At 43.4% G+C, this 144179-nt stretch overlaps 1 protein-coding gene across 1 annotated transcript; it reads left to right on the top strand.

The window, feature by feature from the left end:
* Nucleotides 1-75958: 75958 nt before the first annotated feature.
* Nucleotides 75959-143720, top strand: KCTD1 (potassium channel tetramerization domain containing 1). Its single transcript, XM_068396657.1, has 5 exons — nucleotides 75959-77316; nucleotides 109877-110055; nucleotides 136909-137053; nucleotides 139313-139618; nucleotides 143421-143720. The coding sequence occupies exons 1-5, from the start codon at nucleotides 76054-76056 to the stop codon at nucleotides 143577-143579; spliced, it is 2052 nt and encodes a 683-aa protein (XP_068252758.1). The 5' UTR covers nucleotides 75959-76053; the 3' UTR covers nucleotides 143580-143720.
* The last annotated feature ends 459 nt before the right edge of the window (nucleotides 143721-144179 follow it).

The following is a 144179-nucleotide window of genomic DNA, read 5'->3' as shown; positions in this document are numbered from 1 at the left end:
TCAGTGATAACTACAAACTTCGAGCATTATCAGTCCTGGAAGCAGACACTGTCTGCAAAACATGCAGTTAGTTTCAGAAAGTGCAGTTACTTAGAGGAGACTTAGCTGAAAGTAAAAATCACTGAAAGGAAAATCGGCCTGGTTTAGGCCAAACCAGGACACTCATACAAAATTAGTAGTGCCCTCTGAAAAACATTATTGTTAATGATACTTTTGCAGAAAGGTACTGCTTAGCACCATCTGAGTCACATCAAAAATGAGGAACATTGAAGCACAACTACCTTTAATGACAGATTTCAATATCTTTACTCAAAAATGGTGGTGTGCCTTACCCTGTGAGCCATCCCAGGGGTGGATTTATAAGAAAGAAGGTACAGGGGAAGGAAGAACAGGAGGACTGTGGGCACTGATCAGCATGGCTTGTGCTCTTGATCATGTAAAGACAGGCTGCAGAGCCCCCACCCAGCTCATGGTAGATCTGGCCTTGAGTAATACTGGTGTAAGGGGACTTGGTGTGGGGAAGAAGGGATGTTGCAGTAGCATCCAGTCACTCAGTGGGGCTGGAGAACCCAAAAGATAGCTGAGTTTCTGTGCAAAGAGCAATTTAAAATTGTTACCTCCATCCCAGTGTCAGCCACCCACCTACACCCTCCCCAAAGCCTTTTCCTCACCCCTTCCTCGATCACGACCCCTCTGCCTCCATCTGCTTGATGGTGGGAGGGAAGAAGGCGAGATACAGCTGGGCAGGTATGAGGGGACTGGGTCTGTAGGATCTGCCTCCTGCCAGATGAAAACACTAATTTTACTTTAAAACCTCCATTGAAGGAAAGAGGATCTTTTTCTCTTTGTTCTCGGTAAGGGCTGGGCTGTGAAGCAGGTGCAATGCAGCTCTGGCACTGGCTAGGCTCAAGAGCCCTAAAAGCAGCTCCCAAGGGAGGGAGCCCTAGGAAGACAGCTGAAATCCTAGAGGCAGGAGTGTGCCCCAAGCCCTAAGACAGATACCTTCAATTTTAAAGTGGCCTTTTCCACTGCAAAGGACTGGCACAAGGTCTTTACTGCTGTTTTAGCCCTTACCTGAGCATCTACAACATATGGACAAGGCTGCGCAGGGTCAGCTGGGTTATCAGAGAAACGAAAAATTCATTGCTTATTGAGGTGGTCTCTCTGCCAGCTTTACTTATCCACGATGGTATCAAGGATGCTGAAAACATCCTAACGGGTGAAAACGAAACGAAGTTTAAAGGTGTGTGACAACGTCTGTATAATCCCAACAGATTACCCATTATTCCTACATACCACTCCAGTTTCTGTTCCTGTAATTCCCTGTATGTCAGCCAGATACCATATTGTGGGCAAGGGAAAACTTGGGAAGAATTAGGGTGTGGTACAAGAGATAAACACAAGACTGATGTATCAGATTGTATGTGAGGATGCGCAGCACAAATTTGCTCTGAGCAAGGGGCCTGATATCATCTCCCAGGGACATTTGCCTGGAGTTACACCTTCTTGTGTGTGCAGGCATGTTGCTAGAAAACCATGGTATTCTCCAGCCTGGATTCAGCTGTGCCATGACCTGAGGGCAGGAGGAAGGGAGGCAGCACAGCCGGACAAGCTGTCACCACCTCTCCTGTGCCTGCTGCGTGCTGACAGGGGAGAGGACTATCCCATTAGCCCCATCCTCCGTAAACCTATGATGGCAAGTGCTGATCAGCACGCTGAGTCTTCACTACCTCCATGCAATGCACAACACATGTTGCTAGAATGCTGTCCAGCATTGCTGGTAAACGCTTGCCTTGGTTGTCCCAGGAGGGGACAGGCAGGTGGGGAACAGAGTGGAGCCACGGTGCACCTCCTGATGCACCCCAGGCAGGTCTCCAGGCCAGGTGATCGGAGGAGCAGGACTGCAGGGGACTGCAGCTAAACAGAAATGGGCTGAAACCTGAAACACCCTCTCGCTTCCCTATTCTGACTTCAGCTCTGGTCTGGAACAGAAAAGCCTTTGCTATAGGATGCTGCCTACCTCAAATGGACCAAAGCCTAAATAAGAGTTATCTTACTGATCTTGCTCTGGGTGACGCCCACAACACTTTCTTGAAACTCCTTTGAACATACAGTTTGTTTCCTCTTGTGAGCAAGACGGTGAAGACTCAATTAAATGGATTTCTTTTCCGTTCACAGTCTTTTTCTCTACCTGGCTCTAGTCCTACTGTATCAAGGTCTCAAATACTGCTGAAGAAAGTACATTGATGTAAAAATATATGTCATCCTTGCCTTTTACAGAGTATTTTGGGAACATATTTTTAGAGGTAGATTTTGTAAAAGCTTGTGCTCACTTTACTTAGACTTTGAACCAAGCAAAGCCAACAAAATCTTTTTAATACCAGCAGAGAAGCAGCTGGATACGAGGCAGAAAAAGGAAGAAAAAAGGAAGCACTAAACTTATTGTAGTGCTGTAGTACATGCAATGTAATCTGCTCCCTCTGACATCAACAGGGTTTAAGCATGTTTAGCGCAGTAGGCTCCTTCTAAAGCTTTTGTATATGTTAAGGCAGAATTTACATTGGTTTCAATAGCTAAGCTTTATTAGGATGAAGTTTAAAGTTTTTAAAAGCATAAGTAGAAACAATAGGGTTGTTACAGTACTGGGGAAAGAGTCTAACTGTAAGCATGTCCAGAAGCATTTGAACTGAAGGATAAATTTAAAAAACTGTGGAAAACAATAGCCCACTACAATTGCAAAATCCATCAGCTGAAGAAAGCAGGACAGACATGGTCAAGGCATTGTGCTTAAAGGATATCCATAAGATACACATATACAATAACAGAGAATGACATTCTTCATGTTGTATCAGTTTAAAAATCCAGATAGATCTAGATATAGATGTCAGCTACTAGGACAACCAGGCTTCATCGCCCATGGACATCAGCACAGCCAGCACCTGTCTGCTCAGCAGGTTGTGTGCCTCATGGTGAAGGGATAAACATGATCCGCTCCTCCGAGCCCCCGCCACCCCCATGCACGGGCTGTGGCACTGGCAGCCCGCAGCCCACGGTGCGCCTCCCACCAGGCTGTGCCAGCACATGGAGAGCAGTCAGGGGAGGCAACTTATAATTATTTGATGCAGATTGCAGATGGTCACTTCATTAACATCTACCCAGAGCCACCCCTCACAAGGCGTGAGGTCGCCTTTGTCCCTTTGCAGAGGGGAATGCCTCCCTTGTTCTGATCTTTTAATGCCTCTCCCAGGGCTTGATCCGAAGGGGCGTGCTGAGCAAGGTCTCTTACATTAAAGAATTAGAAAAGACCAAATTAACAGCCCTTTGGGATAGAAGCTTGAAAAGTAAATTAGAGAATAGGATTTCTGCATCGTAAAATATTAGGGACAGAGTGTATTAAATTGTTCCTAAATGGTGACAAAGGAGATCTGTTTCACTGTCTGTTTTATTAATTGTTTTAACTAAAGGATGTGTCTCTCTTGTGGTGTATCGGCTGTTAATTCCAAAAGTACAAACATTGCTGATGTGTTATAATTAGGCTACTTTGCTAATTTTTAACAAAATAATAATCAAGTTATGTATGTTGTGCTTCCAACATTTATTTCCTTGTTAAAACCAGGCCTTTTATTGAGAGTGGTTTCATGCATTCTTTCACCAGTCAAGTCAACATTACTCTCTTTTTAAAACAGCTGTAAATCTCTTTGATTGGGACTTGAGGCTGGAATCATTCGTGCTGTGTTAAACTAAACTGTCTTATCTCCTTGAGTGCTATGCAGCCTCTAGCATGTCCAGAGCTGCATCTGCCCATGGCCTAAGGAGGACAATATTTGAAAGCTATTAATAAAGACGTTTGGGGAGGAGATGGAGACACGCCTTTAACTCTCAGTGCAATGGATTAGAAGAGATAACAGAGTAGGAGAGGCATATTTTCATTTTCAAGGATAGGGGTTATTTATTTTAAATAGGGACAATCAGTGCCCTGCAAATAACCTATTATTTTCAAAAGAATGCAGGCTGCTGAACATCTGCACCACAGGACCAAAGGGTAACCCAGATAAAGGTTTCAAACCGAATGTGGGAGGAAAAAATAAAATCGCCATAAAACACCACATCAGGGAGACCCACACTTCTGGTCACTCCTCCTGCCCTTACAGCCCCAAAAATGCTGAACTGCAGACAGACAGGAGACCCTCCCACATGGGCCTGGGGAGCCTTAGAAGCTTCCACAGGGCTGAGTCAAGTAGGCAAACCGTAACGCACATTTACATGAGGCCAGGACTCCCATTACATGAGGAAGTCCTGTCTTCCCACTCAGGCAGAATCTGCTCTTTTGATGTTGAGGTGGCCCAAAGAGAGTTTCAAACTGGTTCCATCATATCTTAGTGTTAGCAAGGAACTCAACTACTACTGTGATGTAGAACACATAGTTCCCCAAGAGACATCAAATTATAAAAGACAGGTCAAATGCCCAACTTGTTTTTTCCTTTTCCCCATCTCAACATGCATGATGAGGACTGAGCCCTCGGCAAAAAGCCAGACTTTTGCGGGAGGCAGTATTACAAATCTCTAGGCTGCTGGGAACAGGTGGTGGGTACTTCCTCAGCTAGCCAAAGTCGGACATCTAAGTCTCTGTATGGCCAATGTCAAGAACTTGGGCACATCCAGAGCAGAGTTATCACATCCATTGTGGACACCTACCCAGAAGGTGGTTTACTTCCTTCCAGTGTGACAAGTGGACAAGGCACCAGAGGCATGGGCCCCCTCTGACTTCAACTCTACAGAGATGGGTTTCACCCAGAGCAGAATCTGAGGCTTTGTCATGGCTTTGACATCACTCTCAAATGTATCTCATAAAACCAGGGCAGAGGTGCGGAAGGGAAGCTGGGAGATTGCTCTAGAAAGCATTCTTGCTCCTGGTGTTCCTTTGAATCAGCTCTGCTAGGGATACTACCTTTCTGGTGCTGAAGGTGTTGGTGACATGTACTGAATGAGTTGTTTGCTTCTGTCCCCACACTCCCTACTCCTACATCTCTGGTCTGAGGAGCTGCCTGTTCCTCACAACTCACCAAGTTGATCCATATGTTTCTCCTAGAGGTTATGTCCAGAGCTGTCTGCTGCATTTCCTTCCAGGCTGGGCTACCAGTATTTAACATCAGGCAGTCAGGAAGGACCATGCTCATGGCTAGGGGAAAGGCAAACAAGTTATCACATTGCAAGGCAGGGCATGCCTTTCCAGCTGTCATTGCTTATTACAGTAGAAGAGGGAAATGTCCCTCTTTCACTGAAACCAAGATTTGGCCTCAGCTTTCCTTCCTGTCGTGGCCTCCTCTGCAGCAGTGAAAACTCAGCGATCTCAATCTCTGCTGCCCACAACTGTCTTATTAATCTCCACAAGAGTAAAAAGAAAATCCAAGTACTACCTCTTACAAAAGTCCTCAGGGAGCACAGCACTGGTGAGATACAAAAAGCCTGCCTTGCCCCTGAGAGGAGTGGCATATTTCTCAAAAGAAAGCTTCAAGAATGGACTGTAAGTCCTTTCAGAGACAAATCTGACAGTTCTCTCACTTCAGAGACAAATCTGGCAGTTTTCTCACTTAGACAAACTCTACCCTACACCCGGTATTTTATGTCTTTTTAAATTAGGAATTTCTCTGAGTTCTTGGATCATTTGCCTGTGTGATAAGAGTAAAACACATGATAAACTGAAGTCACACAAAAAACGCAGTACCATCTACTTCAACATATCAAATTGTTATAGTGCAAAAAAGCTCAAAGTAATGGGACCTGCTTCTTCAATGCCAAGTTTGGAAAGCCCCAGTGAAATCTCTGCTTCCTGAATAGCACATAAATGGGCTGACTCAGCAGGCCTTGCAGCTCTGCCCTCACCCAAAATCACAGAAGGGTTGCACTGTAGTTCAGTTTCCTGGCCACCAAAAATGCCTTTAGCTTTTTCTCCCAGAACAGTCTCCTTTGTTCAAATTTCTTGCCACCACAGAAATCCCATTACAAAAAAATGAGAACTTCATGAATCAATGCTGCAGTATAATAGGTCTAACAATCCACTCAAATGTGTGGTGATTTTCTTGCAATTAAAATTGTCATTTTTTTATACAGAATTCTGATGGTTTTGTCCAAAACCAAATGTTTCTATTTAAACCAAAAAATTAAGAAGATAGGAAATTGCAGTTAGGGGAGGAGGGGGCTGTGGAGAGTCCTCCCATAAAATATACACTATTTTATGACTGTCACTTTCTCTTACTTCTAAAATTTCCATCACTGCAGTAACTGAGCAGCCTGAAGTCCAAATCGCATTTAGTTTCATTTCAGAAGTGCTAAAGAGATTAAACGGCTTGCAGATTGGATGATATTGCATGATATGCCCTATACATAATCATACAGAAACTGGAGCTCAGCTTCCCATTAATTGTGCATTGATTCACTTTAAACAGGCTCTGGATACAGGCTGAGATGTATTAATAATATTTTATTGTATTTTAACTCACTTCTGCTCTTATTAACTTGTTAATTTGTTTTAATGAATTATTTAGTTTCTCTCATAAGATTTATTAATGTGTCGGACCATACTTCCACCTGTAGTTTTATATTACATCTATGGCTGAGAGGAGACACCAAGGAAAAAAAGCAGAAATATTTTTTGTAGAGTATCTTTGTTCCAGTTGTACTATGTTTTGTAATTTATTACTACTATTTTGTTGCCTTACTCTGCACAAGTAAATTAACCAATGAGTGCCTAAGGACATGTAGCACATGTTCAGGGTTTGTGGCATAGGAGTGGATAAACAAAGATGGTAATATCGGCTAATAGAGCATCACATCCCACAAGGGGGTTTCGTTTCTTTTCTTTGTACAGTTCCAATGGCAATGCTAACCCTTTAAATGAAGAAAGGCATTTGTCCCCATGAGGTTTAGGCTAGCAGGACACAGGCTGTCCGGTTGCAACTATTTTCTTCCTATTCAGCTTGCAGTTGGGTGCAAAGTCATGCTGTTTTGCAGTTCTCCTACCTTCATCTGACCTTCAAGATCATCTGCAGTATTATCCCTTCAGCATCGAAAATCACAACAGACTTGGGCAGAACTGGCACAAGAAACCTGGGCTAGAAACCACAACATCTCGAAGCCTCCTTCGAGAGTGATTGTTTCTCTGCGATTGAAATAGATCCTTTCCTTCAACAGAAAGCTTTCAGTGCCTCACATCTGGCAGAACTGAAGAGAAATGAGCAAACATGAAAAGTTTCAGCAGCATTACCTTTATAATGAAGAATCTGCTGTTGCCATTACACCCAGATCAGAATATTTTAATCATTGCTATTTTGTGACACTTGGGCAGACGCTGTCTGCAAAACATGCCGTTAGTTTCAGAAAGTGCAGTTACTTAGAGGAGATTTAGCTGAAAGTAAAAATTACTGAAAGGAAAATTGGTCTGGTTTAGGCCAAACCAGGACATCGTCTTACATCCTATATCCTTTTACTGTCTTTTTCCCTTTACAAAATCAAAATGCCTGTGTGCATCTATCTGGGGCAACATAGACCCTGAACCCTAGGTACACTCTCTTTCCAAGGAAGCACAAACCAGCATGTTCCCTTATGCTCACAAGTTGTGATGACTCATCTAGGATCAAAGATTCATCAAATTTAAGAAAAGAAAAAATATATTTATTCAAGTAATTTATTCCCCAATTTATCTTGATTTAAAGATATCAAGAAAAAAAAAAACTCCACCAGTTTCCTGGCCACCTTACTTCACATATAATCACCCCCTGTATTGAGAACCTGCACTTAACTTCCTGTATGAATCTCTGTGGTTTCAGCTTCCAGCCACCAGTACTAACTCAGGAGCCCTTTAGTAGCCAGTATTTTTTCCCCTCTCAAGGTCCTCATACTTGTACACCATAGCTCAACTATTTCTGTGACTTTCTTCACTGCTGTTTTCAGTTGTTCCCCTCTCCCCTTTAGCAGGTGAACTCCAGGACTACGGGCAGCACACCACTGTTGGTCTCATCAATGCTTTCACAAAGAGACTATTCCTTCCCTGCTCCTACCCTTCCCTAGACCTACACAGTCCCGCTGGGAGTTCGTTTTCAGCTCCTTTTCTGAGCACTCTCTGCCTCCCCTGCTTTACCCTATGGACCACCTCCCATGCCCCTCAGGTACAGCTTGTATTCTTAGCACGGAAATGCTTTTTATTTAAACGGACCCGTCCTTCCAAGGGATTTCCATCACTATGTAATTGTCCTCACTGCTGTTTATCACTTTTTATCATTTGCAGAGTTCTCTGCAAAGTTTGCTGGCAGTGATGTTGCAGTTCCAGACCACTGAAGAAAATGTTAAAGAACATAATCTTTAATGTCTCCTTGTTTTCTTTCCCCTATTGGTCACAAACCACCAATTTGCTGTGTTTATACCCTCCTCGTTTGTAATGTCTGTGGTACTGCTTTTTTGGGGTGACATGGCATGCAATTTGTATTTCCAGTCATGCACCTTCTCCATGAGCCTTCAGGCTCTGCTCCAGGAACCTTTTCTGTCCTTTGGCAGAAATAATACATCTACAGCAGGTCGAGAAGCTGTTCCTTCTGCTACATGCCAATTCCTTCCACCTAGGTGGAAAGAATCAGCCCTAAAATCTCCCTCAAAACTTCTGTTCACCCACTCAGAGTCAGTGGTGAGGTGTCCTTACACAGCTGTACCACTGAGAGAGGATTGATCTGTTGGAGGTATCACACCTTGGGTTTGATTGAGAGTTTGAGCCCTGGGTTCTTCACAGGAAGCTGCATAGCTGGAGGCAGCCGAGACACGCAGCAGGGTAACACTTTGTGTGTGGCTTCTGCTTGATCTCAGAGAATGGGGCAAAGCAAGCCCACATCTGCCCACTGGAGGCCGTGTAGACATACCCCTGGGCCACAAACAGCAGAGCTGTTTCATGTGGCCTCCCCTTCCCTCCCAACACACACTGAGACAGTCAAGTAGAAATCCAGAATTTATGCACGTAAGCAGATGGGAAAAAAATTAAGACAAGAGATGTACCCGACAGCTCTTTAACTGTAGCAAAGGTCTATACGGAAGCATTTTTCTGTAGGGAGTGAAGAGGGCAGGGATGGTAAGGAGGAATGTCCTGACTCCAGCTCCAGCGCAGGAGCTGCAGCATTCCAGGCAGCGTAGGCAGTTCAAGAGATGGGTCGGAGATAGCGCTGCATCCCGGGAAGCCTACCACCAGGGCTTCGCCTGCTGCGCCTGCACCTCACAGCCCTGGGCAGCGGCCAGCTGCTTGGCTGAGGGAGCTGAAAGGCTGCTTCCTCCTTCCTCTACGCGCTTCCCTCTACCCTTATTAAAGCCAATGAGGAATTCTTTGTGCTGTTTTTTAAGCAGACTGAAAGAAAGAACGCAGTTGGATGGCATTTGCCTACCCTCAGCCAAATTTCAGACAGAAGTTTATGCATTCAAAGAAATATAGATAGCAATCTTGACTTTTTTGTTTGTTGTTTGGATTGCAAAAGTATCAGGAAACAAAGGTGCCCTGGAACTAATTTCTATTGTATTCTTCAGACAGCTTGCTCAGTAGCACAAATCCTATTAATAGATGACCTCGGATGTTGCCTTTTGAGCAGTGGTGAGTTTTTGAAGAGCATGAGCAATGTTTTTCTGTGGCTCTGTAATTTCCCTACTAAATAAACAGTTCTCTTTCCTCCCCTTCCCTCAAGTGTGACTGCTTCATCAGCACTTCCCTGGCTGAGCGTGAAACATGGACATGCTAAACAATAAACCCTCTGTTTTCCACAGCTGTACTTATGCCAGTAAAACCCTTTGTACCACTCACAGACTAAAAGCTCCCACCACTCTCCCCGTTCTCCTTCTGTGCATGCCACAGATCCTCAGAGAAAAACCTGGCTTGTTCAGCTACGGTAAGCCTTGCCTCAACAGCCCTTTAATCAATGAGAAGAAAGTCACTGGAACATGTGCCATAGCTGCCATCCTGGAGAGTGCTGCCAAGCACAGCTTTCGAAAGGGAGGCAGGTAGCTGAGGCTGGAAATAGTACATGATGCTACTAATGTCATCTGCTGAGCACTCACAAGTGGACTTGTCACCTGCTGAGGAAAAGTCCCTTGCAGCCTCATTAACCATGGCCAATGCAGTGGAAACTCCTGTGTATGCCTCCCTTGGAAAGATCCTGATCAAGAGATAAAAAAATTACCTCTGACCGTATTTTCTCTTCCTCTTCCTCTCTTACTCCCTCTTGCTATCCTTTTCAAGTTCATGGATCTCAGACTTGCTGATGGTGAGGGATCCGCTCAGACTGAAGGTGCTACAAAAAAGGAAAGATGAAACCAGGAAGATAGCTCTTCAACTCTTACAACAGGTTTTAACATGATGATGAACCAAACTCAGTGGTAAAGCCATATTTCATTTTGTTTTGTTTAGCTACCTGAAGTGGGCTCTTACCAAAATCCCTTTTGCACAATTCACCCAAAGTATAACAAAACCAGGACTCACCTTTGGGAAGAAGGGTCGCAAAGGAAGGAAAAATTACTGCTGAGCTTTTCCAAACAAACCTCCACTCAGATGAAAGGTGCTGTGAGTTCAGGTTTTAAGACTTATTGTGAAAGACCCACACATTCTGTCAACTTTCAACTCTTCAGCCTATTCACCTTGAAAAGCTGTGGGGCTAAGCCAGCCCTGTTGAGTTGTGAGCTTCACGTGGGTTTAACACGTACATTAGTGCTCGGCATTTGTCATTATGTGTAATTATACTTCCCTACTGCTCTTCGCACAGTGTGGGACCACCATGCAGAGCTGTAGCTCTCTCCTTATTAAAGTACTTGGATTTAATCAGGGTTACAGTTGCTTGGGGATGACACAGGCTGCCCATAGAACAGACAGCATCCCAAACTAGATTAACTAACTGAATAAATAGATAAAGAGGAGAGAAAGGAAGCAGTGCTTTTGTTCCTTTCACTTTGCACTTCTGCATGCCAGGGCTGAGGGCCAGCACTTGCTTTTGCAGGCAGCCAGAACTGCAGGCTGTGTGTGTGCTTTCTTTCATATCAGAGCTGCTGAGCTCTGCTGCTGGACACACCATGCTGGATGCCACATGGGGGAGGACATCCCTTGGGTCACCCCTCCAGCTGACCCTGCCTCTCGGGGAGGCTGGAAGGCAAAAGTGGGGAGAGGCTGGAGGAGGGAGATGTGAGTCAGAAGTCCTGCAACCCCATGGCTGCCACAGTACCATGCTCCATAACCCTCTAATGCTTAAAAGCCTGGCTAGATTTTTCCTATCTGTAAATATTATGCTTGCCACTGTCTAGATAATTTTCCAGTGACACTTGAAGTTTTAGTACTAGGTCATGGATTCTGCAAACAGCTGTGCCTATCATTCCTAACTGGGGGTTACCATGCCCTTACCAGAAAGAATTGTCACCTCAGTTCTGCCAAGAAAAGGACACGCAAGCCCTTCCTCATCTGTTTCAAGCCAGACAGTTAGCAAAACTGCCTTCCTCAACTGTGTAATCTCGCTCAGCTGCCTTGCCCAGGAGCTGTCACTGGATCATGTCTTCTGGCAGGAGTAGTAACTTCCAGCAACTAGGACAGGAACATCTTCAACCTGTGCAGTTCGCAGCAGAAAGAACATGCACCCACAGCTTCACTCTGCAGCACCAGCAGCAGGTACAAGACCATCCTTGCACATGCATTCTGTTTCCTAATCACATCCACCACCTGTGCGTCTGACACATACCTCTGCTCCCGCATCCTGTGGACATCTCAGAAGCTTCGTAGCTACAACAAGAATGGAGATGTCTAGATTTGGCATCCACTTCTGCTGTTTCTGCTTTCATGGCATTGGAGAAGGGATGCCAAGCACTCAAAGTGGACCAGCATAGAAGCCATGAAATCATTTTTCTTATAGTAATAATGTTTAGCACAACCTTGCAGGAAACTCTGGGCAAATGGGTGCATCTTCAGTTTTACCTCTTCAGGGGACGAGGTATTTAATATGTTATAAGGTACAGTTAAAATCTGTTTAGGATTCCCTGTCCCGAGTGGATCATGGCACTCCCTTTTTTTTAACATCTGGCCAGAAAAGGAGCAGGTCATTTCCCCAGCTGAGGCTGTCCTTGGATGGAGGACTCAGAAAGAGGGAGAGCCAATTCAACGGCCTTCATCCTTCAGGCTCCCTTCTGCTGGGAATGAGAGAGGAGATTGAATCCCCTTGGACAGAGTAGGACAGAGAACTGGAGACTTCACAGCACATATCCCATGGCACTGCCACTTGGTCTCTGTCCTGGGCAGGGCAGGGTTTAGGTTTGTGTGCCAGCTTGAGCAAAAGCCAGGCCTTGTTTTAAGGGTGGCTGCGTGTAATCGCATAGCGCTGAAGCAATCACTGCAGACAGCACTTATAAGTAAAGCTCCCTGAATGATTCCTGCATAATTGTAAGCTGTATAAACCCTTATTTCTTTCTTTTTGACTAATGTGAAAATCCAAGCTATTTGTGCCTATCCTCACTTACCTGGAGCTTACTGGAACACAAAGCCTGAGGAATTTTAAGCGCTACTGCAAAGTACTGTTCCTCATTAAATTCTGTCCTTCCACACCCACGTCCCCTCACCTCACAGTATTAGGTGCCGCTGCTACCTTGTAGCACAAAGCCATCAGCCCCGAGAAGTGATGATAGCCTATTTCAGGACTACAGCACTGCTGTGAACAAGGTGCTCAAGTATGATACATTATCCCTCCAAGGCTGAAAATATCACCTCTGCGATGCTCCTAAACTCTCAGCTAGGTGAGGTTAACACCACAGCCCAGGTTTCTCATGTGATAGAACATTATGCTTCTAACTAAAAAATCAGGACTGTTTATACATACAGGACACTGGAGCTTATGACCCTTAGCACTGCTCTGTGCACGATTTATGTGATACCCGATGTGGGCAGAACAGTTTGCAGCTCAGAATACCGTCCCAATAAGATTTTACACATATGACAGGATTTGGTTAATTAGCACTATCCAGTGGAAGCCCCACTATGAATTACTGAATTTTGCAAATTAACAGCTATGAGACTAAAGACTATCAAATAAACCAGCAAAGGACGCTTCACCAGACATTAGATTTAGTTGCTTGACAGATATAGTATAGTTTTAATGTATTTACTGCAGTGATTCTCAATGTAAACTTATACTTAAAATGGTTTAATATATTTATAATGACAAAAATAAAAGCTGTGATAAAAACCCAAACTGGTCCATTGAAATGGAATTCCTCTTCCATGGTCTCCCATACAGCCAAATTACAAAATAAAGGGATGCCTGCCACTGCCTGGGCAATAAATTAGATTAGATATTAGAAAGAAATTCTTTACTGTGAGGATGGTGAGACACTGGAACAGGTTGCCCAGAGAAGCTGTGGATGCCCCCTCCCTGGGCAGTGTTTAAGGCCAGATTGGATGAGGCTTTGAGCAACCTGGTCTAGCGGAAAGGGGTCCCTGCCTGTGGCAGGGGAGTTGGAACTAGATGATCTTTAAGGTCCCTTCCAACCCAAACCATTCTGTGATTCTATGATTCTATAATAAAGGACAGATTTATTTTAAACCAGATTTTTCTGCCCTGTAACAATAATGACCTGTACCATAGCTCATGCCATTCAAGTGTTTAAATAAAGGTGTAAATAGATACTTCCATGACAGCAACCACTTGTCTCTGACTCTGTGTTTATAAAATTGTAGGCACCTGAAATATTATTCTTCTAAGGCTTCATTTGAACTCAAAATTACCCCCCCCACAGAGCCAAGATGATTCTTCCTCCAAGCAGAATGCACTTGCTAGTCCTATCATAGAGCAACACTGCACAAAACTGCTGGGAACAAACTGAAGAGTTCTTTATCCAATTGCAACTGCCTGGGGTCAATGAAGAAGATATTAGTTTTATTTTTAGCTTGCTTTTATAGCCTGATTGTGTTTTCCATAAGATAATCCAGTAGAGGTTCTCCTCTCTGTTTCTTTAGGTTTCTTTTTAATCATCAGGTTGGCCACACTATTAATTAACAAGTTCTTAATAAATCAATGCCTGTTTAATGTGAATCAGAAGAGGCAAACACTGTCATCCCTTGACTAAATTTTTTCATAGTTAGTTAATAGAAATTCTAGGATGTTCGCCACTGAAGTATCCCAGTGCCTCTCAAACAATAAAGAATTTGGTCTCACAATACCCATGAGAAGTGGAAGAGTGATGTAAAAAGAGGCTAACAAGTAGGGAACAGAGGGAAGATCAATGAAAAAACTTGCTTGCAGTCTCAAAAGAAACTAGTAGCATCAATGCCAAATCGTAGTAGGCTGTTTACCAGTTGGTCTTACCTGATGACCATTTTGCATTCCCTCGACAGTCCTGGGTTTAGTTTTTAGTTTAGATTGGAAGACTATAGAAAGAAGAACAGGCTGCAGGTGAAAATCAAGAGCCAAACTTGCTTGCAGTTTGGCTTTTGATATCAGATACCGAACATGTATTTGATTTTGTGCAAAACTGGAGTCCCTGCTTGGAAAAATCTATGCCATGATATTTTTAGTAATGCTAGCAGTAAGGATTCAGGAATCACGAATCAGATTTTGAGAAATCATGAGGTTAGTGTAAAAATTATAGGAATATTTTAAAAGAAGTAGTCTTTTTTTGTTGTATTTTTTTTCTTTATTCACACTGGCTCTAACAAAGTCTTGAAATTTTATGTAACAATGCCGTCAGAAGCTGGGTTTTTAAGACAAAGACTCAATGCTGAAAAACTCATGGAAAAAATTGCTAGAGTTGGTACTGCATTTATTCAAAAGCATTGATTATGCAGGGGGATTAATCCTAGCAACTTAAAGGGTTATGCCTTATAGACCCTGGTGGCAGGCAAACATGAAGGTTTTAGACAGAATTTCAATAATATCAAGTTGTCAGCTTTTGAGCCAAGACAGAGGGTTGGATTCCAAAGCCACATTATTGGCCTTGTCAGGTCTTCTCTAGCTATGAACCCACTGCCCAGAATAAGAGGAGAAGGTCAGGATTTACTGATGCTGTGGGCAAGCACCCAGATGCTAATGTCTCTCTGTTTTGCTCGCTGTAGCTGGCTCTGAAGTTGGGTGAGAGAAGAGTTGCTGAGGCAGCGGCGTGGTGCAGTTGCCTGCACAGAGTGGGCTGATGCCCCCGAGATGCCAGTGGGTTAGGGGAGGCTGGGGTAACCAGTGGGTATGGCTGGCAGGAGCCTGGAGCAGCAGCTGGGGGCCCATGCAATGCCCTCCACACTTCCCATGGCACAAACCCCCAGTGTTCAGCCAAATGTGGCAAGCCCAGCATTGTCTGCCTGTACCATGGCACACAACCCTTCTCTGGTCTGATGCACTTGGGAGAGCTGAATGAGTACAGAACAAGACAATATCTAACCAAGTAGAAACATGTTCAGAGATCTTTTTTCCTAACAGAAATGTTTAAAATCCTTTTTTACGACAGATGATGTTTCCACCCTTCTCTACCAATATCCGCCTGTCACTGCCTCCATCTCTAGTGAGACTCATTTGGGAAGTCGCTCACCTAACGTGTTTTGTTTCCCTGATACTAACAGCATAGAGTTATTGGCTTTGTGTGACCGATGGTCAAAGCACTGTGCAAATCACAAGGAAGGAGAGAACTCCCACTGGGAAATTCTGTATCTGTTTGTAAAAATATTTCATCCATGCACTTGCCTGTCTCTTCAGTGTGTAGAACACATCTAGTCTCAGTCTTAAAATGGTACTTTTGTCTCTGTTAGTTTGCTCTTATATAGGACTTTGTGGTTGGGAACTTTTAATTCCTAGCCTCTTTTTTACTCTTGAAATAAGTGTTTTGCTCAGAAGCTAGAACACTGGAGCCAGCCGACAGCATATGCAAATTCAGCCAAAGCCTTTTGCCCAGTTGATTCAATCTTCCCTTTAATCCCCACAATGATCCGCAGTAATGGATAAAGATTCTCAGTAGGAGAAAGAAGGAAAAAAAAACCTCAGGAAGCAATTTTGATTGCTGTGAGGACGCACTGGAGGCTCTTGCCCTGGGGAACTCTCCCCAGTTCATTGGAGTCTTTCAGATACCATGGTGATGGGGGACTTTATGAATAACTAGATAGGTAAATGGTAAGTGCTTTTGATCTCTGCTAGCCTGTATTTCATCTTGTCATCTGGGGAAGAGGCTATTCAAATCTGTCAGCTGTAGGAGGTCAGCCAGGAGAGAGAAAATGTCTTCATTACAGCCTTCTGTTCAGCCAGGCCTCCCAGCTGACCTCGGCGCCCAGGCTTGTCACTCAGATGAGACAAATTTTCCAACTGAGGGAAGACATTGCTGCGCCAAATTTATCCCTGGTGTCATGGCTCGGAGGCAGCAGCGTGAGGCCAAGGAACATGCCGCTTCCATTGGGACATCTCCCCCAGAAGGGCCATGGGATTCACGGGCACCTTCCCCAGTGGGGTGCGTGGGGGGAACCTGAACCTGTTTTCCTCAGTGCTGTTTTCAGTGCCACTGCAGTGGGACGCCCAAAGGCAGGCTTGAGCTGAGCTTTTATAGGAGACAGCCTTACACTGTAGTTAGAAATGCGTAAATATTAATTACATTTTCTGCACTGAATCTTTTCAATCACCTAGTCCCCACTCACAGATCTGATATACATTTCAGGCGATGGAGCTGGAGTTCACTTTAGTTTACATTTCAGGCTGAAAGTGCATTTCTCTTGTTTAAAGATTGTGCTCTGGCTCTGTGGGTGCAGTCTCGACAAGGTTTGTGGCAACACTCAGGAAGGAAACCAGGACAGGTTATCACGACGCAGAGCCCTGTCTAATGGAGAAGGAAGATCTCAGCTATTCAGGAAGGAGAAGGAGGGCACGTTTTTGCAAGAGGATGCATAAAAATTGAAATAGGACTTCCAATCCCATTATTTGGTAATGAGATTTGTAAACCTCGTGTTCATAGGCTGAGATAAACAATATATGCTTCCCAAATTCATCTTGGAAGAAGAGCTCCTTGCAGCATAGCTAAATTACACAGTAAGTTATCAGTTACAAAGAACAAAAATAGGAAAAGGAGTCAGTGAAATTAATTTATGTCTAAAGGATTTCTCAGTTTTCAGATTGAAGGGCGGGGAAGCAGACTTTCCTCCAAAACCACACTCTTAATGGAGGTGGTTTTACTGTGTTAGATCATTTCCAGAAAGCATTATAAAAATGTTCCCTTTACTCAAGCCAGCCAGGGTTTAATAGTATCAAAGCAAAATATAGTCTGCTATTAGCATGAAATAACATTAGCATAAATGGAAAAGAGTCAGGACGCTTGAAAAAAATTCCATGTAAGTGACCTGCTCATTTCACTAGACATCACTGTAGCTGAGAAACTGTGAAATTTCCATAATAATCAAGGGCAGAGAAAAACAAACAACAGTTTTATTGATAGGGAAATTACATCTTGTTGCTGAATATAAAACTACGGCCCTGTTCAATGGCCCTTTAACAGCATTGAAGGTGTGTATTAATTTGTAAGTCTAAATGAAATGTAAATAAAATATTCAGTTTTATCTGGCCACAGAAACCTCCTGATAGTATTTTAGTGCAGGAATCCAGGAGAAATGTATTTGGATTCCATACCCTAGACCCTGAGCTACTGGCATCTGATACCTTTGTGGAAAAGATTTACTCAGCTGCTATGTGGTGATATACTTGTGACAAAAAGTACAGTACTAACTGGTCTATGAGAGGTACTAGCTTTGGAGAAGGGCTCCTTAGGGTTTTTTGCTTGCTTTCTTTTGAAAAGAGGATCCTTCAATACTTTGTAGAAATAATCCCAGATATTGCAGTTTGAAGTTATACTGCTGCAGTGCTTTGGACTGTTACAGCGGTGCTTTTCTTTGGAATAGGATTGTATTTCCAAGGGGAAGCAAACTGCTTTTTTTACCAACTGCGGAGCAGTAAGGAAAGCGGATATGGAAAATGAATCCAGTTGGAAGGGACCATACCAGTTGTTACCACACAGACCCAGAGCTGGCAGCTGGAGGATGGGGCTCCAGAGGCAGGGCTGTTGTGGCTGTGGGCTGCCCCACCAGCCACTGGCTCCTGCAGTGGGTGGTGGCGGTGACGAAGCTGCTTGGGTTTCTTAATGAGCATCTTCCCAGCTTCCTCCACTCTCGTGAGACCCCACCTGGAGTACTGCATCCAGCTCTGGGGCCCCCAACATAAGAAGGACATAGAGCTGTTGGAGTGAGTCCAGAGGAGGGACACGAAGATGATCAGAGGGCTGGAGCACCTCTCCTATGAAGACAGGCTGAGAGAGTTGGGGCTGTTCAGCCTGGAGAAGAGAAGGCTCCAGGGAGACCTTATAGAAGCCTTCCAGTACCTGAAGAGGGCCTACAGGAAAGTGGGAGAGGGACTTTTTACAAGGGCATGTAGTGACAGAACGAGGGGTAATGGTTTTAAACTGAAAGAGCATAGATTTAGATTAGATTTTAGGAAGAAATTCTTTACTGTGCAGGTGGTGAGACACTGGAACAGGTTGCCCAGAGAAGCTGTGGAAGCTCCCTCCCTCGCAGTGTTTAAGGCCAGATTGGATGAGGCTTTGAGCAACCTGGTCTAGTGGAAAGGTGCCCCTGCCTGTGGCAGGGGGGTTGGAACTAGATGATCTTTAAGGTCCCTTCCAACCCAAACCATTCCATGATTCTATGAAATTCATCAGTGGTCACCATGAAGTGTGGAAAACCCACTGGGGGTCTGGGGCTCACACACATAACTGAGCTCCATGGAGCGCCTGGCTTGCTGTGGTCCCAGCAGCAGCAGCGAGCTGGGCTGTAGCAGAAGGGATCCCTACACCCATCTCAACAGTCCTGGTAGAAGCAAGTTTCTTCCTCCTGCCTGTAAACGTGCCTAGGCACTGAAGACTGCTCTCCCCATCACCTCCTGCAGCCATAAACACTCCTGCAAAGTAGGTCTGAAGTGCTGCCTAGTCAGCACCATGGTGCTTTACATCCCCTGTGCGCTCTGCACAGCAGTGAATGATTTTCCCCGGGGTAGCACAATGGAGAAAAAGGCCCTGAAATTGTGCCCTCAGCCGCGCTCCTGCCGGGCAGCCCCCACAGAGCCTTCCCTGGATGGCTCATCCTCAAAATGGTGTTTGGGGAAGAAAGGTTTTGGGTGAGGGTGGGAGCGATTGTGTGGCTGCACAAAGCCAGTTGAACAGTTAATGCTTTAACCTTGCGTATAATTTATACAATAAACAAAGTCACATGTTTCTCTAATAATTTAGATGTAAGCAAATGTTGATTTATTCAGGAAGGCTACTGCCAGCAGCAAAGCCTGCAGCACTGAAATTTGAATTAAACTAGGACAGAAGCAGGCTAGTCTATAATAACATTTGTATAATTTTATTTTTGCCCTTGGCTCAGTTCATTTCCTTCTACAGTAGATGCATGAAATTGGTTCTTCAGCCACCTTTAGCTGATGTTCATTGATATTGGGGGTAGGCAGAGAAGCAAGAGAATGTAACCTTTTTAGACTTTGTGTTTGCAATCGTAAGGCCATGAATTCTTAGGTCATTTATGACAATAATTTTCTTCTCTGCCTTTCCTTCCCACAGTAGTCTCCAAACAGCTCCATTTAACTTGGAGTGATGGGGCTTTTCCCCCCATTTTTTTTCCTGCATGGAGACTTCTAGAACAGAGCCTGTTAAACAGATGCAAATGTTGTGTTGTTTTTATTCTTTTATTCAGGCCTGAGGGCATGAAATTGGAGTTCTCTTACTCTGCTTTCAACATGAAGGAAGGGGACTGTATGATACTTTAAAAGTGATGGTGAAAAAAATATGCACTAGTACAGATATCTGGAATAGATCCCTTGGCTTTTCTTCCAACTTTGCCTTCGAGGAGCAGAAAATATGCTGGATAAAAAGGACAATGCAGAGCGGCATAGGGCAGTGATTTCATCAGGGGTTTCTGGTGGCAGCAAAAGCCCTGCTCCCAAGCCTCAGAGGATTCACAGAGCCAGAACACAAACATAAACCACTTCGCTTTTGTCCAGGGAACCCACAATAGCTTTCCAAGTGAAGTCAGATAATCCCGCTCTGTGAGTGAGATCTTCTGTTTCCAGGCTGGCAGGCACTGGGCACAGAGGGGATGGCTGGTGTTACCTGGCTGTGACCCCATGGGCCCTCTCCAGCGCTGGGCTGATATGCCCGGGAGATCCTGCTTGAAATGCTCCCAAGGGCACAGCGTTTGCTCTTGCTGAGCCAAGAGGGACACTCTTAGGCTGAGGGGACTTTATGGGCAAAGAAGTGAAAGCAAAGCGGAGGCTGGAGAGCAGGGGAGGTGAGGGGAGCTAAGAGCAGCACTGGCAGAAGAGTGATAATGTCTGCCTGGCAATGTGACAAGGATCATCTTTCAGCTGCAGCCAGAATGAGCAAGATTGTTGCACAGGAATGTCTCAAGTTGTTTTTTTCTAGACATAAGCCTGGCCAGGTGAAAAGACGTGAATGCCTACCACAAACTGAGGTAGTGGTTGTCTTTCTTACACATAACACCCGTGTATGCAGTGATTTCATGGCTGTGGTATTTGCTAAAGAGTAACTTCATTTTTGCAGTCCTCTAGGTTGCAAAGAAAAGCTTCTTAACATGAGTCAAAATTAAACCAAGTCCTGTGGGCCCAGGGCGGTTTCTGGGACTCAGGAGCTGTCCCTAGCCATGCACATGTGCCTGTCCTCAGCATGCACAGACCCTGAAACCTGTCAGTGACACTTTCAAAGACCAGGACAATAAAAGTTTGAGCAGAAACAGCCACCTGATGTATTTCAGTAGAAGGCCATGGCTGACTGCCAGGATGGGAAATGCCAGCCTCAAGCTCCTTCCTTGAAAAAGTAACATACTCCCTCTCCTCACCACACAGTGACCATGAAAATGGTACCAACTCATGCCCCTTCAAAGGCTCTTTTGCCTCAGGAGTGTAAAAACTGAAACAGGACTGTTTTCCAGACCTAAATCCTAACAGATGTGACCTATGGATGCCTTGAATCTTATGGCCCCACTTGACCCGTCTTGCACTGTCTCACCTGGAAACTAAGGGCCATGACCTATTCCCCTTCAAACAGCTATCCCTGACCATGGACCACAGTGAAGAGAGGACAGCCACCTCCACATGACTGTTGTGTCCATTCATCTCTGCCCATGCCAATACTTGCAGACCTTTGTTCCAGCCCCCGCTCCTCTTCCTTTCCCCACGTGCTGGTTACTGCAAGCAAGGGAAGGGCAAGTCAGTGGTATTTCCTTTGCCAAAGCATGTGGGAAGCAGGAGCAGACTGCAACACCACCAGCCAAAGCCTCCCAGGCTGCTCCTTGGGTAGTACAGCCATGTGCTGCCCCTGACCTGGGGCAAAGTCATGGCTGAGCCCTTAGTTCCCTTATTATTAATTAAAACTCTGGAGGAGATCCTCAGCTGGAATAAATATTCATTGCTCCTGGCCCTCAACCACTGGTTTCCAAAAGCACACAGAAGTAGCCACATTTATGCTGTTAACACTGAACTTGGATCACACTTCTGTGGTCAAATAAATAAATATCACTGCATCCCATTTAGCTCTGTTAATGCCACATTAAGAATGGCATGTGTTTTGACATAACCACCCTTTCCCCCTTTTTTTAAATGCCATAAATGAAGCATTAAAAGTCCCAATCCATCACAGTGACATCAGATCAGTGGACTGTGACTTTTATGACATCAGAGCAATTGATTATATGGCTCTTTTATGTGTAGCTTGCTATGTAATGATTGTTCTTCTCTCCATATATTACATCCTAACATCCTGGAATAATCTCAAGAGATAAAATGGAATCACTGTGAAGCGGTGAAGTACAGTAGTTATAGAATCGCCATAAAACTGTCATAAAAATTGTAGAAACAAAAATGCCTTTAAAGATGGCAACGCTCCATTATGGGTCCCTAGCTAATGGTCTGTGGTTGCCCTATGCATACCTTACTGTATTTACTGCTTCTGGATATTTCTGTACTTTTCTCCCAGAAGCTTATATGGTTACCAAGACATGCAAGACTCTTACCTTGCATACTGTAAGTTCCTTTATCGCATTATATCACCTCTAACAAGTCAGGTGCTGTTGTACCAGGCTGAATTCAGGGCTTTTTTTCAAATACTCCAAAAAAAAGAAAGAAAGAAAAAAAAAAGCTGTCAAAGAAAGAGAGATGTAAGCTGTTTGTTGCCATAAAATTGCTGAAAGAAAACAGATACTCTGTAGTGCTTATAAAGAAAGGTGCTGTTAAAATTAGATTCAAGGCACAGAGTAGGTAGCTCTTTCCTGCTGAGAAGTGACAGGGAAAGCTCTGCCCAGAAGACAGAGCTCCAACTGGATTTTTTACTATAAAACTGCATGTGCCTGAGCCCAGTTAACATGCAAGGTGCTGTGCCACATAGCTATGTGTTTTCTTGTGCGCTCCAGGTTATCCACACAAGGTTACTGGTGCGAGCAATGAGTAAGCCAGTGTTTCTCTTTCTCTGATACAAATGTGCTATTTGTTGCTCTGTGGGAGGATAAGCCCCAACAGGCAAAGTTAAATGCTCTTTTTTTTCTCCCCTTTTTTAACCTCAAGGCAATTTAATGTAAGCAAAGAGGTGTTACAGTCACAAGGAAGGTGTAAGTTATCCAAGAAGTTTATGCCTGGGGGTCCTGAAAGATGAGCTCTGTCAAATCTTGCCCCTGCTGCTGCAGATGTCCGTGTCCCCAGTTCTCCACCCATGCTCCCTGTCCCTGCCTCTGAGCAGGGGCACAGGAAACATTGTGTGCCAGCACCCTCCCTGCTCCAGCTCCCTGTGGCAGAAGAGAATGGATGTGCACCATTGCACTAGCCCCCACAGAGCCACAGAGCCTTGGACAGGCATCTGCCCTTCCACCTCTGCTCCTGCAAGTGATGACCTCTGACAGAGGAGAGGGGCTGGTGACCAGAGCAAGGGCTGTTACGCCTTGAGCAACTGCAGCTGTTGCTGCTATAGATATGAGTGGGCACCTATAGTTCCTTCCCCAGGTTGTCTGCCTCACTATAGCAATACAGCAGCTTTGTTAAATACCTTAACATCTTTAAAATACTTTGGGATCATTACACAAAAAGCACCAGAGAAAAGATAAATTTGTAATAAAAATTCCTCAGGTAGACAGGTCTGCCAACATCCTCTACTCACCCTCAGAAACGACGCAGTGAAAGAAAAGGGCCACAAAGATGATCAGAGGGCTGAGAGAGTTGGGGCTGTTCAGCCTGGAAAAGAGAAGGCTCTGGGGAGACCTTAGAGCAGCCTTCCAGTACCTGAAGGGGGCCTACAGAAAAGTGGGAGAGGGACTTTTTACAAGGGCATGTAGTGATAGGATGAGGGGGAATGGTTTTAAACCGAAAGAGGGGAGATTTAGATTAGATATTAGGAAGAAATTCTTTACTGTGAGGGTAGTGAGACACTGGAACAGGTTGCCCAGAGAAGCTGTGGATGCCCCCTCCCTGGAAGTGTTTAAGGCCAGATTGGATGGGGCTTTGAGCAACCTGGTCTAGTGGAAAGGTGTCCCTGCCTGTGCTGGGGGGTTAGAACTAGATGATCTTTAAGGTCCCTTCCAACCCAAACCATTCTGTGATTCTATGATTCTACGAAAAGCAGCACCTCTCTGGACAGCTTTCTCCAGCCCCTCTAGCATGCACACACACACATGTACTCATGCCTGGGATCTCCAAACCACAGCTGGACAGGCCATTTGCTGGGGGGGAGAAAATACAATCTGTTGGCCCTTCAGGCAAAATTGCCAAGCAGTGGAAGCTGCAGTGAGTTCAGTAGCCTAAAAACCAACCTTTATGCATGGTAGCATCTCTGGGAAAACCCTGGTGCTGTCGTGGGAGGTGAGATTCTCCAGCTGCTCCCAGCCTGGCTTGGTACTCACGTGGAGCCGGGGGTTGTGAAATACTCTGAGCCCTCTTTCTTCTTCCTCTGTCCCTCCCCAGCAGGCATATGTGGCAGGCTGAGAGACAATCTAAGCTATCTAAGATGGTGAATGATTAGTACTTATCCCTCTTCCAAGGATCTGTGCTCTGTTTCGTTGGGGTGAGAAGGGAAGAGATGCATGGCCAGGACATTTACAAGTGCCCTTTGCAGATTCCAGGGTGATTTCAAGGGCAGCTTATGGCATAGTATTGATAACAACAGAGCCCAGCTTGAACACCCACCCTTAACTCACTCTAATTTATATGCAGACCAAGCAGCAACATTATTGTTCAGCTGGGGGCATACTTAATTGCTGAATGTTCTGCAGATGTCTTGCAGGCTGTAGAGATAAAGGCATTTAAATTGCTGACTTATGACAGCACATCTTTCTTCTTTTAACATAAAAATACCTACCTTTTTTGATGGATGTGGAATTTTTAGGACTGAAGTCCTGTTGCTAGTCCTTTAGAATGTTTTAGCGAATGTTAAACTCCCCAGCACCATGAGGGAGCTGCTAAACCCTGATGCCTTTTCATCTGGAAAAAAAAATGAGCTTCATTACTGTAAAAGCAGTGCTTTCCCATGGTATGAAATTGAGGAAGGTCCATTATTGTTTCTTTAAACCCAGCAGTATGACTTGTCAGGCTCTAGCCAGACACTGAAGCGATCGCAGTTTATTTAAATGCAAGCAGTCTGCTCAGTGCTGAATAAGATGTACATGGAGTCAGGAGCCTTGCCCCAAGGAGACTGCAGCCCAAGGGCAGTGGTGCAAAGCATTGCTGGTGCCGAGGGTCCAGCACAGCTCCCCTTCACAGCAACACTGTGAGGTAGCAAGCAATACAGGATCAGGCCCATGAACTTAAAGCTCTCTGGGGAAAGGAGAGAACTGTCTTGTCTATCTCTAGTTCATGTCTTATACTTAAGAACTAAATACTGCATATTGTCTCTTTTTTCATGGTTTGTGGGGTGTTTGTTTTTTTTTTTTTCAAATCCCCCCCAGCTTTCAAGAATAATCAGATTTAAAAAATGAACTTCCTGTCTATTTTTTTAATGACACCTACTATGTCCTCTCTGGCTTGCACCACACTGGGACACCTCCGTCCTAGTGACATAGGTGTCTGACAGTTTGTCAGGGAGATAGCCATAAGTTAGACAGAAAACCAGACTCCATTAAAAAAACATAAAAGGTGGGAGGAGGCAACTTGATGTGGCTTGGCTCCTGGCAATGAAGAAGCATGAGTGCATACTGAAGCTTAGAAATAGAAAGTGATGTCCTCATAAAAAAATGGCTTTAGGCTGGTGTGCCACTAGAAATTCTTCTGTCAGTTTAGAATATTTAGCTCTAAGGAATCTCTACTTTCAAATGGATCTTTTGATGCAAAATAGGCAGCACAGACGGAGATAGTGTTGAAGAAGGGAATGTCGCATTCACTCTCATTTATGCTTGGTAAACTGAAGATTTTTAGATAGGCTTTTTGATCTCAAAGGATTGAGTGGGCAGGTGGGTTACCTCAATGGCGCATTAGTTCTCCAGGCCGTTCTAACTGAAAACCGTTACTGATGCCCAGGCAGCTAAATAATACTGAAAGCTGCAACACTGCTGGTTATCAGGGGAACCTCTTTAGCCTAATTTGAAAGCTCAAAGCTTCAGGCAACTGATTTTTTTTGGTTACAGGCTCTTTTGTGTGATGTTCCAATGCAGTATATCCAATCAATGATGCGATATCACGCACGGTACCATCATGTGGATGTTTATTCCCCCTGCATTTTGTATTTGACTTGTTAAACTGCAAGAAGAGTTCAGGGAACAAACAGCAAACAAAAAAATAAAAAGCATACTCCTTGGCTCCCCTGCTGCAGAAATTTAAAACTAGCGAATACAGAAGCCTCAGTGCTCCTAGAGAAATGAAAAAGAGCGGAAAGTGAAAATATATACATATGTATACACATGAACAAAACATGAGCCACAGTCATGGCAATCTGGGCTCCAATGTGCCAAACAAAAGGGGTTATTCCTCCAAGCAATCTTTGTGCCATAAAATTTAGGACACAACAAGGCTGGTTTATGATCACACTGTAGATTCCACTATAAAACTACACAGTCACAGTACAGTAAATTCCACTGGACGATTAGGGCAGTCTGGTTTGGGGGATTTTTAATACTGTATCTGCTAAAAGAAGTAATGTTAAGGATAGTCTGGATGGGGGGAGGGGGACGAGACTAATTATCAAGATACTCATTCTTCCTTTCTTCTGTAATTCCTCTCTCACACACCCTTCATAATTTAAGTTCGTTTGGGGAAATTTTAAGAATTGTGAGGATTCTTTCTACATTGATTTTTTTAACACAAATAATAATGGGCCAGATCTTCAGATGAAATAAGTCAGTGCAGACCATTTTGTTTCTAGCATGCCTGTGTAAATAAAATGTTAAATCGATTTTATTTATTAGAATGCCAATAATAAAAGTAAGAGCAATCTCCATGGTTCATTTACAGAGGGTGCCTGATGCCTCCTGAGATTCTGGCCCAGAAAAGCAGGAGCAGTTTATGGAAACTCTGTCATTTTATAACACTTTTGATTTAATTTGTTGTCAGCTGCTTCATCCAGTCCAGTGCTAAAAACATAAAAGATGGTCTAAAAATTCAAGCAGGAGTAGATTAAAAGATTTTAAACCTTTGGAATGAAGATTTCAGCTCAACTCAAACCAATGGTTACACTAATTGCATTTTTCTGTGTTTACAAATTTTACTTCCAGTTTGGTTTCTCTTGCCGCTGTGTTCTGAAGCGAGCCATAAGCCTGCATTTCTGATGCTGTAGTCCCTGGTCAGTGAGATAACTGTGACACTGGGAGTTTCTCCTTGTCATTTCACACAGTCACTCTCAAATGGGAATTCATATTTGATCCTTAATATCTGCGATGATGAGGCAAATGGACAATCAAAAGTGGCAGGCATCTGACAGGGGCAAGCTTCCACGATGCACACTGAGCTCTTTTCTTACACCAGAATAAGAATCCCTTATTTTTTGGCTTGATCATGCTGGTGTTTAGTGACAGCTGATGGTGCTGATAACCTTGTGCTGTCATTGACATGAGCCAGGCATGAGGCTATTCCATCCTGCAGGACTGTATCCTGCATTCACCATTACCCTGGAGCAGTTAGCACGTAGCTGGATCTTACTTACTTTTATTTCTGGCATCCTAAAAAATAAAATCATCTTCCCACTATTTATACACTTCCATGGAAGCAAAGTGTCTGTGGACATACACTGGCCTTGAGTTTGACTAATGCCGCTGTCCCTTTCACTGCATTAGCTCTTCGCCATGTGAATTTTCACAGTGAGTTCACGATTATTTTGTTGACTCCTGGAAGATGTCATCAATGCGGCTGTGACAGTGAGCGAGTGAGGAATGAAGCAACACTTACACATTGACACTGGGTGTATTAATCTCATTTACAAGGGAAATGTTATCCAAAATTAAAAGTATTGTCAACTTAGAAAACAAATCACTGCTGAAGTCAGCTGGGCATAATCAGATCAGACCTCTTTTCACTCTTAAAGGCTTTGGCATCAGAGTAACAAATCAAAGAGCACGCCAAGAGGTATTGATCAAATTCATCCAAGACAAGCAAAATTTTCCTTCTTACACCTACCTGTCTTACTCTCTGTATCCATGCGGTTCAGATCTGTTTACCCACCTTTTAGCTGTTTTCAGCTCATGCCACTTGTAAGCAGGGGGGAAGGTAAACATAAGGAGGCAACGACAGCCGCTCAGGATACTCAGTGAAATAATGAAAAAACAGCTCTCTCCAGATAGGAAGCACAGCAGAAGAGCAAAGAACTATGTGATTCGGAAACGAGGCGAGCCAGCTTACTTCTCATCTCAGGGAGGTGGAAATACTGGAAAGATCTGCCCAAGTCTGTAGGGGATCTGCAGTCCCCAGGAGTCCTGGAAATTGTTCCAACACCTGCCAAAATGTGCCTGGGTGGCACAGCATTGCCTACCTTTTGGATTCCTCTCAAATCTGAAATGAAGCTCAGCAGAACCAATGCACAGGGTATAACCAGGGACTAAGAAACTGAAAAAAAAACCCAAACAGGTAGGGAATGTGTTTATTTAAACCATAGGTAAGAGATTTATGAATCCAGGTGTGCTACAAACCCCATGCTCAAATGATATAGCAAGTGAAATTAGGAGGAATGCTTTCTATACAGTTAAAGGTAATCTGGCATGGAATTACTACAAAATTCAATACAGCAGTGACAGCAACTATTTTACCTACTCCCAGCTTGTTTTGCCCATTCATACATGACTGGTTGGGAGAGAAATTATTCCAAAACCCCGTGATACAGACATTCTCGAAACACCAGCATGCCCACAAGCAACATTTTTCCCTTTTGCAGCTGCTTATTTTCACTTTGTGCTGGGGGAACGTAACGTGCATTTCTGTCAAGTCATATGGTAGTAAGTATGCTCAAATGAATGCTCATCATAACAATAATGTCAGAAATAACTCATTATTCCAAACAACAAATTTTAATTTCTGGCTTAAGCTACTATAATAGCAATATGGAGGCTTTAGGCCTCTGTTCATCAAAGCATTTAAACATGTGCTTAAGTATCATTGCACTTAATGAGACTTAAGTCTCTGCCTAAGTGTTCAGCTAGTTCAGTGACTTGATACAGGAACTGAGGAGTAAATGTTCACTGATTAAGTCAGACCACTGATAACATGATTTCAGAAAATAGTATCTGAATAAAAATTTCTGAGTGTAAAGCTTAAGAGTGCAAGGGAATTAGCAGGCTGAAGCGCAAAATAAAACTCTTAAATCCAGTGAATGAACTTGTTGCTATTATGAGCAGTGTCTCAAAGGAGGAGCAGATTGGCATACGCCCATATGAAACAGAAAGAGTAAAAAGTAATCAAACACCATCATGTAGCAGAATCCAGCAAGTCAAATTAAGAAAACGCCCTTTGAGAAAATGAGATTGTCTCCAAATGGTAGTCAGGAAACAAGTCACTGCCCGTCACTGAGGAACCCATTGCGTACAGGGATGGCTGCCATCTGCAGTCACCCAAGAAACACCCAATGGCTGAGCAGGGGGATGGGTACCTGGACCTCGAGAGAGCCTTCGGGTAGTCTGTGATCCAACCCAGCCATTTCAGAGTATGGCATTAACACATCTTCCTGCAATTCTCTCCACAGTCTGCCCAGCAGTCTTTCCTATTTTCCCATTTTTCTCTAAAAAAGAAACTCAGTAGGAGAGGGACATTCTGAATAGAGCACTGATTGTATAGCTCATCATTTACAAATTAGGAAATGCAGAAGTAAGGGGTTTGTGCATAGCTTTCACTCTGTCTGTTGCTTACAGATAGAGATATGTATGTGTATATACACACATACACGCAGAAGAGTATTCAGTACTACTACTCCTGTAAAGGAGTTCCCATAAAACCAGGTAATTTTTAAAACTTGAAAAAATGTAACACAACATATTTGTTACTAGTGCTAAAAGTAACATGAAATTGCAGCATGTTTGTTTCCACAAGCTTACAATTTGGAACTGCAATATGACCTCCACAGTAAAATGAATTTAGAGATCAAAATATAAATCAGAAGTACAAACCTGGGGTATTTAAATCTATAGGAACTTTGCTATTGACTTCAGTTTGACAAGGAGTACAGTTGGCATGAAAATTATTTTTTCTTGGGATACAAATCACGGAAGTGCACCAACTAACTCTCTGAAAAATCCAGAAGGGTGGTGTGTGGTACACATCTATTTGCAAGTTCCTCATTCCCTTAAGTGCTATGATTTAAAAAGCCAAGCACTCATTACAAGGAAGTTTGTAACTTAAATCTTCCAGTAGTGAAGTTTTGCAACTAAATTAGTTAAGGACAGAGATTTAAAACACATATGTAAAAAAAGATCCTGCAGCTGTATAGCTAAGGCCATAGAGGGAAGTTGTTGTATTAACGTTACTTGAGAAAGAGATTGTACCTTTGTGATCTTATGACATCACTTCTCACTGAAAGCTGGCAAGCGTGCAAGTTCCTTTCACAAACGTTAAGTCATCTTCACTAATACAGGATAGTTAAGATGATTTATTTGGATTTCCTTCAAGCTTTTGACAAGATCCCTTGCTAAAAAAATCCTGTAAAAGCTGTACAGGAGAAAGTAGTGTTGTTGTCTGTTGTAGAAAGCAGACTGGGAGACAGAAACTCCTGAGTTCTCATTGTATTTCCTTTGATCTGTATGCCCTGTTCATAATAAGCCTGACACTTATTCCTTCTGTGGCTTTGGGCAAGTCATATAATCTCTCCGCCTCATTTTCTTATCTTGGGGGGTATTGCATGGATTAGTTAGCCCATGTTTGTAAAGCAGCTGAAAGAGTATTGACCCGATTCTCCCAGGGAAGCAGGGACACGCGGCTTCTTGGGAAGTCATGACCAATAAATTCTAAGGCGTGCTACAGAAAATAAATACCAGAAGAAAAACTAACCCAGCCTTGACACAGACTACACCTGGTTTAGTTCAGCTTGTTCCTGAAAAAGGCTGCACACACCAACTCCCCTGCCACAGCTGTCAAAGGAGCCCAGGACCTCCCCAGAGGTGTTTGGCATCCTTCAGGTTTTGGGCTGTACCTGCTGGTGAGAAAGGAGGGAGAATGGACCACTCCCGAAGGGGACACTGAAACCACTCTCAACAAGTGTTTGCACTAGTGAGTTGGCAGAGGAAAACAAAAAGTGAGTGAGTGACACTTGCTGATGGTAGTCATTGTCCCATGGGGTTGAAAAGGATTGTGAGAAGGCTGAGATGAATTAAGAAGCATTGGTGTATCCTGAATTTGGGGCTGACTGATGACCAAATGAAATTTATCTTGGACGAATTCAAGGTAACAAACATTGGCAAGGTTGTCTCTGTGACCTCACTGTTTTTACTTTGATTTAAGTTTGGCTTGAATTTGCTGCACAGTCACAACCAGTATGTTTTCATGTCTATGTGTATGGTAGCACAGAGAAATAACTGAGAGAGGATCGCTCCTGTGCTAGGCACAAGTGTGAGTGATTTAGCTGATCATTGAGTTAAAAAGGCAAATTAAGATCTTTCCTTAAAACTAAGACAGAAATCAAGAGAGACAATATCACGGCCAAGCCATTGATAAGTGGCAAATCCCCAGGCAAAGGCAAAGGAGTATTTTCTCAGTGTTTGTGACCTTTCCTGATCATTTTGGAAACTACTTTCCTCTGTTCGCTGATGTCAAGAGAGCAAAGGTGGCTGCTGATGCATTAGCAAAACTGCATTTTCTGCTGAGGAAGAGAAATGCAGGACATGGAGAAATAAGCTAGTTTTGCCAGTGTGAGTGCATCCGCAGTAGTTGTTTTTCACTTTGGAGTAGCTATTTGTGTGCACAGGTACTTTAGTTGCAGAGAGAAGAGAAGGCAGTCAACTGCCTTGACACAGAGTCCTGTTCCTTTCTTTGCACCAGCAACTATGCCAGCTACATCAAGGCACTGACTCTTTGCCAACACTGTTTGCTATTGTATCTGTCAGGGGAGTGTTCCTAGTGTAGACATGCGCTTGGCAGCAACTCTCGCTTTCCGATGTGTACTTGTGAGACGCCTCTTTTGTGCCACCTTCCTTGAACTGTCCCTGGATTTATATTTGGTGATCATCATGTCCTTTCTTTTCTAGGGGCTTCCCTTTAACATGTACTCGCCATGGTTCAATCACTCACAAGAAGACTGAAGACTGGAAGAAAAACAATGATAAAACCCAAAGCAGGCTAGCAGGAGGTGGGCTGACATGGTAGGACTTCTCTCAACATGTGTCTCATGCTGGTCGGGATGGAGAAGGGTTGCCTGGAGGTATATATGGGAGTATTGCCTTTGCATGAACTAGCACAGCAATTTTCAGTGACTGTAGCATGAGAGGGAGAGTTTTGCTAGATGGGCGTTTTTCCCTGGAAGACATTTTCAGCCTCTGCCTTAGGAGATGACTGTGTCTATTTTCACAGGGAGTCAACTAAAATCATAGAATCAGAGAATCACAGAATCATTTTGATTGGAAAGTACCTTTAAGATCACCGAGTCCAACCATTAACCTAACACTGCCAAGTCCACCACTAAACCATGTCCCTAAGCGCCACATCTACACGTCTTTTAAATGCCTCCAGGGATGGTGACTCCACCGCTTCCCTGGGCAGCTTGTTCCACTGCTTGATAACCCTTTAGGTGAATAAATTTTTCCTGATATCCAATCTAAACCTCCTCTGGCACTACTTAAGGCCGTTTCCTCTCGTACTATCACTTGTTACTTGGGAGAAGAGACCAACCCCCATCTTGCTACAACCTCCTTTCAGGTACTTGAAGAGAGTGATAAGGTCTCCCCTCAGCCTCCTTTTCTCCAGGCTAAACAATACCAGTTCCCTCAGCTGCTCCTCATAAGACTTGTTCTCCAGACCCTTCACCAGCTTCATTGTCCTTCTTTGGACTCGCTCAAGCACCTCGATGTCTGTCTTGTAGTGAGGGGCACAAAACTGAACACAGTATTCGAGGTGTGGCCTCACCAGTGCTGAGTACAGCGGGATGATCACTTCCCTTGTCTTGCTGGCCACACTAATCCTCTTTAAACTTGTAGGTCTCATTGTGCCCCCCTAGCAGCTGTGATGGGACCAGCAGGGCATGGATTAAAATACCGATGAGCTTCTGGCAAGCCACTATTTTTGACCAGGAAATGAACAGATAAGGACTGTGATGAGGTCACAAAGTTCGTACCCCTGACTACTATCACTGCCCAAAAACCTACTATCACTGCTTAGTGTCTACGAGTTTCTTGAATGAAACAAGGTACTGGGACATTACTGAAACATCAAAATTACCCTTATAACTGCAGCTGTGATATATATGCTGCATATGGAACCAAGAACAAAGCACATAGTAGCTTAACATTTATGCACCTTTCCTCCTTTGCATAAACTCATCCATTAAGTATGGCCAGAGTAGCCCAGCTCCTGTAGTTCCTTGCAAACCTGGGAAATGACAACGATGTAGAATTGGTGTGAGGTGAAAAACTGCTGCTTTTCGGGAAGTGGCTAGGAGAAAAACATCGTTGATTTAAAAGCGGATTTCTCAAAATTAGTCCAAACAGAAAAGTACAGCTGCTTTCTGTGAATTCCTGTTTCTAAAAAGAGAGAGCAAGGAGATAGTAGCAACACCAGTTTTTCAACGCTCATGCATAGCATTGAATGCTTCGGGTAATTTCTGTCACACAGAAATACAACACAAACTATAATACACTTTTGTTTTGGAAAGGGAATGTTCCAGACAGTTGCTGCTTCTTTAGCAGAAGGGTAGTGAGTATCTGTTTCAAATATCCTTTTTAAAAGATACACTTGCTGTACAACGAGTCTATAAAATCTGTCTGGTTCCAAAGTCTGTGGGTCACTCGTCACAATCAGTATTTGTAGGTCTAAAACTTTGGAACAGATGATTTCTGAAGGGTGGACGCAATAACAGCCCTGTTCAAATTCTATGATCTTCACCTTTCTTCATCCAGATCAGCTGCTTGGCAAACCCAGACCGATATACGCACTCCCAGACTTTGGGCTGTTCAATACACAGACACAAATCCAGATTCCACAGCCTGAGTTTCTCTTGCGGCTGTGTTGTGTATCACTCGGAAATATTTCCTCAGCTGAACAGGATGGTTTATTGGGTAGAAATTCATACTTCAAATAACTGTCTCGATGTATTACCATATTGTGCTGGTATCTCACACTTTTGGGAAGAGTGTGTTTAGAAATACAGCTATATTGAAAGAGCATACTGTAAGTTCGATGTCAATTTTCTCTCTTAAAACTCATGGTACTGTTGAGTAATGCTTCTGAGAATGGTGGTTTTAATGTTAAAAATCCAGGAGGGAAGGTTGTTGGTGTGTTTTGTTATTTAACACCGCCAAATCCCTCTGCTCATTGTCTCTGTGTGTATAGGTGTGCTCAGGGAATAATTTTTATAGGTAGGAAATCTGAGAGATTCTGACACCCAAAGGATGCGCAAAGAGATACACTAACATAAATTTCTATGGTGCCCTGAAGGTACTTCCATTGTATTATAGGGCTTCTCGTGAGCAGTTTTGGCTCAGGCAATAGGATTGTGAAGTAAAGCTGAGTGGTTCTGGACTAAATGAACTGAGAATGAGGCAGATTACGCTACCTCTAGAAACCATGTTTTTTGTTATAGGGTACTGGAATATAAAATAGCAAAAACAAGTTAATCAATTGCTTATTTTTCTCCTTACCAATTTCCGCCCCCCCAGCATACATGCACATAAACGCACACACACACTCCACCCTCTTTTCTTCAGCACAGTCTTTAATTAGAATGAGTTGAGCAGTTAACATGGAACGATCTTAGAGCAATTTGTACAATCTCATGACATACATTCTCAGTTATGTCCTGAATTCTGCACGCTTTAGCTAAACAGTTAGACCAACTGAAGCCTCTTCTATGTTCAGCCCTGCTGGTATTTCACATGATACAGACCAGAAAAGCTTACAGTGACCGTAAGGGTGCATTAATCTTTTTGTAAAGCGTACTGACTAATCCGAATAAAACACCTGGCTTGTAACGAGAGGAGAGGTTTCAAATGTGCATATGGGAAATCCAGTCAAAGTCATAGGTAGCAGGAGCAGAGGTGAACTCTGATTTGCTCACTGCCCTCACAGGTTGTACAGAATTGGTCCTCTCCCACTTGTTTTGCAGCAAAGACAGACAGATTTTCGGTGCAACAACTGTCTGAAGGTAGGAAAAAAAGACAATGTGGTACTATCTCACTGTGCCCCTCAGAAAGCCTCTGCCATCACCGAGCAAGCCGAGGGGCTGCTTCTCAGAGGAAGGAATAACTGGGGAGGGAAAGGGGAAGCAGAGAACATCAGAGAAATGCAGAGAATTTCCACAAGTTTATTGTAAATGCATATACGCATATAGGAGGTAATGACACCAGGGTTCACGTATTCAATCCTGCAAGCTCAAAGGCAATCTTCTAAGCCCTTCTTTTCTTACCTTTCCACAAGTGACATCATTTGCTGGTGGTCTTAGCATCGCCAGCTCCCATTGCTGGCAGACAGATTTAGGGGTGCTGAAGGCTTCCAAAAGACACCCATGGAAGAGCCCCAAAAAAATGAAGAGAGGCTTTCTGTGAAACTACTCTGTGGTCTCTTCATTACCCATACAGTCTGTAAGCTTATCCTTATCTTCACAAGGGACTCAGAAACTCCCAGGAGATTTTGGTACACTAAAAATTGGTGTTTCTGGAGAAGAACCTAGTTCAATCTGGGAGTTTTCATATCAATGATAAAATTACATAAATGAGCTTCATGTCCCAGTGATGCTGCTTCTTCTTAAAACAGCTACCCACAGACTCTGGTCTTATTCTCTGAATCAGACAACTGAGCGAGCTCAGAGTGCAAGAGATTTTGGTGCTGTGATGCAGAACAGACATCACCTCCTCTTAGAATGTCTGGCAGTCAGAACTGCCTTATCTGGGCAGCTGAGGGCAGAGCTACGGGATCCACATGGAAATCCAGTACTACTTCTGTTTCTGTATGCATGTGCACAACTGGGAATTGTAGTGGGATATGGAAATACTTTTATTCAGCTTCTGTTTTTTAACTAAGAACAAAAGGGTGCATGTGGTATAAGTGCAAGTGGTACATAAGGGCTACTTAGAAACAGGGTAGAACTACTTGTTGCTGCATTACTTCAGCCACTTTCCTATAGGAGACCTATGGCTTGATTCCCTGCCATTCTCACAAATGCAGAAGGGATGCTATTGTTTAGGCTACTTCACTGTTTGCTGTGGTTTGCACTATTCAATCTATTTCACAGCTAAATAACAAATTATATTTCTTCAAATACTGCATCAAAATGTTACTGGTAATAAAGAAAAAAGACATTATTTTTAACATTCCTTGGGGAAAACAAATCTGGAGAAACTATGTTCATAAATCTCCCCCTTCAAATGCAATGTAAAATCCTTTCTATTTTTCTAAAAGGAAAAAAAAAAGCCACTGACAAAATATCTAATGCAGGCAACTGTTGCTAGCTTTTATTTCCACACTGAGCTGCTCTTAATATTTTTGAAACAAGATTGCAACACATATGCAGCCTATGGAACTGCAGGAGGGAACTTTCAAAAGAAGGTCAAGCTGACATGAGGGCCTTCCTGAGAAGAGCCCCTTTACTCGTTTCCAGACAGGATTACGGCTAAATTGGAAATAATGCCCTTTAGCAAGGGGACACATATGATCTGCAGCCGTTGAAAAACCTGCCTCTTCAAAAGCTGCAATTTTCCAAACTGTTAACATTGACAATGATATGGCAAAACTACTATAGTTTTCCAGAGGCTAATTATGAACAGGTGATGATTTGAGGAAAAAAATCAGAAATCAAATATTTAGCTTAGTTTTAGCTCATTAAGGCTGCCATTCAGCACCAGTAAAATATTCATAATGCACAAACAAAATGTAGTTTTATGTAAACCTGTTTAAAAAAAGATAACTCCAAGTAAAACAGAACAGAATTTGGTTTAATGTGTTCTCCTTTGTATGCAAATTACCTCCAAGAAGTTAATAAAGGTAAACCTTGCTAACTTATTTAGATATATATGACAGCCCTTATGCGTTATATTGATATTTTGTGAACTCTACTGATGTCAAAAATACATCCCTAGGTCAGAATACGGACACATCAATTGTAAACTCAGGCCTGAGTTAAGGCAGCGAAGGCTGGGGGTAGTGAAAGCTGTGAGAAGGAAGACTAAGCCAAGCCAGGGTCTTTCCTCTCCTCTCCTGGGGAAGCACTATGGAAATTTTTAATTTGCATGTGAAAAGAGATGCAGGTAGTACTTCAGTGTACCATCAACTTCTTTGAGAATACCTCCATTTTGTTTGTGTGCGTTTATATTTTTGCCCACCGTGTAGATGGAAGGGCCAGGCTGCAGTCCCATCATGGTGTGACAGTGGACAAATGGAGGCAACAATATCTACCCAAAACGGTTTGCAGATACCCTCAGCGAGCATTTGCCCTATCCTACGAATGTGATGTGAGACTTGAGCCCATGATTTCCCGACTTGGAAGTGGAAGTTTTACCAAATGAGCCTTCCTGAGGTAATAGATATATTTTCTTACTTCTTAAGGAAATATACCTTCTCTTATCTAGTGCTAACATCATTTGATAAACTCTTTGCTGCAGGTAAAATAAGAGCAAAAGGATATTTTTCACACTTTGAAAGGATGCTACATTGCTATTTTTCTTCACCTTTCTCCATAATAGCCATTTGCAAGCTTGAAATTAAAATTTGTTCCTTTACTGATTTTTTTTCTCTGTGTTATGCAGGTCACTAACGAGTGCCAGGCTGCTGGCATTGCTTTATTTATTTATTAGAAGGAGAAGAGCAGTGAAGCATTTAAAGCAGTCGCATATAAATAACCATAAAAATTTTTGTGGTGCCACACTGTAAGACAGATATAAAGTTAGGTCAAGACACAGGTCTATTGAACTTGTAAACTGTTCATTTTGTCTGGATGGAAAACTTCAAAAATGTTCTTTACTGCGTTTTAATTGACAAACCATGAGAATCTTTAAGTTATTAAACCAGCTTAAAGTACTTAAAAATTACTCTGTTGCTAAAGCTGCATAACATTAGTGAGGGCTGCAACGACCCTAGTCCACACAAGCCCAAGCTGGAGAAGGCTGAGGGGAGTTTTACCTCTTGTGTGATAGTAGTTTTTGGAAGAATATTAAAAATAAAATTTGAAGATGAAGCCATGTTGAGTGTTTCTTGGGGCATGTGTGTCGTTACTTAAAGTTTTCCTGTTTAATTTCTGACAGCCATTCCTGGTTAATTAACCTAACACATTTGTAGTCATTGTTTTGCAATGACAAAGCATTCGCAAATGGCATGATTCCTACATGGGAAGCCCTACCACGTTATTATGCTTATCATTTAAAGAGAAGAGGAAGGACAAAAAGAATGTATTGGGTTGGAGGTATTTTTAAGCAAGAGAATTAGTCATTCCTTAGGCTGCAACAACTGCCTCGGGAGAAAAAGGCAATTGTTATATTTTGCGTTACTTTCTTTAAAATACTAAAAAACTTATAATTAAAAGCTAATTGTAGGTATTTGTTGGACACACCTGATTCTATTCACGGGCTTTGTTGGGCGGTTTTGGCCTCACAGCCTGGTCTTTTTCATAAGAAATGTCAGCAAAGTCTCTGAATTAATGGACTGTGAAGTGCTTAGAAACATACCATCTCGCATATACTGCGAGGATGTGACACTAATGGGAGGTGACCCGTGGGTTTATGACAAAATAGCCCACTCGAACAACAAATTAATACAGCTTCTGTACACAGTAGCTTTGAACAAAGCAATATAGAGTGGAGTGGGAGGTGGAAAATGGTAGAATAAGGGAACCCTGATCAAGAATAAGATTTGTAAATTGTTTGGTTACCCCCAGTTTTGTTTTCTTCAGGAGAAGGGAACTGCAAACTCACGGCTGAAGAAAAGAAAAAAAGGAAGGCTCTGTTTCAACTGGATAATTGGAGAAGGAAAGTTAGTAGCATTTTCGAGCGATGCCACATGAACCTAAGTGGTAAATTCCTGGGTTTGCTTGCATGGATTTGTTTTAATTTTTCTGCTTAAAAAAAAAAAAAAATAAAAAAAAAATGCAGTGCAACTCCTTCAATCTTTTTGCAATTCTGCATGGTTGAACATTTGAAATGAGTTTGTGTATCACCCCCAGGCATTGATTCAGACTTGATTGGGGCAAAGCAGACTCCATGTGCTTATTTTTATACACGTCATTTGGGAAGTTATATAGCCAAGGGAACAGAAAATGTGTTGCTCCACTGCCAAATTATCACATATCCCTCGATCAAAACGGGAGGTGATCCTAATCAACAAGTTGTGCGACCTTAGTGCAATGGCAATGTCAGGTCAACTCGGGAAAGTGAAGAGACAGCTCTAAATACAAATAAAAAGAAAGAGAGAGACAGACAGAAAGAAAGAAACAACCAACAATCCTTATAATTATCATCATCTGCTGCTTTTCCCTCTTCTGGCAAAGAAACACTCCATCCATTTGCAGAAATCGCCCGCGGAAACGTTACATCAAAACTAATCACAACGATTAAAATCAGCTTTTCTGTGCAAGAGGAGAGTAAAAAGCAAGTTGGAGGCTGGAATAAGACTGCTTTTTCCACCAAAAAAAATCCGAAAAAAAAAAAATACACGCAATATATATATATATCTCTATCTATATGCACGTTTCGAAGGAGATCAATTTTATGCCCGTGTGATCAGTTAATTTAATTTAACTTTTATTTCGGAGATTGATTCAGACTGGAGGTAGAGACATGAGCTAATTGTATCCTGATCCTTGCCTTGAGGGGTTTCAAAGCCCTGGAGCAACTATTCTCTGTATTTTGCTCTGTCTACCTTAGCCAAGCTATTGCATTTCTCTCTGGTGTAGTGAGGAGAGCAGATCGCTGCCGTGAGAGAGAAATATCGGCAGTGTGAGTTGGGGGGGGGGAAAGGGGAGAAAAAAAAGGAGAAGGGGGAAAAAAAAAAAGGGACACTTTTGCGGCTCCGATGTTCCAGGTAAGGGCTGCTCGGGATTGTTGTTGTTTGCAGCGGAGGGTGCGGAGGGACTCGGGCGCCGCTCGCTTCCACGCATGTGCCGGGGCGCTCGCACCCCGCGCGGGGACGCGGCGCGGGCCGCCTCGTCCGCTGCGCTCCCCCGCGCAACCCGCGCCCCCGCGCAGCGCCGCGGGGAGGCGGGCGGGAGGGAGCCGTGCGGCGGGCGGAGGGGGGGCTCCTCCTTTCCCCACCGCCTCTCCGGGGGGGGGACGGGACAGGACACTTGGGGGGGGGGGTGATGTGTGTTGTGGGGGGGATTTATTTAAAATTAATATTTAATTTAAAATTGTCTGTTTTCGCTCGGGGGAGTGCGCGGCGGGCATTGTTCTCCGGCGGGCTGCAGGAGGGGGCCGCCATTGTGTGTGTGTGTGTCTGAGAGCGAGAGCGGGAGGCACCTTCCCCCCTCCCCGCACCCCCTCCGGAGCCCCCCGCGGCTCTCTTTGTTACCGGGGCGGCGAAGGGAAGGGCGGCCCCCGCGGCCATTCTCCCCCCACACGGCCCACGGGGGACAGCGGCCGCCCTTCTTCCGCGTCCCGCAGTCACCTCAGCCTCCGCGGACAGCTGACGGCAACGGCCGCGGCGCCTCAGTCGCCTCGCGGCTGCGGGGGCTGAGGCGGCTGAGGCGTCGCGGCCGTTGGCGGCGGGACGGCGGTTGCTCCGTTCCCCGGTGTCCGGCGCCGTCTCGAAAGAGCGAGAGGGAGCGAGAGCGCCGCGTCCGCCCTCTCAAAAATAAAAAAAAAAAATAAGAAAAAAGCCGTTCGCCGCCTGTTTCCAATCAGCGAGATACAAGTTTACCGGAGCATCCCCTGCGGGCACCGAGCGCACTCGGATTGTTCGGGCAAATAAAATATGAACGCCACGCTTTCTCCCTCCCCAGCGGCGGGGGCTGCCCAGGGACCCCAGGCTCTTCCCGCTGGCCTGGGCTGGGACGGGGGGAAAGGGGCAGAACCGGCCCGGTGCACCTCAAGCATCGCTCGGTGTGCGAGCTGGGGAGGGGGGGTGCGGGTGCTTTGGGGCTGGTGACTTGAGTGATTATTTTTGTTCTCTGTCACAAGCGCGGTGGAAAGGCTGCGCCTTTAAACGCAACTTTCCATTTCATCTTTCCCCCCCCCAACCCCGCCCCAAAAGCGCCGGGGGCAGCTTGGCGGAGGCGGCCGGGAGCCGGGGGCTGCGGGAGGGAGTAGCGGGGAAACTGCGGGGCGACCCGGGGAAGTTGGTGCTTTGCCCACGCCGGAGCTGAGAATTAAAAAAAAAAAAAAGTGGTAGTTTAATCGGTGCCGGTTGGGTTCAGCAGCGGCCGCGGAAGGATGCTCGCCCCGCAGGTCGGAGGCACTTTGGGAAAAACTTCCCCTCGCCGGTTCAAAATGACTGCGGTGATTTTGGTGTATTAATTACGCCCGAAGCACAACGCGAAATGTTCTAGCACACACTAGAGGTCCCTCTCAGAGCTGTCAGACGTTAGGGTGTTTTCAGGTTGGGTTGTTCTTTATTTATTTTTTTCCCCCCAGTTTCACTGTTTGAACAACGTTGACCACTGCTGCAAATATCAGCGCATCGTACATTATTCAAATAAGGGTGAAGAAGGGTTTGCAGCATTTCTGTTTGTGCCCTTGTTGTTTGGGCATCAGTGGGTCAGTTAATACGCACATTCCCCTGCTCTCTAAAAAGAGAATGTAAACGGGATTAATTTCGTTGCAGTGATTTATGAGTTTTGTTTGAAATATCCTGGCAGTTTGTTCTTGTTGGGGCCAAGTTCCAAATTTTGTAGTCTCTTTTCTCGTGTGAATCCTGCCATGGAAGTAAACAGCATAAAACTTGAATAAGGATTCCAGGCTATGGCTCGTGGTTTTTAAAAGAGAAATATGCAAGCAAGCAAAAAGCTGAGTATTAAGATTATAAAGAGTCAATAAAGGTGATGGAGGCAACTAAAAATGATTGATCCCCAGCAATTTTCAAATCCAGACCATGTTACAGAACTAACTAGTCCCCCCCCCAATCTTCATGTATTACAAGCAGTATTATCACCATTTTACGGATGGAGAAACTGAGAAATAAAAAGAAGGTCACTGACTTGCCTAAAGCCATATAGCAAATAAAAGATAGATCTGGAATCAGCTAGGACAGATTTAGATCTCCTGCTGATTTGCACTGCTGTAACCATTGATTTCAGTGGAATTCTTCTGCATTTAAGTCAGATTCGGACCTTAGGTGTTGCTCTGTCCCTTAGAAACACTGCCTTCATCTAAATTCCATTTTGAAAGTGACTGAATTAGATACAAGATTTTGGTGTTTTTAAAAACTGAAACTTTACGACTATGTTGGCTTTTGATTCTTCCTTTTTTTTTTTCCCCATTACAATTTCATCTGTCACATCAGCGTAGTTTTCTAGTTGGTTTTAGTATTGTTTTTTTTAATGAACAATTTTCTCATGTCTAGTGCAGCTTTTGTTACTGGCTCCTGAGAAGCGCTTCTTACTAGATGTCTCTGAATGAAGCCTTGAGTTTTATGTCAGAACAACCTGAGAACAAATGATTTTGCATGGGGAAGACTTCCATTCATTGTCGATCTCACTCAGCCAGAAATGAAAAATTGCATGACCATCATGAACAAAAAAGCCAGCCCTTCCCCTGCATAGAGGAAAGGCTGCATGTAGAAAACTTGCTCACATAGGCTCTTTATTGGATTATGATAAGTTTATGTGTGGAGAAAATGCAATGTGAAAGGAAATATTCACTGATCATAACAAATATGAGTACATTATTCAAAGTGGAGTTTCTCACAATTAACAAAATATCACATCTGCCAGTCACAGTCAGACAGCATTTCACATGAGCCCAGCTGGGAAGGAATGATAATTTCTGCTTTCTGTATTCCAACTCCTTTAGAAATGTTTTCAGGATACCATAAAACAGACACAGATGCACAGATTGTGATTGTGGTGCTTCACTGTTCATTTATTAATGTGTGCTGGTATATACAAACTGCCACCACTAAAGCGTAATGTAAAGTTCTTGCTTTCATGTAACTAGTCATCAACTGGATTGAGTAAGATGCTCATACTTCAGGCAGCTGATGGTCCCTTAGCATTGCTAACACCCCTGCAATGAAGGTCTGACCCCACATCTTAACTTGTGCGGCAGCAGACATAGAACATGGCTGTAATTAAGACTATTCCCCGACCCTTCCCCCCCCCCACCCCGTTTGATCTTGTATGTCTGAAATAGAACGGATTTAGGTGGGAATCAGCCCCACAGAGTGTATGTGGTTTGCTGAAGACTACTGGCTTCCTGGCTGAGCTGAGTTCTAAACACCAGAGCTTTAGCCCCCTTTCTCATGTTCTATGCAGTAAACTACAGTGCCTCACTTGCAATGTGTGTTCAACTCTTCTCTGGTACCAGAGGAAAAATAACATCAATCAGAAGCAAATTTTAGCGGAGATGCCTGCTGTTACTTATTTTGGATCCTTTTACACTCCTGTAGCAGGGCCAAGTTGGATCTCCTTCCAGGAAACAAATTTAGTTAGTTGTTTTTTTCTGACAGAAGCATAATTCTTACTTTAAACAGAATCTCTTCTGCTGGTCTGCATTGCACTTATGGTTTTTTTTTACAGCCTGGGTAAAATTCATCTCTGGTATAGTGCCACTGACTTCTGTGTTGTTTCACAAAGAATTAATTTGCCTTTCTTTCTGTGTTAAAATACAGATTTCTGTTGTCCTACTTTCCACAGAATACAATTTCATTCTTTTCAGTTTGAAGGAGAAAAATATAAAATGCACATCTTCATTTTTATTCTGTCCACCTTTACTACTTGTGCAGGCAGAGGTATCTCTTCTTTCACTAGTTCTCTGGTAAATTAAGTTGAATATATATATATATTTTTAGAGAATGTCTATAGGCAGGAAGAGGGAGAAACTACCATCTTCCTAGCTGATAACACCTTCAAAAAAAATCTTAGTGTATGTGAAAGCCATTAGCACGTTCCATTTTGACAATGTATGTTGTAACTTCAATAATCTTGGGTTCTCTAATATGTATTTTAATCATGCTTTTGATCCAGAAGTCAAACAAACAACATCCCGTATCCAACTGAACCAAAGTTGATGCCGTTGCATCTTCAGTTGTAAGCCCATGTTTATGAAATGAATGGCTCGCCTGATAACCTTTTCCTGACAGCTCTTCCTCTGGCTGGCTACCCCCACTGGCAGTGGAAGTTGCCAGTTTGATGTGGTTGTCAGGTTAGTGCAAATGCGGCTTTGCAGGTGGTTTGTGTGTAGCCGAAGTCTATGGGTGAGGGATACCAACCTTAGAAGTGCTTGTTGGGGCAAAGGACAACTCATCCCGACAAATTGTTTAGTGGCTTTTACTCAACTGGTTTTCCTTGCCCAACACACTCATGAATAAGGAACGGCCTTTAAAAACACAAAAAGTAACACTGCACAGCAGGGTCACCCTAAGATGATAGGGAAACTAGTTCTGTCTCACCCAAGCTGATGGCTCTTTCTGCTTCTCAAACGAGACCTTTACAATTGTGGTCATTCCCCCTCAACCAGCGTTTATGACTCAGTTCTGCCTCAAACCTCAGGTTCAGTATAGGCATATGTGGGTTTTCCTTTATCTTCACTGGTGTAATTCAGGATGATTTGCAGGATAGCTAACATGTGGGACTGTGACTGGTAGTACGTAGGCTCAGATGTGTGCACCCCACTCCTGGCTCTGTGTGAATGTGATTGCCTCTCAGGAAGCTGGTGTGGGGCCAAAACTGTCTCCTACTGCCGTAGTTGGTTTTGCCAGACCTCACCTGTCAGCTTTTAGTTCTCACAGAAGAACTGTGAAGCCACGTTGTGATTTGGTCAGGCAGAAATAATGAGGTGAGGTATTTCCAGCAGGTGTGAGGAAATATTAATACTTCTGTGTAAGGCACAGGCGAAACTTAATCTAGAGCACGGTGGGTAGCTCTGAGCATCCATCTTTGAGAAAGGTGAACTTGAGCTGGAACCGCAGCTAGAAGGATGGTCCAGGAATGGAGTGTCTGCCTTGTGAGAAGAGATTAGAATAGGCTTGAATGTCTGTGTTAGCAAAGTGTAGCCTGGAAAGTGATATGACTGTTCCCTATAAATACACACAGGTAGTGAATCCCAGAGAGAAGAGAAGTAACTGTTCAAACTACATGACAATAAACACGGATATAAACTGGCCCTGTTTAGGCAATAGTTTCCAAGAATGCTTTCTGATACAAGCATTTTCTGATTCAGCATTGAAAGTGAGACCTTGAATTTGGTACTACTCTGCGTTGGGCTTGGGCTACTTGAAGAATATTTACAAAAAAAAATACTGCCAACCGTTTACCTCAGTGACCTTACCTGCACAGTTCCAATAGGCTATGGTTGACTAAGATTTTTCATCATTTCTGTCGGTGGAGAAAAGGTTTGTTTTTTTTAAAGAGAAAATACATTTTAATATATATTAAAAAAAATCTGTCAAAAGGCAAGTTTTGACATTCTTTTACAAAACTGAATCCAGACCTTTTGCGTGCCTGAAAACCACTATTTATTTTGAATTTTCATTAGATAGAAATTTGAAAAAGACCATCTGACAGAAAGAATGAAAAAAATAACCTGATTTTTTCACAGAAAAAAAATCCTCAGTCAATGTCTGTTTTTATGATCAGTGAAAATTTTGCATGTTTGTCAGTGGGAGGAATTTCTAATTTGCTCTTTAGATGGGATCCTTAATTTCTTCTCGGTTCCAGCTGCAAAACTATTTCTCTTTCTATAGTTCTTCATTTTTTCCAAGTCAGATCTTTAATTTTACTGCTTACATTTTACTTCTCATTTATTTAGTGGCATTCTCTTTATTGTCATCATACTCTCTAACAAGGAGAGGAGAGATTTAATAAAGAAACATGAGCAAAGAGCCCTTTTCTCTTTTCCTCACGTTCTTACAAACACTAACTTAAAAACATCCTCTTCATCACCCAATCGCCCAGCAAACTTTCTGCATGCTAGTTTACTTGTACACCCAGCCTAGAAATCCTGGTGAGGAAGGACCATCTCTCCTCCTGCATCAGAGCACTGCCGGTATTCAACAAGTAATTAATAATAGCTCCTGCTATCAGTGTTGCCAGAGGAGCAGGGGGAAGAGAGGAGTGGCAGATGTTGAGAACATGTAAATAACTTTTGGAAACCAAAGTATCCAGGGGCTGCTGAAGTAGCTCAAAGTTAAGGCAAAGTGCTCTTATGAAATAAAACCAGCTTTATTTCCCTGTGTGAACTGAACCTGGCAGCAGCATTAGGTGGAAGAGGTGCTGTGCATATCTGGTCTTACAAAGGGAGTACGGGCCCACCAGCATGATCCCACAGCCTAATCAAGGGGCGGAGGGAGGGGTGCCGTGGTCACTCAGACCCAGAGGAAGGAATGAAGTGCGAGTCTCTGACTGAAATACCAATGCTAGTCTCCTCAAGATGTACTGCTTTCTAAATAACCCAAGACTCACCTAGAGGTTTAGTTAAGATGTCCTAAGAGAGATTGATGGTCCATCCATTCAGCACCGGGGACCAGCGCTGAACAATTTAGAGGATCATTATCATTTCTGTACCCGGTTATGTACCCATTATACCAGACACTTTTCTAAACACTGAAGAGAGATAATCCATGCACTAAGGACCACTCATACAAGGTAAACAGACCTTCCTAACTTGCCAGTAACAGGCAAATTTGACATCACTTAACTGTAGCAGCCTGTTTCGCTCTAAGTGGTATGGCAGAGAATGGGTTAGATGGGCTTACCATCAGAGGGGGCCTTACGGGTGATGTGAAGGCAGCTGTAACCAGACTGTAGGTGAAGGCATGAAGACCATTATAGGAGAAAATGAGAAAAGGGCAGACTAGATCGAGAGAGGACAATTGACACACTGATTATCAAAGGAAGCTCACAGATGTGGGCAAGTTAGGGAGGGCTTTGAAGCCTGGTGAAAATTGGCAGATGCAGCACCAAGGAGGTATTCAAAGAGAGTCAAAAGGGAGAGCTGGACAGTTAGGGATCCATTCTGTGTAGACAAACAAAAGGCTGATGGATTTACCCTAGACATCCAAGAGATGGTCATTGATGAGATCCAGGTGAGATCTTTCACGGATCTGCAGGTTGGCTCTGGAGAAAGAGGGAAAGGGAGGGAAAGAAGCAGTGGAGTTTGGAACTGGCTACAGATGTGAGCGGAGGGGAAAAGAACGAGATGGTGCAACCTCCCTTATCCTCCATCTTTTCCTTACAGTGGCCTCTGTGGTACAAAGACAGCTTGGGATTCCTGGAGGCAAAATGAGGATGTGATTTTTGCTGTTAGCAGAAAACCAAATTTCTAAGGCTGTTGATGCTGTTTTGAGGAAGAGGCTTCCTGAAAAATGTGTAGGCAGGAGTGTTCCTGGTTTGGGGACATATGAGAAAGCAGCTGTAGTTTTTGCTGGGCCTTCTGCACTTGGGCAGGTGAGACTGAATCAGGAATAAAAAGAGTTAACTCTTTCTCAGGGAAAGAGGTGGTTCTTTTAGGGGAAAACTGCAGCTTTGAATAAGTATTTTCTTCAGCTCAAAAATCTTCTGTATTTATTACTGGCTACATACAATGTTTCCTTTTTTTCCTTAATCTTCTTGAACAATTTACATCAATATCCTGCAACTAAGAGTTCCACGGGTTGCTTAGAGATAAGCTGGAGAGTGATATCCTTATCCATTTATAAGCTAATGCCTTTTTAAATTCCATTAGGTGCCCTCTTGTTTTATGAAGGGCATCTGATTTCTCCTTCACACCATTCATTATTTTATATACCTCAATTCTATCATCTTTTACTGTTTTGCTTTCTAAATGAAATAGTTCTGGTCTTAATCTTTTTGTTTAGAAATACCCCCACATGTCTCTAATCATTTTTGTTGCCTCTGGCTATGTAGTGTAGCTATCTAGCACTCCTATCATTGCATCTCACTGGATCTTTTAAAGCTAGTTCCAAAGTCATCAGCATGAAGGAGACTGAAGGATGGTCTTGTGGTTAAAGTACATCACAGAGAGTCTGAAGTTCTCCTTCCAGATCTCCTGCCCTATGACCTTGGGCTAATCACTCAGCTGCAGAGATCCACAGTTTCCCTTTTAGTCCCAGGAAATAGTATGGGGAAATTTCAAGTAAAATATGTCAAGTGTTTCTCCACGCCTGGATGGAAATTATCATAGAAGCTATATTAAATGTAGTAGTTTTGATTGTTTTTCAAGGCAGCTGCATGTGTGTTGAAATTTGTAACTTCTCCCTAACTTTGATTCTATGGCACTTGACTGTTTTCGATTTGTTACACTGCTCTGACACTGGCTTCCAAACAAATTCAATTAAGTCATTTCTTTGTTATTTTATGGTGAACTTCATACGGAAATTATGAGTTACAAACAATTTGGGCCAAACAGACACATGGCTTTTGGGCGTCCTTGGGGACTTGGAAAGCCAGTGCAGTCCTGCTGAAAGTTAAAAAACAGAGTCAAATTCCAACCTTTTACATGTAGGACATGGCCCATCCCTGAGAGGCGCTGGGTACCCCTCACTCACACTCATACTTTGCACATGTAGGATCAAGACTAAGGTATTGCTGGCTTGTCTCCAGTCTACATGAACTGATTATCCACAACCTGTCAAGACTCTCACAAGGAACAGAAGACTGGCCCATCTGGTTCCCTCCTCTGACATTTGCAGCTAGGCCTGGCTGTTACATATTTCTACCACCTCTATTGCTCTCCAAAAGGCCGCTTCAGGTCTGGGGCACTTCACTGCCTTGGTGTGTCATTCGGTGCCTCGTCGTTTCTGGCACATAGGAGCCTGCAACACTGCAGCTGGGTGTGCGCTGCTGTCACAGCCCCATGCTCCAAGGGATCTCACAAGCAAACGCGTTCCCAAAAGTCATCGCTTGCTGCAAAACGGTCATGTCTCAAGCACTGGGATAGGAGACCTTTGAGGTGTCTGAACTATAAAACCTACTTTTTTAAAACCATCTTGTACCACAAAAGGTGCTAAAAGAATACACTTCTTTGATAGGATGCTATTCCAGCAGAACAGCAAAAGCAAGCTGCTTACATATTTGTAGCATAAAACTAAAGATAACTAAATTCTGGTTTGAACTGCATTGTTTTGTCTGCTTGTTATCCTCCTAGCCCTGTACGTCCTTTTTTGCCTTGATGTCCCTCTTTCCTTTTGTAAGCAGAGTCAGCTACTGCTCCCATAAATACCCGAGATGACATTGCCTGCTCCTTTTGCTGTCTGGCTCAAGCCTCTGCGCACATTCCCACGCAAGCCCCAGGAAGTTCAGTGCTTTTCTGGTCTCTTTGAAAAGGGGCCCATCCTACAAGACTCTCCCGATAACCCCAATCACATCAATAGGACTGTTTGTGTGGTTAAGGATAACACATAAGGATGCTCAGGGGTTTGGTGTATCAAGAATCTCTGCAGCTTTAAAAGAGGAAAAGGGTCATTTGGCCTTTGGTGGGGCTTGGAGGGTTTTGTTTCCCTTATGCCTTATAGCTGGCATTTTGTCAGAGCCTTCTGCTCACTAGCATTCCCATGACACATGAACACACTCAAAGAAAAATTTCCTGTGAGAAATCAGTGGGCTTCATTACATTTTCAAAGTTTAGAGCTCTGATCCTCTTTGCCCCTCTCCACGGGCAGCTGGCCCTGCCAGATTCTGATTGCTTATGTGAACATTTGATAAATCTCACTGTGGTGAGATTTGCTCTTTCACCCAAGCAGTTATCACACACATTTCTCTAACATTTTAAAATTATGCCTGCCAAACATTTTCTGATGTGAAGTTAAAAGTCATCTATTACTGAACTGATTTTTCAGCCCTCGTGGGCACGTTTTTCTTTCTGGTTTTTTTTTTCCTTGTGTGGTTCAGATAGTTTCAAGCTCCTTTAAACAGGCTGCCAAGGGTCAGTTTCAAAAAATATATTTTTTTTTATTTTTCAGTGCCCTAAAAATATGCTGGTGCTATTCTTCTCTTTTATTCATCTGCTTTTAAAGCTGAAGTCAAGTGAACATAATGTTGCCTTACTGACAAGGCAACAGAGAACGTAATATAAAACTGGAAGTTGCTTCTTCCTCTCCCATGCAAGTTTCAGTCCTGCACTTACATCAGGAAGGACACTTTTCCCACTGACTTCAGTTAGCCACGGCCGAACAGGCCCCATACCACTGTGCTGATGTCGATGACACCCTTTCTGAAGTGACCTCCACTGTGTGCAGTGGCACTCGTGCCTGCTGTGCTCCTGAGATGCCCAAACCGGGGACGTGGCTTGAAGGCTGCACAGGTCCCACTGGGCTGCCATGCCAGCTCACAGTGAAGGGAAGCGGGTTCTTGCCCAGGGCAGAGCTGGGATTGGACTGGATCAGGCACCCAGATTTTAAACACTTCCAGGTCCCCTGCTCTAAGTTGGACCTGTGTGGATTTGGTTGCAACTTTGCAGACCAGTGATTTGGTGTCATTTATGGCCAGCCTCTATATGCAACCCATTTGTTCGTATTCAGAGCCTTGCCTGACCCTTTCCTCATTTTTCCCCCTTTTCACCTTCTGTATGGATCATACTCCTGCTTTCAGTGTGTGAGCAGAAGGCAAGATATCACTTCTTTCCTCCATGAGCCTCTCGTTTCCCCCCTTCTCAGTGCTCCTGGCTTTTTTCTTTAAATGCCTCTTTTCTTTCTCTAGGTTCCAGAGCTGTGTGTGGTTTTTGAAACTAATTAAAGCAGTTTGTCCTACCATGGCAGGGAGATGCTAAAACAAAGCATGTGTGTCTCTTGGTTTTAAACCAGGATTTTTCTTACTCTTTTCCCAGTTTCCTGTTTAACGAACACGGTTAAACAGGATAATGGTGTAAAAAAAGCAAAGCAACTCCTCCCTTCCTGGAGAGCGCCAACCTGATAACACATCCAGCTGTTTTCCAAAACCCTGCCAGTGCCCTTGAACTTACTGAAGCATGCTCCAGCATCAAATGGTCTGACCAATCTGAATTTGTCATTTCCCTTCAAAGCGCCTTGGAAGGACCTTTTTTAAAAAATGCATTTGCCACTTTTTTATGTTGCAACTGCATTTCATGCAGTATCTAGAAGTGTAGAGACTTGGATCTGGGCCAGCCTTAAACAAAGAAGCTAATGCTAATAGCCCCCACCCCAGTAAAACACAAGAAACACCAAACATCATACAAAGCCTTCTAGGGTGGAGATAGATATCTAATAGCTAGCTAACACTTAAACTGAACTGCAATTAAAATATAATCCTTTAAATTTCTTGGATTTGGAGGGAGGAGAGGGTTGGAAAGAGGTACAGAGAAGGAAACGAGTCAGAAGTGAAGACATTGCAATCATTAGCCTCAACATGGAACTACTTAAGCATACCATAATTGCATCACAGAAGGTATGCATACCCCGAAACCAAAAAGGAAGCAGGAAGGCAAGAAAAAACAAACACAGTATGATGAACCAAACAGGTAACCTTTGGGAAAAGGAAATCTAGCCTGGCTAACCTAAAAGAAAGGAACATGAACTGGCAAGGAAAAAAGAAAGATGGGAAACAGGAGGACTGAAAGGAAATTTCAAGTGCAAACAGACGCATTTCTGCAAATAAATGAGAAGTATAAATATCTGAAAGAGACAGTGGATTTGCTAGATCAGAGGAGCAATTAAAAAATGACAAGGGTATTGCAGAGACCACATTATATCCTCCCATCAGTCTTTACTGATTGGAAGTACATTCACTCTCTACATATTTTATTTAGTTACTAAAGACGGGGGGGGGGGGCCTGTTAAACATTGAGGTATCAGAACAGAAACTGCAGAACTGACATGCTAAGGTAACAAAGCTCCCAGAGCAAATGGCATCAATCAAGGCTGATAGCTGTTAACAAAATCATGCAAGTTTCTCTTAAAAATAGACTATTCCGCTATACCAAATCAATGAAACATGGCATTTATTTTACGTTAAAATCAAGATCATCTCAGCCACACAAGAAAGAAAGAAAGATCGAAATATAAGTTAGTGAGTTATAGAACCTGCACATGAGCTTAATGCTAAGCGTGACTGACCCAGTAACAGAAAAGTGTACCTTTTTTAACTTGCTAAAAAAACCTTGAAGTATCTCAGTGAAGCCATGGATTATGCAGAACCATTTAATATACATTTTAGAAGAAATTTCAGAAAGTCTTTGATAATTTTTCTCACAAGATGCTATTAAGAAAATCTAGCAGTCGTGAGGTGAGATGCAAAATTCTGCCCTAGCCACTGTTTTACAAAAGAGAGCAAGTGTTGCAGGAATGAAGAGTGAAGGGTTAGCAAGGAAGGCAGTAGAATACCCACAGGTGACCCTTGGGGTGATCTTTAAAACTTTGATGAATTATCAGAACAATAAGTTGGGACATTTGGAGGTAACAACATTGTCAAAATTGTCTTGCCCCCACCTCAGGCAAGACAAGACTCCGAAAAACTTAGGTACACAAATACAGTTGTGTGAAGAGGAACATGACAATAATTTTTTACTTTGATAGAACAGAAAGTGACAAATGTGAGAATAAATATTTTGAGTTCTCTGCATACATCATCAGGTTATGAAAATCCTCTTGAAGCCTTATTTTACCTATCACGTGAGAGCGGAGCAGTGGTGGAAGGGGCAGACTCTGAGGGCAGAGCTGCAGAGGGCAGGCAGCACTGGAATGAGAAGGGCAGTGAGGAAGGCTCCCGTAATGCAGCCAGGCTCCTCACCCTGAGCTGGGAGGCTGCCCAGGCAGGGAGATACAAAGCCTGGCCTGCAAGGAGAGAGCTTCTGACACAAGTGAGCAGGTCTGGTCACCCTGTTGTACAAAAGTTAAACACAGCAGGGACCCAAAACACACAAAACCACAGAAAGTCACCACCCGTCTGTGTGAGAGCTGGTTTGTTTAGAGAGAAGACTGAGAATGTGATGAAAGTAGACCATATAACAAATACAGTCCAGAGAAGAAATTATGTGTTTCATTTTGCTCTTTCATAATATTAGGAAAAAGGTCTGTGTGTCAGTGTTAGTTTGTAACAAAGAAACTGGTGTTATTCCTGGAAGACTCAGCTTTTCTAAATTTCTGCCCAGAACTGGCTGCAGCATTACTCCTGCCTATTTCCATGTGTGTTTCCCTATTTTTGCACACTGAAACAGCCAGGGCAATGTTCTCCAAAGATCAGAAATACAATAAAACATAAAGCCAGCAAGTCTAAAGCTGATAAGAAGAATTATATTTTGATACCAAAGGGAAACTCCCTGATGCTGTTCGTAACTGACAGCAAATACCAGTGAGCTCAGCATGGGCTGGCACAGCAAGGTTCACCTGGGCTGGTCCCTGGGAGGCAGACAGGAGAGAAGGCTGTGCAAAGACTGGACTTCGTGCCGTATCACAAAGCTGTGGTCCATTTTTAAGGAGAACTGTACTGGACCCTTCGTATTAAATTACTAAATTTTGTAATCCAAAGGTTCCTTTCACTGTTCTTGTGTATTTTCCTTCCCCTACTCCTGTAGTGGTCATCTTCTGCTGCAAAATTACTAGAGAAAAATGTTCAGTTCGATATGGGTTATTTGACATTTTTTCAGTCCTGGGGTGGGCCAGAAAGAAATGGAAAGATGCTCGAATATGGAGAAATTCTAGTTTATGGAAAAGACTAGGACATGATTAAAGCACAGAATAAGCTCCTTTCATCTCACAGCAAATACAGTATTTGTGGAATGTCAGGATTATGAGTTTCTGTAATGACTAGAGTTCAAAATACTCCTACTTGTAATTTTGCGGCTAGTGGCACTTCAGGGTCCAAGAGTCGCCAGAGGAAATTACAGAGAGGGAAATAATTTAGAGAAGAAACTAAAAGTTTATTATGACAGAAATCACAGTGGAGAAACACAAGATGAATTTCGTTCCCACATACAGTACATGCTTTGGTCTGCAAGCTAAGAAATAATAATACAAAATCTCTCTGCCTAACCTGATCTGCAAATAAAATCAATTTAATTCCTCCACCTTTTCCTGGTAGTAAAGAGTGACAGTATAGGTAAAATGTAGGTGACTTCAGGGTGATATTGCCAACACTGAATTTTTTTGTTATTTAGCTAAAAAAAGAAAGGAAGGTCACATTTTGTCCTTTTTAATCAGTGTCCTCAATGGATGCTCTGTTCTTGCTCTTACAGAATATTTTATAAGAAATTGCATTTGAAAGCCCAGTATTTGACTTCTGGTTTTGTCTAACAGGACTGATAATCTTAGACACAAAATCGCTAACCTGTGAGGGTGCCCAGATGCCCGGTCTCACAGGGGCCACCAGAAAATAGGAAACATTCAATATGTGACGAATTTCCCACAAACTCTTTCACAGAGGCTCCCAGGGTAACACCTATTGCTGTGTGTACGTGAGAAGGGGAGGAAACAGAACAGCCAGATCACAGTCTTCTCTTCTGTTCTCAGCAGCAGACTGTGTAATCTCCATAGGTGGGTGCACATCTTTAAATATATTCTGAGTATTAATGAATTTGGCATTCATGTCTGCCGGTCACAAAATAGCAAGCTGCAAGCTGCTCAGGGCATCCCTCACTGTGCCAGGGTTTCCATGGTGGTGTTCAGGACCTCACAGGATTAGACACACTGGACAGCTATATTTAGCTGTGCATGGGGAGTTCCCCCATTTCCTTGGTTATCTGTTACATTGCAAATAAATGTTCTGATGAAGGCATTAACAAGTGCTATCAACAACTTCTTCAGTCTGAAAACTGATCACAGAGCAGGGTAAAATTGATTGTTAGAAAGTGCAACTATGTCCTGGTAGACTGGCAAACGGAACAGCAGGAGTCACTGTTCTAAGGCAAAGAAATGAATACCAGGATCTGTCCAAAAGTTAAAATCGAGCAGGTGGAGCATTCCCTAGTCACACATGGAGGAGGAAGGGGTTGCTTGGTACACCATGCATTTACGAAAGGTTATGGGTAGGCAGTCAAACAGAGAGAAGTGCTTTTGTGCTCTATTCTGAGAGAAATGAGAGAAATGGGAAATGAGATTCCCAAAAGACACAGATTTACCTGGAGAGGCAGCCATGGAAATTGTGGACACGTTTCCATTGTGCTCAGGAGAACCTCTCTTTTGCTATGAGCAGATGACACCAAAGGTTAATTTAAAACTATGATTATTTGAACAGAATAACCACAAAGCAAGATAATGATAATGATAATAATGATAACGACCACCTCTTCCATCGCATTTTTTATCAGCCGATTTAAAAGTTTAAAACAAAAGAGGTGTTTGGATGCATTTTACAGAGAGGGAAACTGCTGCACAGAAGATGGAGTGGCCTATCCAAATTCAGCCAGGAGGCATTTGGCTGAGTCAGGAATAGAAATCTGAGTGCCAGCCCAATGGGGAAGGCTTCCTAAAACAACATGGAACCAAGGAGAAATGGGAACAAAGTCTCCACATTTCAGCAGTGAGAAGCACCAGCAGCCTTATTCACCATTTCTTTAGAATATTAGTACACACATTTTTTTTTTTAAGATAAGCATTTAATTAATTAACTGAGCTGGCTCTGCAGTTCCTCTACAGGATGAAAACAAACACTTAAACAAGCATCTTCTGCCAACCCCACCCAACACCTACTCAGTTACAACAGATGGATGAGTGCCACAGACCAGATGTCAAAATGATACCAAATTTGACACTGCACGAGAAACTGTAGTGCACTGCAGAAAAGAACCCCTCCCAGGGTAACATTATTTTAAATGCCAGATTGCAGTGATCCCTGTTAGAAGTGATGTGCACAGAACCCAGACAGCAAAGCCTGTAGTTGCTGCCACAACCTCCTGACATATTTCCATCTCTTTTAACAGTCTCATCTAAATTTTGTTGTCCTCCCAGGGTGGGAAGCGTTGCTGAAAAAGGATATAGAAATACCTGGCTGCAGTCCAAGAGGGATGGAATGACTGTCTTCTCTCCTTGGAACAGCTTTGATTACATTGGCTTTTGTAGTGCCTAGTAAATAGGGCTACTCAAGGTGCTCCTGACTGCCCTCGGACACTGGCCTTGAAGGACAGGTGATCTCTCTTCTGAGAGATTGTCTGTTCCTGAAAGATGAAGAGATTCAGATGTAGCATGGTCAGGGACATATATATGTGAAGAAGGTATAAACCTTTGACATTTACAATAGGTTGCAGCTTCATTCAAATAGTTTATATAATGTTGTACCAATTGACTACTTTAAATCTGACGCAGGGTGCCCTTCTGAGCAAATCTGAAGGTTGCAGATTGGATAGATGGACCAGGGTTACTGGGCTTTCCAAGGAGATTGGTCACTCTTGGTAGCGTGAGATGATGACCCGAGCCAAGTGAGCTCCCCTGGAGCTCTGGGGCATCTGTAGTCAGTATCACAGAGTTCGGATGAAGGAGGTGCCTTTACAAGCCTAGTTTGACTTCACCCAAAGCAACAACCCCTGGAAACAGAAAATTGTATGATGAGACTGGTACACTCTTCCCAGAGTCTTAGCAGCCCAGACAGGAAACGTGTACAAAGCAGTTGTCTGACAAGGAAGGTTCTGTCAAAACTGAAGTTTTTTGCTGGCATGTATCTGTTTTGATGAAATCCTAACTGGGAAAGGTTTCTCAGTTAAACTGAGTGTACAAATGACTTAGAAATGCCAGAAGCCTGCTGATTTGAGCAGCTACATGGGACAACCTGAACACCTGGAAGCTGCATGAGAGGTCCCCCATTCAGAACTGTGAGTGCTTTGCTTTTTGTCCTAACGGGGATTTGAAACCTCAGCATCTTACAGAAAGGAAATACCATTTCCCAAAGACATAGTTGTAACTGTCACACTGTCCCCATGCTGGAAGAAGCATTTTGCATAAAGGAAAGGAAATCCAGGGAGATCATGGCTAAAACTGTCTACTAATTTTAAGTTTGAGCTGCTGAGTACCTATCTTTTTTCAGAATATTTAGCATTTTTGTAGCATTCTGCTCCAGTTGCATGCAATGAATGCTTAGCTCTTTCACAAATGAGATCTCAAGTGATTCGAGTCAGGTACCTACAGCACAAAGAAAAAGAGGCTCTTGGTGCCCACTTTGGTTTGGTTTAAGTGACTAGTCCAGTATCTTGACTTTGTGGCAGAGCGAGGGATAGAATCAGAGGATGTATCTTCAGCTCCAGCCAAATGTGCAGACAAACTGTCAGACTACAGATGCCTATTCAATGAGTCCCATCCGTCCTGGGCACTGAATCAGGCAAAGGCCCTGTAGAGAAAAAAGGATGTGATTAGATCATTAAGTGCAAAAGAACTTGTGGCAGTAGGAGAAGAAGTGTAGCCATACCGGCTTTAATCTAACTAGCGAGGAAACAGTTTTATTGTAGATGTGGCTGTATGGAAGACTCCAGTGCTGGGTGACTTGCGATAATGTCACACCCTTAGTTTGCTGAGCAAACTTACCATATTCTCTTTGGTGCCCACAAACTCTCAGCAACATAATGGAGTCAGGATCCATCCTCAGATCAAAGCTAAATCATGTTCCTGCTGCCTTATCACATTCTCTTTATTTGCAGCATGCGCGTGGATGACACAAGGCAGGCATGACCTGAAATACCAAGGCACAACATGTAAAATAATGGCTGGTCTTTTGCAGCAAAGTCAGGAATTGTACACATTTTTAATATTCTAGTGAGATTTTTGCTTTTTACTACTGTGCAGTCTTAAAGAATATGATCTATTTCAAAATCCTTATAGTATATCTGTGTATCCCTGCATTTTAGAGAAACCCTGATATGTCCATAAGGCACAGAAGTTAATCCATGTAAATCATTAACTGACTCCAGAACAATGGCATGTGAATGCAAATTCTTTGTGGATATTGGACCTCATTACTGTGTTCCCGTTGGAGCAGTGATCTCACCATTTTGGCTCGTATCACGTTAGTGCTGTCTAACACTGTGGAAAAGAAGGTACCAGAGGTTTTTAAACATGGTTATTGAATTGTGTGCTTTAGTAGAGGTTTTTTATTTCACACAATTTTGTAAGACAGGAGTTTGTAGCACGTGCCAGGCAAGGTGATGAAACAGATCATCCTGAGTGCCATTACATGGCACATGCAGGACAATCGGGGCATCGGGGCCAGCCAACATGGATTCATGAAAGGCAGGTGCTGCTTGACCAACCTGATCTCCTTCTATGACAAAGTGACCCGCTTAGTAGATGAGGGCAGGGCTGTGGATGTAGTCTATCTAGACTTCAGTAAGGCATTCGACACTGTCTCCCACAGCATCCTCCTAGACAAACTGGCTGCGCGGGGCTTGGATGGGTGGACTCTTCGATGGGTTAAAAACTGGCTGGATGGCCGAGCCCAGAGAGTGGTGGTGAATGGAGCAAAGTCCAACTGGCGGCCGGTCACTAGCGGTGTTCCCCAGGGCTCAGTTTTGGGGCCGGTGTTGTTCAATATCTTTATAGATGATCTAGACGTAGGGATTGAGTGCACCCTCAGCAAATCTGCAGATGACACCGAGCTGGGTGGGAGTGTCAATCTGCTGGAGGGTAGGAAGGCCCTACAGAGGGATCTGGACAGGTTAGATAGATGGGCCGAGACCAACAGCATGAGGTTCAACAAGACCAAGTGCCGGGTCTTACACTTCGGCCACAACAACCCCACGCAGTGCTACAGGCTGGGGGAAGAGTGGTTAGAAAGTGGCCCGGCGGAAAGAGACCTGGGGGTGCTGACTGACAGACAGCTAAACATGAGCCAGCAGTGTGCCCAGGTGGCCAAGAAGGCCAATGGCATCCTGGCCTCTATTAAGAATAGTGTAGCCAGCCGGTCTAGGGAAGTGATTGTCCCTCTGTACTCGGCACTGGTGAGGCCGCACCTTGAGTACTGTGTCCAGTTCTGGGCCCTGCACTTCAAGAAAGATGTTGAGGTGTTGGAGCGAGTCCAGAGGAGGGCGACCAAGCTGGTGAAGGTTCTGGAGGGTCTGACCTACGAGGAACGGCTGAGGGAGCTGGGGTTGTTTAGCCTGGAGAACAGGAGGCTCCGAGGTGACCTTATTGCAGTCTACAACTACCTGAAGGGAGGTTGTAGTGAAGTGAGAGTCAGCCTCTTCTCCCGGGCAGCTAGCGGTAGGACAAGAGGACATAGCCTCAAGCTTCACCAGGGGAGGTTCAGGATAGACATTAGGAAGCATTTCTTCTCAGAAAGGGTCATTAGACATTGGAACGGGCTGCCCAGGGAAGTGGTGGAGTCACCATCTCTGGATGTGTTTAAGAAAAGACTGGACATGGCACTTAGTGCCATGGTCTAGTTGACATAGTGGTGTCAGGGCAATGGTTGGACTCAATGATCCCAGAGGTCTCTTCCAACCTGATTGATTCTGTGATTCTGTGATTCTGTGTTGCTCTAATGCCTAAGATGGAAGGCTGGCTCCATGTTGTATCCAAGATCAAAGAAGTGATACCCATTTGTAGCTGCACAGCACCCGGGTGGTGGTGTTCTCATCAGAAAGGTGGCTTGTGTAGGTTATCTTCACAACAATACAGCTGTGATAACGGTGATGAGACTCTATCAGTACAACTATTGGTCAAAATAAAATGAAAAGTCTTCCATTAATCAGTCACACTAGTAAAACTGTCAAAGGTAGACAAGTCCTGAAGCCTAGTACAGGAAGCCTAGTAACAGAGAATGGAAGGGATTTGGGAGGTCTTTTGGAGGTCTGTAGCTGGTCGTTTTGTACTAGTTGATTAGCAGGTCACTATAATTTCTTGTAGTAAATATTTTCTTTGTGACAATTATGTTTGATGAAGTGTTGGAGAGAACAAGGGAAAGTAAAAAAACAGTGGAAGTATGAGGCAGAAGAGAACAAATCAGGGAGTTAGTTACTTGACAGCTGAGGTAGGTGAGAAGTGCTAAATACGTGTCTCTAGACTACCCCGAGTTCCTCGTGGAGCCCCCAAGTAAGGGTGCAAATCAAAGTTTCCATTGTTTTCCATCAATGCACTTTCTGTCCCATATTCTGTCCGCAGAACGAGTTATCTACCCCATTCATCTAACAGCACTTCAGGAGCCCTGGTAAGTGGCAAGGGGAAGGAGCATCTGAGACTGGTTTCTGTGGCTGAGAAGACTAATTTCCCTTTGTTTAAGGATTTATCTTTTTCACAGTTCTAAGGATGACTGCTCAAATGTTCTTAATCGTGTATGTGCTTGCCTGATGGGAAATGTGCAAGAACATTTGGGGACTGTGGCTTTGGTACATGGCAAATGGCAATTAACAGAACAAAACCTGCCTCTGGCAAATTAACCTTGCACAGAATTCTAGAGGGTTTTTTTCATTGGTTTTGTTTTGAAATGACTTTATTTGCTGTAATGCAGAAAATTGAGGCTATAATTTCAAAAGTTTGTGAGGATGGATTCCTTCTTCCCTGCCATGTGCACTTATTTTTCAGTCCTTCTTTCCCACTTCTATTTGCCCAGGCATTGGCCTGCATCCTTTCGTGTGTATTGCCTCTGATGTCTGACTCATTATGGCAACAGAAGTGTTGATGCCAGGCCCAGAAGCAGTACTTAAAAAGCTGCTATTCTCTCTCTCCTTCAAGCTCAAAGCTAACCCAGTTTGTGGCAAATGAAAGAAATGCAATCATTTGGCACCTTGTCCATGCATCAGTTTGGAAACACAGGACCTTTCTCCCCCGCTTTTCTGAGTCTTTTTCTATTTGACTAGGCTGTCATAAAGACTGCTAACTCTAGGGTGTGGAGTTTAATGCTTTGGAAAGAAATGACTGGTTTATTGCATTGTTTCTTGGGTTGCTAAGCCTCTTCCCTCACCTTACCTCCCACTATATTTCCCAGTGCCTCATATCCATGAATTAAGAGATTCTCAGAATTCAAAGGGAGAAACAATCATCCTTAGCCCTTATGTTTGGGATGGAGGGTGAATGGATAGGGCAGTTGGAGAAGAGGAAGGCAGAGTAGGACTTGAAAACAAAAGAAATGCAATCTGAAAACTCAAAACCAGAAGTTAAGTTAATACTCCCAAATACACTGTTTAAAAAATAATCAAGGCTTTTTTTCTTTCTTCGTGCTTTGTTTGGGAACAGCTTGTGGTCATGAATACTTGAGATTGTCATGGACTGGGCACTGTGGTAGCCAAACACTTGAAAGGACACTTGGCTGAAAGCAGGGAGATCAGTACTGGCAGACTGCTCCAGCGCTTGGTGCCACCTTGAGTAGAGCATCTCAGTTGTTCTGCACCATGGGCCAAGGTGAGGAGTTGGAACCTCTTGAGGAGGCAGGCAGGGTTATACAAATATGGAGGAACTTGAAGGAAGGGGAGGATCATCCTGTCTTTCCCACAGATACTAGTGCTGTCTGTTCAGTTGTTTGTATGCCTACATAGGAACAACAGAGCAGCAAGGGATTCCCTCAGAGAAGTGTGGGACGTCGTCCACCCTGAGTTACAATCACAGCTCAGAGAGGAAGGGGTTTTTCTCTTCTTCTACTTTGAAGCTGACAGGCATGCAGCTTTTTCCTGCCAGTTTTAAGAGGATTGCACAGGAGAAGAGATAAAGCAGAAGGAGGAGACAGTAGAAGAGATGTTTAAGGTAGTTTTGCATATCAGCTCAGCATATTTTCCATCCCAACTTTCCCTGTCTTTCATCTTCCTGATCCCCACCAACAGAAATCTAGGAAACAGTTCAGGCAGCTGGGCACATACCTCTGCTCATTCCTGAAGGAAAAACAGGTGGTGAAGGAGAGGGTATGGGAGAAAGAACAAGGTGATTTGGAGAGAGTAGAAGACAGATGAGCAGAGGAAGCGTTGTCCGAGCTGGGACTGATGTGTAGCATTTCTGTTACCTGGATGTGATTTACAAGGCAGAGAGAAAAAACTAGGGATTTTCTCATAGAAGAATAACAGCAGAAAGAAGACGGCCAGGCCCAGGACATTTATCAGACAATTTTACCAGCACAAGACTGGACTGCTGAGAGTGGCATCGAAGGAGAAAAAGCAGGAGAAGGGGTCTAAGATAAGTTTCTCCACAGTTGCTTTTAATTAGAACAGTGAGAAACTAGTAGGTTTTGTACACCTTTGGAGGTTGCAAGAAAGATAAATACAAGAAGCCTTGGTGCACCTTAAAACCAGACTTCTTCACTTTCAGCCACCTTTGGGGTGAAGCAACCCAGTCTGCCAACGGCAACACTTGCATGACCTCTGCAAGATGTGTGCCACTTGGCACCACTTGTCTAGTGTCCTTATCAGTGTCCCGAGAGAAATCTTGTCTTGCCTCTGCAGGCACAGTAAATTTACTTTGACTTTGATTGTGACTTGCAGTTTGACTTGAGACCAGGTTGCTGGAGGTTTTGAGCAGAGCTGACCTGAGGCTCTAGCAATGCAGAAGCTGCTGAGGGCAGCAGATTACCTTGAGGAACAAAGCAGCTCTGGCCCCAATTCTACATCACTTGTGCCAGAGTCCTAGAAAATGAGACTTGCTCCTGCTGCTGCCTTCACCAAGGGAGACTCACTGCTGGGAGGGAAAAAGGTCAGATCCCACCTTTTGTCAGCTGTGGGATGAAGGAAGTCTGGCTCTACAGAACCTTTTTTCTAGCTCTGTCACATCTGTCCCCTCCCTTTTCTGTTGCAGGTGTTCTCTGGCCCTGAACCCTGTCCACCACTGCCCCTTCACTGGAACAGCAGAGTTCAAATTTAATTGTGCTCCTGAGAAGCATTTACCTGTTCTGGGTATAGAGCTCATGAATATGCCCAAGGATTATAGATGGATCAGGGCTACAGGAATGCTCCCACCGTGACTCTTTCTGTCTGCTGGGACTGCTGATGGGAAGAAACTGCAGGCAGCCAGACCACATCTTCTTCTATTAAACGTTCCTCTCAGCAAAGTATAGGATGAATTGCACACAGGTTGACAATAGGATGGCTCTAGGGCTGTAAAAGCTCAGATAATTGCCAACAGACTTAGGGGGCACGCAGGGATTGTTGGAGGAAAGCGCAACCTGAGTGGGAGTAATTTCAGAAACACTTCATATTCTTTTGTAGTCCAACTCCAGCCCCCTTCTCCCCCTTTTCCTGTCATTCATTGTTGTTCCACCTTATTTTCCTTGGTTAACCCAGCTCAGCCCTGACATCATGGTATCAGATCTTCTCTGATACAGCTGTGGCAGTGGTTCAAAAGGAGCAAGAAAGGATGCTAACGGAGGAAATAGCCATCTGTTTGCTCTGGATTTCTGCATTGTTTGTTTTTTTGGGGGGGGGAGGTGTATTCAAGAGGAATGTTCATGGTGAAATTGTACTTCTATCTGTTATGAATTTGCAAGTCATCATATGTCAGTCTGGTTGTCATGAGTCCAAGATGAGCTCCTCCAATATCGCTGGTTTTGCAAAGATGATAGGAGATTTTCTAGAGTTCCTGCTCTCTCCTAGAAAATCTTTATGACTATGAGCTCTGTATTAACAGGGGAACATTAAGATCTCACATATATCATTAGGGCACAGGAGCAGTCTTGGCATCCTTACTGTTAACTGAGAATGTCCTGTAAAAATATAATAGTACGTTGAATGACTGTTGACTACACAGAGCAAGGGGGCTTCTTATTTCTTCCATGAGGAAACTAAGCCAAATACGTTATGCAATTATTCTACCGGAAAGTCTTTAGCTCTTGTGCCCAGATTACTCACATTTTCCCCCAAGGTTTATACATTTTGCAGCGAGCACAGACAGTGGGGCATGGACCACCACAAGCTCTCAGATGACTGCAAACAGCTGAGACTCAATTCTCCTTTCCCCAGTCTATTGGCTAAGCCATCTCTGTTGGCAGATTCAATAGAGTCAACCCACACTGGGTCAACCCAGAACATACGCTTTCATGGTAGGATGCAAAAGAAGAGGTGCAAACAGTGGTCTTAGATTCAAGGTTTTCTCTTTTCTTGCTTTTGCGGTGCTTCTCAAAGTAGTTTGCCTTGCAGTATTAAGTAATAGGTGCTTTGTAGTAATAGGTAATTTCCACATGACAAATGTGTCCTCTTCATTATCCAGCCAAGTGTCTTCAAACTGTTTATGCCAATACAATACAATACAATTACTGCCCATTTCCGCGTACTCAGTAACATTTTAGATACACTTGAGGGAAAAGATCCTCTTTTAGCACTGTGTAAAACTCTTGTGTCATCCAAGCCAGAAGTTTTATTACTTGTTTTTGTTTGTTTCCTTAATTACATTAGTCTATTTTCAGCTTAGATGGTTTTTTGTTTTGGTTTGTTTTTTTATTCCGGTCTAAAACATACCAAAACTTGTAGAACATTCACAACAGTTTTTGGTTGTTTCATGTTCTTTCTGCAAAGCAAAAGGAATTGAGAGGAATGGTTCTCTCTCTGACATTAAAATGAAGGGTAAACCTTTCATACAGGTGAGTGCTAGCTTGTCTACTGACTATTAAAATAATTGTTTATGCATAGGACTTCGAGAAACTACTCTAGGGCCAGTATTTCCTACCCTTCATTTAAAAATGTGTTATTACTGATGGAGGAGATTTACCTAATACAGGTATCACAGTGCTTATGTTCAAATTATGGTGAAAAATGAAAACTCTTCTTACTTTTTTATTTCAGAATTCTCCTATTGACTAGTAGATAAAAAAGTAAAAATACTATAAGCTTGCAGGTATTACTCCACTAACATATCCAAAAATACTGAAAACGTATAGGGTTTAGGTATATTCGTTGTTTTCGCAATGGTCACCCAGCTCTAGGTAAAGCCTAAGAGATGGGACAGCCCTTCAGAGAGCGCAAAACCAGAATTCAGTAGCCTGTCCCTCGGGTGGTCTTCTGAGCAGGACAGGAAAGGGGAGTACTGGCATTTGTCCATAGCATTAGGGAGAACTTTCATCAAAGCTTGGTGTTCGTGGCCAGAAAGCACGAAGAAATGAAAACCTGACAGACTTCCCCAACGTGGGGGTGGTTGTGTAGCTTATGTTTGTTATTGGTACTGCTGCTGAGAGCTGAAACTCTGTGTGGCTTCCCAAAATGGTACCACGCTTCTTGGACATCACAGAGCTTAAGAGCTGGGCAAAGAGCTACCCCTGCAAGGGGCAAACTTGTTGTTCTGTTGGGCGCCCAAAAGCCTGTGAGCTTATACCCTCCGTACAACAATATTTCAGCAACCCCGGTAGGTGAGAATCATTATAAAAATCCTAGGTGGACAGGTTAGCCCGTGAGTGACCCACCATGTGTTTCTGCCATGATATAGTGTCAGAATAATTTTTCCCTAAGATTTTGGATGTGGTCAAAGCCAGGAAGCGTAGCAGGCAGGTTCAAGCAGATTTCCTTTCCGTAGGTGCTAATTAGTGCTGCTGACCTCAGTGGGACATCAGAATTTTTCTAGTTTATTCAGCAGTGTGTGGGGTTCTCTCTGCCTGGCCCTAATTAGCCCAGGCACTAGTGGCCAAACTGGAATTCAGAAAACAAAATCCTGTCTGTCCCTGTTTGGGATCTGACAAGCTCATTTGAAGTGATGCATTAACAAATTGAATCTAGAACTTCCTTTCAAATACAGTGCCCATCCCAAAAACATGACAAATTAATCCAGATACTTTGATCCCTTTAGCTTTACAAACAAAGCTCCTGTAATTCTGCCTCTCCACTTCATGTATGACTGAGATTCCTAAGTACTTAAACACCAGTACTTTCTGATAGAATAAAATTAGTTCTCAGAGAATATTACTAAATTTTTAGTGTAAGCCAAGCCCAATATATTTTGCTGAACAAAAGAAAAGCTTTAAAATTTGGAAACTCCAGTGAAAATAGAACAAAGCTGATTAAATGCTGTGGACCACTCAGTGGATAAAGAATTGGCTGGATGGTCACACTCAAAGAGTTATGGTAAACAGCTCAATGTCCAAGAGGACACCAGTGATGAGTGGTGTTCCTCAGGGATCGGTATTGGGACCGGTCCTGTTTAACATCTTTGTTGGCGACATGGACAGTGGGATTGAGTGCGCCCTCAGCAAATTTGCCGATGACACCAAGCTGTGTGGTGTGGTCGACACGCTGGAGGGAAGGGATGCCATCCAGAGAGACCTTGACAGGCTTGAGAGCTGGGCCTGTGCAAACCACATGAAGTTCAACAAGGCCAAGTGCAAGGTCCTGCATGTGGGTTGGGGCAATCCCAAGCACAAATACAGGCTGGGCAGAGAATGGATTGAGAGCAGCCCTGAGGAGAAGGACTTGGGGGTGATGGTTGACGAGAAGCTCAACATGAGCCGGCAGTGCGCGCTTGCAGCCCAGGTGGCCATCCGTATCCTGGGCTGCATCAAAAGAAGCATGGCCAGCAGGTCAAGGGAGGTGATTCTGCCCCTTTACTTCGCTCTCATGAGACCCCACATGGAGTACTGCGTTCACCTCTGGGGCCCCAACATAAGAAGGACATGGAGCTGTTGGAGCAAGTCCAGAGGAGGGCCACGAAGATGATCAGAGGGCTGAGAGAGTTGGGGCTGTTCAGCCTGGAGAAGAGAAGGCTCCGGGGGGACCTCATCGCAGTCTTCCAGTACCTGAAGAGGGCCTACAGGAAAGCGGGAGAGGGGCTTTTTACAAGGGCAAGTAGTGACAGGACGAGGGGGAACAGTTTTAAACTGAAAGAGGGTAGATCTAGATTAGATATTAGGAAGAAATTCTTTACTGTGAGGGTAGTGAGACACTGGAACAGGTTGCCCAGAGAAGTTGTGACTGCCCCCTCCCTGGCTGTGTTTAAGGCCAGGTTGGATGAGGCTTTGAGCAACCTGGTCTAGAGGAAAGGTGTCCCTACCTGTGGCAGGGGGGTTGGAACTAGATGATCTTTAAGGTCCCTTCCAACCCAAACCATTCTATGATTCTATGATTGATTCTATGATCTAGAGTTGGGCAAAACAATCCAACGGTAGCTGCTGAAAATGCAGTGAAATAGCGGGAGGTTGTGGTAGAAGTTTCCTGAAAGTCACATCTAGCTAGTTTTAGAGGAAAAAAAAATGTGGTACAGAATATGTAAAGCACAGAAAGGATGTATTTTCTTTCACTCTTCTACCAGTGTGCCAGAAAGACTGAAGGTCAGGTTTTCAGAAGAACACTGTGTTCACTAACTCTAATTTAATTATCTACATAAGCAGCCATGTTTGCAAATGGCTAAGCACCAAGCAGCTCCCATGGAAACCATATCAGGTGCAAGCCTGTTTAAAAGTACAGCTGGCTTAAATACCTATACAACAGTTTTTGAATGCAGAGACCTTCTAATAATCAGAACAAAGTTGTTGGTTCTGAGAACTCAAAGAAATCTGGATACGAATTTCTTGACGTAGTTCCTAGTGATTCTTCAACTCTTCTAAACTTATTGCCAAAGTGGTGGCAAAAATGCCTTCCGTAGGATTTGGATGGTGATTTTTTGATAAAGAAATCTTGCAAGAAAAAGAAGTCAATAATTTAGAGACTTGTCTAGAAAACCAAGTCAAGTTACCAGCTCAGTCCTCATAGGCAAGTTTATCTGGGAAATCCCAGGAGTGCTAACCACCAGTGTTCAGAATAAGAAGTCTATCTTAAAAATCACAGAGATTTCTTCTTCTTAAACTACAAAACTGTGGTTCTCCACCTGATTTCCAAGTTTTTACAGAGCAGTAATTCAAGGTTTCAAACTTGTTTTCCAAACACTTATTTTCAATCCCTCCATTCCAGCATATGGAGGAGGAAACTCCAAACCCAGTAAGTATAATGAGGCTGTGAGATTTGGCAACCCTGTTATCAAGATGTTACTCTCAAGGCCAAATCCGTAGGAATGACCTTGAAATAAAGGCCCTATTATCTCTCACCAGCTCTTCAAACTATGCATCCCCCAAGAAACTTCACAATTGGAATAGGATGCCAGGCTGTTTGGAAAGAGATTAAATTGTTTACAGCTGCCTGGGAATTAACAAACTTCCTCGTCTTTACGGTGGAATGAAGCATATTTCTGAGCCAGGTGGAGGATACCATGTGAGGTTCTTGTAGGACCTGGAGTTGGCACAAAGAACAACATTTTCAAGTCTGCACATATATCTGAGTTACCAGGGCTCAATAATAATTTTCTGGCAGATTAGTCCTGCCCTACAGCAGGTTTCTATGATCACTAAAGCCAGAATGAAAGCAATGGGTCTGGATTTCACACTTTATATCCTTCCACACTGAAGCTTTGATTTTAAAAACTGCTTTTTTTTCCTTCGACGCCAGTCAGCAAGAACGAGTCTGACAATACACAGGTAAACAGCAGAGTAAACCGCAGGGACAGGTCCGTAACAGGCCAAGTGACACACTCATAACTTGGAGGAAATTATTCAGAATAACTTGATAAACCTTTGCCAAGATTGCTAATGGAGAGATCATGCACTGCAAATTGTAAACATGACCTTGTTTTGTCCAAGGCAAAAGAAGCACCTACAATTTTTTTCTTGCTTATTGTAGCAATGCTCATTGATCCTAAAAAACAGGGTCTTTACTAGCAAATAACTACCTGCTTGTAATTAAATAATTCAGTCCATGAATGTGCAAAGTGTTGGCTCTGAGGGTTTTTAAAATATTTTTTATTTATTTGATGACACTTTTAGTTCAGTGGAAAGAAACTGAATTTTAGCCTTGATCTTCAGATAAGGAAATTTTGAATCAGGCACAGCTTAATCTTTCATGGATAGAAAAAGGCAAGGCTATTCAAAGCAAGGTACAACTCAGGGGTGGACAAAAAATGTTGCACTTAAGCATTCTCAACAGTTGCAGACGTAAATTTTTTAGAATGCCAAGCTCTAAGAAAATACTGATGCTCACCAGCTGTTAGAATGTATTTTTCATCTGTTTTGGTATTACCTGATACTGAAAAAACAAGAGAGGTACAGCCAATGCATCCAGTCTTTTTCACTAAACTTTGTAAGCTTTCTTTATCTTATCTCTGAATCTATTCAGTTTCTTCACTTTTCCCGCTATAACTTAAAATACAGCACTCTATTGCAGTCTGCACCTTCAGGTCTCTTTTACTTCATGGCCTCTGGCTTTAAACCTCAAATGAAAGTCCTGACAATACCCTGAAGATTTTGCTGCAGTTTTTACCTGAAATCACTAGCAACATTTAGTTTGTGAAAGTCCTTTTGCATAAGGATCAGTCAAATCAAAATAAGCATGCAAATTTTCTTTATCTATTAAAATTCTGCCAAGATCTACAGCTTTTTTCTTGTGAATCAAATCATGGTCTGATAAAGGATGTGACAGGGACTGAAGGTGAACATGCTATACTTTTTTATCCCTGTATTACGATCTATGAGTTTCTTCCCTTCTACTCAAATGCTTCTTTACCAGTTAGTGTAATCTGTGATGCAAACCTTATTTAGACAGTTCCTCTGTGTTTAGCTCTCATAGGATAACTAGCTAAACTTTAGCATCTCTCACATTGAGAAGGGAATGTGGTATTCTATTATTAGGGCCAGAAAACATTGTGACCAGATCATGGTTTAAAAGAAAAGGGATGCAAAATTTGCACAGGTCAGATTTGCCAACATCATATCAAATGAAACGGGGGAGAATGAAGGGGAGGCATACAAAAATTAAAGTTGTGTTTAATTGTAAGTTACTCTTTCAGCAACAGAAAGGTGCGTCTGGGTGACAGCCTGAGCAGGGCTTTGACACTGTTTAACAGTATGGTTACACTCTCTGTGGGTGTTGTTTGAACTCACCCAGTTTTAAAGTTGCTTAAACTGAGTTTGTGTCAACACAGCTGAGAGAACTCAATTGAGAAAAGAAAATCCAAGTAGACAGGCCATTGGTGCTGGGGTTTTTGTCACATAAATACCTGAAAAGGAATTTCCAAATTCACTATGACACAGACATAATACTGGTGGAAAAGGGGAATAATCAGTTTATTTCAGTCACTAAGTCAAAACAAAAGTATATTGACAGTGAATTCATGGTACAAAGAGGCATTAAAGCCACTAGCTGACGGTCAGAGGCAGATTCCCTTTTCCAGGCTGTGCTGAAGGCCAGCTGTTGCCCTCTCCCTTGAGGACCCCCAGCTCTGAGAAAAGCTTGGCCTGAATAAATTTTTTGGGGTGTAAAGCCCTACCTCTAGCCCTGTGTGGGAATCAGAGTGCTCAGCACACCTTGGGGCAACACAGAAACTTTGGGTCATGCAATGGGGATGGAAAGAGTAAACAAGATAGAATCCATACACTACAGAAACAAGGTGGAAAGTGTATTTCTTGAGTCTTATTACATTGCATTTTTGTTTGTTATATTGTAAGGGCTCAGTTTTTTTCTTCCCTTTTTCTTAAAGGAATGTTTAAGAAGCCTTCTCAGCCAGACCCTGTTGTATAACCAGTCATCCCTCCCTGCATTTCTAGACTTCAGCCCAGTGTAAATTCCAGCCTTAACTTTTAGTTCAAAATAAATTTTTAATGGAAGATTATGAATGGAAAATAGGATTTCAAGAACTCCATATCCAATACAGCATTCATTTATGCTCTATTACATAGTACTAAAAGCACTGTATCAAGTGAAAACTTGTACTTATACAGACCTACAAGACCTATAAGCAAGGCTTTGTGGTTTCACAGGGATCTCTCTTTCAAGGTTCCTTCCTTGAGTTACTGGCTTGGTCCTTCTAAATTTCCCTCACCTCCATGTAGCATTTATGGACCCAGTTGAGAAGGACTGAAAACTAACTTAAATCATCAGCCTGGATGGAAAGAGCTCTTTCTTTCCATGGAGGATAAATGATATGCCACTAACATGCTGGGTTGCTCGGTGTCAGTAGTTCACAGAAACAAATGGGCAACTGCTAGAGCAACTATAACCAGCTACTGCTGTGCCTCACAGAGCAGCCAATTTATTTCAAGTGCCCTCATCACCACAGAAGCAAAGACAAACATAAACCAAAACAGAGCTAAATAAAATATTAATATAACTCCTGGCAATTTACCTCTAGCACATTTTAAAAGACCCTTAAAACCTTTATGCAGCACAATGCAATTTATTACCTGCCTCTCTCCACGCTGTTTGACAACATAGCTCTTCTATATTTTTGGAAGCAAAAAAGCTCCAGCTGCTTGATGCTGAAAATAACGATGATTCACAAATCTTGACTTTTAATTTGCAAAGCACTAAACGCGTGCTTTTTTACAAAGATGATGACTCAGGTTTTCTCCTGTTTGTTTGGGAAAAGGCGCAATCGGGAAACAAATCGTGGCCTCAGCAACAAAAATATTGCTTTTGTAAAAGAAAAAAAAATGAGTCAAATGAATAACGGCAAATACCCGCGTACTTCGGAAATACGCTTTTGATTGGCACCATGGAACTTCATGAGGGGGCTGGTTTGATGCTGCCTTCAGTTTCACAATGTGTCGGTAGTAGCTAGTGCTTTGACATGCGCAACTACCACTAACATTTCATAATATGACAATCTAAGAGGTGAAATAGCTTTTGTATTTTAAAATTCATTAAGAGCAGCTGCAACTTAGCGCTGATGGATACATCATTACTTTCCTAAATGGATGTCACCTTTCTTGAGTTATATGAAGCCGTTTCATTGCCATGCAGACAGGAGACACTAATCTAAAATAGAAAAAAATTTAAATAATAGAGATTGAAAATCTATTATAGCACATTATATGTCAGCATCAGCTGTCCCTAGTATCAAGAAGTAATGAAACAACTAGAAATATAATATATACAAGTAAAAGAGTAAAATAAAAATGGAATTAGCATTTTGAAGTGACAGCTCTGAAATGCTGAAAAACCTTATCTCAAAACTGCATGTTTCTGGGTGGGAGAAAGTTTTCTAGGACATGCTTTTTCCCTAAGTGAATTTTCCAAGAGTCCCAAGTGTTATTTGCCTTCTAGTTCAGTAGTGTCAGTATGGATTTCTCATACCAATTTCCATGTAGCCTGCCTCTACAGTGAAAATATCTTCTGTTTAGAAAACATATTAATACTTTTTAAGAGCACGTTTATTGCATTTAAACTAACAGTAAAGGGTACCTGGAGAAAAAGCTATTTTCTTAAAACGATGCCAGGCAGCCAGCCTTAGGGTTAACCAGCAAGTTCGTTTTAAGCACTGTTTAAAATCTTTTCTAGATGCCTAGACTGGATCCCAGGGTGCAAATGAGTCCGATAGATTTTCTTTGCTTCTTGGCTTTGGGGGGATATTCCAGTTTAGTTCCTAGTGAAGCTTCATGATGAAACACCCACCAAGAAACACCGAACCAGGAGGGCTTAGGTGGCTGTAAGTGAAATAACCACTTACGGAGGCTACAGGACAAGTAGCCTGTGTTAGTCTGAAGGAGAACAAGGAGAGCTTTAGCACAATAGTTGGATTGTCAAAGAGCATGGCTCTAGCAAACTCTGTGCTTGCCAGGAGCAAGGCTGGGGGCCAGGGGGAAGAGTAGCTTAAAAAAGAAGTGAGGAAAGGCCTGAAACTATTTGGTAACATGGTTACAAGCATTACCTTTATTGTAAACCAACTGACTCATGGAGAAGGGTTTTTTTGTTTTGTTTTTTAACCTGACATGCTAATTCTGTGGCATATGAACTGATCTCCAAGTATACACAAGGAAGGATAATCCGGTCTAGTGTTGCAACCTTAGTGGGGCAGGTGCATTATTAGTGTTCTGTGGGTATTACATCTTCTTTACTGACAGCAGTAATAAAATGTATTTTCCAAGCGTGGACAGGACCTATGTGAGAATCAGCCTCAAACCTTGAGTCCTAGGGGAAAATGCTGCTTATGCCTGTGTGGAGCTCTTGGCAGGATAAAGCTCTGATTAGTGACATGGAGGGTGGAGTGGATGTAAGTTTAATGTTATTATGCCAACTTGCATTAGACAACCTTGTGCAACTCTGGCAGTTTCGGAATGTAGTTCGATTACCTCGTCTAACTTGAGAACTTGAACAATAGGATTTAAACTTCTGGAATACAACTGACTAGGCTATATCTTATCTTTAGGAATGTAGACAGATAGGTAAGTTAACACATATATGTGATTAACTTACATATGTATATATACACATACACATACCTATATACATATAGGTTATACAGGTATATACGTTATGCAGGTGTCTTCCCAACTATGGATGCCTGCAACACTCTAAGCACCTCACTTGCTACTCTCTGAATTCCCGGTGGCTGCTGAGGTGCTTTCAATTGATGTGTGTAATATGGATGCTCCATATATATTTTTCCCCTCCAACCTCACTGCAAGTTCTTCATGTCCTTTATACTTACTATTAGTATACTGGGCTCCATATTCATCTCCAAGATTGTCAACACAGTTCACCTCCTGTAATCAGGAAATGGTGATTAAATGAACATCCAAGTACAGAAGCTGTCAACCTGGTGTTCATCTCTTTTAAAGTTAAAAAAAATCAAATGTTCAATTACCTTTTGCACTCATGTGGCTCTGAAAAGCTCTTATTTCACAAAAGAAAGTGTCTTCATTCTTCGACGATCTTAAGACAGCATCAAGTTCAAAGGTTAATGTCAGTCATGTAATTTTTGGCATTTATGGGAACAATAAAGGAAAAAAATAAGATCCGTGTAGAAGAGGTGTATGCTGCAAGCCCTGCTGTTCTCTGTCTTCTAGGTTATAGGTCCTAAAAGGAGCTTGTCCGGGGCATTTAGATTTTAACCACAACATGATCTTGCTGCTTTCAGCTATCTGTTTCAGCATCTGGTCCATCTCATTGAAAGGTCTTTGAGACTTCGGTTCAGGATTGGGTTGCAGATAGTATATGACAGGGGAAAAAAATTATTTATATCCTCTTCATGTGCATAGGAAAAAAAATCTCTAGAATATATATATATGCCATTGACCTAACAGGGAACATAATCCGCTCTCAACCTACAGAGCTAGTACAGCTTCTTTAGGGCTTGCAACAACTCTGACCTCTGTGTAATTACTCCAGGCTTACATCAATATAACAGTGACGGGTTTCTTTTCAATTATTTTCTGGGAGTGGCAGGCTCTCCTCCTGGAGTGCTTATTTGTTCCGAATTGGCCTAATTTGCTCAACAATTTGCGCATCCCTTCTTTGGGATCCCACGTTTGCCCGGACGGCGAGGGCTGGGGTTGCCCCGGTTGCCCCGTCCGTGGCCGCCGGCCTCTGCCCCGGGGGGCGGCCGCAGGGCTGGGCGCTGCCCGTCTCCGGCACCGAGCCCCCCCCCAGGTAACCACCACGGCTGGGGCCCGGCGCTGAGCAGTTACCCACGGATGAGTAAGCACCAAGTGTGGCAACTCAGGCCAGCAGCTCTGCAATTAAGGGTATAATTTCAGGTGTAGCCAGTAGTCGTAATGAATATTTATTTCAACGTACCAAATAAAAGAAATCGGACGGTTAAGTGGTATGGGGAGGGTTGTGTGGTAGTTTGGCTTGTGTAGGGTAGGTGCTACCGCTGGGGAGCTGAGAGGCACGGTCATCTCGTCCTCTCCTGTCCCGTCCCGTCCCGGGTGGGACAGGCTCCCCCGCCCGGCCAAGGACCCTTCCCGGGTAAGGAGGGTGCAGCGAGGCGGCTGTCTGCGGCGCCGCTGGGTACGGCTTCCCGGGGAAGAGCCGGGCAGGAGCTCCCCGCCGGGGCGGGGGGTGCGGAGCCGGCGGAAGGCAGGGCCGGGGGTCCGCGCCCCCCACCCGCGCTGGGCTGTCCGGCGGCCCCCCTCTGCGAAAGCCCCCGCAGAGCGGGCTCGCTGGGTCCGACTCTGTACCCCCGTGCTCTGCGGCGTGGGCCGCGGGAGTCCCCTCGGTTTTTGCCCCGTCGCTGAAGGGGGCAGCTAAGGAGGGAGCCAGGCTCCACGGGAGACAGCGGCGGCACGGGGGGCCGAGGGCCCTCCGGCTCCCCTAAAGTCTACAGCCCCAGCGAGCTGGAGGGCGGCCTGGGGCGGGCGCCCGTCAGCCCCTGACTCCTTATTTCTCTCCTTCTGTAACCAACCTCGCCGGGGCTGCCGGCTGGCTCTTCCCGGGAGGACTCCGAGCCGCACGGATGCAAAACCCCGAACGTCCATCTCCTCCCGAGCCCTTCGACTGAAATCCAGGCTACCGGCTAAAGGTGCGAGGCCGGCGGCGCTCCCGCAGGTTGGGGTCCGGGTCCACCCCAGCAGCATCCCATCGAGGGCAGAGCCGTGCTGCCGGGCAAGCACAGCCCAAGTTTTTTGGGTGGGTTTTTTTTTTTTCGTTTTGCTTTTTTTTCCCCCCCTATGTTTGTTTTTAAGTTGTTGTGAAATAAGGATGTGCTAGGGTTGAGGAGGTGCGAGGCGCGCCGACCTCCGTCCCAGCTGCTTGGTGGCGGTCCGTCGCTACCGAAGAGCCGCTCCGCACACGGAGTGCTTTTTTTTTTCGGGGATGGAGAGGCGGGACGGGCTCCGGGACGCCCCGGCCCGGCGGTTTCCACCCGACCCCTGGCATCTGTACCCGTTAGTCGACGGGACGGACACGAGGTGAGCGGCGGGCGCGGTAAGTACCGCTCCCTTCCCCGCGGTACCCTCTTAACGCGACTCAGCCTCCTCCTCCCCATCCATCCCAATCCTCCCGCCCCTTCCCCGCCGCCGCCACTGGGAGCGCGGCCCCTTTAAGAGCCCGGCTTTGCCTCCCGGTAGCTGAAGGTCATTAAAACACAAAAGCGCTCCAGCGCTGCGGTCCAATATAGCGCATGCGCCCTGCCCGAGGACTGGCAGGGAGACGGCAATATGGCGAGAATGCCTGGCAGCGGCGGCGGAGAGTGGAGCGGCGGCGGCGGAGGGGGAGGCGGCGGAGGCGGCGGCGGGAACAATGCGGGGGACCGGCCGCCCGGTCGCGGCCGCGGCGTCGCCCCCCGTCCGCACCGCTACTGCAGCGCCGGCGAGGAGGAGGAGGGCGAGGAGGAGGATGAGATCCAGGAGGTGCAGATAACGGGGGACGAGGAGGAGGAGGAGGACGGAGCCGATGGGGGGCTGCTGCTGGACGAGGAGGAGGAAGAGGAGATGGGTCTGGAGTGGGACGGCGAGGAGGAGACGGAGCCGCTGCCGCCCGCCCCGGGCCGTACGCCGGGCGGCGGCAGCAGCGGCGGCGGCAGCGGCGTCGGGGCGGCCCCGGGGGGAGCCGCGGCGGCTGCCCCGGGGGTTGGCGGTGGCGGTGGCCCCGGGGGGGCGGCGGAGGACGCGGAGCTGGAGGCGGCCTTGCTGCTGCAGCGGCCGGAGCGAGCGCGGCTGAGCGAGAACACGCGGCTGGCCACCCGCTACGCCGTGCGCATCTTCCGCGAGTACCTGAGCGAGAAGGCGCAGAGCCCCGACTTCGAGACGATGGACAAGGGGGCGCTCTGCCGCGTCCTGCGCTCCTTCTACGCCGAGGCGCGCTCCAAGAGCGGGCAGCTCTACTCCAAGTCCTCCCTCATCAGCATCCGCAGCTCCCTCAATCGCTACCTCAACGAGCCACCTTACTGCCGCACCCTCGACCTCACCAAGGATCCCGAGCTCCGCGCCGCCAACCTCACCTTGGCCGCTGTCATACGCAAGCTGGAGGAGCAGGGCGCTGGGCCGGTGGTGCAGAAGCAGGCCATCACCCGCGCCGACCTCCGCAAGCTCTACACCTGCAGTGTCTTCAGCACCCAGAGCCCCTTCGGGCTCCTCAACAAGGTCTGGTTTGAGACCTGCATGTACTTCTGCACCCGGGGTCGGGAAAACCAACGGGAGCTGGAGGAGGACTCCTTTGGGCTGGCCGTGGACGAGGACGGACGCAAGTTCGTCTACTTCAAGGCATTGGGGCCCTACCACAAGTCGCGCTCGTCCTCCTGGAGCAAGAAGCGGGCAGAGAGCAGCGACGAGGAGAACCTACCCCGCATGTATGAGACTGGCACCGAGTTCTGCCCCTATGCCAGCTTCGTCAAATACCTCTCCAAGCGCAACCCCCTCTGCAAGGCCTTCTTCCAACGCCCGCGGGACCACTGCAGTGAGGGTGACATCACATGGTACGAGAACAAAGCCATCGGCAAGAACCTCCTGGGCACCCGCATGCAAATGCTCTCCAAGGCGGCCAAACTCTCCAAGACCTACACCAACCACTGCATCGGCGCTGTCTCCATCGCCACCCTCAACAGCATTGCTGGCATCGGCACCAAGCTGGGGGGGCCGCAGCCACCACACCACCACCCCCCTCCCCACCACCACCTCCTCCACCACCCCGCCGGCAGGGGCTGCTATACCCCGGCCGCCCTCAACGGGGGGCCGCGGCCCCGGCCGCCTACTGCCAACCCCTACGTGCTGCCCAAAGACGGTGACGCTGCGCCAGTGAAGGCAGAAGTGGCTGCAGTGGCCCCAGCCAAGCGGGCCCTCTACGAGGCGGTGTTCCCGGCGGGGGCTGCGGCCGGCGGCGATGCTTGCGGGCCTTCCACCTCCCCCAAAAGACTCTGCCGCCGCCCCGCTGAGCCCCTGGACGCCGCTGCACCTGCCGTGGTGGTGGTCTCAGTGAAACATGACCCCCTGCCTCACCTCCTCCCTGAAGCCAATGGGCACAGAAGCACCACCTCACCCACAGTAGTTTCACCTGCTATTGTTTCCCCCACACAGGTAACCAGAAAAAGAAAAAGGAAAAAAAAAAAAAAAAAAGGTGGCAACCCCACACCCCATCCCACATAGCCCCTACTGCACCCCTCCCTTCCCCACCTCCCCCAAGGCTGGGCATTGATGCACACTGCCAGCTGCAGGGTGGCTCCTGGGGTGACTCTCACTGTTCAGGCACCCAACGAGCCTGGATGCGTTATCCAACTTTTTCGCCCCCCAGTTTTCTCACCCCCCACCACTGGTCCAGTGGCCGCTTGCTGCGTGCCTGTGGGTCAGATGCGAGAGGTGCCTGGGTGCTGCCCTGCTCCCCCTCAGCGGCAGCACTTACGGCTCAGCCTGGAAGGCTCCCCCTTTCCCTCCTTTTTCTTTCTTTTCCCCCTTTTTTCTTTCTCTTTTTGCGGGAGATGTGAGTCATGAAAGTCGGGCCAAAATAGTAGATAAGGGCGTCAGGTAGCATTAGTGTGTGTGGTGTTCTTGATGTGCTAATGAAGTATTTGAATAACCTCAAATGCAGGAAACAGCCAGGAGAATACTCAATTACACACTAGTAATGAGGGTGTAATTTTAAACTTCAGAAGTTAACAAGAGGGTTAATATGGCAATTGCATTCATCTTGTATTTGTTTATTTAAAATAGCTCTGTTTCCTGGCAGTGATCCTCTTCTTTTTTTTTTTTTCCTTTTTAATAAGGCAAATTGACTTTCGTTGCGTTAGTTGCTATAGCGGTGAAATATACAGTAAGAGCACAATTAAACGGGTTTAGGTGCAGCTTAACTGTGGAACGAGCCCAAGTTCATTCGATGTGTTTCTCTGAGGTAAAGCCGTCTCGTCAAAGCTGCTGCTGAGCTGTGCCTTAGCGTGCGCCTTGCGAACCCCCTCTGCTGTCTGCTGGTGCCTGCTCCCCGTCCCCCCCAAAAGTACCTCCCTTTCGGGTGTTTGAGCTGGAGCTAAATTACTTCAATTAAAGACTCGCTGCACCTCTGCAATTGGCTTGAAGTTTGGAAATCATTCTAACCAAATCTGTAAAGCGTAATAGCAGTTACGTCGTGCACCGTAAAAAGCTGTGTTTCAGGCAAGACCTTTGCTGCTGGCTTTGCCCTACACGATTACAAAACCCCTCTGACATTCTTTGTGTCAAGTAGTAACAGGGATGGCAGCCGTCGGCCGGAGAGCGCGGCGCTGGGCGAGCACAGGTATATGACATGCCTGAGCTGTTTCCCAAGTGGAAATACCAGTTCTGGACAGACTGACCTTTTCAAAGAGTTTGCCAGCTAATCAACCAGCCTGAAGGCTAATTGGGGCGGGGGGTGGGGGGGCTGGGGGAAGGGAGAGGCGGGCTTCCCGTGAATGCCTGCATAAGCACCTATGTTCTTTAAAATACATGTGACCTCTCCTTTCTAGCAGGGTTGGGTTTTTTTTTTTTGACCACTTCAGTGGAGTACTGTAGTTTGATCTCCTCCTGTGTGTATCTGGTGTCTCTGAATGGCTTAGAGGCTTGATTATGTGCAGATAATGTTTTTGTTCTAGCTCATTATTTCAGGTATAAGCTAATGCTCTTTGCTGTATTTAACCCCAGACTCCTCTTGCCCTCGCTTTTAATGACCTTGAAATTAATTTTGAAACTTCAGGCATAGTTTAGCTTTTTTACAGCAGCAGTGCATGTGAGTACGGGAAGGGGAAGAGGGAACTGGGCAGAGCAGTTCTGATCCAGTTAGCAGTAATGGAGTATGTGTGTCTTTAACCTGTTAAATGAGGTGTCTTGGTACCTTCAGTCATCAGACTGGAGAGCTGGATCTCTACCAGGGCCCACAAATCTCTTCACGCGTGCATAAAGCTTAGGTGAGGAGAAATCCAGCTGCTGTACTGTTTGTCTCAGAGCTGCGTTTCCTATGTCAAGCATTCGGAGCTGTAATTCTCATTAGTGGCGGGCTATGGGGAGAAAGGGAGAGCTATCTGAAATAGGTGATACAGCACACAGGCGTGTGCTATTTTCTTAAGTGTATCAAAAAAGAAAATGAGCAATCAGCAAGGATGCTAGACAGTGTGGGTTTTTTTCAGTAATTATATGGTAATGTTCATTCACAATTTAATGAGATAAACCAGCTGCCCAGCCACTTCTGTAGCTGAATCTTGCCTTTGCTACAAAACTTGTTAATTTAAGTCTTTAGGAGAAGGAAAAGTGTCTTTTTTTGTTTGTTTTTTTTAATCACCGATTCTTCTTGTGTCAGTTTTAACTTATGCACTTCTGGGATGTGACAAAATGAAAAAATATTGGCTGTGGAATAGATGTCCTTGGGAGAATGTTAATGCTAAACTTTTTCTCCCTAGCTACCTTTTGTAATAGTTACGCTGATCGAGGTCCAGGGCATTTCCCGGGGAAATTAATGACTGGCCGGGGTTAATGGCCCACGGCATTGCCTTAAGCCATCGACTCCCCCAGCCGGTCATTAATCCCCAGGAAATGCCCTGGCCCTCAATCGTTACTGCTTAATTATAAACAAAAGTTTACCAGGTCTTTCTACTGACTACATCCCATCGAGTAAGGTGACACTACATCCTGCTGTTGACAAATATTACTAATTCCTTGAAAACGTGAAGGTCAGAAGTTTGTGGTTTATTGGTCGTCTTTGTAATTATTCTTGCAGGGGACAGATTCTGGAGCTGTCGTGGACTTGTGCAGTGCTCTGGTGAATAAAGGGTGGCGTGATGAGTGGGTTTCTTAGCATGCGCATATGCTCTTTTTTATAGCTTTGATAGCATCAAGCAAGGTATGGAAAAGGTTAAAAGAAGGCACTAAATGGGACGTCTTCAATTTGCACTGACCACAAACTTTAAGTGCAAGAATCTGAGCAAGGATGTTAATTTTATGCTTTTTTTTATCGTGGTTGCTCCCATCTTTTGTTTTAGCCCCAAGATGATGTCTTTTCAATGCTGGGTTTGTAGGAGCCTCCTCCAGAGCTAGGGAAAGGCACATTAAATGTTCATCTTGATCCAACTATTGTTTTAGGTTGCAGCCTTGAGAGCAGCGTTCATAGAGTATGTTTTAAGTGTACAGCACTGTGCCATCATGGCACAACTTTCTTTTCGGTCCTTATTTGCTCTGAAGTGTAGCAATTTTCCTGCTGCTGACAGCAGTGCTTCAGTTCAAGTTGATGACAGAGGGATGTAATTTGGCTGTTGTTTCGTTTCTTGTGTTACTGAAAGATGAACAATAGCTAAAGTTTAAGCTTTTGGTGCTACAATGTGGTGGTAGCTGTTGAGATTTATAGATCTGGTACATGCTGAACTTACTACAGTATTAATACCCAAAAATAGGTCTAAGAAAATAGATTGGCTTCTGCCGTGGGTGAGGAGACTTGTGTGTCACTTGAAAATGCTTCTGTTACGTCAGTTCTCTAACTCAGTCGGGTTTCTCTGGGCCGCGTGTGAAGTGTTTCATCAGCTATTAAGATATCTACCAAACAGTCATTAAAACATGACCCACATGCATTTGTCTTGGCCGTTCCAGGGAATCCCTAACCATTTTTCCTCCTGCTTTAAATCCAGAGCTGGGTTTGATTTGGCGCATGTCTTTTTTGGTGCCTTATGCTCTCTTTGAAGGGCTGGCTTTGACCAGAACCAGAAATCGGGTTCTGACTGCAGCTTTCACAGAAGGTGTCAAAACAGTAGCACATAACAAATATAAGTAGGCAGCAGGCACAACTGGGAACAAATCAAAGTAACTAATAAGTTAGTTTAGCTCTTTTTAGTCTTTGGGGTTTTTTTTTTTGAGGTGGATAAGAATCTTTCTGCTTGTTCTTTGGTCTGGGAACATCCTACATTTCCATAAAATGGCCACAAAAAAGGCTTCTGTTCTGTACAAATGTTTGTAGTACTCTGACTAGAATCACTGCTAAGTGCTTTCTGGGCATACAGGGTAGGAGAACTCATCAGACAGCTTCGGGGAAGGGTGCTTAGGATGGCGGTGTTAGGATGCTAGGCTTTATTTCTATACAGATAATAGATGGGGCAATATCCCTATCTTAAAGGCTTAAAGTACAGCAGCTATTAAGACTGATGGCTGCTAAATACCTTGTTAGTTCTTGTGTCGGTAATTCTGTTGATCTGGTTTCAGAGGTTACTACTGGCTGCCCTGCTGCCTGGTTGGTGCTATCCTGTTTGATTAATGGATTATCCCAGGTTGCAAGAAAATCTAGGGTTTGCTTGGTGTCTTTTTAAAAAGAACCACTGAGGTTAAAATCTTAGAAGTGTGAGGATTAATGAACTGTAAAAACTGCGCCTACCTCAGAGGCTACTGTTTCTTGGTTGTTGTTTGTGGGTTTTTTAACAGAGAAGATTTTCACCTTCTAGTAAGTTACAAATGTGGGAAGTGACTAAGTGTAGAAGGGACCTATTATAAGTGATAGTGATCAAAATTGCTCTGAAATCCTCGGGAGACAGGGGTAGGGTAGTAGGGGTGTCAAATATGGTCCCCAAAGACAGCTTTCTTATCAATTTCTGTAGCAAAAGCCATGAATCCTGGCTATTGCTCTCTTCAGTGGAAGTCAGTGTTGTTTGTAACTGAATGCTTCTAAAGATAGTTGAACAGAGATCAGGGGTTTTTTTTGAAGATGGTAGGATATCCCAGGCTAAGTTCTTTATAACTAACATGAGGTTTGGTAGGCGTGTGATGTTTCCCAAGATAAGTGCAAGAAAAGCAGAATAGAGTTTAGGCTTAGTGGTTTTGTATACAGCTTTGGGGGCTGCATATGCACTGAAAGGAATGAAGGGAACTGTGTTTTCCTTCCTAGACTGAAGTTGGTCCATTTTGGATCAGCTATTGGGGAGGGGGTTGATTTGAAGTAACTCAGGAGAGTATTTCACAGAAGGTCTGAGAATGCTCTTTCGATACATGCATTTTCAATTGTGATTGTGGAGTTGAAGTCAAATACTGTCTTTGTAGGTCCTCTTAGTTGCATAGGTGTGATATATTAGAGGTATTAAATTTTGTAACTATTTCAGATGATCGTTTCTTCCACTATCACTTTAATTTTCAAAACATTTTTACTTTTTAGAAATTAGACTTCTTTTATTTAGTTGCATTATGTGAGCTAGTCAGAGAACTTGCTTGGTCCAGCCTTCAGTGATGGTAAGAATGCAAGAGGTGATCTGTTTTGTATAACTCAAATGAAGATGACCTTTTTAGTACAATTAGGAGGGAAAAATAGCATTGTTGAAGCACGCTGTATTTTGACACTTTAAAATTATACGGAATCCGAAATGACTATGTTGGTACTCTTCGTCTGTGCACATCAAAGATAAAATGCACAAACTTAAAGGCAGCAGAGAGCTTTTTTTTAACAAAAGTCTTCTGTGATTATCCTGTAAAAGATTTCCCATTGCCCACTGTTCTCCTTCTAGAGAGCAAGAGATCAGAAACTGTTCAGTCTAATTGGTGAGTCTGTATGACAGTGAGCTGCCTTATTTCATGTATGGTGTAGAAATAAATGAGTGCTTAAACCCTTTGAAACACACCACTACTGCAAAAGCCATAGGCTGTAATTAAATTGAATGTGGGCTTGTGTTGTCTTGTGCCCTTGGCTATAAACTTGATAACAGACCATGGTACACCCGCTATTGTGTTAGAAGCTGGAACCTAATTAGCAATGTTGTAGATTTTCAGTCACTTTCGAAGCCCTTCTGTTCATCTTTTTCCCTGTGTCCCTTCTTTCTTATTATTTTGCTTTTCTGTTTCTGAAGCAATAAATGCACCCTTCTTTTCAGAAGGAAATCGTTAAGGGCATGTAGCCAAATATGTACGTGCATGATAATTTTTTATCATATTTTGGATTCAAGGGACAAGTGTTGGTAACTGCATTTTATCTGATGTAGAAGAGATTTATTAGTGTTGTGATAGTAAAAATATATAATCATGTTTCCAGGGAATGCTCTTTCAGGCATTTGAGGGGGGAGTAAGGAAGGGATTGGAACTTCTTACAAAACCTTGATCTAAAAGTAACATTGGAAGACATACAACTGAATTCTGTTCTGGTTGTTTTTTGGGGATTATCCACAAGGAAAAAAAGCTCTTCCGGGCTTTTAGAAATTCATGTGCTTTTGCACACAGCCAGTTTTAGTTACTTGATCTGAAAACCTTCGAATTTGCTAAGGACTTAATCCCTAATGAGGACAAGTGCCTTTGATGTGTTCTTAATGTGCCATTTTTAGTTTGGGAAATAATAAAAGTTGTAGTGCACAGATGCAGTATGTACGTTTCCAGTAAATCCTTAGTTAATTGATATGCTTACGTATTGTATGCATCTGTACACTTCTGTCGCTAGGACAGATAATTTTAAATAAATTGAAATTGAGTTAAAATTTTAAGCCCTCTTCACTTACCAATATATGAGAACACTTTTCTTCACTGTGTGGTTAGGGCAGATCTGCTCCATATAACTAGAGTCCTGTGCATAGATACTTGAGTCAGCACCTCCTTGGGACTTCTCACTCGCTTCTTGTGTTGGCTTGAGTGATACACGGTGCTGATGTGGTCTGCAGTCTTTCTCGTACTTAAACTGGGTAGTGTAGCCTGGATACTCTGTTATCGTGTAGCTTTTGGCAAGGGGTAACCACTTCTCTTCCAGCAGTGGCACCAGCAGTGTGAAGCCGATGCTTCTGTAGTACTGTTGTGATTTTCCATGGGGGAACAACAGGAGTCCAGGAAGACAAAACTGATGTGATCTGCAGGGAGGCACGGGCTGTAAATCTCCTGGTGAAGTTTTCCACAGGTGCGGGTAAGAGAGGGGGTTTGAGTCTGGCTTTTTCGGTAGTGCAAAGCTTGTGGGGGTAGGTAGTTTGTTTAGTAGGTGCTGTTCAGGTAACACAGGCTGGAGCAGTCCATCCTTGCAAAAGGAGAAGAGCAGAAATCTGTTTATGGGAGGCAAGGTACGAGGATGAATTTTGTCTTTCCTTCTGTTTTCTTATCCCAAAGATCTTGTGGAGGTGCTGGGGCAATTTCTGAGCTGGCGCTTCTCTCTAGCACAGTTCTTCATTTCACTCTCTCCTCCTTAAAGTGCCCAGGAACCAGGTCTGATGATGCTGTCATTTGGTTTAGTTTGGTTTTCGATCTGGGGAGTGGGAGGAAGCAGAGGCTGTGTGGTTGGGTCTCTTGTGCTTGGTAGCTCTAATGAAGGAGCCACAGCTCTTGGGCTTCCTTGCTAATTGGTGCCTGTGTACGCAGTTACTACTTTTGCATCTGTCAGAAATGTAATGCGTAAATGAGTGACTTCCCTAAAACACAGCCGTATTTTAAGCTCCTCTTTTTTTAAAAAAAAAAAATGTGTGTCCATTTATGTATGTTTAAAATTTCAAGAGCGATTTCTCAACACCCTTCAGCTGAATCCTGAGCTTCTACTATATAGCTGCTTTTTTCGCTGCTGTTGATTTTTCTCCATATATTTCTAGTAGGGCTTCTAAAGTGGCAGGGAGAGGTTGGTCTGAAGTAAGGACAGCATACTGTGTCTGATGCTTTGACTTGGAGTTATTAAGGCCCAGTGTGGTTGTTCTGAGCTCTTACTCTAATCTGGGGTTACTGGCTGCGAAGCCTGTGCTCACCTTGCCGGTGTGAGCTCTTGTTTCATGGGTGAGGTGTCTGCAGCACACCCAAAGGAACAGCACCAAAACTCTCAATCATCGGTGGTTAATTACTGAGCGTCCTCTGACTTAAAGCTCCCCTGGAGAAGAAGCAGCGGAAGCATGTGGTGTGTCTGGCCGGTGAGGGGGTGGGAACAAGGGGTATGTGGGTTTAGAGTGAAAGACAAGGGGAAATCTGCTCACGTTGCCCTCCTCACCCCAGTTCTGCTTCTGGTGGGTTGAGACTGTTTTCTCCATGCACACGAAATGTGGGGAAGAGGAGGAGGAGCAAGGAAAGTGAAGTGGGCTTAAATAGCTTCCTTCTCTCTTCCCTTCTCACAAGGGCTGGCTGTTACCTGCGACATGCCTGATAAATTCCTTCCCTTGTATTGAAATCACCCTGTTCAGAAGTATGTGAGCCATCTGAAGTGCTGTAATTAACCCATATAGTTTTGATGCCAAATTAGGAGGACCGAACTATGAGAAGCGAGGCTGACAAATTGGAAAGTACAAATGGGAGCACAGATGCCATAACAGACAAACCTACAGCTGTAGCACAAACAGCGTGTGAATGTCACATAAAGAGGGAACCTGCTTGAATTGGTTGCCTTTTTGAGGGTTTCCCAGTGTTTCTAATAACGTCATGACTAGCAGTGCTCATGTAAAGGATGCTTGTACGCTCTTCCTCCTCATCTCAGATACGGCAGTGATACTGGATGCAGTTGTTTATCACAGGAGTAAGCTAGAAAATTATTACAGACCACGTTTGTGGTGATCGGGAGATTACGCTTTGTGTAGGTTTTTATCAAGTTTATCAGTACTAGTTTCCATATTGGGTTCAGAAAACGTTATCTTTTTCCTGCCATCATAACACTAGTTTCTGGAAGCTCTCCCTAGACCATTGCAAGATGAGGCTCACTTTTCTGCTCAGTTCTTTAAAATGCTTTTTAGCGGGGGGAAAAATAAGAAGATGCTCTAAGCATGTGGGTTTTGGCAAATAACCAGTTGAGAAAGAACTGTCTAGCCTTTTAGTAATTTTACACTTTCTTTTGTTTTTTATTTTGCTAATGTCTTTAAATTTGGTATGTATCTTGCTGGTTATCTCTCTTTGAAAATACAGTTTCTCTGAAAAACCCCCGCTCTCTCTTTTCCTCTGAAAATGCACACTAATCAGTGACTGGCAAACCTGGGAGAAGAAAAGTAACTTCTTGGAGGCAAAAGGGATAATGCAAAGCTCTGTGGTCCGTGAAGCCACATGACGAGAACTACCTTCTCTCAAACTGACTGATGTTGTTAGGAATATGATTTCTTTCCAGCACAAACACTTGAACAATTTATATTTCTTAGCAGGGATGGCAATGCAAACCCCCCAGCCTTTGACTCTGGTTCTTTCGCCCAACTGCTGTTTGAAAATTAAACAGGCGGAGTGGGACTAACATGGTTTCAGTGTCAGACTTAAACTGCTGCAAAGTCTTTCTGAAGCTGCTGCCAGTCCAAAGCAGTATGTGTAACACAGTTATGGTTTGATTTTTAAAAAGCAGAAACAACTTTAATGTCCTGTCAGAACTTTGTAGTTTTGCCTTCCTTTTAGGGTATTTGACATGCTTCTAAAGCAGCTTTGTTTCTGGTTTTCTCTTCATAAGTCTTTGCAAGTTACCTTTATTTTGATTTTAAATGCATTATTTTTGAAATGGCACCTGCATTTGCAGCTGGTTTCAATAAAACATTGTGAGGTTTTTTGATATCTCTTAAGTAGGGCCTGGATACAAATGTTTCCACTGAATGTATTTTTAGATATAAGCTGTTACCTTCGTGTTTAGACATTGAAAAGTATCAAAAGTAAGGAATGCCAAAAAAAAAGGAAAAGCCAGGTTCACTGTAAATAGCAAGTACAAGTGTGTCAAAATGGGTACTGAGTTTAAAATGTACAGTGACTCAAATAATACTAAACATCGTATTAATTGAAATGCTAATGCATTGGTGTATGGAAGTAGCACTACACTACTATGTAAATGGCAAAAGTATCCCCATGATACAGAGGAGGATAATTCAACACTTTTTTTAAGTTTACTATGGTAATTCATTAGGAAAGGATTCCTCACGCCTGTCCTAACGTGGAATTTTAACCAGTAAGTTTTCCTCAGTATGGTATATTCACTTCCAGACTGCTAATAGATATATTCAGGATCATGAATATAATAGTAGGCTAGATCCGCAGTACAGGATAATGATATGGTATTAATTGTTGCAGTCATGTAAAACGGACGGCAGACACTTTCAGAAGCTTATGTGTGGTGTTTTAATTGTTGAGAGATACCAAAGCATCAGGTCAAATCTGTATCTTTTCAGAAAAAGATATAATAGCTGATAAATAATTATTTTTTAGATTTCACAAAGCCACACTACTTTTGTGCTTGGTTAACTTAGCTGATGAATATTCTAACTTATTAAGGCATTTCTGTTTCTGTAAAGTGCTGGACTGATTCCACTGGACCCTTTTTTTTTTTTTTTGCTACAGGGTTGTGATCTTACATATGTTCGTTGCTGTAAAATGCTCAGGTGTGGTGATTTTCTGGCATTCTGTGAAGATTTCCAGTGACAGAGCCGCAACGACCACCCCAGCCTTCACAGCAGCGGCCCCTTGCTTGGCACATGGGGTGGCAGAGTCCTTCGTGGCCTCGTCCTTCTTGCGGTGACTCGGTTTGAGCTCCAGCACAAACGAATGCTAACACTTGAGGAGCGACCGTGCAGCCCTGCAGCAGGGATGCTGGGCACTGCTGCTGACAGCCTCTGTCTCTGGGCTCCTTGGGTCTTCTCAGGCTTTCCTCCAAAAAAGTAAACTAATGCCGTAAGGAAAAACTAAAATGTCCTTCCCCCTGCCCAAGTCGTTATAAAACTGAAAAGCTGCAAAACAAGCCCCAATCTGAAAACTATTCTCTTTAACATTAATGGCAGTGGTCTGAAATAGCTGCTGCCTCCTTTACCTGAAGGGACTAGATTTTAGGAGGGGAGGAGAGCAGAGCTGAGTTTACTGACCTATGTGGAGGTCGGGAAGCAGGGGTTAAATAACCGTGCTAGGAGGATTTTGAAGGCGGAACATAAGAATTTTGTGAGAAGAAAAAGATCTGGAAAAAATTTGAAATGGAAAATGAGGAGAGGGAAAGCAGGGTGAGAAAATGTTACCAACTATCTTGTTGCAGCACGTCAGTTTGGAAGATAGATTAATTTCTGTATACCAGTGTGCTGCTTCTGGATTAGTTTGATGGATTTGAGGAGTGGGAAGTAATGCTTCTGTTTGAAGAGGGGCTAAAACTAGAGGAGGAAATTAGGATTTTAAAAGAATCATCCTCTCCTAACACTAAATAACAAATGTAGTGGGCACTGAAGCAAGATTTGATCAAGGAAAAGATAGACCCAGAGGGTCTTTCTACTTTGAAGTGGAAATGCTAGAGCAAGATGTAAAAGAACAGTGAAAAGGGGAGTGGGGGAGAGTCTTGGTTTTCTTCAACTTTCAAGTTAGTTAAAAGTGAGTACAACGTAAATCAAGTACATTGTATTCTTGCTTCTTATGGAAATTAAAATCTAAAGTTTTTTTTCCTTAATCTTAAAAAATGTGACATTTAAACCAGTGGTTTCCTGTAGAGTTTTGTGTCGGAGTAAGTGTTGATTCTTGGGTATGTATCCCAAAAGAAATCCACTGTCAGCACAGTGGTGAATGGCCTATAAGCATTGTGTTTGTTTTTATGCCTAATGGACAATAAACTAGTTTCCTCAAGCTACCTGAAATAATCCTTGTAAACTAAAGTGTCTGGATCAATTCCTCATTCACATCTTATTAAAACTTGGTGAGGAAGTTGGGAAAACATGGTTTTGATCAAAGCGCTGTATAAACTAGTCATCTACTCCATTAATCTTTAAGCTACTTCATAAAATTCCTGAGAAGAACCCTGGTGGGTTACTGCTTTCAAAGACAGCTTCATCTCACCTGGATGCCAAACAGAGAGAGCAGCTCTCTAGGAGGGCATGAAGGAGCTTTACGTGGTCTAGAAGAGAGGAGACAGTTGGAGAGTCTTGTTTTTCCCATTTTTATCTGACTTGCAGTTTCCTAGTGGAATACTAAGGTGGCTGAATGACTTCCATGAATAGCTGTCTACATCCAAAATGACTTGTGTATGCTAGTCTATTCTGTATGTTAATGCCTGTATTTTTGTTGTGTAGTCAGTTCATGTTACATATGACAGCTTTAAATGCCTCAGTGTGCTTAATGAAAACACGTTTTTTTCCCTAAGGAAACAAATGTAGGGTTATAGCTCTGAGAAGTCAGGAATTTCTCATTGGTTCTGGTGATAGATGGCTGGATGCTAGCTTTCAGCAACCCATTCTTGAGAAGTTAAGCTGCTATCATACTGTATTCCACTTTTTTTCACAAATATATTTTAAACTTCTAGAGAGGCTCTTTTCAGATCTCTCTTCTATCAAGTTTCTGCCTATGCGTCTTAATGAGTAGGAGACCTCAGATCTGTATTTACAGCATCTGCTTCCGTGCTTTATATATGCAGCTATATCAAGATACATGGTTATGCACTTTATAAGAAACTTATTCAAGGAGAAGTGTTCATATATCTCCTTCTTGGCAATGGTAGAGGGATGCTCTGAGTGCTGTTTCGAAAGCAGTAGTACTGTGTTTTGGAGACACTGTCAAATATGCTGGTTTTGTTGTAATTTGAAACTCAAAGCTTTGTATTTTACTGTGGAGAAAAGTATGAGAAGTGGCCACCACAACATAAAGCCTCCCTGGAGTGAGAAGCGTGCTGCCTGCATGCTAGCAGGACAATGCCATGAGAGTAAGAAATTGTGCTTCAAGAGATAGGAGATGGCAATGTTGGAGATGGTGTACCAGGTGATTAAAGGCTATAAGGAGGAGGTGGGCTATGTGACTAAGAAAGCTGGTAAGAGATGTTGATCTGGTTGCACCAGCAATCTAGCCCAAAAGACGGTGAGGGAAGAAAGTCCTCATCTGTAGTAACAGGAAGTTGTTAGTTGTTCTTAAAGCAGGTGTTTTTGTGACTTACGTGAAAATTAGCAGTCTGGGTCGGATCCTAGTGGACAAGTATCCTCACAGCGGAGGAGGCCATCAGAACCAACACTAATTGTCACTCCTGTTGGCAGCCTGAGTGGTGAGCGGGGGGGAAGAGCGGTCCTCACCCCAGAGGTGAACTCCTGACCATCAGGACGGGCTGACATCTGTGTGAGGAAGCTTGTGCTGCTGGCGGTGCATTTGCTGTCTGGGCTTTGAAAGCGATGTTATCTAAAAGTAGCAGACTCCTGTACCAATTTAAGCAGAAAAACAAGACTAATGGCCAAATTCGTACTCTCCGTGTTTTTCACTAATCGTGAAAAATAGCAGTTGCTTCTCCATTCTCCTGGCTTCACCATCTTCTTTGTATAACTGCACTGACTTTTACTGATGGTTTCTTGAGTCTAATCATTTCTTAATGAAGCAGGTGAGTATATTTTATTTTATCCTGCATGGGCTTCTTTTTGTCACTCATTCTTGTTTGCCTCCACTCCAGGCAAAAATTACTTCCAGCTGAGAGGGGCTGGATGCATGTCATTCCAGAGCAATTGTAAATGACCCTACAGATTCTCTTGCAAAAAGCAGAACATATTTCCCCTCGGTGCACGCCCCCTTTTCTCACCTAGAATGCATGCGAGAAAGGTCACACAGGGCCACACGCGTGGGGGGTCTGTCCCCATACCCCATCCCCAGATCAGTGGCCAAGAGCAGATCTCTGTAGAAGAGAACAGGAATGGGTGAGTAGGTGATGCTTCTCAGGCGGGTCTTATAAAGATGTTTACCAGGTCCCCCTCTGAGGTTTGAGTGACGTGGCAGAAGGACGTTAATCATTAAAAAGCAGATATTAACACAATCACGTTGCGTTTGTGGGATGAGTGGACCCCTTTGCATTTTCCTCTTGAAGTATTTTGATGAGAATGTTGATTACAGACAAGGTAAACTTGTTTGTACTTTATTCATTAATAGCAAACTATAAACTGCCCTGCCTCCCCTCCCCACAGGCAAGGCACTTGAGGAGATGCCAGGCAATTAAAGTACTTAAGACAGTAATTACAGTCAAATATACAACAAAAATAAAATCACTGCACATGATTTTTTTTTATGCTTGGTTTTGTTCTCTGCATTTATTAAACCACAATTCTTGCCTCACGATTGAACAGGAATCTCTCAGCTGGTAATACCAAAGTGTGTGACAAGTTTGCTTTGGTTCAGCTGGGTATTTAATAACCTCTTTGATGCTCTTACTACTGAGTTCTTCACAGCTCTGAAACTCCTGCTTTTTAGCTGGATCATGGTATATAAAGCCAGCACACCTGTGAGTCTCAGTACTGATCAGGAGGGAGGTGGTACCAATGCCCTTCTGAAACTCTTCCTTTCTTGCTTTTCTTGCTAATTTTCTTATTGTACAAGGAGTAGCATTTCTCTGGTTACTGTGGTGCTTAGGAGGGGAAGACTGAATTAGGCTGAGGTGTTCAGTTAATAATCCATAGTTGGCTTCAAATATTTAAATATTTAAATTTAGCTGATGCATTTTAAACTTCAGAAATAAGTGTCCACAAACTTGACTTGTTTTGAACCTATGTAATGAGTTAGCGTCCTGCAGTATAAACTTATGCACATGCCAGCTCAACGTATTTTTAAGTGAAATTCTTAGTGACTTCAATATTCCAGATAAAGTACACTTGAAAAAGACAGAAACTTAGCTGTAACGAGATCCAGCTGGTGTGCATAAACCTTTCACATTACATTACATAATTAAGTTGGTAAGTAATGTATGGGGAAAAGTTCTTGTTGCTTATTCTTTTGTACTGCAGTTTTACAAGGCTGTATAAATACTGTAAGTATTTAATGGGGGAAATGCAGAATTAAAAGCAAACAGCAGATGATGTATGGAACAAAAACGTCGTAATGTGTAGTGTAGTATTACACTTTTGGTATTTAATATTAAATGACTGAAACTTGACAGTGTTCTGAATGTCACCTATGTTAAATTAGCTTTCACAAGAATAATTTCCAATTGATTAGTTTGATTAACGTGACTAGTTTAAAGGTAGATTGTGTTATGCTGGACGATATCAGAGCGTGGATTCCTTCTGAGTAATGTTTTGACCGGTCTTTTTATTCGGTCAAATCTACATCGCTGTGGTATTCAAAGCAGGGTACAGGCTCATGGATTCCTTACCGTAACTGAACAACATGTTCTCTTTTTAACAAACTGTAATTAACAGAAACATAAACTACATCTTCATTTATTTCAGTGGTAGAGCATGGGAGAGGAATGTGGCAAGGCATTCTTTGTGCCGCCGTCAGCTTAGTTGCCTACCTTGCAGTTGTTTCATAAACATCCTAGAAAGCTCCTGAAAATACTGAATGTGGAATGTGCCAAAAATGGTTAAAATGCAAGACTTTGTCCTCTGAGAGACAAGCCCTGGCAAATCTTAGCTTGATGTTACTGCCCTTGGCTGCCCTCCTCCTTTGTGGAAGGCTTTTGCTCCCTTGCAGAGTCAGCAAAAGGCACCGTGTGCCGGCGCTTCAGCGGCTACAGCAAACCTTGGTCAAGGGATGGTTATTTTTTCGGTGCTGTCGTCATCACCAGCTACTTGAGTTGTCATGTTTAGTCCGTGAACTGGAACACGGGAGGCATGGACATATGGTCTGTTTTGCCAGCTCTGCTACGGGGGTGGTAGCCTTGGGGAGAGGAGTGGTTAAAAAAAGAGTAGTCCTAAATTGCACAGCTATTTGCTGCCTGATGGTGAGTCTGGGCCCTCAGCTGTCCTCATGTAAAGGGAATGGTCAGGCAGGTATCATAACGTATTTAAAGCTTAGGCTGTTCCTCTTGTGAAGAGTGTAATTTACAATAATTGCTGCTTTTAATAATGAACTGATCTATTTGAGATGTCTCAATGCCCGCTAAACAGTTAAAATGACAACTTAATTTCAAGATGCTGTTACTGATGTAGCTATATTGACCTCAAGCTGTTTCAGGGGGAGTGTTATGGGGTGATTTCCATAGCAAAGGTATATTACTCTTAGGCTCCCTTCTACAGAAGGGAAACTGGATTTTGAACTAGAAATACATTTTCATTTGCCTGAGATTTATTCAATGAGAGGTGAAAGGAACATTCAGAATGTAAGTGAATAACAAATATATTTTGGTTTTGTGGGTTTGTAAGTTCCCATAAATCAGTCAGCAAGTTCCCAGTCGTGACAACCACATGCCCCATGCTCTGACATTGCAGCCACCGCAAAACTCAAGTGAAGGGTGCAATCAACCCATAGTAAGAGTGGCAAACTAAATGAATGGCATTAAAAAAAACAGGGTGCTGTCTTGCAGATTTCTGACTTAATTTTTTGCAGGCTGTCAGTACACTGACAGACTTAAAATTGCCCTCCCTTTCCTCTGTGGGTCCCCTCCTTGCCCATTGCTACTTAGTAAAGCAGCAAGCAAAAATCCGTTATGGAACTTTGTGGGGAAAGAATGGGCTGAAGACCTTTAATGGCTCGTTCGCAAGGATTTGATGTTGCTCGGTATTTTGTGATCCTTGTTTTTAAGGAAATGCTCGTGTTAACGAGCAGTTATTGTAAAATATGGAAAAGAAGTAGGTTAAAAGTCAAAGTAGTGATGGTGAGTGATTCTGGTTTTCTCTCTCTGCTCCAGGGGGGCTGAGGTCCCCACTGCTCCTGGTGAAGCCAGCATGAGGAGTGGGGCCACACCGCTGGGTGACTGGCCCGTCTCAGGGTTTCCAGCAAGGGTGAGCTCTGGACACACAGCCCAGTGCCACCCAAATGTCCCAGATTAAAAACCGAGGATAGGAAGCCTTGCTGCTCAGCAGCCTCGGATCGCTTGGCAGGGCTGAGCTTCTTGACAGCTTCTTGCTGCGTACAGGACTTGTGAATAGCCAGTGGAGCTGCCAAAGCGGTGGAGCAGTGGTCGAAGGTGCTGATAGGGATGTCTGTGAGCGCCCAACACCTTGGGTGCTCCCACTGCATGAAGTGGCATCGCTGGGAGCGAGGTGCGAACTCGCTTCAGCCTTGGAGTGGCTAGCTCCAGCACGCTGCCGGACTCTAGCCAAGCACTGGCCTGAGCCGACCCTGCTTGGCCCGAGATCCATCGGGGTCGTGGTGCGCTGGGAATAAGAGGCGCTTTGTTCCTCATCGCAGATACGTTGCGATTAAACTCAATAGTCATGAGGCGAGATTTACTGCTGTGCTCTTGCTGTTCTGCATTGCGCAACAGCACAAACACACAGAGAGCAAGCAAATTTGATCCGTGTTTCCTAAGGATTGTGAAATTCTCCTTCTGTATAAATTTGCTGGCTGAATTTTAAGCATGATTTATAAAAGGGTCTTTTCCTCTTATAGTAAACATGATTTCCCTTTCTGCAGGGCTGTAAGACAAATGTTCTTAGCCTGCAAGGTAACTTTTTCAGCGTGCTATCCTTAACGTGGTTTTGGCTCATCTTCCCTGCTGCACACTTACTAACTGAAGCTATTTAACTGAGATGCAACAGAAGAATATTGTTTCTTCAGCATTTGGACCTAATGCTGGCTTACAGGAAATGTAGAGCAAGGAAGGCATTTGTTTTGCACTTCAGAAGTGCAAGTGTTCAGAAGCTTTCTAAAATCCTCTGCAGTGGTTCTTATTTTTGGTCCATTTCGTCCGTCTGCCATTGCAAGCAGACTTTCTCTCGCTAATCTGTTGCCTGAAATACTCTTTGTTCAGGAAAGCAAGTCTCTTTCTGTTGTAATCAGGGCTAGGAATTCAGCTGCAATGTCACTCTTGGTGCTGTAGAGTTCACTGACTATGTTTTGCTTCTGGCAGTCCTAGCTTTGGCCCCTTCACACAGATCAATGCCAGGCTAACCCCATTTATTGCTACTACTGAATCAAAACTCTGCTTCTCCTATTTAATTTAGCTCAAAATAGACATAATGCAAACAAGCGTCAGCATGGCAAAAGAGCCAGAAGAAGAGGAGGAAGAAAAAAAAGGCACTCAGGGTTCTTTTGAATTAAAGATACCAAATGGTGCCAGGCTTCAGATGGAAGGAATTAGTTTGCACTGTGTCGTTAGACCCTTTATAAAGATCAGTCATCGTCATTGATTCTAATTTGCACGTGAGTATTAGAGTTTATCCAGTTGCCTTCAGTTCCCTTTTTGTGTTTAAAACCATTTCTAATGTAACTGCTACTGCTTAAGCTCAGCCATGCATTCAGATTTCTTCTGGGTTTCCTAGTCTCAGATGAATCTCCTGGTTTGCTTCGTTTTGCCCCCACTAGGTGAACCTCCATCCTTATTGCTAGATGCCTTCCACCAGTTACCACAGCGTCAGCCTCCCAGAAACTTCCAGTCATGCTTCTGGTCAAGTGAAGTCACTGTTGGCAGGAGTGTATTAGTCTCGGCGAAGCTACTCGGTGCTGAGCGCTTCGTGAGGCTCGTCACTGTGAGATGGGTTAAGAGATTTTGTTAAAGCAAGTGTGTGGCAGGTAAGACTCCCGTGGCTATCAAACCCCGTGGCAGCAATATAAATTTTTTCTGTATCTGTGGCACACCTCAATATGAGAACGTGTCGGGATCCTCAGGACTTTACTTGAAGTTTAGATGACGAGACCTTTGTGGCGTGGTTGGCATCCAGCCACCTTTCCTGGCCAGGGCTGGAGTTAGGAATTCCGCTCACCACACCTCATTCCACACTGCTTGTCAAATATGTGGAATAAGGCGCACACATACCCTTACCCGTTGTTGCCTTCTGGATTGAAGCTCTGTTCACTGTGTAAGGCAGTGTGGGTGGAAATCACAAGGTTTAGTGTTTCTGCTGAAAAACAAAACAATCTTGCCACGCATCCTTCCACTCTACCCCCTCTCCCCCCAGAAAAACCTCTCCCCAAGCTAATCCCCTTTGGTTCTTCAACTCCAGGGTGGTGTTCAGCAGAAATCAAGTGCTCAGTTGAATGTGTCTGTAATGGGACAGAAGATGGCTGCCATGAGACAAATCTATAATCTAGGAATGGTTGCTGAAGTTAATTTCTGCTACCCTCTACTAGATGATTGCCACAAGCCCTCTGAAACCTTTCCTGTTTGTTTCAAATGCTCTTTTATTTCTGACATTACAATTCATCTGTTCCTGAAGGCAAGCTTTTTGAGTATTTGTTTGAGGGGGGAGACCAAAGCCTGTCAACTTAAATATTTGGGATTTTTTTTTTTATTTCACCACCCTTCTCCCCACTCTTACTGATTAAGTGCCTCCTCCTTCTTCTGCCAGCCCTTTTCTTTTTCTTGCAGAGCTTTGTTGTTCCAAGGGGGGATGCTTCGATTTCCCACTCCCAATATGCGATTTGTGTCTCTCTTGCCTCCTTCCCTTGCCTCTTGCAGGAACAGTAGGGCTTCAGCCTCTCTGCTTTCCTCCCCTTCCATGTTGGGGAGGGAGCTGATGGTTTCCTGCACTGCTCCTTTAGGAAGGAGACAAGTGTCAAGTAAGACACAAGCTGTAAGGCCTTCCTGTTGTTTCCCTCAAACTTACCTGGTTCCTGATAAAATCCTTTGCAGATGTTACCTCCCAGACTTTATCTAGAATTGGTCTTTTAAAGACTCCGAACGTGTTGCTGTGTATGATTGTCCCTTTATCTGCTCCTTTACCTGTCAACTCCTCCTCTTGTGATGGTTTCTTCCACTTTTCAGGTCTCTGTTGGAATATGGTGGGTTTTTTGCACGTGATTTTTAAAAGTATTATTTCATCGTGGTTGGTGGTTGTCTCTACCTGACACCTTCTCATACTTTTGATACTCAAATTGCTCTTTTAAAGATTTTTTTTTTTTTTTGAGGTACTTCCGGATCTCGTAGTCTTGATCCTTCTTTAAAGCTGTTTTTTCTCCATTGCAGAAGGCAGGTGTAGTTGTTCAGAGTTGTCAGTTTGGACCTATAGAGGATGTTTCCCCGTATCGACATGGTCTTACTGGTTGTTACCACTCAAGATATTCAGTGGGTTTGTTTTCTCTAGCTTTAGTTAGATGAAGTCTTCCCCCCCTTCCCCACCAACCCAACAAAAGATTTCTTCAAGTATTATTTTGAATTAGGATAATTTCATATAAAGCTTACTGCCTCATCAGTGGTTAAATTAGCTGAGCCAACCCTCTTGGCAAGGGCTGGCTTCTTCAAGAGCCCCGTTACACAACAGCCTACCAGCTTACCAAAAGAGAAATGTCATACCTACCTGCTTACCCCATGGTGGTTGGTCCATCTGTGGCAAGTAACAGTGTGTGGCATGGGTCGTCTCACTTAACTTCTATATGTTTTAAAAACAAAATAACCTTGTATTTTGTTTAGCTTTTGTGTTCTTGGTGAAGCTGCAATTTGCCTTTTGAATTTTGAGCTGTCCCTCAGAGTCATCTAAAGATGTGATTCTTCTCTGTTGTTGGTTTCTGTGTCATAATACAGCTATATGTACTATCAGTTTATGTTAATGTGTCTTTATTTCTTGCTTTTCAATTTTATTGAAATATATTGTACATTGGGGGGAATAAAAGCCAATAGCTAGAGAAAGTGAGATAGGCATTTGTTGTTGATTGACAGGCATAGTCTTTTCTGCGTTAAACATTTTCAGGTCCTTTTGTTGTCCAAGCACCGATGCTTTGCGTATTAGTAATGACCAGAGAAGCACAAACGCAGACTTAGAAGTAGGCCATGCCGTCCAAAGAAATGTATGTTGTATAAGATTTCATCCACTATTCTAAGGTTATGCACGTGGTCTGCTGTGGTGTCAGGTCAAGTAAAAGCCTTTTAATATCAAAATTAAGAGTTTGCTGAGCTAGTTAGCATAGGTCGTTCTGTCTCCAACTAGACAGTGGATTGCTGCTTCATGAGGCTGGCAGTGGCAATGATGTCTTCTGTTAGTATATAGCACATGGTTATATAGATTCAGGGTTAATCCACCCTTGTGGGCAAAAAATGCTAAAATTAGCTGCCAAATGGATGGTTTTATCATATGACCTACAATGACTACTTGGAGAAATCCCTACAGGTCTGAAAACAATAATAATCAAAACTGTATTTCTTAGCCTTGAATCCTAAAGTATCTTTTACACATAATGGAATCAAACAAACCAAATCTAAAATATGCTTTGTTCATATGCCATATGGTCATCATCTTGCCAAGAACTCTTCTTGCCTTCCTATGTTCTCCTTTCCTCAAATCCTGCCCTTCACACTAACAAAAAAAAATTGCCGTTTGACCCCCATAGTCATATGCCTGCCCTTCCTTTTCTCCCTTGGTCCCTAAATGCTTTCCCAGCATTTAAGAAAACTTCAAACACCAGAAAAGAGGTAAAATGAACTAAAAACCTTCATGCACTACTGCATTGAAAGAGCCTTCTGAATTTAACTATGGTTGTATTGAGCTTAATTCAGGACTTCAGCCCCTTCCTATAAGCCACCAAAAAGCATCCCCACTCCTCCAAGGGATTTAAAAAACAAAGATGGACAGATTTTAGTGTGGGGCAGGGGTAAGGGAAGTATCTGGGTCACTGGTGGGTTTGGGTTCAGGTCCCATGCGCTGTGTGGATAGCCCATTTCCAGAGGGAGCTCTAGGGAGGCCCCCATCATTGTGTGCTGCCTCGTATGTGTATTTTTAGCAGGAGGCTGTTCCCTGTCCCTGCACCGGGTGTGGTGTTATGCTGCCTGTCCCGAGGTGTTAAGTGACCCACAGCATTTTGAAATAGCTAATGATAATAACGATTTCTCTTGTGATAGTGTTCAGCCTTTTTCATTCTCCTGCTTGTTATGAAATCTGTAGGCTGATAATTTTAATGGGAGTTACAAGAGGAGAGGAAAAAGTCCCAGCCAGCCCTGGAAATGCATGGCATCGTGACAGAGCTGAGTAGACGTTCCCTATTGCAGTCCATCTTAACAAGGACTCCCAAAAGCCTGTCACTTCAGTAAGTTCAGCTTTTACTCTTTCCTCTTGGCAGTCTCTGTCGCTCTGGTAGGGTTTCACTAGAATATTGTTTTTGAGAGATAGGGTCGTTGCTTTGCTAAGTTCAGCTTCGGAGACCTGGTGGGAGGGGAGGTGGTTGGGAGAGAGGAGGAAACCCCAGCAATAATGCAGGGCTCCTTTTTGCCCATAGTGTTGCATTGCATCGATGCTGGAGTAAGGGTTGTATAATTTAAGATAACAATTTCACACCGTATTTCTAATTCTCTACCAGCCTGAACTGTAACTGTCAAAATTGCAGTTCTGTTTTACATTTTCATCATAAATTAGAAAATGACGAATGCATGGCTTTAAAGCCCTTTTGTGCCTTTTTTCTGCAGTTAGGTTATAGATGAAGCTATCTGTTTCATTGTCTAGTCTCATAATTACTAAGTGGGCGCAGTGTCTTCAAAATTATGATTCTGTCTGAGAGTATTTTATTATTGGTTGCTGCAAGAAACACCTGGAGAGTGCTTAGAGCTCTTGTGTATTACAGCATTTCAAAGACGCTGTTTAATTGGATCCTTATAATTTGTCCCTTTCCTTTTTCCTCTTCATATGGCAGGAAGAGCTAATAGAGGCTTTCTTGTGTTTTTCTTAAGCCTGGTAAGGTGATTCCAGATATAAAATTCTTCAGATAGTTCAAAGGTGTGTTTCTTGTTGTTTGCAGGTTCAATCTGGAGTAGATAATGTTCTGTTGATATGTCCAAAAATGCATCTTCTCTAGATGGGTCAGTATTATCTCTTTCTGCTCCTAGGCAAATTAATAAACCAAATTTTAAAAGTGCAAAGGAAAGCAGGCGGCTGGCTGATTCAAAGGGAGAGGCTATGTTTTTCATCACCGCCCTTTCAAAGCCTCTCTGAATCAAAAGAACCATTGGATTGCGAAGGCAAGACCTATGCCACACCAGAAGCTCCCAGTTCAGCAATTTTCCCAGGGTGAAATTATAACTCATGTTTCCTCAGCACAGCCTGTAACTGGCAGAGTTCCTTCTACTTCTAAGGGTGAAATTGCTGGGGGGGGAACAGACATCTAATGTGCCTCTGGAAGTTTTACAATGGGTGTTAGCCTCCCTTTGTGGAAAGGTAGACGTTCTTCTGGAACATACCCAAGGGCAGGTGCTATTCAAACTGGAGTGTAAATTAACTTCAAATAAGGCAGTACAGGCTTATTTTTGTTCAGTTTGTGAGTCAAATCTAAAGAAGAAAAACCCATTTCTCAAATTCTGACAGTTCATGACGATCTTCCAGTTATCCACTGAAGTCTGCATTTTTATGGGTTTTTAAAATCTTCAGATATGACTGCAATTCAAGATGTTAATCTTTATTCATGTACTGCTGATAGGATCTTAACTCGCAAACAAAACAGATTTTAGCAGTGCTTGTTTCACGGTGTTGCTTCTCACCAGAAGATTATCGGACAAATTGCAAACTCAGTCCGAGAGAATGTAACCAGTAGGTTTCTTTCCCACTCAAATTTTTACACCATCTTTAAGGGTTTGTTTAACTTTGCATTCAAATGTACCAGCAGGGTTCTGGTAAACAGAAGTCCTTTCCTTCTAAACCCAGGAGGGAGTGTTTTTTTTTTCTTGTACTTATGTAAAGACTCTTACAAAGTATGCGCAGAGTGCCTGCGAGAAGTGGATAAAAGGCAGCAACACTTGAGTGAGAAGTTTGACTAAAAATTACATTATTAATAGATCTCAACCTACAAGGCGTCTACCTGGGAACAGTTGGAAGATGGATTCCAGTGTTCAGAGCTCCCCTATCCCTTCCCATGGCCGTTCCCGGTCTGAACCCCACGTACATGCGTGGGGTGGAGGTGGATGTTGCGTGCCTGTCTTCACTGGTGCAGGAGATGAGCTGGGAGATCCTCCGTCCCTCATGGAGGCAGCAGGAGCTGTTGGCTGCTCTGTGCTGGGCTGTTTCTGGGGACTGGGGAGAGCTGCCTGAGCAGCTGCCTCTTTCAGGGAGGACATACAGACTCTGGATGGAGCCCCAAAGTAAGTAGGTATGTTATCTGCAAAGGTGCTGGCATGCCACACCTCTTGCAGCAGGGATGAAGTGGTCCAAGGTATTTGGATCGATGCTGCTCGCTGGGATGAATGAAGCCTTGTACGGAGGAGAACTGGTCTGCCATCTCTGTCCTTTGCCAAAAGGTGAAACTCCCTTTGTGTGCTTGCTTTCCTGTGAAGTACAGGTAAATTCATGTTGTCTCTGTGACTTGAGGTTTGATAGAGGTAAGAGAAGAAAAGCGACCTATTTTCCAGGTTTAAAGGAGAGTAAATGAAACTGTCCTCAGGGCAGCAGAAGCAAAGACTTTTGTATCAGCTGAAGTGTTGTGGGCAGGGCTGCCAGGCTGCTAAAGGCTCTTCAGACCTGGCAGCCTCTTTCCCAGGGACTGCTCATCTTTTTAATAGCATTTCCTTTTTTTTTTTTTTTTTAAGTGTCCACAATGACTGCAGCCTTTCTCCGCTGAGGCTGAGAGATCTCTTGGCACTTACTGGCTTGTAATAGCTTCTGCAGTATCTGGCAGGATCCTTCTTTTGCCTGGGAGAATAAAGAAGGCTGAGTGACGGTCACTGAGGTGACCTTGTGAAATATTTTGAGCTGGGCATGTCCGGTTAGAGAAGGCTTAGGCTGGGAAGTTACGCTTCCTTTTGGTCACTCCTAAATCAATTTTATTGCTAGTTTGAGTAGAAGCTGGTGCAGAACAGACAAACTCCTGGTGAAGCAAGTGGCCTGAAACGCCAGGTATCCAGTCCACTCCTATCATAGGACACCATTAGAAGCAACACAGCAGGTCTGTTGACCTTTGGTCCGATGTTCTCCTGCGTCTAAAGACTGCATCCTCCAGCATGGTTAGGGGATGTTTTTGCCTGCTGCATCCTGGGGTAAACACCCTGTGATTAAACAGTGTCAGGTGGGCAGTGGTGTGCTGTGCAGTAATTGAGAGCAGCTTTCAAATCTGGTTTTGCTTGTAAATTAAATGGCCACTTTCACTGAGCAAGAATCGAATCAACACGTCTGAAGACTGTAGAAGTCGTCTACTTCCATTCTGAAAGCCAAAGTGGAAGTAGTGTGTGTGTTTGGGGGTAGTGAATCTGGGCTGGACCCCCAAGTTATATGTGGATTTTTTTTTAATAGTGAAATGGATTGGATATATGCCAAAGATCCTGCTTGCTTTATGGGGTTAAGTCCAGTCCTCTGTCAGCCATATTTACCACTTGCTTGACCAAAGCATAGAGGGTGTGCACAGCAAGAAATGGGTAGGCAATGCAGAAGAACAGAGCTTTACTTGCAGGGCCTGAATGTAATAAATGAAAACATTTGGGCTGGCCTCAGCACTGCTTACCCAAACAAGCAAGAGGCTGAGTTAATCTTCCATAAAGACTACAAATTTATAGAATATCTAGAGGGAGGTATGAAACTTTTGTCTGCAGTTTCAAGGCTTAGGGGAATCTTCAGAGAAGTTTATAAGCACTTGAGAAGATGCATCCTGCCTCTGTAAACTTGACCTTTTCCAGATTTTGGCCTCACCTTTACTGCCATACTGGTATATGCACAGATCCTCATTTGACTCCTGCCCTTATCCCTAAATTCTTTTTCTCCAGTTAATTAGAGATTTTTCTTAAGGTCTCAATGGCCAGCTTCTGATGAAGGTGTAGTCAGAGCTGTTCTGCTGAAGTTAGTTGTATGCTGCAGACTCAGCTGATGGGCACTGGGATTCTCAAAGCGTCTTCAGCCTCTTGTCCAAGGGCATTTTTAACTGTCCTCTGTCTCCAGGTAGGCAGGTCTCCCCATCCAGCCCAAATACCTCGCTTCCCTCAGCCCATTGCCTTGCATTTGGTTCTCTGCACCTGTGGCATTTATTCTAGGTCCTGATCAACTCTGATGAAATCCCAGCAAGGCTCGTTTTACCAAGGAAACGCAACCACCATCTCTCCAGTACTCACAGCACTGAGCGGGTGTACATGCTCGGCAGCGCCAGCATCTCGAGGAGGAGGAGGCTGTGAGCAACCAGCATGCGGGATGTGCAGCAAGGGACCCCTGTCTTGAGGGGACAGATCGGTGCTCTGCCCTGAGGCCAGTGCCTCTGGGACAAGGAGGATGTAGCAGTTAAAATTGTCCTGTCAGGTAAGTGCTCCAGTCACTGCTCTTATAGCCACTCTGGTGTGACAAGAGGTCCATTATCACCTTTGTAGGCTTGATCTGTATTTGGGCTATTGCAGGCTACAGAAGACACCTAACACGGTTCCTGGCACCTCCAGGAAAGGGTTTCAGCCAAGACTTTGTTTCGTGATGGCCTATACCTTGCACCCTGGAGGATGGACCCCTCTGGGTATCTCTGTCCCCTTTCTCATGCAGCCTTGTGGCATCCACCTTTCTAAAATGCATTGCTGCATGTATTTCTGCAAATAATACTGAGTGCTGCAAGCGTGGCACTTGTGGTAGGAGGAACGAGCAGCTGCATGGTGTAGTAGTAGGTCTTCTGCTGCGCTTGGGTGCCTCTGCATCTCAAGAAGACCTTCCTACTTCTTAAGCTCTCTATTGTATTTGACTATCTTACATAGGATAATTTGACCTTCTGTCAAATGTTGACAGACATTCAGGATTTAAAATTAGTCTTTTCCTCCAGAGGTCTAAAATAATAATTCTAGTACTACCACTGAGTCTCAGGGGAGCTGGTATCGTGGCTTACTGTGGCACTGAATTGCAGCTGATAGTGTTTTGGGCCTGTTTCTCATGTGGCACTCAAACACAATTGTTCTGGAGTTTTGCTTTATAAACATAATTCGTAATGTTCAGAGTCAGCAATCCTAAAGCTCGCAGCTGCGAGGGAAAGAGCAGTTGGATTATATTGATGAAAGGTAAAACATGACAGTGAAATTGGCATATTTTCACTGGGGAAAATGATGCACTATTTCTGTGTTTTACAGACCCAGTGGCACCAGTACAACCCAACCATGTCCTCAGAGAGCTACCGGCCATCGGTGTAAGGGTGAAGAAGCAGAAGAAAGGACATGGATGTGTTCACGTGTTAAGAAGTTTTGCCAAAGATCTGGGCAAGTTCTTCGTGCTTCTGGGCTCTTCAGAGCGAAGGTGAAGAGAAGGCACCGCGATGGCACGTATGCCTTCAGGGATCAAAATGCAGCTTGCATGCTCCATGTTGTGACCATCTTTGACCACCTTGCAGGGCTGTCTGAGGGGCCAGCACAACCCAGTGTCATGTGTGGATGCAGTGTACCACAGCCGTAGCCAGAGAACTTGGTGTGAGGGAGGACATTGCCAGCCCAGAGAGGTGCCCAGGATGGGATTTTTCACTTGCAGCAGGACAAGCACCTGGGCTTCCTGGACATGTACGTCTGTATATCTGCCTGCTTGCTACACCTTCGAGAAGTGCTGTTTGTACTGTACTGATATTGTTTATGTTGAATAAATGCTTTCTCCAGCCTCTTTGTTGTGGCGACTTTTTGCTGAATTGAAAAAATGTGGGGGGTACTTGTTTAAGCATTGTGGTGAGACTTGATCATGATTATTTTTTTTTTAATCTTTAATGAAATGTTTGTTTTGTAAAAGTGCATCCTCAAAATGAGGATGGAGCCAGGCTCTTCTCAGTGACATCCCTTGACAGGACAAGGGGCAATGGGTGCAAGCTGGAACACAGGAGGTTCCACAGAAATATGAGGAAAAACTTCTTTACGGTGAGGGTGACCGAACACTGGAACAGGCTGCCCAGAGAGGCTGTGGAGTCTCCCTCTCTGGAGACATTCAAAACCCGCCTGGACACGTTCCTGTGTGATATGATCTAGGTAATCCTGCTCCGGCAGGGGGATTGGACTAGATGATCTTTCGAGGTCCCTTCCAATCCCTAACATTCTGTGATTCTGTGAAAATGGGAACACTTATGCGGGAGCTGAATCGGAGAGTAGTCCTAATGTTCCTGGTTTGGATGGGGACTTGAACTGGGCTTACCCACATCCCACAAGCACCCCTAAGCATCAGCCTGCTGTTTGTTTCTGAGTTGGGCGCATAGCTGTCCATGACACTTGAGTGATTTCTGCTTTGTACTGAAAAGAGATTTGTCTCCAAGTTCTGAAGTTTGTTCACTGTTTGGATTCATTCCCCATACAGTGGGATGTATGTGTTCAGAGGAGACTTTTCTGCTAGAGGTGGCTGATGTGGGTGTGCTAACTGCTGTTACCAGCTCTTCCTCAGCACCAGGCTTTTGTGAGGAGAAACATCTCTCTCATGGCTTTCTGTTGTGAAGAAAAGATAATGAATACCAGACAGATTTGATGCTTTAGAATAAACATGATTATTGTTTCTAATGTCTAGACTAGATGAGACAAGCTTGTCCTCACCTCCCCCCAGAAAAATCCAAGAGAGTTTGAAATATGTAACTTTGAGTTTCTCAGCAGTAATAATTGCTTGGGCTGTGATAGGGAGCATCCGATAACTTTAGAATTTGATAAAAAGCTAGAGCTACAGTATATTGAGTAGCATATATATATACTCCTGCTTGAGCTGGGCTGGCTCGCAGGGAAGATGTTGGGTATAATAACCCTAGCCAGCAATGTCTTGACCTGCAACCTAAAATGATCCCCAGTCCAGTGAGTCAAGTAGATGTTCTGTACTTGAACGTCGGTCCTCCTGTGAGTGAGCTCGGGTTGTCTTGTAGTGGCATGGTTTTTGTCAAGGTTTCTGGCTTAAGAAGAGAACTGGAATGACTTTACTCAAGACCGCAGAGTGTAAATAACACTTCTGAAACCACTGCTAATCATAGCAGTCTAACATGAGCAAATATTTTGAGGGGAGGAGGAAGCCTCCTGTCTCTTTGATTTTTGTACACTTAGCAGCATGTTGTAATAATTTATGTTCTTCAGATATCTCTTATTTCTTCCACTTGCTACAAGAAGATTGACATAGTTCCCATGTTGTTCTTGGTAGACCAGTTGCATGGGTGCACAGCTCAGCCCTACAGCTGTTGTGTTCTTTCAACCCAGAAGTAAAGGCTTATTCTTTAACAATATTCTTGAATGGAGTTGGGGAGAAGGTGGTATAGAAGAAAAAGGCAGGGAGGAGAAAAGATCTGAAAGCTCTCCTCCATGATCCTCAGTCCCCTTTGGTAGAAAGACTTCTAAATCCTAAGGATTTTCATAAATCCCAGGGAGGAGGAGTTCAGGCAGAGCTGCTTTTGCTTCTGTTGAGCCTACGGGAAGGCTTGCCTAGAGCAGAAAATGAGAAGTGCGTTGGGATGTACTCAGAAGACCTGGGCATACCAGCTGCTTGTTGAAAGACTCCTTCAAATATCAGCAAGAAAGTGGAGGAGCCCCAAACTGCTCTAAGAGAGCAGTGTTTTTGTGTGCTGAACCAAAACTGAAAAGTTTTATACGACCTAAATGCCTTTAAACCTGCTTAGCACACAGATTTTAGCACTTTTGAGTATGTAGTTTCAGTAATAAATTAATTCTGATTGGAAATCAGAATTAATTTTTTTGAAAAGTTGTTGGGAAGAAAAATTTTTGAATACTAGTAATGATTAATGTTTTACAGGGTATTTTAATTATTTTGGTCTATAGGAACTGTTGTAAAACCTGGCATTTCCTGTTCTTATTTCATTTTTTGTAGGGTAAATAATAAAATGTTTGAGAAGAAAAGGTACTAAGTGAAAAATGGACTGTTGACAGATGAGGAAGGTCGCTGCCCATCCAGCCTGCACAGGCACTAGATGTGCCTTGTGTCCCACTTGTGAATAAAGTTGGTGCAATTCCTGAGGCAGACGACAACGTCTGTGATCTCCTGTGTGGGAACAGCCACGGCTGAGCTATAAGCCCTTCCTGGGTGCAAGTCTCACCTGCCTGACACCAAGCACGCCAAGAAAGGCTTCTGAAGAGCTTTTTGATCCTTTTTGTCATCAGCTGTTCTAGATAGCTTGCTGGATCCCATTGAGTTTAGTTTCTATGACTCCCTCTTCTCCTCCTGTAATTGTTTCTAAGGAATTATATTTGTAATCACTTTAGGTAGTGCAAGCTTAATTTACCAGCAGTGCCTTGTTCTACCCACTTTTTACCTAAGCTTGTTCACTTCCATGTTTGCCATAATCCAACGCAAGCTGTGCATTTCTTCAGAGAGACTATTTGCCCTTGTGTTATCCTTTCCATAGCTGAACCAATACAGTGATTTAATTAATGCAATGATTTAAGTCTGATCTGTTAAATGGCAGAGTGGTCTTAATGCCGTACCCATTGGATGGTGATCATCTGTGCTGTGGCTGCGCTAGTGGGTTGTGCCACATAAAAGAAGCTTTTTTTAAGCACCTGGTTATCTGAATTCCATTTCTGCTTTAATTTCTCTGGGGCAACTGCAATAGAAATACCATCGCCTAATTTCAAAGTGGTCTCCAAAACAGCAGTGAACTGGTTTTATCCAGGGAAATGTGCTTTGTGAGCTCAGGCTGGAGCAAGGTTAGCATTATTGTATTTAATATCTGAACACTGAGCAGATGGGCATTGTTTCTGGAGGCACAATAAATGCAGGTAACTTGAAAGGGGGAATGTTGAAAAGGAGGAGGGTGAAATAAGAGAGCAAAAGTTTTTATTATAAAGCGTTTTTATTTCTTGGAAGTTTTAGTAGGTAAACTGTGTGAATGGCAGCTTGGTTATGTCTTGGTTTTGGAAACTGGTTCCCGTTTCTTAGGTTTGTTTTTTTTTTTTTTTGTCTTGTAAAATGCCCACAGTCCTTTGACCAATCTCCCATCCTGGCAGTGATGTTTCTACTACACGTTCTTACTGCCGTTTCATGTGGACGGCGCTATCGCAGCTATATTGAATGAGGTCCCAGTCTAACTACAATATTAACCCTGCAAATCTGTTCATTTTCTCCTGAGCAGCCCCAGGCAGGGTGTACAGGAGAATGTGTCCAATTGAAAAACTGTTACAGACTCGGTGGTGCTGCAGTGTGCTAAATTGCAACAGGGCTGTGTGTTTCTGCCACAGAGGATCCTGCTAAGGGAGGTGGTGGTGTCTGTCTCATACAAGTTACAGAATTTGTTTTTCATTTTAGTCTCAGCCTTTGCTGATGATTTTATTTTTTTTTTCCCAAACTGTTTGTCTCCTTTTAAGTACTGAAATGTGTTCCCTTCCTCACACCTGCTGCTGTCCCACGTGTACTTTTTTTTTCCCCTCAGTTTGTATCACTCCTTGCCTTCTTACTTTCACCGTTCCAGTTGTTGGTTTTAATTTTTCTTCATTATTTTACTAAATATCATACTGCACATCAGTAGCATCTTGGGTGGTGGTTGTACCACATAGCCTTTATAGCAGACATTAGTTTTGCATAGCGTGTGTACCTTATTCTGCCCGGACTTGTCTTCATTGTGCTGCAGGCGCCTCCTCAAGCAATTGTAGTGATTAAGCCTGGTATTTCTGCAGATTTATATTAACTTCTGCTTATAAAGAAACAGAAGAAACTCAACCCTTCCCCCCAACATCTAAACTAGACGTTTTTCTTCATACCCTTTGTTTTTATCAGTATTTGACCTAAGCTTGCTTTTGCGTATGAAAGAAAATTAGTTAAGTACCTTGTGGTTTATAGATGCCTTTTGTTACATATTACTTGGATTTATTGTGCAACATTGGCCTGTAAATCATTTCAGTTAGACATTTACCTGGCTCATGTTGCCTTTATGGTTTGAGTCTTTTAACAGCCGTGAAAAATGGAGAAATGATGTTTTCGGCGGCAGCAGTGGACTTTGCTAGTCCGCGTACCCCTTTCACGGCCGTGCTCTGCTTCTGCAAGGTTTGCTGCCCGGCTCTGCAGAGGTGTTTACAAGGAATCCATTGCCTTTTGCAGCTGAAAGACGTGTCGAAAGAACAAAGAGAGTTTTGTGATGAAGTGTATCTGACTTCTCGCTGCTTTGCTTACCTTTTAAATGTAAAACTTCGTAATTTGCAAGGGCTTTTAGTTCTCAGGGCATCCCTATAAGATTCCACCAGCTTTCCTTCAGTCGAAAGCGGGGTTGTCTCAAAACCGCTCTCGAATGCATTTCTATTTTAATCCGCACCTTTGAATGCAGCCTGCCTTACTGGCTCCGGCAAATCGCCCTGCCCTGCCCCACCCGCCGCGCGCGCGGGCTGTGTCTGCTCTTTGCTGGCGTTACATCTCTCCCTTTGTGACTAAAAGTTGGTTTCATCAGCAAAGCATCGGCTCCCGCGCCGCTCTCGGAGCTCGCCTGCCTCGGGAAGTCGCTCAGACCTGCAGCCTCTGCAGGGCACGCGGGGGCATCTGTCGCCATACGTATAACTTTTAAATGGAAAATGTCTTTCTCAAAGGCTGTCGATGTCCAGTGGTCTGCAGTCCATGAGCAGTTGACTAGTCCAGGTGTTTCTGCTTCTGTTTCCGTGCTATGTGAATTGGGAATCCGAGAGAAGAGTGTGCAGGATGGAGGAGTTGAGGGTTTGTATTTCTGTTCTGACTGTACGGCAGTGACGGAGGGCTTGGGAAGGAACAGAAGGTTTACCTGGGGTCGTCTTAATTAAGGAAAACAGTAGTTGTTCTTGGTCTTTCTGTCTGCAGCTCTTCCTGTCAGAGCCTTTATCAGCTCTTAAGTACGAGAATGACTTTTTTGTTTGGTATGGATTGTCTGTCACGAGCAGTATTCAGGAAGAACTTGTTTTATTGAACATGATTTCTACTCTGTGGGTTGTATCACTGCATTTTGCCCCACTTATTTGAAACGTAGCCAGTTAAGGCTCTTAGAGCTGGACTGATTTTAAAAACTGCCAAATATTTTTCTGTGCTTTAATAAGATAAAAATCATAAGCTGAGACTGAGAGACAGTGCTGTTGACTCGAGACTGTGGGTTTCTGTGAGGTTTTTAAGGAGATCATTAACCCAGGTCTATCTCTTCACAGGACAGTCGGCCCAATATGTCAAGACCTCTGATCACTAGATCCCCTGCATCTCCATTGAACAACCAAGGCATCCCCACTCCAGCACAGCTCACAAAATCCAACGCACCAGTTCACATTGATGTGGGTGGGCACATGTATACCAGCAGCTTGGCCACGCTTACAAAATATCCCGATTCCAGGTAACTTTAAAAAGCTTGCTCTGCATGTCTTTCTTTGGCAACTACTTTTCTTCCATTTCATGCTTGGACGTCCTGGGGCTGTCTTAGAATGGTAAATTTAGTTCCTTTTGTTTCAAAATTAAATTAGGTTTCTTTGTTCGTAGGAAGTTAGAGACTGACTTTTCTTTCCCTGCTCCACTGTGTTTCAGACAAATGGCATTTCTGCAAATCCCTATGTGTATGTACTGAAACAAAGTCGATAGTAAAGAGCACTTACTTTCTACCACCTAGAAGTCTGGTTTTATGCCGGGACACCTGTTCTGTGGTACATTCAAAAACTGTAGTGATACTGCATTTAAATCCAAAGGTGGGGGTGTTGGGGTATTTGTTTTGTTTCTTTTGGAGCAGTAACCTCTCTCCTGTACTATCAACATGTAATCTCACATGTGTCACTTGAGGTAAAGGCAAGGTTGTATGTAACAAAATATAGGACAGTGTTATCTGAATACTTTTTATAGAATCTTAAGACTTTTCAAATAATTAGACCCTTAACTCTCACATACCTTCTGAATGAAACATTTGTGACTCTGGCAGCTTACTGGTATTAAGCAGTTGGAAAACTTCTGCATGCATGAGCAAGCAGTGTATGTAGAGTGGGTGAAATAAGAGTGCAGCTTTAAGAAAACAACTGTGCGTTGAACACAGTGTGTGTGGATGTTGCATGGTGGTGATGGCAGATAAACACTGTAGTGATACTGTAATTCTAAGAGTTGGTTATCAGTTAGCAGGTGTTGGTTGTGTCCACAGTATTAATCTATACCTTGCCCTTCACTGTCTGATCCTGCTCTAGAAGGAAGGCGGTGTTACCTTCATGGCCTTTCCAGTCGGGGGAAGTGTTTGAGTTTCTTGGTCCCACAACACTGCTCTGACTTGCCTTTCCAAAGGGTACAAGGCACGCTTCATGGGATGTGATTTTCTTCTAAGCACGGCTTTCACTACTACTACTGCCTCTGCAGCATTGCCTGTGTTGTTTTAGGTGGGACTGGAGTAGTGCTTCTGACACTAGGAGCTGACAGGGCTAGAGGAACAGAATGGTAAATAAAGGCGTATGAAAGAGAAACATCTGGGCACATGGCACATGCCTCCTCAAGGAAGGCCAGGCAGAAGGAAGTAATAGAAGCCATGCCAAAGCGCAGGCCTGCCAGGAGAGATTGAAGCAACGTCTGGAAAAACTTGAACTGTTCTTCAAAAACCAAATCTATTGTTTTGGGGAACTTTTTTTTAGGACATGCCTGTGTTCAGCTACTAGGAGTTGTGATTACTTAGCATTTTTTCAGTAGTTGTAGTAGAGATGGTGTCTGAAACTGTTGTGTGTGCAGTATGAGAGGCTGCTGCTATTAATGCATGCAGCTTCTGTTTCCATGTCAAATTGACCGGGACAGCATATTACTTTAAGTGAAGAAACACTAAAATGTCTTTCATAAGTGTGTATGGTGGCAGTGGAATTCAAGCTTAATGTATTCTGTGTTCAATTGAGCCATTGTAGCACTTGAAAGTGGAAGCTATGCCTGTAGTATCAAAACCGGTTTAATAAATTAAACATTTTAAAGCTCTTCAAACATAATTTAAAGAAAACCCAAACTCTGAGTTATAGTCGTTCTGTTTCAAGTCATTCTGACATGCGTTTGTGTTTCACTTCTGACAGTAAGTGTCTTTTGAACCGCTTGATGAGCGAATATTTCCACTGTAGCTGTTAGAACCTGGAATTCCCAGCCACTTCCAGAACTTGAGAGATTTTTTTTTTAACATTAGCAGCTTCAAAAGAGCAATTACTAAAGTCGTTTGGATGTCAAGACAATGGCATGAAGCAGTAAGCTGGCAATCACAATATAGTCGTTTGGGATTTGTCTGTAAGATTTTACCTTAACTTTTTATTATCCCAATGGTGGGGTGTGTATGTGTATGTACCTATATATATATATATATATATATATATACACATACATACAGGGTGAGTGCTGGTTACAAATTATCCAATAATATTTGGACCTTAATACAAATTGTTCCTTAGAGCCTGACCTGGTCAGTCTATATCTACAGTCTGACTTCGTTAGTGTTAATTAATCCAAGGTTTGGTCAACATTACTTGTATGTTTTCTTTTTCTACCAATATCATGTGTGTGAATGAGATCAAACCTAATGCAGGGTCTCATAGATATCTTTGGGCCAGTTGAAGCCTCCTGAGGCTTACTGTCATATGAAGTATTGTCTATGAAAAATAAGGTCTTGATTATCTTGCCTGAAAGAGCACTGCTCCAGGGATGAGTCAAGGCATAGGTTGCAGGCTCCAGCATCTAACAGGTTGAGACATGAAAGTCATTAGGCTTCTGACTCGTATTACATGTAGTCTAAGGGCCAGAAGCCTAAAATGAACCTTTCATCTGTGGGCCAGGTACCAGAGTCATCTTTCTTTGTGAGATTGAAAGGGTGATATCCAAACCAGCAGCTTTGGAGTCACTGTGACTTGCTGGTGTGAAGGAGACCTATCCTGATAGAGCAGTGTTTGCCTTGGAGCAAGTGTACTCTTCCTTCTCTTTTTGGGTTCAATAGCATCTCAACTTGTGCCTTTCTATTTTCTCCTTCTTGGACAGTAGAGTAGCAATTGTAAAGAGAACTTTAAAAAAGGGTTCCTTAAATGGTATCAGGTAAAGACTTGTAGCTTGTAGGGCTCATTTTCCATAATTCTTTTGTTAGATTCCCCCAAACTGATTTGTGTCTTGATATGTAAAATGTCTCCTGACGGGTATCCATTCATTCCTCCAAAGAAACCCAGGTGTGACTATAAAAGTGTCTTGCTACTTTGCTATGGAAAGACCATTGAGGTCTTCTCTCAAATACTCTTGTGATTGAAGAACCCAAGGAATTGGAGCCTGTCTGTGTTTTGGCCAAAGGCTGACACAGTGAAGGAATCCAACAGACAAGCAGCTTATCTAATAGATGGTTTGAACTGAGTAATCCTAGAATTTTAAATTCTGAAGCTGAAATAATGCTAAAAAAACGCTCGAATTCATTTAAAAATACAGTAGCATAGAATTCAAAGAAGCCCAGTTATATTCCAGACCAGGGAGAACCTACTGTTTTCACAAGGAAGATCCCGTATGATTATTTTGTCTCGTCAACAGGCTTCAGGTTCTCCCAAGACACCAGTGAGACCATGCCTCAGACATGATCTCATGCAGCTGAATAATACAATTTACCAGACTTAGGCTTCAAGAAGAGGCAATTTGAATCAATATGTCTACCAAGAAGACCTTGGTAAGGTCAGTCTGCTGAAAGAAAGAGTAATTTTCTTTAAATGCCTGAGGAGGGGGCAGGTGTCCTTTTGTGCAGCTTTCTCCACCAAAACTTTAGACCTTGATGCATTCACTCCTATTCAGATTGTTCCTCCTCCTTTTGAGTTATCAAATGATGGTTATTCATATGTCCATGTGAATGTACCAAACAAATTGTTTCTATTCTGTGAGGAATCTTACGGTTTTGGAATTTGTTCTGTTTTCAGCTAGGTCATTCCCTCCTCTTCTCAACAGCCTTTGGTTTACCTTAAGTTACCGGATCTGCAAGATGATATTTGGCAACACAAAGTCATCTCTTAAAGATTCGGGTGCGCTATATTTTTTTATTTTGTTTTTGCAAGTGAAGATTTAAAAAAATAGGTCTGCTTTCCACTGCCCAAAAGAAAACTCAAATTTTTTATTCCAGGGAAGATAGATAGAAGATGAGGGTCTGCTAAAGGAGCCTTTTCCTCTGAGAGCTGAGGCATATGCATGCTGTCTCATTGTTCTCTATGGTCACCAGAGAGTATGAGGCAAATTGGTTGAGGTTTTAGGATTTATGATAATGAGTAGAGGAAGCACAGACCTGTTAGTTCTGATATATGAACCTGAGCAGCCTACTGTTCTTCTTTCAGTGCATCGTCATCTTGCAGTAGGATCGAACCCTTTGCTTGGAGTCTGCATTCCTACATCTCTCAGCCTTAATGCTGTCTGTGTGGTATCTACCAAAAGTTATTGTGCACCAGGCTAAGACAGTCTCAACTGACTATCAGAACTAAATGGGAAGATGTTTAGCTTTGATCATATGAGCATCAGCTGTCTTATACCTCTGATATCAGCAGTGTTGTCTATCTCATATGTTCAAGGCATCTGGACTTTTAATTAGTTCTGTCCAAGTAATCTGTTAAATATATTTGCATAACACCATGGCACTGGATTGCTACATCCTGTATCCCCACTGTAGAATGGGAAGATTTCATTAAAAACCTTGTATATATTTCTTTATAGAACCTTTCTGGGTATCTGTTTGCGTTGCTACATCTCTCATCTTGAGTTACTCCCTGCATATGAAGATGGATTCTTCTTATATAGTATTTCACAATACTTCCAAATTTCTGCCCAGGGCTGTTTCAGGTTTTCATATGAACCAATCCATTTGTGTCCCAGTTTTCTTACCCAATCTTCACTCTCAGCCCTCAGGGAAATTAAATTTCACACACTTGGATCCAGTTAGGACACTGGCATTTTTTTGGTTAATAAGGGTTTCTTTTGCATCAAGAGCACAGACTTACTTGGGAGAATGCTCAGACTGTCCTTGGCCTTTTTTGACAGTTTGCGAGCAAGACTTATCCTTCATAGGTTATGTAGGTAGACCTCCAAGAGCATGCTGTGAATTAGGCAGGTTAGCACTGTTTACCTGTTTCAGAGCTTTGACAGTTTCTGTTGTCTGTAGACTGTCCCTCAGTTCCAAAATAAGACACCAATGTGGCCCTTAGTTCAGACTTTTGCAGGTTTCAACACCATGCTGGAGACTTCTGGTTCAGTAGGAGATCTGTTGTGGTGAGGGTGTTCTGCACTTTGTGTAGGGTTCCCTCTGGAATGCCTCCATGAGAGCAGCCCTGTGACACGTTTCCTACTCACCTTGGATAGTACGTCTCAAACTGCTGTAAGTGATGCTAGTTGTTTAAAGAAATAAATCCAAAGTTTTCTAACTAATGACCATTTGGGGATTTTATTTTTTTTTAAGGAAATACTGACAGAGTGGGTGTTGCTACATCTTTATTTCCACTCTCCTTAGTTGGATTCATCTTCCCGAAAGGTACATCTCTCTCTGTGGAGGTATTTGGTGATCTTTCTAGAGTAGCAACATCAAAGCCTGATGAGGTGGTAGTTCCTACAGTAGCTAGACTACAGTAGGCTTGCACTTTTTGAGAACAAACATTGTGTTGCAAGTTGTAAAGAGCAAGCTTCCTTGAGAGTTTTCAATATTGCGATACACTAGGTCTGTCTGCTGTGTTAGCCTGAATGGTCCAGGTCACAGATTTTTAGTATTTTGCAACATTCTTGTCGGGGGGGGAATAGGCAGAAGAAGTTGGCAGAGGCTCAGTTTAATCTTCGTTACCTATCCTGGCTTGCTCATCTGGTTATTCATCTTTTGTATTTCATCATTTGATTGCTGCATGGTCTTGTGGCAAGGGAAATGGAGGGCTTGGGTTAGGGAAATACATTGACTCTCTCACTGACTCGTCCTGTGATCCAAGATAACTGATTTAACTTTGAGCTTTGGTTGCTTCCTACCAAGGTTAACAAAAAAGCAATTTGTAAAATGGGATGATGATTGAAAGTGTAAAAGATTACTATCTCAAGCGTAAATATTTATAGATGCCAGTAACTGAGATAGAAACAGTTACTGTTTCTGTCTACTGTTGATGATGTTGGTATAATCAGTAACATGTATTAGTAAAAAATGAAATGTTGATTCATGAGGACCAGACTCAATACAGGTAGGCACAACTCAATACAGTTGTTTTGGTTGCTGTAACCACATGTACAAACTTGGGGAAAAAATAGAAACATAACTGTGAATGATAATATACTTTATGCCTATTTGAAGAAATTCACAGAATTTACACAACTGATATTGTAAAGAGAAACCTTTGTAACACACATCTGTCAATAAAGAGCTCATAGGGGTATTTTCTGGTCCTGGCTGAACCAAGATTAATTGTATCTTTAGGTGTGTATATTGAACTTAGGGTATATATTGATCTAATTTTGCCTCAATTAATGATCACCACAGGTCAGTCATCACTGTTGCCTCAGTAGAACATTTTCTGAATCTTAGTCCTGTAATATGTCTAATTTGCAAAGTCAGCAAGTCCTTGTTGTTGCTTGTGGCTGGTGACTAGGTGAAAGAAATAGCATGATCAGATTAGCAGGTTCTCACATCATGTGGTCAGTAACTGGTGGTAAGTCATCACTGGAAGGGCCATGGAGTTGATGTCTTCCTGTTCTAAGTGTCAGTAAAAGTGGTTTTGTGTATTATTTATTTGGAGGATAAAAAACAATAGTTTGTACTTCTTCAATGCTTTTGCAGTCAGATGTGTAAAATGACAGCAAAATCAAGACAGAGGATTGTTAGAGTACTCTTTGCATGTATGCACACCCAGAGAAAGTAGATGTGCAGGCTTTTATATTGCAGGGGTTCATGCCATGCTTATCTATAGCTGCGTGGCTATGACACTGTGGATGGAGATATTCAGGGGAATAAATTTATGCATTCAGGAGTGTTACAAAGCTAAAGGCTTCAGCTCTTTATTTCTGAGGCTAGTAGTCCTCTGAAGTAACAAACATTTTTCTTGAGGGGAAAGAAGAATATGCATATCCATATTGTCAGTATGGCTCATGGATGCCGTTCCAAGTAGGCTCATGTGAAGTTGTATAGGTTGGCTCAACCTGTAAGTCAGAGAGAGGAGAGCCTGTCAATAACTAGTTGAAGGGATGTGCTCTGAGAAATCCTTTCATTGCAAAGGCTGCTTGATATCAGCTCTGTGGATGGAAATTTGTCAGTGAGAAAGTTTGTTGTTGTACTGTTTGCACTTTTCTACCTGGTAGTGTGGCTTCATAAACCAGGCTGAAGGCACCCAAGTGCTATTTCTCATTCTAACTGACCAAGGAAATACCTGGGGAGGAAGAAAGGAGTGATGAGTCTATGGCTTTTGCTGTTCTGATAAGGAAAAGCCCATTAGAAACCGAGGTGGCACTGAAGTGTTCTGCTCATTGGTCATATCTGATAGGGTCCAGGTTTGAACCATAGTCTTGAGGTTCAGTGGTTTGTTTTGCCTTTTGCTGTACTCAGTCCTTGCACTCAGGAACCTCTGTGTGTTAGCGTCTCATCCTGCTCCCACATGACCTGTTAGTACTTCATTGGTCTTTCATAAATTGCAATGTAGCTGCTAAGCAAATTGGCATCTAGTACATACGTAATTGCAGAAGTAAACATTTGGTTTCCAGTTTTACCGTCAACACCCGGCCACCCCTTGTGTGTGTTTGGAGCTTTAGGATATAGATTCCAATTTCTGGCTTACTTCTTTCTGGTAATGATCAAACTTTTGACTGGGTTTCACACGTTTGCCATTTGGGGATGTATTTGCAAAGGTTGCATAGGCAATGGTGAAAACTGCTTTGGACCCAGTGGTTATCTGCACTCGTTTTAGTGCAAATGCATAAATGCTGTGTTGGCCCAGGAAACGTCACCAGTTCCTGTTACATGAATGTGTCTTCTAACTTAAATGGTTTGCAGTTTATTCAAATGTGGTCATGTCTTAACCAGACAACTGTCAGCTGACAAACTTTGTTTCTCCTTTGTGATTCATTCTCAATCTTTCTTTCCCTGCATGTTGCTGTCTCTGACTCCTGCCCTTCAGTATCTTTCTTCTGTCTCCATTATGCTCTGAGCATCGACCCTACTTCTATCATCTGAATTCCCTCATTGCTTTGTCTTCATTTCTCTTTCATCTTCACTTTTCTGACTCTGTTGAAAGGAGTTGGAGCTCATAGAAATCACAAGTGATCTGTACCTGACCAGATCAAGACACATTGCTTGCTTGTTTGTCCCTTTCTCCCCATACATCCTTGATTTTCTGGCTCCTGTTAATGGTGAGCTTCCTTTGAGTAGTTGAGCAGCCAGCATATTTTATAGATATCTCGGATGATGCTTTCACTTTTAGTGACATCAGTTGAAAGGATGCTCTGAGACTCGTTGATATTGATCTTTTTCATTAAGTCTTTGAATCGGTAATCAAATAAGCTATTTCCAGCTGTGATGTGTACATTAGCTTGGATCTGTAGGACTCTTCCAGCACAGTTGTTTCTCCACCTCATTTGGACAATTTTCTAGGCACTTTCAAGGCCCTTTCTGCCTGCTTCAGAGGACCGAGCGTCTCCTGCAACAGTTTAGAATCATAGAATTGTTTTGGTTGGAAAGGACCTTTAAGATCATCGAGTCCAACCATTAACCTAACACTGCCAAGTCCACCACTAAACAATATCCCTAAGCACTACATCTACTCGTCTTTTAAATACCTCTATGGATGGTGACTCCACCACTTCCCTGGGCAGTCTGTTCCACTCCTTGACAACCCTTTCAGTGAAGAACTTTTTCCTGATATCCAATCTAAACCTTCCCTGGCACAACTTGAGGCTGTTTCCTCTCATCCTATCGCTTGTTACTTGGGAGAAGAGACTAACACCCTTCTTGCTACAACCTCTTTTCAGGTACTTGTAGACAGCAATAAGGTCTCCCCTCAGCCTTCTTTTCTCTAGACTAAACAACCCCAGTTCTCTCAGCCACTCCTCATAAGACTTGTCCTCTAGACCCTTCACCAGCTTCGTTGCCCTTCTCTGGACTCACTCCAGCACCTTGATGTCTTCCTTGTAGTAAGGGGCCCAAAACTGAACACAGTATTTGAGCTGCGGCCTCAGCAATGCTGAGTACAGTAGGACGATCCCTTCCCTAGTCCTGCTGGCCACACTATTTCTGGTACAAGCCAGGATGCTGTTGGCCTTCTTGGCTGCCTGGGCACACTGCTGGCTCATATTCAGCTGGCCATCGATCAACACCCCCAGGTCCTTTTCCACCAGGCAGCTTTCCAGCCACTCTTCCTCAAGCCTGTAGCGGTGCATGGGGTTGTTGTGCCCCAAGTGCAGGACCCGACACTTAGCCTTGCTGAGCCTCATATGTTTGAAAGCATTTAAGGTGAGCTTGTAGCTACTTCTTGTGGCATGCTTTGTAGGGGCACGCTGTTAGGAAAGCAGTGGGCTCACGGTCACCTTCCCACCCAGTCCTTCCACTGTGCAGTGCCATGTGCACAGACACTTGGGCTAACTCAGGTGCTCAAAGCAATATAGCGCAACGCTCCACCTGGACTCGTTTATCCTGCTTCCAGCTAAGTCAGCTGTGCCGCGTCTGGTACCCAAGCTAATTACTGAAGACCTATCTTTTATATTTCTACACACCGCTGCGTTTTGCAGAACCTGCACTTGGTGAAGGAGAGCAATGCTGGCAATTCAGTTTCCATGAATCAAAAACTTTCTGTTTGTGAAGGATTAAAAAAGGTGAAAGGGGAGAGTAATAAAAAGATGCAGGGGTTTTGTTCATAAGATGAGGTAGTTTAGCATAGCAGTGTTAAATGCAATGGGGTATACTTCAGTAGTTCATCAATTTATAAAGATTAATTCTACCTCTTAGGCCCCAGTGGGGTTTTCATGTTAAAATGTGACATGCCTGTCAGTCAAATGGTAGACATAATTGTTCTTTAAGTGACCTATGAAAATCCCATTCCTTTTAATTAAAACTTGTATTTGTGGTTGCGCGCAGGCCATATTTGAACGGTAAAAACTCTTTTCATATGAGGCGTGTTGCAGGTAGAGAGCTGTCACAAGCTGTGTGACACACGCGTGAATCGAGGAGTGATTGAAGTCCCAGTGCAGCAACATGTGGCTCGCCTTCGGCTCCCGCTGACACGGAGGGAGATGGAGGGATAAGCAGCATCTCCCAGGACCACACCTAAACCCTTTGCATTCCTTGCCTAAGAAGTTGCTTGTAGTTACTTATTGTGGCATAGAAACTTATAATACACAGCATTTGCCATAAGTGTGTCACTTCAGAGCAAATGATGGATTACGTCCTTCCACACCCCAAAAATAATCTTTGTGCTGTAATTAAAAAATAAATGTTGCAATGTTGAATTGGAAATATTTTCTGCCATACAATGAATTTGTTTTGTTAGGTTGCCTGGATGTAATTGCAACAATGTCAGTGTATTAAACCCTTGTCACGGGGTAATGGTTTCCTGCCACTACACCGGTGCCAAGAACTGCTTTGCTTAGCAGCTCTATGGCTGTTTATCTCCATCAGCAGTAGTGATTATTTTGCTTTTGCGAAACTTCTTTTTCTTATTTTGTTGCCCATATGCATACTATAAATTATAGTTCTGTGCAAATGCTAACCACAAATCCTAAACAGTAGGAAGCCCTGCCATGTCAGAGAGCGGCTCCGCTGGGAGCTGGTTTTAGGTTCGCCCGAACTTGTCGGCAATCCGAGGGGAAGAAGGCGTTCCAAACCGTGAAGGTCTGCCGGGCCCCTTCTACCCATCTGAAAATTGATCCCTCTTAAACAGAGGGCCCTTGGGGTCTTACAGCTTCCATAAAAAATGAAAGCCCTTCCTGTCTTACAGCAGCGCAAGCAGTCAATACAAAAGAGAAAAATGATCTTTTAAGTGTATCCTATTGAATCCATTATCTCGAGGGCCCATGTGTGATGCTTCATCAAAACATCATCGTCTTGGTGATACATGGGGGAGAGGGTGAGGTGACATTTGGGGGATTTCAGAGAAAATGCTGCAGTACTCTCAGTGCCACAGGACAGGCTAAATATGATACGAGTCAGAAAATGAGAGCTGCAGAAAAACTGGTATGTTCCTCCTTATCACAAATTTATTTCATGTTTTACATGTTTGAAACACGCAAATCATTCAGAAAAAGTTTTGAATGTTTTTTTTGTAGGTATGAAAGTATTATTTGGCATCTCTTAGAATTGCTTTGCTTTCAATCCGAATACAAACTTTCTTTCAGATTTTTTGCATTACAGTGATAAAGAAAATAAGGCAAGAAGAACAATCAGTGTTTATACCATCAGTGCATTCTAGCCTTGTTTTGGGAGGTTGTGAAAGGGTTGGACTGCACTATCATGAGCTAAATTGGTGTTGAATTTCTGGTCCTTGTGAGCAAGCGTGTCAGAAATATTAGTTTTTAAACACTGAAGTGTTTTAAATCTCGTGCATGCCTGTATTAATGATTCGTATGTTTTTCTTAGACTAGCATGAAAGAAAGATCTTTGATTTCTGCTGTTCTGAGTTTGCAGTATTTACCTCATGGCATAGTGGTGTTTTTTACCAGATTATATGGCTAGGAGCAGATTTTTTGCTGTCGGTGTTTCCTTACTGCAAATAAGGAGGATGTTGCTCTTCGGTAGATTATATGCAATAAAAAGGAAAAGAAATCAGATTTGTTTTCAATAATCAGTAGTATCGATAATTCAAAAGTGCTACCAAAAAAAAAAATGTATTCTTGGAGGGCAAAGGGAAGAATGAAGAAGTATTTTAGAATGCAACTGATTTGTCAAACTCGCATCCTTTGGGGTGTCCTCCATTTCCTTTGGTGAAAGGCTTGCTTAAATAAACTGAGTAGTAGGCAGTGGGTGTGTGCTTTTGCACAACATACACCCAGGTGCTTTGTTGGCCAGGGTGATCCTAAAGGCAGAGCACTGTCAACATTCCTAATTGGTTATTACCCAATAACGCACACCCTCCAGTGTCTTGGGACTACAAAACACTTTTTACCTAGCCTTCCTACATGAATAATGAAGCACTTCAAATATTCATCCAATTATAGTCTGCCTCTCTCTTAACTAAGGGTTGCCAAATGCAATTGGACATACTTCTCACATAAAAATTCAGGCTATATCTATGTTGGAAGGCTTTAGTCATAATTCTTGACTTCTGGGGAGAGATTAGATAACACCATGGTGGTAATTTCTCCAGCCTCAAAAGCTATTGTTTATTCACTTTTTCTATTAAATTCTACTTTACTAGCAGTATAATTTCAGAGTTTTAGAAAAAATGTATTTTTTTCTTAATTTTGTATGTGGAGCTTGTCACATGAAACTGCTCATGTTCTGTTTGAAACAATAAGATGATTTGCTTGTTCTCCAAGTGCTGTGTATACAGCTGCATATTACTGAAGTCATCATCAAGCATGTGAAAAGCAGACAGTTAGCACCCTCTACTCCACTCTCGTGAGACCCCACCTGGAGTACTGCGTCCACATCTGGGGGCACCAACATAAGAAGGACATGGAGCTTTTGGAGCGAGTCCAGAGGAGGGCCACCAAGATGATCAGAGGGCTGGAGCACCTCTCCTATGAAGACAGGCTGAGAGAGTTGGGGCTGTTCAGCCTGGAGAAGAGAAGGCTCTAGGGAGACGTTATAGCAGCCTTCCAGTACCTGAAGGGGGCCTACAGGAAAGTGGGAGAGGGGCTTTTTACAAGGGCATGTAGTGACAGGACGAGGGGGAACGCTTTTAAACTGAAAGAGGGTAGATTTAGATTACATATGAAGAAGAAAATCTTTACTGTGAGGGTAGTGAGGCACTGGAACAGGTTGCCCAGAGAAGCTGTGGATGCCCTCTCCCTGGGAGTGTTTAAGGCCAGATTGGATGAGATTTTGAGCAACCTGGTCTAGTGGAAAGGTGTCCCTGCCTGTGTCAGGGGGGTTGGAACTAGATGATCTCTAAGGTCCCTTCCAACCCAAACCATTCTATGATTCTATGTTTAGTTTTCAAATATGTAGACTGTATTTATTTTCCTTTTCTAGCTTGTCAAAACATTTTGCTGCCCATCATGATTGACTCCTGATATGCCAGCGTCTGACTTTTAAATGGATTTTTCTCATGTCTTATCAACATTCTCAAAAACCCTGTCCCCATCCTTTGTAGAATATGAAGGTTTAATTTCACTTTACTAGCTTCTCCTGTGAATAAGCTCCCCTGAAGGTTAATCTTCCCTCTGGCCTTCCGAAATCTGATGAAGGTGTTGTGCCATACACAGACTAACAGAATGGTTAGGGTTGGAAGGGACCTCTGGAGATCATCCAGTCCAACCCCCTGCCAAAGCAGGTTCCTCTAGAGCATGTTGCACAGGGTCGTGTCCAGGCTTCAGAGAAACCCCTTCTTTGTCTTGTCTAAGTGTTCGGGGATAATAAGTAATAAGCCAGTAAAGTGCTCCCAAAATTAGATGTGGAATTTAATTTTGCCCATGTTCACAGACTCCAAGGAGCAAACATGTCTGACTTTGATCTTGCAAAGAAGCCTGAGCTGCTGTCTGCAGTCATACAGTGGCTGTTTCTATACCCCTCAGTATTGTTTAGCAGAGGATTTTCCATGAAGATCAACCAGCCCTTGAAGTGTAGTGGCAAAATAACCCTTCCTTTGGACGGTGTTATGAAGATCAAGTCTTAGTCAACACTTCTCACTGATCCCTGCAAAGCCGTCACTAACTGCCTTTGCATTAACGGCGTAGATGTGGCAGACTTCTTCCTTCCAGCAGTGTAAACCCCTGGGGCATATCCCTGCCAGAGGTCTTTTACCATCCAGGCAGGTAGGTATCGGCTGCTGGCAATTAGAGGCAGCAAAGATCACTTGCGTGCTCGCGCTGCTGCTGCCCACTGCGGCTGGAGCTCTGCGTTGGCTGCTGGGTGCAGGGATGGAGTGGGGCTTATGGGCGCAGTAGGATTTGGGGAGAGGATCTGACAGGGGAAGCTGCAAGCAAATCTCAGTCCTCTTGCTGCTTTTCTATTGACTGTATCGCTGCAACATCAGTGGAAATATCATAGAGCCCAACCTGACCTCAGGTGCCTTCTCCCTCCTGTTAAAACCCATCATGAAGCTGGTGCTCAGCAGCGTTTGTTTTTTTTTTTTTTGGTAGGCACCTTGCAGTCTTCCCTTCTAAGGGAAGAAAAGCTGTGCAAAAGTGAGTGTCGAAAAACTGTGCAAAAGTGAGTGTCTGAGGACTGCACCGTAGGTTTCCCCCACAGAGGGCTGCTTGGTTAATGCAATAAATACAGACTTTTGTGCATGTGGTGGTTAGCAAGAGGATACAGTTTGATGGTCTGGCTTCATAGTCAGAGTTGCTTGTTTTAAGACATTCTCTTTCTCCAGTCCCCTTCCTTTCATTGTGTTAATTGGTTTCTGCCTGCCTTTAAACTCTCAAAAAGCAGGGTTTTTTAGGAAGGTAATGGAAAATAATCAGAATTATCCCATAGCCCCAAACTGTTTATTGTAACACGATCAGCTTCTGGAGAGGTGGGGGTGGAGAGCTTTAATGAAACAGTGCCAGTCTTGATTACGCCAAACTATTTTCAGGCTTCTGCACCTTTCGATAATGTCGTTCTGTAGATCTCCTGTAAAGATAGTAGAAAACAATTATATCTATGCCTTGTTGTGATGCAAGAGAAAAAATCAGAAATCTACCAAAACACCTGGATTTCTGCTAAATTAAAATTTTATTACGTTCAGATATAGAGCAAAAAGTATTGGTACTAAGTAGCTACGCAAGTGGAGGGGGTAATACAAGGTTGTTGTAACATGTTTTCTTTTCAGCAAGGACAGGGAGGAAGAGAACTTTTTGAAACAGTTTTCTGTCCCTGAAAATGCCTATATTGGAACTGGCATTATTCAAAAAAACTGTAGTTTTGCAATTCAGGATTTTTCTCACTAAATTGTTAGCTTTTTTCTTATTGTTGTTGGTAAGGGAGTCATAGCCTTTTGGCATACGTACCTGTGTTGGTTGCTGATCAGTTCTTTTGCAGTTCCAGTCGTTAGCGCAAGCTGCAACTTAATCTGTTGGTATGAGTTGTGCAGTGGTACCAATACCTGGGGACAAGGGCAGATGCAACATAGAAAGACCCTTAGGCAAGGGCTTTTTTTTTCCTTTTTTAATCTAAGCATAGTTAAATTTAGTTCTGTCTTTTTAGAGAAAGTTTTCAAAGTTAAGTGAATGAAATAATGAAAACAAAAACTCAAGCAGTAGGCTGCTCCCTGATCAACATCTTTCTGCTAGTTCATAAGCATTCCTCAGTTTGGTGGGGTGGGCTGGGCTGCCCTCCATAGGTGTCTGCATCTTGTCCGTTGGCTGTAGCTCGAACCTAGAGTCAGCTTGCTTCAACACCCTGCTAAAATACTTGGGGCTGACTGTCTGCATTTAGGCAATGGGGATTCTAACACACTTGCAGTATGATACGACTTCCAGTGGCACTCTTCTGTGTTTCCTCTGGTAAAGCTGCATCTCGGGAAGAAACCCTCACACAGAGGAGCTGGCATCCTGAACTGCAGGGTAAAATAGTGCTTAGACTAAAAATGTTACAAATTCCTACACATTTTAGGAACAGTGCAAGCTATTGCTCACAATTTTGTATCATATAAACTTGTTATTTTTTTATTTAATAAAGCCTGGTTTTCTCTTGAAATGAGTGTCTAGGAAGAATACTGTTAAACTGTGCTTAACGTATGGATTTCAGTACAGTTAGTTTCTGGTCATTTTGTGAGTGGGGTATGTTTGTCTTAGCATGAGCAGCAAGTGCCCATGCACGGTTCCTGCCTGGACTCCTGTGGCTGCTCCAGGAGGGCCGGAGTCTGCACCAGTGTTCCTGTGCCATCCCCAAGCCCTTCGGGAGTCCCAGAGATGCCCTGGAGCATCTCAAGTGGCACCAGACACCTGTGTTTAGGCAGCTGAATCACATCCTGGCTGTTGTGTATTAAAGGCACCATGATGTAACATTTAGTTTTGTCATGTGGTATTTTTGAGGATTTCACTGGCTGCAATTATAGTGTCTGTTTTCACATATGTGGATTAATTATTCCTTACGCCACTATTTATGGGGCTGTATTGCTTCTGTAGTGTATCTCAGTGCTCTTCCTTTCTTCTCTGCCTCCTCCACAGAAATACATTTGACATACTATTGGGTTTGGTATGGCTGCAGGGATGATTACACCATGACAGCATCTAATTTAATAAACAATAAAGCCGCTGTTTTGTATATGTAAAGTTTGCCAATGGAAATAATGTTATCTCTGTTTTTTATCACCCCCACCACCAGCAGAATGTGCAGGTGTAGCTTTGGCATTTCTAACCTATGCATTAAGCATTATTTATCGCTCAGAGCCACTGTCTAAGCTGTTTTAGGTGGACTTTCCTGTCCTCTTAACTGATTAACGCACAGGTTTTGTATGCACTGATTTGGTTAATGGTGTGATTTTCCTAGTTATTGAAATGCTTAAATCATTTCAACCTCTAGCATGAAAGCAGTTAAACATGTAAATGTATAGGAATGAGTTATATGGGTATAAACACGTTTCTGTATGTGTGTGTCCACATGTGTGTGTCCACGCTAGGAATCACAGCAATGTAATTGTAATGTATATAAGTTAATCAAAACAAGAGCGGTGTACGGTCCTGTGTTTCTCATGCTAAATTCTGTGCTCATAACACCCGCATCTTCATTGTCTCTGTTGTGTATGCTCTCATGCTATCTGGATTGCCTTCCTCAAAGAATCTATAACCTAGGATGTTAGCCTGGAAGTACCATTTTCAGTCTAGGTGGCGGAATCTCTGAGCAGGTGAGCTAAGTGGTAAAGCAAAACACAAGTGTTTGAGAGAAGTATAATAAATGTGTTATTGTGTAGCTGGCATTGCAGCTTCTCTCATTGAAATTAAAGTCAGCTTTACAGGAAAAGCACATTATTAGGGCAGCCAGGGCAACCTTAGTTTGTTGTCTTCATGGTGTATGCGTAGTAATACCATCTCCAATACTTGATTGCCTGCTGCTCTGCACAGGGAAATGTGGTGCTTAATTAATAAACAAGTCATCAGCATCTCTTGTTCCTCCTCAGTTCAGCATGTGTCCTTGGGCTGTGTTTTCTGCATATTATTTGAGTCCTGTTCTGAAGAGTCATTCTTGGATGCTTTCTTTGCAGCATTCTTTAGTCTAGTACCTTCTTGCTTCACTCAAAGGAGATGAAAAAAATGAGGTAGGCATGCTTAGTGGTAGCATTGCGCAGGAAATCTGACACACACTTGGATGGAGCACAGCCCCCGTCTGCCTTACCTGCATTCCCTTCCTGCAGCCCCTTCCTCATCCATTAGACCTTCTCCTACTCCTTCAACAGATGAAGCAGGGGTCCCATGGGCAACAGTCTGCTACGCTCTACAACCCTGGTTTCTCCCCAGGTTGCATGCTGCCTGGGTTGAAGGTGTTGTGGGAAAATAGTAGGTCATTAAAGACCAAGTCTAAAGTGCAGAGGGAAGTTTGCAAATGAAAGTTGCAGGAGCATCTCTAATATTTGACATATCTTAACTTGTGAAACTCGTTTGGACTACCTTAATAATGTTCTTTATATATGTATTTTTTTCCTTTGTCTATTCTTGTAGGGCTTTAAAAAAGCAGGCTGAACATCCTTTCTACCTTTCCTGGCAAATTTGTCTTGTGACAGTCCGAGCTTCGGCTCGAGCTTCAGCAGCAGGGCTGAAACCTGTTAATCTGTTTTACAGCCTTCTCCTGCACAAGCTAGCAGTAGCAAATTGTTGTCCTCTGCATGAACTGCACTTGAGAATGATGTTACAGACTTTGCAAGTGACTTTCACAGGTATTTATTGAGAGCAGAGGAGGAAGGATGTTTGGGAATACTTTATTCCATTCTGGGCTCTGGAGGACGGTGTTTTCTGGGGACACAGGCTCACCATAGTTAACAGCAAAAGGTTCTTAAAGCACTTTCTCACTCTGAATTTTATTCATTAATGAGAAGCTTTTACATAGACTTTAATGTAGAAGTGGCCTCTTTCTCTCTTGAGGAGCAGCCCCCGTAGGATCCACTATACAGCACGCAGAAGGTAGTTGTATGATCTCTTGTATTTATGGGCTGCAGTGCAGAAGGAGTTTGTACAACTCTTGCAAAGGGAAGGGCAAGTGTGTTCTTGTCCTGTCTATAGAAATGTGTTGTCCTTTCTCTTAGAGAAGACAGCAGGTAACAAAACAACATAGCCAGAATTTCTGGCTAAGTCACCAAAGTTGTGAAGATCTTGGAAAGCTTAATTCATTGTGGTTGCATTGCAGTGATTGTTGTTTACAGGGGCACAGGCTCCAGGCATATGAAGTGCGATGCCTGGTTCCCAAAGTAACGTTCTGGAAAGGGGCAGAGTTAGCGATATCACAGCGCTTCTTACGTAGCATATATGTGCTTAACTGGACTGTCAGTCTCTTGGGTTTGGATTCAGAACTCATTTCGTTGATAGTTTTCTAAGGGATTTAATGGAGAATCTCAGAGCATTTCATAATTTCCAGCGATATATGTATGTGGAATTTTGATGCCGAGCCTTCTTGAGGGTACAGAGGAAAATACTGAGAGCTAACAATGGTTTGAATGAAATTCATGAAAGCCAAGGGGCAAACTTGATGTATGAAGGAATACATCAAAGAATTTCTGCCATTCTGAGAAGGTTTTGTTGTTGGGAGTTTCTTGGGGTTTTTAGTGGTTTTGGTTTTTTGTGGTTTTTTTTTTTAATGTTCAGATTTTTTGAAAGGGAAATGGCTCTGGTAGCTTTTTTTAAGTTGCTTTTTAACAGTGTTCTCCCTTTGTGGAACCTGCATTTACAGATTTATCGATAGGACTTTGAAGATGGGTTGCTAACATGTCTGTTTCTTTTTAAGAAAAGTTGGCAGGCTTAAAGGAGAGTGGGTTGGAGCTAATATATTTTTGCTTTTTACTTCAACATGATCCCAGGACACAAGTTCTACTTTATTACATTGCTGCCTGCGAAAGGGTTCAAGAGTTCTGAATTTATAGATTATCATGGCCTTTGGGATGTTGTGCATTCACCCGTTTAGCTACTTTCTGGCTTTTGGTATTGAATGATAAACACTCTGGTTCTGCTCCTATCCTCCATTATCTGTACTCACAGCAAACCTGACCATCTTAAACATGATTAAAACAAAATTCAAAAGTTATTAGCTAATTATGACGCAAAGTACTTAATTTGCCATTGCACCCTAGTAACTTAAAGGTACTCCTGATAACTTGGTAATAACCATATCATAAGCAAAAAGTCACGGTTGCTACAAATTTAATAGGCATCTTCCCTCAAGATAAAACATAAATAAGGTACCTCAGTGAAATCGGATTCAAGCTTAGTAAAATTATCTTGGCAAGCAAAGAGAATATTTGTTAATTTTTCTGTGGAATGTTATCATTGCCAAGAAAACTTGGTTACAAAAAACAGAGATGGAAAAAGTATTTGCATGAATAATGGATTTAACATTTCATTGGTTTAAATTATTTTAGGAAAAGTGGTTTTGATATGCACTGGAAAACTAAAAAGGGCTTTTTAAGGACTTATTTGCAAGATACTGAACACAGTAGGAGATGTGGGGCTTGAAGGCTTGCAGGCTGCTCTTCAGTAGATCCAGTGCATGAGTGAGCCTGAAAAAAAAGAGCAAGGAGAGATGGCGTTGTAAAGCATAAAATACTGGGAGTCAAGTTGCAGCTATGGAGCAGTGGGCATGCAGGTGAGCTGTTACATGTCACTGCTCTTTGCCTGATGTCCTGACAAATGGCTGGAGCAAAATGCCTCTCGTGATGAGAGAGGAATGGTGGCAGGTATCTGTAGCCTCTGCCCCTGCTCTGGGTCTCCTTGACTTGGCACGTGGGGTGGGTTGATCAGAGCACTGGCTGGTCAGAGAGGTGTCTCAGCATCCTAGAAGAAGAGAGGGGCTGTGGTACTGCTCTGTAGATAGTAGTTTGGCTGAAGGGACAGCCTATTTTGGGATTGCAAGACTTAAGTTTTCTGGAGACGAGTCTGTATGGTAGCAAAAGGGCTTAAGGGAGTGCTTGGTATCTGGAGACAAGCAAATCTGTGAGGGTCAGGGATAGGCAGGATGTCTTGGAGAGTGTCAGCAAATTCAGTGTCTGTCAGATGGAGGAACCTCACTTTGCCAAAAATGCTGGGGATTGTGGAGGTGAGGGTCCTGGTCTGGGGTGGGAGAGCAGAGGACAGACCTCTCAGCCACATCTGAAGCCTGTAATGCAACCTAGAGGTTCAGGAGGTCTGAACGGTGTTGAAATTGCTTTTAAAATGCTTACCTGCCCAGCCTTGTGTGAAAAGATGCAGATTTGGGTTGCAGCCTGTTCCTCTTATCTGTCTGTATCTCTTTGGTAGACCAGAGCAGAGAGAGAAGGTATATGGTAAACAGAAACTTCCTGGCCGATCGTCTGCAGTCTGGGGATAGTGCTTTCCTGGCCTCACCCTTGCTGCCATGTGGGAGATGGTTTCCATCTGCCCACATGTATAGTTTTATAGCCATGAGTCACCAGCTCTTGACATCCCATCCCAACTATTTATTCCTTTCTTTTCTAAAATTTCAGTGTTTCTACAAGTGCCATTTGGGTCTGGGTGAATGGTGGTCTTCAGTTTGGGAATGGGCTTTTGAACATCCCAGGAGAAGGCTGTGACAGAGCCTACATTTTTTGGCCTACTTCTGTTGAGCATTCAGGCACCCACCACCCACCATAAGGCTGTCAACCAGTATGTTACGTACGTCAGGGGAGTTCCCATATTAGCTGTATTTCATAGTGTAATTACGACTTCTGGTGTGAATCTCCTGGGTTGTTAGATCACGGGTTTAGCAGGAAAATACAGGTTTTGACTTTTCTTAGAAAAACTTCCTTTTCAGACAAACAGAGATTAGGGTGCTGCTATTGACTTCTGGAGCCTTAGCCATCCATTTTTCAGTTCACCCCAATGTTTCCTGTGACCCACATACCCCCTTTTGTTCAGCTGTCATTTAGTTACACATCTCATCATCTCCACGCTCATCTGCGGCATAGAAAGTGGTAGTTCGCTCTCGTGTAAGTAGCATTCCTGCAACATGACTACATGGTGTTGTGCAATTTATTCTTTTCCAGTTGATATGTCGGTTTGTCCATGTGGGTTAGATCCAATCACTATTAGTTCATTTTGTAATAAGTCTGATTTGCTTTCATCTCTCCCTGGTGCTGCCTCTGATCAGGCAGGTTATAGCAAATCCCATGCTTCGTTTTTTTTTTCCTCTGATGCATTCCGTGACGATACCACCTCACTCATCATTTCAGATCCTTTTCATCTGTTCCTCACATGCTTTACTCTGCGTTTAAGGCTATTCACCACTTCTTGTCTATCTCAATTTCTTCCAAATGTTTTATTAGCCCTCTGAGCTTGCCTTTACCTTTTCTTTTGCTTCCATGCTCGAATGACTATCTTAAGATGTTTGACATGATCTCCATGTGAATGATTCAGTTCTTTAATCTTTAGCAAATATTTCCACAAAGGTTTGATATCCTTCTACTCAATGTCTGGGATTTATCTGTTCTTTAAAATGCCATGTAACATTTTCTTTTAAATCTCATAAGAACTGGTGTTTTAATGCCTCCTCCTGTACATGCTTCTTGCTCTGTCATTTTGGTTCCTATACAAATACCTTTTCTATAGAAGGTTTAATGAGATTTTAGGTTTTAATACATTTTTCCTGTCACGTTTGCTTTATAATCATTGTATTCATACCTCTTCTGATAATGTAGGAACTGACTGTGCCAAGGAATTCCTGAGACTCATGGACATGAAACCTTAAATTAAATGTAAGGAGGAAGAGATAAGAACAAATTATAATAGCACTGAGAGCAAGAGATTACAACAGGGTATTTGGTTAAACTGCGGTTTTCATAATGTATGTTCCTGAAAATTGCAAATGTATTCTGTTATATCATGTTTATGAGCCAACTTTTGTTAAGCAGAGTTATAAAGATTTCTGGGTATTCAGTTGCTGTGGATCTAAATGATGTGAGGTGTTCAAAAAAGAAGAGCAGCTTGTTACTGTTAAAGTGGATAGAAACCTTGTCATTCTCCACTTGGGTAGGATAGCATTTCTCCCTGGTGTGGATACCTCTTCAAATGCACTAGCTTCTAGGGGACAGTGCAAAATGATATAATTTAGACATACGAGGAAGTAAAATTAAATAGCCATGAGATGAGCATACCGTTAAACGGATCTAATTTATAATGGGCTCTTATGCAAATTGCCTTTGAGCACTTAGTAAAAGAAAATGAAAAGAAATTAATAAGGACAATGTGGACTAAAAAGTCACAGAGAAAAAAAAAAGTAAAAGCCTATTCCAGCTCGCTCTCCGCACACCCCAGAGCGTTAAATAAGCATTCCCATTAGCCACATAAATATAATGATGTGACAGTAAAACTTGCATTCACTTACCCTTTTATGGGCCAAACCCCTACTCACTTTGCCACAGTGGCTCCAGCCAGGTGAGTAAGATTTCAACTAAAATACTTTTTCCTTGCTGTGTAATTCATTATTGGAGGGAGAGATGTGTTTTCATGAATGCTTTCCCCTTGCCAGCCAGTGAATATCTGACCTCGGTGGAGTCCCAGGCAGCTTCTTGCCCTGCCATCAGCACAGGGTTGCGGGTGCCAGGGCATCGCTGATGCCTCTTCTGCTGCACAGTTCCCTCCGCTGGGTTATTACACACCCGGAGTTCTCCTCCCTTTTTGATGTTCTGCATAAGACACAGAGAGCAGGGAAAGCTGACAGCTTAGAACTCTTGAAAATAGTATATTGCAAAAAAAATTTCCAGTTTTGAGGTTTTGTCCTCTGATAATTATAATAATATGAGAAATAATATACTTAATATATTCAATAATAATGAACCTGTGTTTTCTCAGAAAAAAAAGTAGTAGGTTTATTTCTACCTTAGATTGAAAGTAATGCAATATTCTGCATGCTTGCAAACATCAAGACTTGCTGCTTTTCCATGTTCCTTGTATCCCTTTGAATACAAAAGGGAAGAATTTTAGCTCTGTCCACTGAAGCTGCTAAAACAATCTGCAGAACCGCGTCATTTTTCTTAGTGTTAAGTTGTGCAATAGTTGACTTAATTAATATGGCCATCTTGTTCCTAATTATTGCTGCTTTCCCAAATTCTCAACTGAGGCAGAATATACTAAAGGGAAGTCTTTCTCTTTATGTGTATAATAATATATGTAAATATTTATCCACTGAGAGAGCAAGGTTATAAACACTTACACTATGTATACAGTTTTCCTGCAGACTGAGTATATTTTTATACTTGACAAACAGCACTTGTTTCTGAAGAATTTGAAAAATCCTGTAAGCAATGTCATCTTCCCGTGCAAGCTATGGGAGTATTGGTCTGTGGGGAGAAGGATCCCTACAGTATTTTATTCAAGTAAAACATTGATCTCTTCCATATCCAGTTGTTTTCTCCCCACTAAAATCGGGCTTGTGGCTGTACCTGTTTGTGTCCTTAAAGTAAAAGCAAATTCTCTGATGGAAGCTGAGTTTTCCACTGGTTATATTTTCAAACCTTGAAGCATTCAATTTCTGACAGTGCAATATGATAGTTAAAGCCATAGACATTAATTATTACCCATTGGAGGTCGCACTTTCAACCCATGGGACATTAATTTTCCTCGTATACAGAAAATTCCAGCCTGTTAGTTTTAATTAAATATTTCAGAAGTACATTTTCTTGTAAATGGACTATAGTTTCTTATCCTTTACCCTTGATATTTGGATAATTCTGCATATAATTATCAGCTTATTTTGCAAGCTTCCTTCAAAGCTCTTTCCTGTTTGTAAATCCATTCAGCTGTTAAGTATTTGTCATTTAAAAAAAAAAAGTTATCTTTGCCAATCATTGGCCAACGTTGTCAAGAAGGAGATGGAGAAAAACATCTTTCAGGTTTTGTTGGGAAGTGAAATCACAATAAACGTGACTTAACAGTCCCTTCTCATGCCAGCAGATTGATGTCTCTTAAGCATTTGTAGTTGCAGTGTGAGACCAAGCAGGAGTAACAGCAGAGCTATGGGTGACCGGGAGGATGGTTACTCGAATATTATTGTATAGAAAAGTTGCCAAGCAAGGTACGGCAAAGAGCTTGCCACTGTGCTTCCAGGAACCCAAGAGTACAGGGAGAGGCTGGAGGGTGAAGATGTCGTTTGTTCCCCAGATCCTGGCATTGCCCGGTCTCCTCTCCTGATGGGTGTAGCAAATGCAGCTTAGGAGAAGGACCATGCCACCAGATTTGGGTCCCATATTATCTCAAGTCTTTCCATGGAGGCCATGTGAAGGAAGCTGGAATCTGTATTTTTCCATCTGAAAAGGAAAAAGGCTTTAATTTTGTTTACAGAAGTCTCTCTGCTGGGAGTCTACCCTTCCAAAGCTGTTTTAACACGTGAAAGTGCAGTTGTGTGTTGCAAAGTGATCCTGCCAGGGGAGGGGAAGGGAATTGGGACTTTGCAATTCCTTGGGTTTTTCTGCTGCTGAAATCAGCAGAGCACTAAGGCAGCGCTTTCTGTTAACTCTTCCAGCCCAGACCCAATGTCTTTCAGGTCCTAGGTAGCACTCCTGATGGTTGTACGCTCTTGTCAGCATTATGGTTTTGTCAGAAGGCTCTGTCCTCTGATAGTATCTTGTTCTTCTCCTAAACAATTAATAAAATGAAGACAAAAAGCCTAGACATTTAAAATATGTAATTATAGTAGTAATTTAGAGCTAGGAAAATGCTGCAGAAACCAATTACCATTATACATTTCAGTAATGGCTGACTCAGCCAAATATATGTTTTGTGTGTGAATTCCATGATAGATTCCAAGACAACATGCTTCAGTAGAGGGAAAAATTAATTCTAAATGCTCAGTGCATCCATATTAGACATAAATGTTGTTCATCCACCTAGTGAACAGGAACCTGTATTATATGGCCTGTTGCAGCTTAAATTTTGAGCAGCAGGGCAGGCAGTAACAAGTATCTGAGGAAGAAAGCTTGAATTTCTGGTAATGGATGGCTTTGAGAAAGAAATATATTGTGCCTGATCATTCTGCAAAATATGTATCATTCCTTGTAAGTTACAGATTTTGTGCAATTTGAATTGATTCAGGCATTTCCTACAGAATTTTCAATGGCCAGCTGAGATTAATGGGGTTTTATTTCTTTTCTGGTCTTCATCTCTCCCAGCTGATGAGAAAGAATAGATCAGACTTGTATTCTGTTCACAACTTATTACCGGGTGCGATACTGCGGTCCCTGCTGCAGGCACAATCACTCCAAACTCCGTTTGGGTTTGCCGTGCCATTTTCAAAGGGAGTGTGCATGGCTGTGGGTACAACCCGGCGTGTAGTCACCTGGAGCCCCATCCCTCTGCAGTTCCCCGAGACTCCACTGCGAGCCCTGCCATCTCCCCCTCTTTGGGAACCGCTTCTGTCTTTTGCCCCTTGAACCTTTCCTGGAGATCCCCTTCTGCTGACTGATGGATGGGGTGTCTCTCAGACTGGGATGCTTCATGTAGCCAGGAAGGCTGTTTTCCTGTTTTTTTTTCTACTGGTGATGGGGAATGGTTGTTTCTTCACTTCTCTTGTAACAAAAATAGTGTGCCATGACTGGTTGTTGTGCTTGCTGTATCCTTTTTGTGAGAAGACAGACTTGTACCTTACCTATGCCACAAACTTAGTGTGATCAGGGAACAAAAGTGCCTTTCGGTCCCCTACCTCCATGCTGACATATGGTGATACTACTGTATGCTCTTTAGTATCCTGCAGAGGTTTTACTGTCCTGGTTCCTGACTCAGATTGGTTATATTGGGATAAACACCACACATGAGTGAGTCTTTTCATTCAAATAATGAAAACACAGAATCAGCAGAATATTGCAGAATGTAACGGGTTGTGACAAGGCTCTGAAGTCAAGTTCAAAACCATTGGTAGTGTTTCACATGGAGTGGCCGTGTGATGTATCACAAGTGAGCTATTTCGAGAGGGTGGTTTTGTTTACAGTTTTGAGAGTGCCAGTGTCAGAAAGAATCAAAAAGTACTTCCACGTTGCACATACAGCCGTATAAACAGGCACACAAAATCAAGCCTACCAGTCACTCTGCTGACTTCATTGGGAAACCGCCAGTGACTCAGGAGCATTTTGCAAATGCTCTGGTGCAGAAACACAACACATATTTCGTGTTACTCTGTCGGGGGTTTTGTTCGGAGTTTTCAGCCCTTCCTACTGCTCTAACAAAAGCAGGTTTGTGGGGCGCACGTCTAGAAAACGTGTGCGCCCAGTGATTGCTGTTGAAAGAACTGTTGGCATGCGGAGGCTTTCTAGGTGGCTGCATGGTTCTGGTGGTCAGTGGGTGGTCTCTGTCAAAACTGAGGCATTTTTCCCGATTATTTTGGTGTGCTAGTTGATACCTGCCACAAACAGTTAATTTTCACTGTGAAATCATTACCTCATGATGAAATGTTATAGACTTTGTATCCCCAGCTGCATATTCCCACAATGTGCTGCCCCCTCAGTTGTGCCTGTCCAAGTGTTGGTTGCAATAAATGGCATCCAAAAAATGTTCTGGGTTTAAAAACAAACAAACAAGAAACAAGGAAACAACCAAAAAAAAAAAACCTTTTCCTGAGTGCAAAATCAGATTCACAGTGCAGTCCCCCAGAAAGCAGAATGAAGGGGATCGATGCTTCTGGAGGGACGGGGTCTGCAGATGGGGGCTATCAAGAGAAGCGTCCAAAATAATTGAGGGGGTGTCATCTCACGAGACATGGGTTTGGGCAGTGAGGCTGGTGTGAGAGGCTCCTGCCCCTGTTGCTTCCCCCTCCACCTCCCCAGCGATGCCACTTAAAAGTTTCTGAGGCCGTGCTGGAAAACACCCAGCTTAGATCGTGGTTTGAAACCAGCCCTTTTCTTACAAAGCAGAGCCATGGAGCTGCTTCAGTGAAATTGGCGCAAGGGGGTTTTGCAGCATCGGGCTGTTTGGCCGGCTGCTGAGCAGAGCTTGTTCTGACCCTGCCATTCGCCTCTTGTTTCCTCTGCAGAATCGGCCGGCTTTTCGATGGCACGGAGCCCATTGTCCTCGACAGTCTCAAGCAGCATTATTTCATCGACAGAGATGGGCAGATGTTCAGATATATCTTGAATTTTTTAAGGACATCGAAACTCCTCATTCCTGATGATTTCAAGGTGAGATTTCAAGGGACTTGGGTGTTCTGCATGTACCTTGGTAAAGCATGTAGTCAAAACAGGTGGGGAGGACTTGTAGGGTATGGTGTTTGATTTCAGATATGTGGCAAAAGTAAGCGTGGGGTTGCTAAAGTGGCATCTGTCGGCCTTTCCTAGGGTGGCATCAAAATTAACTTTTCCCCTCCTGGATATAGCGTAATGGAGCAACCTTGCCATGTTTGACCTAGGGAAATTAAATATCGTAGGATGCTGATGGAGACAGAAAGGATGTTACAATCTGTAACCGACTGTGAGCTTTGCTGATTACTTGTCTTCTCATCCGCTTTTATGCTTCCCCTCTGATTGCAGCAACTCCAGCTTCCACTCCCACGCTGAAACTCAGAGAATGGTGTGGGAATCACAGTATTGACAAAATAAACTGCATACATGGTAATATTTGAGCATTAAGTCATAGAATATTTTCTTCCCCAGACTCTTGAATGCATATTGCAAGTTTAATTCTGGAGTTCTAGAGGAGTCGGGGATGAGTAGTACCACGTTTATTATTAAACTTTATTAAAGAGCTTGCTTTTTTTCTTTTTAATAACAAATTAAATTTGTGGTAGTTCACCACGTTAGACATTAGCCTACAGAGGCAGAGCTTCAGACTCTGAGTTGATGTTCTGTGTTTATTCACTTGTAGATATGTGGGTGTATATGTGGTGTCAGCGAAGAGAGCACCGGAGACCGCGGTTGCAATCAGAACAGATCTTTATCGTTATTTAATGAATGCATATCTACATAGCTGGCTGTGCCACTAGTTCACCGTAGGAAATACAGCAATTCAGATTGAACAGGAGAGGTGATGGGGAAGGATTAGAGCAGTTCACACTGTGCAGTCTTTTATCCCTCATATCTGAGACATTTTCAGGTGTTTGGGGCATAATAGGTGTGAGGTTGAGTTCAGGAGCCGTATTGCAGCAAACATTGAATCATCTGCTATAGACTCATACATCTCCCATGCATGACAAGGGTAGACCTACCTGAATAAGGCAGGAGTTTGGGACTAGCCGATAAGCGTCATATCCCTCTTTTGAAGCCTTAGCATGGCTTTGTGCTGCTCTCGGTGGTTGTCCTGAAGGTAATTCAGAAATACAGAAAAAGGAAAAGCCGCCTTCCATGAAATATTAAGAAGTTACATACGCAGTGCCTTTTAAACACATAAATATGCTGTAGCTGTGCTGAAATTAAAAATGTAACTCCTGGCAAGTTCATCCAACCAAGATGATGTTCAAAGGGGTCTCCTTTCTAGTTATGCTTTAAGGCGTCCAAAAGGTCGGTGCTTAAAATGAATAGCAGTCCTTGTTTCTTAGAAATATATAGATTAGATGACTTTTTTGTTGCACATTAAATGTAAGCAGTATTTTGAGCATGGTTTTAGGTGTCCCATTCTCATAATGCATTCTGTCTCTAGCTCAAATTCAGGGCCATATTGACTGTTAGCAGTCTTCCTTTGTTGTCATTCTGTTCCTCTGTCTTCCCTAATTCTTGTATATTGCTTTTCTCCGTCTAAATATTTTGCAAACGGTCTTACGCTCTTAAACGTAGAAAAACAAGATTTTTTTTTTTCATTTAAAAAATGGCAGTAGACAGACTCCAGATCATCAGTTCTAATTTACTTCTGTACTGGCTATGCTTAAAAATGGGTTTATTGTAGTAAACAATACTGTTGGCAAAATGGGGAGGTATTAAATACTTAATTTTTAAAATGCAGTAATATGTGCAATTCATTATGCAAATATCTGAATCATTTTACAGTTAGAACCATCACAGGCTCCGTCATTTACATTCTTATACCTGTTACAATGCCTGCTAGTATTGCTGTAAGACTCGGTGGATCCTAGTGATGAATTTTCTGAATCCTGATTGAATTCTGTTCCATCTGTTCAATGAGGTCATTATTCTATGACATCACTATGGGGATAAAATGCAGGAAAAAGTGGGTTTTTTGCCTGGTTTATTCCATAGCAGGAGGGAGTTGAGCAAGCATAGCCTCCCCCTCCCCTCCCAAACGCTGCTATACCCAGTCTGTCTCAAGTGGCTGATGGTTATTTTTTGCTTGCACTGTTATTTTATTACACCTTCCTACACAGTAATTACGAACTATGTCTGAAGGGTTCCAGATCTAGAGCGGCGTTACCCTGAATAACTGTATACATTAAGCGGTACATTAGCAATGCCTCTTCCTTAATTGTGCACAGTAACATACGTGTCTTTCAGGACTACACTTTGTTATATGAAGAAGCAAAGTATTTCCAGCTTCAGCCCATGCTAGGAGAGATGGAAAGGTGGAAACAGGACCGGGAGAGTGGCCGCTTCTCAAAGTCTTGTGAGTGCCTGGTGGTGCGAGTTGCCCCAGATCTGGGAGAGAGGATTACACTGAGTGGCGATAAGTCATTGATAGAAGAAGTGTTTCCAGAAATCGGTGACGTGATGTGTAATTCTGTCAATGCTGGCTGGAATCACGACTCGACGCATGTCATCCGATTTCCGCTGAACGGATACTGTCACCTCAACTCAGTTCAGGTAGGAAGTCACGTATGCATTTTGTGGAAGGGAGCCTGCTAGCCAGGTACAAGTGGATTGACCCTCTGCTCTGTCAGTGGAGCATTTTGAAGAACAAAATCAGCTGGAGGCTTTGAGCTACTTATTTATGTTTATGGATCAGGGCTGATTTCTCAGCTTAATTCACACACATCATTACCAAATCTCTTTGCAAGCAAACTACAGTAGTGTTAAAAACCTGCTTTAGGAGGTAGATGTTTGCCTCAATATAAAGACATTGTATATTTGGAGAAACATTTTTTGGCATTTGAATACAAAGCAACCATTCAAGCCTGCTTCCAGTCCCTTGCCCTGCTTGTTATAAATTGTTTTCTGGATTGATGAGGGGGCACAGGGACACCTCAAGCCAGGGAGGGAGGATGCCACATCCCTACAGAGGCTGTTGTGAGGGCACCAGGAGCTGTACCTTCACCTGAGAAGGTAGTGGAGATGCTCTGACTTACCAGAGTCTACAGGAGCTCTGAAACTAAATAGGAAGAACAGAGGAGCAAAAACGTGAAGTCCTGGTCTCTTATTCTGGGGAATTGAGAGGAAAGGGGGATTAATGTGAGAAAGAGACGCCTGGACAGCAGCATTGGCTAGCTGCTGAAAGGAGGGACACACTTCCATGGAGGGAGAACACAGCCAGCCTTTCTCCTCCTTCCTCCTGAAACAGGACCCAGTACTTCTGGAGAAGAGAGCAGCCTGCAGTTGCAGGAGAAGGCATCTGTTGAGTCTTACCCTTGTAGAGGGGACTTTACCTCAGCCCCCTCTGCTACCCCTCGAACTGGGGCATCCTAGGAGGGCTTTAACCCTTCAACAAGACTATCAGGCAAGAGGTGTAATGTGAAGGGAACAATAGGGGGGAAGTTATCACAGATGTGGTTAAAAACGAGGGTGTCACTTTTCCAGTGTTACCCAGGTCTTTTGCATTTGATAAAGACCTCCCTATTGCTTCTTGAATAAATCACCATACGCTTTTTACTTTGGATAAAGACAACATGTTCAGTCTTCCCCCTTGCTGAGGTAACAAAAAGGCACATTTGCATATTGCAAATAAACACCTCTTTCTGTGGTCTCAGGGAGGACCCTCCTGTTTCACTTTCAGCAGTTTTTCCTAATTTATTATGGCATAGTAGAGGATGTAGCAATATCTTCACAGAAGGGGTCATTAGCTATTGGAACGGGCTGCCCAGGGAGGTGGTGGAGTCACCATTTCTAGATGTGTTTAAGAAAAGACTGGACATGGCACTTAGTGCCATGGTCTAGTTGACATGGTGGTGTCAGGGCAATGGTTGGACTCGATGATCCCTGAGGTCTCTTCCAACCTGATTGATTCTGTGATTCTGTGATCTAAAATAGTAGCTGTTATGAAATGGGTGAGAAAAAATCTGGGAGACAGATTACCTGTGCAGGTAATTTCTGGAAGAATTATAATAAACTTATAGTGTCATCTGTTTTATCCTTTGTTGGTTAAAAACAACCAACCTCACACACCTGTCTCCACCTAGTTAGCACATCCTGCACAGCCAGCACTTTGGAGTGACAGCACTTCTTCACATCTGGAATTGTCACTAGCACTATTGATGCTCTTTGGTTTAGATACATCTCCTAAATGCTGCAGACTCATGAGCGAGTTCTTACACAGCAGAAACTTTCAAGCTGAGCTTGGCATCTTTCCTTCTGCCAGGTCCTGTTGTCCAGGTAGAGAAGCTCTGCTCTGCTCCCTCCTCAGAGGAAGCAAGCTGAGTGCTGCAGTGTGTGCTGAAGGCTCGCCAGGCAGATGTGCTAGCACTTAACACAGGAGTCTGGATAGACCTATCTAGACCTATCAAGACATGGTTAACCCATGTTATGCTTGGACAGTTGTGTCTGTTATTGGCCTTTACTGTTATGCTGAAACATCAAAGTTGTTTTGTTGTAGTGATTAGTGCATATCTAGAATAGCCCTACACGTAAGATTACAACTGAAAAGGGATAGGACTTTCAAGGAGGGTTATTTAGCCACATGACATATGATAATTGTCAAAGCAGTTGTATCCTTTAGCAGTTTATCTCTTATCCTGATGTTTACATTTTTGTCACACAAATAAGAATTGCCAAACATATTTACTGATGTGAAAAACCAAAGTCAGAGTGGCAAAATAGGCACAGGCTTCAAGAAGCACGATGAGCCCACGTTGATAATGCTGCATCTTCCATTTTTGGGGGACATCAGCATCTCCAAGTCTTAATAACAATGTAGGATGGGACAGCGACTACCAATAGACCTGGAAAGTGAGGTGCAGACTAGTCGATTTGCCCAGGGCTGGGTTAGTTTCCTGACCAGTTTGTACCGTTGCATCTTTTCTCAGGACCTAAGTTCTCCTACACTGTGCACTGAGACACACTGGGGTATTTTGGCTTATGTTGTTAAAAGCTAAAGATCAGGATAAACAGAAATCACATGGATGATTTGATGGTTGCTTTGAAGTCCCCTCCTTTTTGAAGATTTGCCTGCTGTGCAATTAGCCATGCTCAGGTATTTCGGAAAGACATATGCCGACCTGAAGTAATACATGTAAAGACGTGGCATGTCTTGTTTTAGGTGGTTTTAAACCACAGCTCCCTTCTCCCCCCACCCCAGTCCTCTGCAGCCTTCTGCCGCTCTGCTTGCCTTTGCTGTCCCAGCACACATGCAAGCCAGTTTGCTAATTGGTGAAATAGCTGGGAAGGACTTGGTAGGCATCTGCTCCCAGCACAACCCCAGTGAGGTCTGGTCATGCTGGACAGCAGGTCCCAGGTCCTGTGGAGTGTGGGAGCATCAGCCCCCACCTTGGGGCTGGTGGCCATCACAGCTGACCCTGGTGAAGCCCTGGAAGGGTCTCCTTCTCAGGTGAGGCAAAGGAAGCCCAGGCAGCAGAACAGATAAAGAAGATGATAAAAGTAGCAGAGTATAAATGAGGGAAATAACAGTTCAGCCCTGCAGTTACAGTAAAACAGCGTGAACATGGGTAATTAAAAAAAAATAGTGGAATAGTGGTGTGGAAGGATACCATGCTTGTAGCAGCCTGGAGCTGGTGCTGGGAGCTGAGGTCTTTGCACCATCGGTCATTGGCTGAGCTGCGCAGGTGCTTCCCCCCACCACTCCCTCAGGGAGCCCTGCCTGACTTAACTCTTTTTTCCTTTTTTTTTTTCCTTTTTTGCCATTGTTTCCATTGCCACTGGAAACAACACTCAGGTTGTGAAAAGGGGGGAAAGAAGGTGAATAGGCAGAACTCGTTAGTCCTGTAATTAAAGTTAAAAGGTCCCAGGTTTTACCACAGGTAACTGTAGGCACAGATCCTTGCGACCACAGTTGGTTTTTAAGTGTCTAGAAAATATGATGGTAACTTTTCTGAATTGTGACCGCAGTATCTGCGTTGTGACCATTTAGTTGAGGTGTTTGCTCAGCATCCCCCAGTGTCTGGTGTGGAATCCTGTATTTGCCCTTTTGTAGTGTAAATTTTGTGAAGCAGAGAATGTGTTTTTCCAGGCATGTTTCTGTGGCTAGAAGAATACTCGATTTGTTGACAGTACTAAAAAAATAAAATACATATTTCATCATTTTTCTTCTTATTGCTCAGTGGCCAAAGTCAGTAGAAATCAGTCCAATACAGTGAAGCTGAAGGAACGAGATAGTGGGTCTGTGTAACCACTTCTGTTTCCTAGCTGGATCCATTTAAAACCAGCAGTTATCGTCCTTGTACAGCAAGTAGTTTGTTTATTTACTTATACATCGGTATTTGTTTCCTCTTTTTTGCAGGTACTTGAGAGGTTACAGCAAAGAGGGTTTGAGATTGTTGGCTCATGTGGAGGTGGGGTGGACTCTTCCCAATTCAGTGAATACGTACTGAGACGAGAACTCAGAAGGACATCTCGTGCACCCTCCGTCATTCGAATAAAGCAAGAGCCTCTGGACTAAAATGGACATGTTTCTTTATGCAAAAAAAAAAAAAAAGGCAAAGAGAGAGAGAAAAAAAAAAAAGGGGGACATTTCATGTGCAGTTTGGACTCCAAACAAGTCCTGGAACTAAAATTGAATAAAAGACACATTTATATCAAATATAGAGATCACACCTGAATTCATATGGGAACATTTGGAATAGTAGTAATAATAATGACCTCAAGGTGTAAAAGAAACACACACACATATATATAAAAAATATGTATGTATATGTATGTATGTACATATATATATATGTATGTATATGTCAAAGGGTAGGAAATGCAACAACAAAAAAGTGGTAGATGAGGTTGGTGCTGTGATGGCCATTAAGTGTCCTAGGCCTTACATGGGCCCACTTAACAGTGTACAAGCCATTACCATGGGGGGATACACAGACTATTCTTCACCCATTTCCCATTGCCAAACAGCCATCCACTTTTTAATGTGTACACACCTTGACTCAACTTTATTTGCGTATGGAGGTTTATGTCTGTCATTTTTAGAGGTGGATGGGCAGGTGTTCAAGAGACGACCATCCATTGCGTTGGAAAGCTAGTCGACTGAAATTTTAAAAGT

Source organism: Nyctibius grandis, chromosome 3 (assembly GCF_013368605.1).
Source record: "Nyctibius grandis isolate bNycGra1 chromosome 3, bNycGra1.pri, whole genome shotgun sequence".
Lineage (NCBI taxonomy): Eukaryota > Metazoa > Chordata > Aves > Nyctibiiformes > Nyctibiidae > Nyctibius > Nyctibius grandis.
This window is presented reverse-complemented; position numbering and strand designations above follow the sequence as displayed.

Bases quoted from the DNA above. Each gene is read 5' to 3' on its own strand.
- KCTD1 (XM_068396657.1), top strand. From the start codon at position 76,054: ATGGACAAGGGGGCGCTCTGCCGCGTCCTGCGCTCCTTCTACGCCGAG. The intron at 110,056-136,908 runs GTAACTTTAAAA...TTTCCTCTGCAG, and splicing joins ACAAAATATCCCGATTCCAG to AATCGGCCGGCTTTTCGATG. The intron at 139,619-143,420 runs GTAGGAAGTCAC...TCTTTTTTGCAG, and splicing joins GTCACCTCAACTCAGTTCAG to GTACTTGAGAGGTTACAGCA.